Consider the following 124,008-nt stretch of genomic DNA (forward strand, 5'->3'; position numbering starts at 1 on the left):
AGTATGACTTTTCAAAAATTCAAATTCTTGGTCAAAGTCAAAGTCAACCACTTTGACCGTAGATTTGGAGACCTTCGGATTCGAATTTGACAAAACGGACCACGGAAACAGATTCGGCACGTCGAAAAATATCAGGATATGTTTACTCGGAAAAGATTAACGGTCGTTTAATGCTCGGTCAAAGCCATTTTAAGTTTTGGTCAAAGAAAGTCAACGGTCAACGGTCGGGTCGTGTCAACGGTCGGGTCGGGTCAACGGTCGGGTCGGGTCAGACCGGTCAACCCGGTTCAGACCGGTTAAACCGGTTCAGACCGGTCAAACCGGTTCGAACCGGTTGAAACCGGTCAAACCGATCAGAACCGGTTAAACCGGTTTCCAGCAGCCACTCGCCCTACGGCGGCGTGTGTGGCGCGTGAGGCGTCCTCCGGGGCCCTAAAAATCCCGGAAAAATTTCTAAAAATTATTTTGAGCGATTTCAAGATACTTACAACGATCGGTTCAAATTTTTGAACGGCGGAGAACTCGATTTCAAATCGACCGAATCTTTGACTACACCACCTCCTCACGCGCCGCCGTCTACGGTGGACAAGGTTGACACCGGTGAACTCGAAACGGCACAAGGAACACGATGGTGCGGGAGGTGTCGTAAACGGAGCAACGATCAGCGGTGAATTTAAGATTTCCTCGGCGATAGAGCTAACAAAACCGTCGCTACTTTGACTAGAAATTCCCGACGTTTGGCCGCGTTTCGCTTCAATTAATTTGAAGGGTTTGTTCCTCGCTCGATGATGAACACAACGATGGTTTCAAAACAACGATCGGAATTCGGACGGCGTTTGGATCGGACTTGAAAATGGAGGTGTGAGAGGAAGAAAATTGAAGAAAAGCTTTTGTGTTTTCTGATTGAAATCAGAAAACACGTTAGTTATAACAAACTTGCCGACACTTTTAGGAGAAATTCAGGGCTTGGTCCCTGAATTTCCTTTACTTTGAAAATGGCATACAAGTTTTCATAAATTATACTTTAGTCACTTAATTTCACCCATTTTCACAATTTACCTCCAATTTCAATTAAATATTATTTTGAAAATCGGGTTGTTACAATTCTCCCCCTCTACAAGAAATTTCGTCCTCGAAATTTACCTTATGAGAATAGTTGAGGAAACTGAGCCTCCATTGACTCCAATGTCTCCCAAGTAGCTTCTGAGGGGCCTCAATTACTCCACTGAACTTTGACCATTGGAATTCGTCTATTCCGAAGAACTCGTTCATCTCTCTCCAAGATCTGAATGGGCTCCTCTTCATATGACAAATCAGGTCTCAACTCTACTTCTTCAACCTGAATAATGTGACCTGGATCTGGACGGTATCTCCTCAACATTGATACATGAAAGACATCATGAATACGACTTAGCTCAGAAGGCAACTCAAGCTGATATGCAACAGGTCCTACCCTCTTCAAGATACGAAATGGTCCAATAAATCTTGGACTCAATTTACCCTTACGCCCGAATCTCAATACTTTCTTCCAGGGTGAAACTTTCAAAAAGACCCGATCTCCCACTTCAAACTGTATATCCTTCCTTCTTTGATCTGCATAAGATTTCTGCCTATCAAATGCCTCTTTCAGCCGGTCACGGATTAATCTGACTGTGTCCTCCGTCTCTCGCACTAACTCAGGTCCCAACGTTTTCCTATCACGTAACTCAGTCCAACAGATCGGAGTGTGACATTTACGCCCATAGAGCGCTTCATAGGGTGCCATACGAATGCTGGTCTGATAACTGTTATTGTAAGCAAATTCAGCCAACAGCAAAAAGTTCTCCCAACTACCATGAAAATCGATTACGCAACCCCGCAACATATCCTCCAGAATCTGAATTACTCTCTCAGATTGACCATCAGTTTGTGGATGAAAGGATGTACTATAATCCAATCTTGTTCCCAAAGCCGTATGTAACGCCTTCCAAAATCTCGAAGTAAATCTCGGATCTCGATCAGAAATAATAGACAATGGAACAACATGCAATCTGACAATCTCTGAAATATACAATCTTGCCAGCTTATCCAAAGTATAATTTACTCGCACAGGAATGAAGTGAGATGACTTTGTAAGTCTGTCAACAATCACCCAAACTGAATCTTTTTTCGAAGGAGTCATCGGCAAGCCAGTAACAAAATCCATAGTAATACGCTCCCATTTCCATTCAGGAATCTTGATAGACTGTAACAAACCTGATGGATGTTGATGTTCTGCCTAAACTTGCTGACAAATCAAACACCTAGCCACAAAGTCAGATATGTCTTTCTTAATACCAATCCAATAATACCTCTCTCTCAAATTCCGGTACATCTTATCTCCTCCGGGGTGCATAGCATATGGACTACTATGAGCCTCAGTAAGGATAGTCTGCCTCAACTCAGCATCATCAGGCACACAATATCTACCTTTAAAGCATAAAACTTCATCCTGATTAATTGCGTAATCTGTGTTTGTCCCCTGCTCTACTTGCTCAAAAGATGGAAAGCAAGGAGCTATCAAGGGGCTGCTTAGCTTTGATCTCATCAACCAAGGTCGGCTTAACTTGCAATTCTGCTAACAAAGTGCCATCGTCATATAAATTCATCTTGGCCATTAAAGACCTCAACTCTGATACCGTCTTTCGACTCAAAGCATCTGCTACAATGTTAGCTTTACCAGGGTGGTAATCAATCACGCAATCATAATCCTTTAGGAGCTCTAACCAGCGACGCTGTCTCAAATTAAGTTCCTTCTGGGTCAGAAGATACTTTAAGCTCTTATGATCTGTGAAAATGTAACACTTCTCTCCATAAAGATAGTGTCTCCAAGTCTTCAAGGCAAAAATTACTGCTGCCAACTCTAAATCATGAGTAGGATAGTTACTCTCATGCGGTCGCAGCTGACGGGATGCATAAGCCACCACCTTACTTTCCTGCATTAAAACACCAACCAAGTCCTGAATGTGAAGCATCACTATACACTGTAAAATCCTTCCCGGACTCTGGTTGAATCAACACCGGTGCTTGAGTCAAAACCGCCTTTAATTTCTCAAAGCTCTCCTGTTGTGCCTCGCCCCAGTCAAACAACACATTCTTCCTTAACAACTTTGTCAAAGGAGAAGCAATGATCGAGAAGCCCTCAACAAAACGTCGATAATAACCAGCCAAGCCCAAGAAACTGCGGATTTCAGATACGTTCTTAGGTCGTTTCCAATTTATAATAGCCTCTATCTTGCTGGGATCAACCTGAACACCTCACGCAGAAATAATATGCCCCAGAAATGACACTTCTTGAAGCCAAAACTCACACTTGCTTAGTTTGGCATATAGACGATGCTCTCTCAAAGTCCGCAGAACGATCTTCAAATGCTCGTCATGCTCTGCCTCAGTACGAGAATAGATCAGAATATCGCCAATGAAGACCACCACAAATTGATCCAAATATGGTCGGAATACCCGATTCATCAAATCCATAAAAGCTGCAGGAGCGTTCGTCAAACCAAAAGGCATCACTAAAAATTCATAATGACCATATCTAGTGCGAATGTCCGTTTTTGCAACATCAGATCCTTTAACTTTCAATTGATAATACCCCGAACGAAGATCAATCTTAGAGAATACAGTAGCTCCTCGCAATTGATCAAATAAGTCATCAATCCTGGGTAATGGGTATTTATTTTTGACCGTCATCTTGTTCAATTTACGATAGTCAATACATAATCTTAGCGACCCATCCTTCTTTTTCACGAATAGAACTGGAGCTCCCCATGGTGAAGTACTATGTCGGATAAATCCTCGATCGAATAATTCTTGTAATTGGACTTTCAACTCCTTAAGTTCCTTTGGAGCCATACGATAAGGTGCCATAGAAATAGGTGAAGATCCTGGATAAGTCTCAATCTCGAACTCTACCTCTCTATCAGGAGGTAACCCATGCAACTCCTCCGGAAAAACATCAGGAAACTCGCTAACTGTACGAATCTCCTCGATCGTGGACAATGCACCTTTGGTGTTCAAAATACAAGCAATGAAGGTCTCATATCCCTTCCGGATCATATGATCAATTTCCATCGCTGAAACTATATTGGAGAGATAACCACGCCGTTCACCAATTAACACAACAGTCCGACCATCTGAAGTCTTCAGAGTAGCCCGCTTGTATTCGCAATCCAACTTTACCTTGTGTTTATTCAACCAATCCATTCCAAGAATTAGATCGAACTCCCATAAAGGAAGTTCCATAAGATCAGCGAGAAAAATTTCTCCCTGAACCTCGAGAGGACAACGCCGAAATACTTTATTCACTAATACCGCTTGTCCAACTGGACTTGTAACTGTAACAGTATTTTCAGTGTTCTCGATCGGAATCTGAAGGTTTCGAGATACTGAGCTCGATACATAGGAGTGAGTGGAGCCATTTGTCCAATAATGCAAAGTATGGGGTAGAATAAATAGTAAATGTACCTGCAATAACCTCAGGCTCATCTCTGTCATCACGACGTCTAGTTGCATAAACTAAAGCTGGCTGTCTAGCCTCAGAAGCTGTTGGCCCTCTATTTTGCTGAGGTCGGGCTCTACTGTCTGTCCTGGACACTGATCCTCGAGTCTTTCCTTGACTACGATCTCTAATTGGGGTCTGTACTGTAGTCTGCGAATGCACAGGAGTTTGGGTAGTGGTCTGCTCAAACGAAACTAACTGAGGACAATCCCTCCGATAATGACCACTAGATCCACACTGATAGCAAAGACCCATCTTCTTACGACACTCTCCTGAGTGCTGTTTACCACAATACTCACAAAAGGGCCCATTATAATACGACGAGGAACCGCCTCGACTGACAGCTAAAGGTGAGGATGCTGCAGGCCTGAAACATGTATTGTTTCTCTGAGGGGCTGAAGTACGAGTCCTCTTCCCGGACTGTGATGATGACTCCATCGGGCCTGAAAATTTCTTAGATCGATCTTGATCAACACGCTCTCTACCAGAAGCTAAAACCTCCACCTCTTCCGCATCTTTGGCTCTGCCCACCAGCACATCAAATATCTCATCCTGATAGGTTACAACTTGCCTACGCAGCTCGCATCTGAGTCCAAGGGCAAATTTATGACATCGATCTCTCTCCATAGGTACCATACTGAATCCATACTTCAGCAACTTCAGGAACTCGATCTCATATTCAGAAACAGTCATGTCTCCCTGAACCAGGTCTTGAAATTGTTTTCGTCTCTGAGCTAAGTAGTGCTCTCCCAGAAAACGGCTCCGAAAGCGATCCTTAAAGAAATTCCAGGTCAAACGATCGGTAGGAACACTACTGGTCACTGACTCCCACCAAGTGTAGGCATTGCCATCTAACATCGCCACAGCACCCTGATATCTCTTAGTTGAGTCCAAACCCAACTGATCCATGCGTCTCTCTGTATCCTGGAGCCAATCCTCAGCTTCAGTAGGAGCTCCACCTATCTGTCCCCCAAAAGTTCTAACTCCATTGGCAATCAAAGTCTGCGAAATAGGAACCTCAGATACAACACCAGTAGCTCTGACTGCTCCCTGTATTAACTGCAGAAATTGTCTACCAAAATTCTCATCCAAAGCAACTCCGGTAGACTCTGACTCAATATCGGTCGCTCCTATTATCGGTGTAGTCATGCCAATACCAGCGGCAGGAGGCAGATCCGTTGGGGTCGTAGGAGCATGATCATCTATCGGAGGTGGGGGATCTACCCGTATCTCATCGATCGGATCTGCGAATCTAGCCACTCGACCTCGTCCACGGCTAGTTCGACGACTACGTCTAGCACTCATTTTGATGGATCTCAAATTTACTACAGAAGATAAAACTTAGGGTTAGATAAGCACTTGGAGTCTCAAACATAGTTAAAATCTTAATAACTTTGTGACATGGCCTTAGTAACTCGTTTTGTAAAATATTTCAAAACCGTATTTTCAATGTGGACTCATACACAGTCCGAGGGTTAAAAACCAAAAGCTCTGATACCAATAAATGTAACCCCCCTAGACCCGGCCTATGAGTTTCGACTAAGTCTAGTGGATCACATTATGATTATTAAAGACATTTTTCGCAACCGTTATTCCATCAATATAAAATCACATTATAAATAACATGAAATTATAAAACAAATTATACTATCAAAATCCAACTCGTAAATATAGTACAAATAAATAATAATTTAATTTAAAACATGTCTTCAAATTCAAAATCACAATAAACCGAGCAGTATTAGCAAAAGAGTTATCATTATAAAATCCGATATTTTTAAAATAAGGTTCATGTCACCAAAATAAAGTCAACTTGCCAGATCAAAACATTACAATCTGATTTACTTCAAGAGATATGTTGATCCTCCAAGTGCTCGAACCAAGGTATATAACCAACAGTATCTGAAAGGGGAAAACATTTTCAAAAGGTGAGCTAGGCTCAGTGTGTCCCAACATTTCCATAAAATCACAATAGGTACAAATCATAGTCCAGTAATCTAACAAATTCGTAAAAGAGTTTAACTTTTTGAAAATCATAGTTTAAACCCTTTTCTGGTACACCATCAGTAGTTGCCAAAAATTATTTTCCATATAGCTTACTTTATGCACATAGCAAAAAGAAAGCCGACTTAATGATAGGCTCTGAAGCTTGTATCCTTAAGCCCAAGTCAATAAGTCCATATAGCTTACCCTAAGCACACAACAAAGGAAAGCCGACCTAATGAAACATCTTGGGGCCCTCAAGAGTCACATTAGGCCCAGTTAGCTTGATCAGAGCTATTCCATCGTAATTCAATTCCAAAATTCAATTGCACCGTGACATAAATTCCATAAATCCAAAACATGGTAATCATATACCATTTCAAAACAAAAATTAGATAGCAGCCATATTCCATAAATTGTCACATTAAATTGGTGCATCCATAAAACAATAACCAATGAATTCGGTGTACCACATATTAAAACCAATAAAACAGTTCAATAATAAGTAGGGAACACACCTCGACAATAGATTCAAATAACAAATCTACTGATTGTTGGTTTCACCACGCTCTGCTACAGTTTTCGAACGGGTGAATACTGGCACACGTGGTTTAACTGATCTAGAAGAGCTGGGTCGAGCTGTCAAACGATCCGGAGAGTCTCTTGTACCTTCAAACAATAATATTTATCAGTCTCAAATCCTATTTAATTGTTCAAAGCTAAACTTCTTAAGTATATACGCATTTTTCGAGTTTGACTATCAATTTGAGGTATTTCGAGTCTGAATTTGGCCAAACGAATTGCGGAATCGGAATCAAGGCATCGAAAAACATAAAGTATGACTTTTCGAAAATTCAAATTCTTGGTCAAAGTCAAAGTCAACCACTTTGACCGTAGATTTGGAGACCTTCAGATTTGAATTTGACAAAACGGACCACGGAAACAGATTCGGCACGTCAAAAACTATCAGGTTAGGTATACTCGGAAAAGATTAACGGTCGTTTAATGCTCGGTCAAAGCCATTTTAAGTTTTGGTCAAAGAAAGTCAACGGTCAACGGTCAACGGTCGGGTCGGGTCGGGTCAACGGTCGGGTCGGGTCGGGTCAACGGTCGGGTCGGGTCAGACCAGTCAACCCGGTTCAGACCGGTTAAACCGGTTCAGACCGGTCAAACCGGTTCGAACTGGTTGAAACCGGTCAATCCGGTCAGAACCGGTTGAAAACCGGTTAAACCGGTTTCCAGCAGCCACTCGCCCTTCGGCGGCGCGTGTGGCGCGTGAGGCGTCCTCCGGGGCCCTAAAAATCCCGGAAAAATTTCTAAAAATTATTTTGAGCGATTTCAAGATACTTACAACGATCGGTTCAAATTTTTGAACGGCGGAGTACTCGATTTCAAATCCGCCGAATCTTTGACTGCACCACCTCCTCACGCGCCGCCGTCTACGGTGGACAAGGTTGACACCGGTGAACTCGGAACGGCACAAGGAACACGATGGTGCGGGAGGTGTCGTAAACGGAGCAACGATCAGCGGTGAATTTAAGATTTCCTCGGCGATAGAGCTAACAAAACCGTCGCTACTTTGACTGGAAATTCCCGATGTTTGGCCGCGTTTCGCTTCAATTAATTTGAAGGGTTTGTTCCTCGCTCGATGATGAACACAACGGTGGTTTCAAAACAACGATCGGAATTCGGACGGCGTTTGGATCGGACTTGAAAATGGAGGTGTGAGAGGAAGAAAATTGAAGAAAAGCTTTTGTGTTTTCTGATTGAAATCAGAAAACACGTTAGTTATAACAAACTTGCCGACACTTTTAGAAGAAATTCAGGGCTTGGTCCCTGAATTTCCTTTACTTTGAAAATGACATACAAGTTTTCATAAATTATACTTTAGTCACTTAATTTCACCCATTTTCACAATTTACCTCCAATTTCAATTAAATATTATTTTGAAAATCGGGTTGTTACACTCACCACTCAGTTAGAATAGATTCAATCACCAACTTAACACAACCGTCGTTCAACTCGAACGTACACCTTCATTGTTTTGAATATTTCTATTCTCATATTTGAACGCAATTTTTTCTCCAATTATCAAGTCTTTCCACAACGATTATTACTCTAAAAATTAAAACACAACAATCATATACATCCAATATAAGAATAAGAATGAAAATAACAAGTAAAAAACATGGAAATATTATCGAGTTCTTAAGTTTTAGTAAATACGGGGCTATGATCGAAGATCTCAGCAGTAAGAAGTAATATAGATAGTGAATAATAACATATCTCAATCATATAATGATTTAATAATGAAATGAATACATATCAAAATTATTTGGTTCGGACTTTAATTTGTGTTCTTGTGACTTTTAGTTTGATTTTATGAAAAATTGAACTAAATATTAAAAAAAGGGAGAAAAGGAACATTCATTTAGTATATGTATCAGTACAAATGATGATTGAAGGAGCATGGTTGCGTACGACGACAATGATATCAATGGTAAGTTTATGAGGTTTTGTGTGTTTTCGATCAAATGAAAATTAGATTCACGTTTAGAATGATGAGACACATTTAATGTGAAATTTTGAGAGTCGTTGGACTCTCATGAATGTGGTTGTGATGGTCAGAAAGATGACCACATGATGGCTTGAATCTGAATATGTTCAGATTAAAGAGAGGGGAAAAAAAGAAAAAAATGAATAAAAAGAAAAATAACATTTTATTTAGATCAAATCGAGATTACTTTAGTCTAAATTTAATTTCATGTATAAATTCAATACTACATCATTTTGACGTTGTTTTCCATTATAACACATTTAATTAATTAATGACCTAATGACTAGAGCATCAGCAATTTGAAAAGTGGAGTGAATAAATTAAATGTTTTTAAATTTAGTAACCAAATAAGAGTGAGAGATAGATGGGTGATGTATAATATATTTATCCTTAAATATAATATATCCTTTTCTTTGGGTAAACTACTGGTATGGTCACTTAACTATTGTATCTTTTCTCTTTCACTATCAACGTTTCAATTTTGTCAATTAGACTATCTTACTATTTAAATATTTCAATTAACATTTAACGGATGCTACCATTAATAAAATTGTTATGATTACACATTTAATCCTTAATATTTATACGTTATGTCAATTTAATCCTAATTTTATTTCAATTAAATAATTAATCTCAATATTAAGATTTTAAAATCTTTATAAATTATGATGATCAAATCTTTAAAAATTAAAGAAGATAAATTAATTTATCAAATTATTTAAAACAGATAAGTATTTTTATGATTAGGACTAAATTAATTTAATTTGTAATTATAAATAATTAAACTTATTAATTTATTTGAAATTAGAATTAATATAATATATAGATATAGAGAACTAGATATATAATTATACCAAGTAAAACAAAGTACTAGTCATCATCACTTATCTATTTATCGATGAATGACTGAAAATTAAAAGTTTTAAAAATTAAATGGTCAAAATAAGTAGCAAATATGATGTCTGTTAAACAGATTATACTCATATTTTCGTCTTTTTTATCTTCGTTTTAAAGTTTTGTCTTGGTTAATCTAGACCAATTCGTATTGTACACCTAATTTTGGTAGGTAAGTCTTTAAGCAGGGATTTTCTACCTACATAAAAACTCGAATTCGAAACTTTACTTAAATGATATCAAGTTGCTTACCACTTGAACCAATCCGTTAGTTTTGACTTTAAATCACATAACGTGTAGAAATTGTTTTTGAATCCGAGCACATGGCAGGATATTTTTAATAAAGTTATTATTTTACTTAAAACAAAAAATATCTCAATTATAAAGAAAATTTACAATTATAATCATAAATTAAACATACAATTTTCTATAATAGTTGAAAAAGTCCTAGGAACTTAAGATTACATAATGACCATATAAGAAAAGATTAAAATCTAACAAAAAAAACTTGAACAAAGATAGATACAAACAGATCTGATCGCATCGTTAAACGAATTACAAAAGGGAATAAAGCTATTGAAGGTCTACCGATAAACTGCAAATCAAATTCGAGTGACGTAAAAAACTAACTACTTACACATAACAAGTATTCAAATCCAATGTGAGGGTCCGAAACAGAAAAAATCAACAATATACCATATAAACACCATTTTATCAGATGTGATGATATCGAATCAATCCTTAAAAAGAATAAGTGAAAACAATGAACGTCTGAAAAATATGTCGGAAGACAGAAGACAACGTACCATAAAAGAATATGAAAACATTTTATAATCATAAGTATTGAAAATAAAAAAGAAAAATAAATAAAAGAACAATAAAAAACATCGACTAATTAAAAAAAATTGATATTAAAATTGATAAGATTGAATGGCGATAATTTAAACATTTATTATCAAATGATTAAATTTTTAGAATAAATATCACCAAATAAAAAAATCAACTAATTAACAACCGTTTTTGCATGAAATTTCAAATACAAATACCGGAAAATCAGAAAATTCAAGGTAAAAACAAGATTTTTATTAAAAAAAATGGCTTAAACGATATAATTACAACATTGGAGCCTTTGACCAACTGAAAATTCCACAAACCTGAAAAAAGCCACCATTGTGAGAAAACAGCCTTCAGCCAAAACCCCGTTTCTGATTTCCAATTTATTTTCCCCTTTGATCTGTTAAACTCAAGTTTACTCTTAAATTTTCACAAGAAACAAACACCCAAAAAGAAAACTTCCCAAAATGCATGATTTTTGCTTCTCTATCCCTTATTGATTGATTATCGTGGCTGGAGGAGTTATTGGGTATTTGAAGAAAGGAAGCGTAGCATCAGTCGGTGGGGGTGTCGCCACCGGATTGATTCTCATTCTAGCTGGATATTTGAGCCTTAAGGCTTTTGAAAGGGAAAAAAAACTCTGGTTTTGCTTTGGTTCTTGAGACTGGTAAAATTTTCAAAAATCTCAACTTTCTTTTCACACCTGTCTTCTTCTTTTGGTGTATAGTCTTTTTAGTGGCAAATGTGATCTGGGATTTCATTTAATTACCAATATGATTTGTACTTGGGAAATAAATAAATTTGGAGACTGAAAAGTTTTGGCTTTTTTTGTGGTATGGGTCATAGATTTAGTTCTGCAATGGAATTTTGTATTGGTAAACTTAATGGAATTTAATACCAGCTAGGCAATGTAGATCCAATGTGATTGTATCGTCCTATTTCTATTGCTGAAGTTGTGACAAGATGATATTTTATTTAGCTTTGAAGCTTTCATCATCTGAAAATTCAATATTATTAGATTTTGTGATGTAATATTTCTGGACATATGTCATTATTGGTCTTAACATACCATTTGGGAAATGTGAGGTCACAGCATTGAGGGAATGTGATGGTTGAAGTGGTTGTAGTTCATCGTTTTTTTATTTAGGCGGAGAATTGTAGAGTGATTGATGATCGGAGTCGAGGAAGAGGGAAGGGGATAGGGGTATGATTCTTATATACTTGATGTCCTTTGCACCATGCGGTTTTAAGGATTGATGGACCGTATATAGTAGGAGTTGCAGATAGACAGGCTAAGCTCGTTATGAGACATTTCGTGTCGGTTTGTGGTTGAACTCCCTACTCGATCGTTGGGGGTCATGAGCCAAGGGATATGGAGGGACTATAGTTACGGAGTCAGAGTGTGCGTCAAGCGCAGGTGTCTCGCTATTTCATCTTCATGCTTTGTGGGAATTCTGGGCTTAGTAGGGTTTTGTTAACAGGAAACAAATATATAATCAAAGATAAACTGATTTTCAGTGTGGCTTTATGCACTTGGAAGGAGACTTCTATAAACTGATCTTCACACCTGAATTCTCTGTTAACCGCTATCCGGCTATCCCTTTCCCGGTGCCCCCTTTCGACTTAGGGAGAAGGGTTGGCATTCATTCAAAAATTTGGAAGATACTAACTCTTATGTCTTTCATTGCAGTGCTCTGATGATCGGGTTTTACTTGTACAAATTCGCTACGGCGGCAATCATATTCCAGCCAAGGCTGATAACAGCGTCGAACAGGTCACCGTGGCCGGTTTTAACTTATCCGTCGATATCAAAGCTCATATGCTTCCATTCGGAGATTATATTTATTTGTCACCTTTGAATGGAAAATTAGCTCCAAACATTAGCATGCCACTGTATGTGTATTTGTACCGTATGAATTAGCAGACACTCCGAGAATCACATTGGAACAGGAACTGTTTGGCTTTACATAGATATTACAGTAACTAAAACAGCTGTTGTTTGATTTTTTGTTTGACTTTTTTTTCTTTCAAATTACTAAATGTCAATTTCAATGCCATAATAAGATGTATAAAATTTTAGGTATGTGTTAATTTTATCATTAGATTTTAAAATATTTTAATAGTATTAAATTTTAAGTTGGTTTACTTTAAATGGTCAACATCATTATGATTTTAAATAGTGTCACTTTTAGGTGAGTACTGATTTGTTATTAAACTTTAAAATATTCTTAAACACTAAATTTTAGTATATATAATTTTAATCTCTACAAAAATTATCAACTCATTCGATTGTTTACGTCGATTAACCGTTGTCTGTCACCAATTATCATTTATGACAGGTCGGTGTAAAAATTTTAGCATTTCATTCATTTTTTCTTCTCAGATTGATTTTTCACGAAATTTACTCAAAATTAATTAAATCCATTTAATTGTTTGAACATTCAATATTTTAGTTTTCTCTGACGATCGTTTAATTTCAAAGTATCTGTTCGTTTTTTTGAAAGAATATTTCTCACAATTTAGATTTTAAACATAGACCCTTGAAACTCTCAAATCTTAAAATTGTCAATAAAGTTTTGTATATATTTTCGTGAGTTTTAAAAAAAATTAAATTAATAAAATATTACAAAATAATTAAATAATTAAATGAATACATCGATGACGCAAAAGATACAAAGAATGGTCATTTTCAATAATGAATAAATGAACAAAAAATTTAAAATGATAAATAAAGAAAAAAAAGATTTTACTTTCATGCCAACACATGTCATCCACAATTACAGGCGGGAAGTATACTCAAGACAATGAAGAATATATAAAACTCATCTTGTTAAACATAGTAGTGGTATATTAAGGTCACTAATGAAAAGATTCCACTGCAAAAGCCGACAAAATCAAGCTCAATAGCTTGCTCTCCATGGAATTGTTCCTCTCACACACAACCATGCCATCTTCATCGCAATTCTCCTGTTTCTGATCCCTGTTTTCTTCCACTCACACTGAGAAAAAGATTGCCGGCAAGGGTTCCTCCTGGTTCGCTCGGACTACCCCTAATAGGTCAGAGCCTCGGCCTTCTCAGGGCCATGAGGACCAACACGGCAGAAGAATGGCTCCAGAAGCGGATAAGGAGGTACGGTCCGGTATCGAAGATGAGCCTGTTCGGGAAACCGGCGGTTTTCATCTACGGTCAGGCTGCGAACAAGTTCGTATTCGCCAGTGACAGCAGCAGCATCGTTAACCAGCAGGTGAAGTCGGTTAGCGCGATTCTAGGCGACCGGTGTATCTTGGAACTGGTGGGGAAGATCATAAGCGTGTTCGTGATGCTCTCGTGTCATTCTTGAAACCGGAGTCGTTGAAGCGTATCGGGAAGATGGACGAGGAAGTCAGGAATCACCTTGACATGCATTGGCATGGCAAGGAACATGTCACGGTATGCTCATAAACATTGAAACATGGTTTCAAATTGTATCCAACATGGGAATATCATATCATGTGTGATGTTTTTCCCCGTCTGATAGGTTGCCACTGATGAAGACCCTTACATTCACATAATCTGTTCTCTCCTATTCGGAGTCCAAGAGGGCGAGAAGAGAGAAACTTGCAGACGTTCCGTTACTGATCGAAGGAATGTGGTCGATACCAGTTAATCTGCCTTTCACACGCTACAACCGGAGCCTTAAATCAAGTGCAAGGGCCCAGGAATTGTTGAAACATCTCATTGCCGAGAAGAGAGTCGATCTAGAGAATGGTACTTCACCTCGCCAAGACCTCATCACTTGTCTGCTTAGCATTCGAGACGAGAAAAACGAACAAGTGATAACCGAGAAAGAGATCATTCACAATGTTATGCTCGTCATGGTTGCTGGATATGACCTCGTGTTCTTCTCACCTTCTTGATGAGACTTTTCGCTAACGATCCTGCAGTCTATGCAGCTGTACTTCAGGTGATATCGAAACGATCTTAACTCTACATGATTAAAATCAGTCTATGATTCGGTATTGCTAAAACGGACCTGATGTTGTTGATTTCTGGTCGCAGAACAAGAGTGATAGCAAAGAGCAAGCTTGATGGGAGCTTCTGACATGGGAAGACCTTGCCAAGATGAAATACACATGGAAAGTTGCCATGGAAACTCTCAGACTGTTCCCACCGATCTTCGGTGGCTTCCGGAAAGCCGTGAAGGATATCGAGTTCGGCGAATATCTCATACCGAAGGACTGGTGGTAAGTAGAACCATACATACCATTCAGTTTTCTTTCAACATTTCAGATTCATCCTTTCTCTGGTATGCGTCACACTGATATAAGTCACTGGTTTGCATCAAGATTTCTGGTTACTGGCATGACACAAATGGATGATACCATTTCCCGGAACCATCGAAGTTCAATCCAAATAGATTCGAAAATCCAGCTTCACTTCCACCTTACTGCTTCATTCCATTCGGAGGGGGGCCTCGGATATGTCCAGGATACGAGTTTGCAAGGATTGAAACCCTTGTTTCGATTCATTATATCACTCGGTTCACATGGAACTTATCATGTTCAGACACAGTTTCAGCAGGGATCCAATGCCTGTCCCAGCTAAAGGATTGCCAGTTCAAATTAGTCCTAGGACACTGCTCTGATATTTTAGTCTCCTGGTCGCTTCAAATAAACTTGCAAAATTTCTGTTGCAGATCAAATGAACTTATTTCGCTTCATTACTGAAAATGATTCTGGATTATGTTCCAATTGGTTTTCCGCAAATACTCGAATTAAGAGCATGTCACTAAACAAACATACATTACAGATCCATCATAAAAGTAATTTATTTGACAAAAAAATGACTTCCATAGTTTAATCTGCATCAATTTCTGAAATCTCAACTCCTAGTTGATCCCCATATTTACGACCGTACCGATACAAAACTTCTTGTGGCATCTTGCGTACCATCGATTCTAAGTACATTAGATGAACTAAAAGTAGTGGTTGGCCACTGTCTAGCATTTTTGTAGCCTGAAGTACTTTGGTGGCTTAGAAGGACACCGTTCATTCATATGCGGGTACGTGTCCAGAGAATTAAATCCCGGCAGTTCATCTGGTACTTCCCTAGAATCTGACAATAGGGAAGCTTTACATCATCTGCATCATTGCACCACTTTGGCAGTCGGCTTGAATCGTTCTCAAAAATTTTAGAGTATAAGCATCTTTGATCTGTGTCGGTTTTAGTTTAGACAGAAGAGTCAGCAATAAGGATTGGAGCATGGTGTAGACACCCATTTTTTTAAAAGATAGAACTAACAAAGTTTCTCTTCTAAGAGGACTCTTCCACCATCATATATTTTAAAGCAACAACTACACCAACAAACGTGCAACAACCGAGCAAGGAGTCTAATTGCATTAGGATTCTATTGTTAATAGGATTCTAAAAATAGTTAGTTTTATAAATACATGTAAACCTTCTCATTTGTAACACACGATTTACATACAAAAACAGAGGAATGCACAGAAAATACAAAGGCAAAACTATTGTAAACGATTCGAAAAGGAAATAAAAGGTAACATATTTTTACTTTGATTCGATCTTACATTTACGTTTTAATTATTATAATTTTATTTATTTAAGTTTATTTATACGCACATTTCCTTGTTACTCATTTATTTAATTGTTTTGTTATTTTTCTTTTCTTTTGTCATGTAATATTGTTTACATTTTATGCATTTTCTTTTTACTTTAGTATATATTTTTATTTTTTAGATTATATATATATTGTTTTTTTATTATCAGTTTATTAATTATATATATTTACTATTTTATTTTTATTATTTATTTATTAATATATATATATATTATTTTTACTTTTTATTATTATTTTATTTATATATTTTTTCTTCTTTTTCTTTATTTTTTTTATTTTTTACATTATTTTACTTACTATTTTATCTTTACTTTCTTATCTTATCTTTTATTTAATTTGTTTTTTCTTCATTTTAATTAATTAATAATTTATTTATTTCTTACCTTTTTATCTAACATGGTTTTTTGACATTCTTAAGATCACACCTTTAAAACTATCTAAGTAAGTAATTGTGATCGTATTTTACCTTTTAATTTAAATTACAATTTCTTAATTTAAGACAACCGGTAAATTAATTGGTACCGAAAGGGTGATTCAAGGGTGCTAATCCTTCCTTGACTGTAATCGACTCCCGAACCTGACACATTTCTGGTAAAAACGCTAATCAGGTAAGATAATGTCCGACGTACCTAAATTCGTTTTAAAGTGGTCAGTGGCGACTCCTAACCCAATTATTTTTAAGTCGAAGCCCAATTCGAGGCCCAACCGAAAGACGGTTAGGACAGCTTGGCGACTCTACTGAGGAAAGGTAATTGAGTCAAGCCATAATTAATTTTTGGTTGTCTTTATGTGAAAATAGTAAATTTTAATTTATTTATTCGATCAAATTAAAACGGGTTCAAAGCTCTAAACCCGAGCTCTGAACCCGTTTTAAGTGGGGTGAAAGTGACGTCTTCGGTGAATTATTCACCGGTTGGGCCTAGCAAGTAACCTTCGGGATTCATATACCTTATGTCTTCGTGTGAATTTATTCTCGTATGGGCATAAGGGAATGTATCCCTCGAGTTTAACTTAGTCCACAAGCCTGTGATGGGTTTATGATTAAGGATCTGGTAAGCCCAAGGGGGCACCAGCAAGGAGAACTCGGTACCATTTTTTAGAACCTAACCCAGGAGACGATAGAGAATTAGAGCCCACCCTAAAACCTCATTTCCAAACCCTAGGTTGCTTTACTTCTTGCTTTATTTTATGTTCAAAGCATGCGAACTAGACTAATATGCGGTTAGTATTTGTTTGAAATTAGCATCGGATAGAGATCATGTCCGGGTAGGAATTAAACATGTGGGGTAGGACTCTTAATTTCATCATTTTTTTATTCTTATCCTTATCTCATTAATTTTTTTTCCTTTCATTTTGCTCTTGGCATTTTTTCATTTACATCATTCAAAGAGTGTTGATCCACCAAAAATGAGTTTATTACACATAAATAATTTGCATTAATGGGCAAAGGGGTGTAATACAAGAGGTGAAAAACGCAGGGGTCCGACTATGGTCAGAAAAGACTCAGAAAGAAAATGAGGACAATTTGCAAGACAACTATGTGTCACATTCGATCAAGAAGACATGATGCCCACAATCAAATAGATCAAAAGTCAACTTTTCAAAATGGGTTGACAAAGATGGCAAGGGCAAGACGAGAAAAATGTTACTGACTCGAGAGTTCCTTCAAAGACAACAAGAACAAGATGACAAACGATAGTTGAATTAGAAGCCATTGTCGACAAATTCAATGAACTTCAGATAATCCCTTTGATGGAGGATTTCAATGATGTTTCCGTTATAGAACAAGTTCAGCAAAGGATGAAAGCCAGAGATGCAGTCATTCGATACTTCTAGGAACAAGTACAAAAAACAACTCAAACATTTTCGGTTCATCCAGAGAGGCCGGAGCGGTTCGATAATTTATTCAATCGGTGAAAGATGAAGGCAAATGACTAGTCACCTGTTCCGGGTCTAGAGGATTTAGTCCGGATGTACCTTTAAATATGTTATTATCTCTTAAAAGATAAAAACTTTTGTCCCAATAAAGATTATTTATAATAACATACAGTTTTTGGATCAATGCCTCGAACATTTCATGCATTTTTGCATTTTGCATCTATATTTTCATTTTTAAGCATTTCAAAACATAAAATTTCTTCATGGAGAATTCGATGAAGTGGTTTTAACCACATGAAGCAAGATTGTAACATCAAAGAAAAAAAATGAAATCACAATGAATGAGCCGATCTGCTGGTTGTACGACTAAGCCTGCCAGGATGATCTGAGAAAAGAGTCCACATCTCCTATGGGCTACGATGTTGAAGCTGTTTACAGTTACACATAGGAACCCCCAAACATTCCTCTGAGAACTGTAAGCGCTGAAGCGCGAGATCTAAAACCTGATGGATTCAGGGGCATGGACAGCCGAAGAAGAGGGCATTGCGTATATTTGCACTTAGAGGATTGTTTTGTTTGAACACGTCTTTGATCTTTCATGTTTGCTTAATCTTTTAAACGATTGAATTTATGCTACTTCTAAGGTGGAGCAATTAACAAATTTTAATCTTTAGTTCTTCGAATATTAAATGAATTAAGGATTCTTTTAATTCTTCAAGAATTATAGATTTTAACATATGGCAAGATTCGATCATTCTTATCCTGTCTCAAACCCCAAAATAAAATACCTTGATTCTTTACCCAAATAACTCATGGTCATTACCAAAAAGACCAATTTGACATGACATCCCTTTGAATTTTTTAACATGCCTTATCTTTTTGATACACCCATACATTTCTTTGAGTCAATAAAGTCACACCATTGTCTTTTTAGACTCAAAATTGACATTTTTATGCCATTAAAACCCAAGGCATTGAGTTGTTCTTTGAACATGAGCATTCTTCTAAGGACACAACTTGGGGCATCTCGTAGGGAGCCTGAACATTGAGACATGTTGGGGGCAAAGAAGCAGAAAGAAGATTCACTCGAAATAATTCTATCATGCATTAATTACACTGTTTCATGTGAATAAAATTAATCCTGAAATCTATCCCCCTGGGAATACCTCTTCTGTGAAAGCTTCCATGTATGAAATAATGAATGACTTTCTTTTACCCTTCACAACAGGAGAAAATATATCCCTTGTGTCCCCTTTGAGCCTATAGTATTTTTCTTCTGATTCAACCCTAACCAAGAATCACCCTCCACACTGGAGGGCAAGGTGGAGAAACTCTGCTCGCATGAGTGAAGACATTGATTCAGATGAGATACTAAAAAGTGAACCAAATGCCAAGTGCAAAGATTTAATCAAAGCAAAAGAGAAAAGAGAAAAAAAAAAAAACAAAGGAAATTGAAGAAAAAAGAAGACAGATGCATATGCAAAGATTCTCTCGATTCAAATGACGCGTTGAGATTCAATGAAATTGATCAGCACAATCATTTCTGAATTACGGATCACTCCACTCAAAGATCATGGAGCATCAAGAGAGAGACACATACGAGCAGATTCAAATTGAACAAGATATGATCGAAGACATAGAATGAATGATCCTTGGTTCATCACCCTTAAACTTGTTTGAGCCTTTTATCTATTTCTTTTACGTTCCTTAAAATTCCATTCTAATCATACATGGATTTCTAAACAGAAGAGACTATATTCATATTTCATCTCGCCCATCAGGATTAATCTTTATTTGCAAAAAATAGTGTAATTAATGCATGATGAGAAAAATAACAAAAGGGGGTTTAAGACGTAAATTACGAATGACGTCTTGAACCAAAAGGATTCGAGTTGAAAACCTAAAAAGGTGGCTCAAATACAAAAATTGGCAGCTGAGGCGATCGCATGAATTCCTTGATAAGGCATCGCATAATCCGAGCTTGACCATGAAAGCTGGGAATCGGAGAACATTTCCAATAGAGGAGCATGCAATATACCCCATCAAACCTTGAGCATCAAATAAACAAAAATGCCAAACCTTTGACCAAACACAATAACCTGAGATATTTTTATCCTTTCCTTACTTAACCATTTCCCAAAATAGATTTGATCTTGGCACGTGTCAAACGACTAAATTATTGAAGTATTAACAATGTAATTAATTCTTTGATATCCAATGAACTTTAGTTTTTATGATTTGTCTCAATTGTAAAACCGTGAAAGGGGGCAATATTTTCAAAACTTTTGGTTAAACATTTTTCGAAACTCTTTTTTGATATTTTCATAACTTTGAAAATAAAAAAAGAAAGAAAAACATTTTTTTTCAAAACAAGACACATCTCCCAGAGTGGATCTTGGCAATGACATGTGGCTCTCAAACACAAAACTCATGCTTAGAATCAATGCTGAAGTAAGAAATCAGGAACAATAAGGGCATCTTTGAAGATTCAACATCAAATATTGGGGCATTTTTTTAGATTTAACATCAAATGTTGGGGCATTTTTTTAGATTCAACATCAAATATTGGGGCATCTTTGGGAATTCAAACATCTGATGCAAATTATCAGACCATTTGAAGGCATTTTCTCCATATGCAGGAACAAGCACACAAAGCACGAGACTCCATCCAGGGGAAAAACAGAACTAATTCATGTTACATGCATCTTAGACATACTTAAGCATCACATTTATCATTTTTGTATACATAAGGTTTGCAGCTTTTAAAGTCAAATTTCAACTTCAAGATGAAGGATGCTCGATTCAAAGCACATGGTGGTTGCTCTACCTCACAGTGAAAGGTGACTGTCTGACTGACACAAAAAAACTTCCAGTTTCAGTCAGAGTCAATTTCAACTTCACGGTGAAGGATATTGAACTCAAAGCGACACAATTCGCTCGAGAGTAGATTTTAACTTCACGACGAAAGATATCTAGCTCGAAGCCAAACTTCACAATTAAAGGGGTCATCCACGGTTTCAACTTCACGACGAAGGGAATCGTGTCCACCCGTAACATACAATACTTGGATTTCAACTTCACAACGAATGATATCCAAGTCAAAGGCTCAACTTCACGACGAAATGGCCACCTGCGATTTCAACTCCACGACGGAGGATATCGTGTCACTCGAGACAACACAAGTTCAACTCCACAACGAAGGGACAGATGGTTGTCAACAAACAATTTCCTAATTTCGGAGCCAATTTCAATTCACAGCGAAGGATATGGTTGTCAACAAACAATTTCCTAATTTCGGAGCCAATTTCAACTTCACAGCGAAGGATATTGGACTCGAGATAGCACAAGCTCAACTTCACAGCGAAAGGGGCGACTGGCTATCAACAAATAATTTCTTAGTTCCAGAGCCAATTTTAACTTCACGGCGGAGGATATTGGACTCGGAACAATACAACTTACTTGGATTTCAACTTCACGATGAAGGATATCCAATTCCAAGGCTCAACTTCACAACGAAAGGGTCATCCACGGTTTCAACTTCACGACGAAGGGAATCGTGCTCACCATTGTCTCTCTTGAGACAGTTTCCAAGTTTCCCTTGAAACAAAATATTCAAATCTGTTTTCATTGAAACTAATTTCGTTCCCTTGAAACATTTTCTTTTGGAACTAAATTTTGTCTCCATTGAGACAGTTTCTCTTGAAACATAAACATTGAAAACATTTCCCTTGAAATGAATTTTATCTCGATTGAGATAGTTTCCCTTGAAACGAAATTTTGTCTCCCTTGAAACATAAACATTGAAAATATTTCCCTTGAAATAAATTTTATCTCACTTGGGGTAGTTTCCCTTGAAATTTTTTTGTCTCCCTTGAGACAGTTTCTCTTGAAACATAAACATTGAAAACATTTCCTTTGAAATTAATTTTGTCTCTCTTGAGATAGTTTCCCTTGAAACAAAATTTTGTCTCCCTTGAGATAGTTTCTCTTGAAACATAAACCTTGAAAACGTTTCCCTTGAAACACAAAATATTTAAATCAGTTCCCCTTAAACGAGTTTTGAGACAGTTTCCCTTGAAACAAAATCTTGTCTCTCTTGAGACGGTTTCGCTTGAAACAAATTTTGTCTCTTTTGAGACAGTTTCCCTTGAAACAAAATCTTTGAATATCTTTTTCTTGAAACAAATTTCGTCTCCCTTGAGACAGTTTCTTTTAAAACTAAGTTTTGTCTCTCTTGAGACAGTTTCTTTTGAAACAAATTTTGTCCCTCTTGAGACAGTTTCTCTTGAAACACAAAAAAAATCCTCGAAATTGTTTCTCTTGAAACACACACACAAAACCTTTGAAAATGTTTCTCTTTAAACACCAAACCCTCGAGTTCGATTACACTCAGCTTGGCACATCATTTACAGCATAACTCAAGGCTAGAAGGGTTATCTGTCACCAAAAGGCCTTCGAGTTCGACTATGCTCAGCTCTAAAGCACATCATTTACAGTATAACTCAAGGCAAGAAGGGTTATCTGTCAATAAAATTGTCGAGTTCAATTCCATTCAGCTCGATGGCACCTCAATCACACTATTGTCCTACTGCAATCAAGGTTTTCAAGCCGAGAAGAAGGCTCGATGGCACCTCAATCACATTGTCCTACTGCAATCAAGGTTTTTCAAGCCGAGAAGAAGTCTGGGTTAGCCGTGCCTTAGTAGCAAGAAGCCTTTTTTCGTCAGCTTAGCTTAAGTCGAGAAAAGTTATCTGTCAGTGAAGACTTTTGAATTCGGTTTCTTCAGCTCGAGGGCATATCAATCACATTGTGGAGTCAAGAGATTACTTTCCAGTCGAATTTTTAGCCAAGGTCTTTAAATCAAGAAGACCAAAATGGACTACAACGAGAAGCCACATTCTGATTCAAATCATTCCAAGATGGACTCGACTTCGCGACGGAGGAGTCATCCGTTCAATTCGACAAGTTATTCTTCAACTCCATTGAACGAAAATTTTGTGTCTTTTATCTTTGTCCTATTTTTTGTTCCACGAAAAAGGACAAAGAGGGCAGCTGTAACACCCCATTTTCTTAAAAGATAGAACTGGCAAGAGTTCTCTCCTAGAAGGACTCTTCCACCACCATATCTTTTAAAGCAACAACCACACCAACAAACGTGCAACAACCGAGCAGGAGTCTAGTTGCATTACGATTATATTGTTAATATGATTCTAAAATAGTTTTTTTTCACTATCATGTAATCCTCCCCATTTGTAACACACGATTGTACATACAAATACAGATGAAAGAACGGAAATACTAAGGCAAAACTATTGTAACGATTCGAAAAGGAAATAAAAGGTAGCATTTTTTTACTTTTGATTCGGCCTCTTACATTTACGTTTTAATTATTATTATTTTATTTATTTAACTTTATTTATACGCACATTTCCCTTGTTACTCATTTTATTAATTGTTTTGTTATTTTTCTTTTCTTTTTTGTCATGTAATATTTTTTTACATTTTATGTATTTTCTTTTTACTTTAGTATATATTTTTAATTTTTTTAGATTATATATATTATATATATATATATATTATATTATTTTTACTTTTTTTTATTATTTTATTTATTTGTTTTATTTATATATTTTTTCTTTTTCTTTATTTTTTTATTTTTTATATTTTTTACTTACTATTTTATCTTTACTTTCTTTATCTTATCTTATCTTTTATTTAATTTGTTTTTTTCTTCATTTAATTTAATTAATTAATTTATTTATTTCTTACCTTTTTATCTAACATGGTTTTTTGACCTTTTTAAGACCACACCTTTAAAACTATCTAAGGTAAGTAATTGTGATCGTATTTTACCTTTTAATTTTAAATTACAATTTTCTTAATTTAAGACACCGACAAATTAATTGGTACCGAAAGGGTGGTTCAAGGGTGCAATCCTTCATTGATCGTAACCGACTCCCGAACCCGACACATTTCTAGTAAAAACGCAGATCAGGTAAGATGGTATCTGACCCACCTAATTCATTTTAAAGTGGTCGGTGGCGACTCTCAACCCAATTATTTCAAGTTGAAGCCCAATTCGGGGCCCAACCGAAAAACGGTTACGACACATGGATACACGAAAAATCGATATTTGGAAGAGAATCCTACGAACTTAGACAAAGTCTTTACTCAAAACAAGCTCACCGTGAACTCGGTGACTTGAATAGAGTCAGCAATAGGATCAAAAAGTCCGACCTCCTTGTACATTTGAGGATAAAAACAATGCACGAGGTTGATTTCCCGTCACTATATCCAATCTTCCTGTTCAGGAACGGTCAGCAATCGATCAAATGATGATCCGAGCTTTTCAATCTCCACCAGTATATCAGAAAGATTAAGACCCTGCCGTGAACACCATAATTAGAACAAATAAGCACTAATGCATACTACCTCAAGACATAAATCTCAAACAATTCAGATTACATTTTGTATTAACATTCCACAATAAGTTGACCAATCAAGAAAGATATACCATGCCTCAGTTCCGAGCCTCTTGTTTAATCCCTCATTCCACAAGTTAGCAACATATTTGGGCTACATTTGACTCCAAACTATCATAGCATAAGCTACCTGTATAATTGTAGAGCAACATTCAAATCCTGTGAACTGAAAATCTACAAAGCGAGAGAAAGAAACAGAGAGGGGAAGAGTCATATGCATTGACAACACTGTTATATGTAAATGCAACGACGAAGAAAGCAAGAAAAACATGGAAGAACGAGAGTATGAGACCAACTAAACATCCACTATAAGCTTAACGTAAGGAATTGATGTAAATATCTAAATACCAGGTGAGCATCCATGGAGGAGGGCAATTCCCATCTATGGTGTCTATCTAGTTGAATAACATGTTATGATAGCCTATGGTCTGCCTTCCATGCTTAGTGCATACTCCCAAGCTGAGGTCTCGTTAAACTTGGCTCGAACATCGGGACGCAAAGGAAGCAATGCAATATGGGGATCTGCCTCATCCTTGTTCAGCTCGAAATTCCACCATTCTTCCCATGGAATAATGGCAATGATATCTTTTCCCTACATCAGAGGACAGATATGTTACTACTCGGTCACAATATTGAAAGAAATGAAGATTTTATGGCAATATGGAACTTATTCCAAGTTCAACAAAACCAATGGGAATCTATTTACAAGACCAAAAGCATAGCTCGATAAAATAATGTGTTTACACAACTCTACTTGATTTATAAAGTAAAAGGTTTAAGATTACCTTGTCATTTTCATGTCCTGATTCACCAACACATAGCTTCCCCTTAGAATCCTTCAAGAAAATAGCACTATGACCAGCATATGATCCAGAACCACTTCTCAAGAGTCTCGAAACCACCCCATGGCCCACGAATTTTTTATAGTACCATGAAATCTCCCGAGTGTATATCGTCGACAATAATGTTTGCGTTCTAAGACAGAGGTCGTGGTTCGAATGTATCCCCCATGTGTTTCTCGAGAAACCAAAGATTGGCATTCTCACCCCATTGTGTATTAGTAAACAAAGGGACATCCCCATAGAGCTTGAAGTGTTCCAAGCATCCCTTCTTGCATCATGAAAATAGAAATTCCCTTCTTTTTCACCTAATTTAAATACACCATAAAACCATGAATGAGTTTGCATGATCGAACCAAAACTAACAGAGAAAGGCAACTTACATATTCATGCTCAACTCTCTCTTCCCAGTCCTTGATTTCGAGTGTATGCTCCCGAGATCGAAAATAATAATCCCATGTTACACGGTACGGGCTTGCAAATAGATAAAGATCCATGCAAGTCCAACTATGGGATCGGCTAACCCGGATAAGCACGTTGATATCATTTTCACATTATTTTGTGCTGAAGAACTCTAAATAATTCTACCATAGATATACAAAAACCTATCAAGAAATATCCTCTAGCTTCACAAAAATACTCTCTAACTCAAATAGTACTAAATTGCAATACTAAACGATGGCATTATAATAGTTTTCAAGTATTTTTTGCATTTGCATTTATGGGGAAAAATGTTACAAATAATGAACTCTCCCAGTTTCCACTCTCATCACAAACGATCCATCAAAACTGAAAAATTCAAACTTTAAGCACTTTCAGCTCAAACCAAGCTCTACCCAGAAACAAGAACACTTCAAAAACTTTGAAGAAATTAAGAACTTAAAGCACTTTCAACTGGAACAAAGCAATACCCATATTACAAAGAAGACTCCAAATATTAAGAAGAAAAAGGTCAAAGGTGTTACCTTGATATGGAGTTCCACCACCGAAGTGATTGCCACTCTTGTTATGGAACTCCATCCAAGCCGTGTTCTCATAAAAGCACTCACCTTTCCAGCTTACGATGTGGTTTTGGGACGAAACGAAGCCGACAAAGGTTGGCAAAAGGTTGACGGCGCTGTTGAGTGAGTTGAGGATCGGCCATGAAACCTGTCTCGGTAATAGAGGGAGAACATCTCGAGGGTGAAATGGTGTTTTCATTGATTGCACATGTGAGAAGAAGAAGAGTAAGAAGAAGTAAATTAGAAGGCAACATCGAAGAAAAGAAGAAGAGGCCATGATCGAGAGAGCACGAAGAGAACAACACTTCATGCACGCATAAAATTTTGGGTTAATTATACGTTTAATATATAAACAATCAGTTTTTATCTATTTAGTACTTAAACTTTTAATTTTTTCAAAATCATACTTAAAGTTTAGTTTTTGTTTCATTTTAGTACATTGCCATTTCATTTCGCTAAACTTTTAGCTTCTCTCGTACAAGCCCTTTTCGATGTCTAACTTGCATCAACACAGTTGCCCATCGAGGTCTCTAACTCGTGTTCCGACTAGCCCACGACTGAGCCCGATTGCTCGTTGACATGTTAGTTGCTACCACGGACGACCAAGCTTGAGTCCAGTCAGAACCGATTGATCATTGGACCACGGTTTGAGATAAAACCGGAACTGGTTACTCTGGTTATCCCTAGGGTTGGCCCTCCTTTGCTAAATGACCCAAGTTTGCAATCAACATGGTCTCACTGGGCATGGGTGGCAAGTGGTTGCACCACACTTGTCTTCTTCCTAGCCAAGACTCATAAGGGTGCAGCTGATTCTCATATGCAATTCGAACCTATGGTAGCAGGCTATGTTGGGTATATTCTAGCCGACCTTTTGTCTGGGGTTTACAATTGGGAATTGAAAATTATGGTGACGCATCGACTCCAGTTTTCGGTTTATAAATTGAAGGATTCCAGGGGCACCACAAATGGCCCTGTACTATCACCAGACACCAGTTAGCTAACAACTTACATACATAGACTCGTAGCATAACTTTCACAGTGCTTCCTATAGGTATTTGCAATGACCCTGTTATTCAAGGATTTGTTACCACGTGTGCTGGTTGCAACATATTTAGTCAACAATTTCATGCCTGGTCTCATAGCACCAAGAGCATGCTCCCTCCATTGGTGGTGGCGCTACAAGATGTTGGTATACTTGTTTACCGGATGCAACATTCTGCACACCTTAGGCCTCCGTATAACAACAACTACTGCATTGTGAGTGGCATCTGCAATGAGTTTCTGGACAAAAATAAGGTTTTTGAGGCATTAGAGATGATTACATTTTTCAAGCTCGGGGTGAGACCCAGGTGTTAGAGTGAGCCTGGAACTGAATGGACAGAAGAGACTGATGAAACTGAATCTCAAGTTACAGTTCATTGAATCTTTTTTCTCCTGTTCTATAAGCAAACATTCAAATGACATGGCAATGATTTGTTTTTGAGGAGTTCAGGATTTGATGTATAGATATACTCATGGGCTTCTCCTGCAATAGCTTACATTATTAGAAAAGATTAGAAGATATAATAACATTTTGCAGGTAGAATTACTATTTATCAAATTTTATCAAAATTCAAACATAAACAGTTGGAAAGTTGTGTCATGGTTGGAGAAGGAAGACGAGAAGGAGAAAATAGAGGATGAGAGATGAGTATCGAAGAAGAAGTGGGAGAATTGGGGGAAATGAATAATCAAGGGTTAGAGATTAAGATTGAGTTGAGAGGTAATTACCCGAGGGCAGAGCACGTGAAGAGCACGGGGGGAATTAAAACAATTACCAAGCTGATCCAGAATGATGGTCCAGTAGATACAGGTGGAGCACAGGAAGCCCAGCAGAAACCCAATTCCTGTTATGATAACAAAATTAGTTAGACGTCCAGCTAGCATAACAGATTCTACTATGAGTGTATGTAAATAAATGGCAATGTAAACAGAAAATGGTTAAGAAATGAATGAATGAACTTCTTCTCTCTGAAATCTCTCTTATTCTCTCCTATTTCTCTTGAATTGTTCTATATTTCTCTTCAATCTATAACAAATTGGTAATCAGAGCTAAGATTCTGGCAAAAAATATTTTTGAGGGCATGCCAAAGAAGAATCAATCTATGGCAGAAACGGATTTAGCCGGGATTCAGAAACAAATTGAAGACCTTGCTGCTTTGGTGAAACAAGGTCAGAATGAGACTAATCCACCTAAATGGTGGGAGACTCAGGAAACAAGGATTACTGCACTGGAGGCTAGGATGACCACAAATCACAACTATGTGGAAGATATATTGAAGATACTGACAGGCAGAACTGGAGACCAAGAGCATTCTGTGGGTGAGCATGTACAATCTACTGATACTTCTCAAAATAGGGAAAAGACTCCTGTTATGGTGACTGTGGTGAATGACAAATCTAGGTTTACTTATAAACGGATGAACCTAGGATATTAAAGACTAAACCTGATGATTGTCTAGCCATTAAGAATAGTTCTAGGTCTGAGAATCAAATGGGTGAAAACAGTGACTCTAGACCTATTATATTTGGATTAGAAACTGAAAAAAGGGCCTGGGGTTCATTTAGTTCTGGGATTATGTGGAATAGACCTAAATATAACTTCCTTTCTTTGAAGGGGTTAATCCAAGAGGGTGGGTTCAGAAGTGCCTGAAATACTTTTCTATTTGTGGGGTTCCTGTTGAGCAGAGAGTGGAACTAGCTACAATGTATTTAACAGGCAAGGCAGAAATTTGGTTTGATGGTTACATTATGCAGAAGCATCATGTTACATGGCATGAATTTGAGGCAGACCTATGTCATAGGTTCTGTGATAAGGCCTTTACCGATATAGTGGAAGAATTACAAAGCTGGTACAGAAAGGGTCTGTGGAGGAGTATCAGGACAGATTTGAAGAACTATAGCCTCATATGCTTTTGCAGAATCCTACACTAGGTGAAGAATTCTTTGTCTCTCTGTTTATTAGTGGATTAAGAGATGATATTAAACATAGAGTCAAGGCTCTAGACCCTAAAACATTATCTGAAGCATACAGGAAAGCTAAACTGTATGAATTATCTGTTGAATTTGAAAGTAAGAGAATGAGGAACTTTTAGAAACCCACCCTACCCAAATTCCCTACATGTTTTTAAACCAACTCAGTTACCATTTCGACAAAAGAGTTCACCTACTTTACCACCAAAACAAATTTAATAGAGTACAGAAGACAAAATAATATGTGCTTTAAGTGCGGTGAGAAATTTGTTCCAGGCCATCAATGTAAAACAAATAATTGAATATGATGCTTGAAGAGGAGACTATTCTACCTTTGGATACTCAACCTACTGATTCAGAAAAGCCAATTATACAAGAGGAAGAGAGCTTAGAAATATCTATGAATGCTATCACTGGATGTATTGGTCATAACACACTAAGAATTCAAAGCAGTATCCAAGGTAAACCATTGAATATTTTAATAGACAGTGGTAGTACCCATAGTTTTTAACACCATAGTGGGCTGAGGCGGGTTTACAGGTGAATACACCTTATCCTTTGGCTATTACAGTGGCTAATGGTCAACACCTCTATAGTTCAGCAAGGTGTAATGCAGTGGAATGGAAAATGTAAGGGCACTCTTTTGTTCATGATTTCAGACTTTTACAGTTGGGGGGAGTGATATGGTATGGGGAGTAGATTGGATGAAATTATTCAGTCCAATCTTGATGGACTTCAACAAAATGACTCTCAGTTTTGTTCACCAAGATGGACAAATAGTTATACATGGTCAACAACCATCTCAAAGTTTGCAGCAAATTTCAGGAGCTTCTTTATTGAAAATGACAGCTTCAGATTATGTTATTTTGGGACATGTTGTATTGTTATCTATGACAGAAGCCTCTAAACCTATTCCTGCAACTATTCAGTCTCTCCTAGAAAATTACAAGGCTATTTTTTAGGAGCCACGAGGTCTTCCACCAGTAAGAAATCATGACCATGGAATTCCTCTTAAACCTGATTCAATTCCTGTCAATCTCAGGCCTTACAGATTTCCGCATAACTAGAAGGCTGAGGTGGAAAGGCAGATTGCTACTATGTTATCTTTTTCTATTATTCAGCCTAGTATAAGTCTGTTTGCCTCTCCATGTCTCTTAATTAAAAAAGAAAGATGGATTTTGTAGGTTTTGTGTAGATTACAGACAACTGAACAACATGACTGTTAAAGATAAGTTCCTTATTCCTGTTGTGGAGGACTTATTAGATGAATTATATGGTGTTGTTTACTTTTCAAAGATTTACCTCCGATCCGGGTATTGGCAAATCAGAATTAAGGATAAAGATATTTACAAAACTGCATTCAAACTCATTAAGGCCACTATGAATTTAAGGTAATGCCTTTTGGCCTTACTAATGCCCTAGCCACTTTTCAGGCATTAATGAATGAATTATTTAGTTCATTCCTTAGAAAATTTGTGTTGGTGTTTTTTGATGATATTTTAGTCTACATCAGTTCTATGGCAGCTCATATTGCTCATTTACAAAAAGTTTTAGAGGTGTTACAAGCTAATCAATTGTTTGCAAAGTTCTCTAAATATTTTTTTGGACAGACCCAAGTGGAATACTTGGGACATATTATTTCAGCATCAGGGGTTGCTACTGACCCTAGTAAGGTGAAAGAAATGAAGAATTGACCTCTTCCTAAATCTTTGAAGTCTTTGAGGGGATTTTTTGGATTAACAGGCTATTATAGAAGATTTATTAAAGATTATGGTGCTATAAGCAGGCCACTGACACAAATGCTTAAAGCAGACAATTTTAAGTGGACTACTGCAGCTTTGACTGCTTTTGCAGATCTTAAAGAGCCATGTCCACTGCTACTGTTTTAGCTCTTCCAGATTTTACTCAGAATTTCTACGTAGAGACCGATGCAAGTTCAGGAGGTATAGGTGTTGTTCTATCTCAAAATGGCAGACCTATTGCATTTTTGAGTAATGCCCTTAGTCGTAGAAATTCTACTCTCTCTATTTATGAAAGAGAGTATTTAGTTATTCTATTAGTAATATCTAAATGGAGACATTACTTAGAGGGTAATCCTTTTGTCATTAAGACTGACCATGAACCTCTAAAATATCTTTTGGAACATAAGTTGACCACTACAATTCAAAAGAGAGGATTGGCCAAGCTTTTGGGTTTGGATTATACTATCCAATACATAAAAGGGAAATCAAATGTGGTGGCAGATGCATTATCTAGACAATGGGAGGATCAAGGACAGTGTTTGGCTATGGGCATAACTCTAATTATTCCTAGCTGGGTGCAGGAGGTGGAGGCTAGTTATAAGGAAGATTTATTGACTACTGATTGGATCACCAAATTGATTGTTCATTCTACTGTTGATACTAAGTGGAGGTATTCAAAGGGAATCCTTAGATATAAGGTTAAAGTTTATATTGGAGAGGCTGGATCTCTTATACTACAGATTCTTCAGACATTACATGACTCACCTCATGGGGGTCATTATGGAAGTCAAACAACTTATCAGAGAATTAGATCTTACTTTTATTGGCCTAGACTTAAAGTTATGGTGGTCAATTATGTTAAACTATGTGCAGTATGTCAACAAACTAAGGTGAAACATGTTGCTAAACCAGGACTGCTACAACCATTACATATTCCTCAGCAAGCTTGGGAAGTTATCACGATGGATTTTGTTGAAGGCTTGCCTACATCTTTAAGGAAGAATTGTATTCTAGTGGTGGTTGACAAGTTTACTAAATATAGTCATTTTTTAGCACTATCACACCCTTACTCAGCAGCTGAAGTGGCTAAATTATATTGGATCACATATATAAGCTTCATGGCCAGCATAAAATGGCCATTTCAGATAGAGACAAGACCTTTACTAGCCTCTTTTGGAGAGAACTAATGAAGCTTTTAGGGACTAAGACCCTATTTAGCACTGCTTACCATCCTGAAACGGATGGACAAACAGAGAGGGTGAACCAGTGCTTGGAAAAGTACCTAAGAGGGCTTTGTTTTTACCAATCAAAGCAATGGGCTAAATGACTGCCACATGCTGAGTGGTGGTACAATTCTACCTACCATACTGCCTTAAAACTAATACCTTTTCAGGCTCTCTATGGCTATAACCTCCTATAATGGTTTGGTATACAGACACTCAATTGCATGCAGTAGCAAAATTAATGCGAAGCAGGGAAGACATTAGACAATTGGTGAAATTTCAATTACAACAGGCCAGTAATAGAATGAAGCAGAAAGCTGATAAAAACATATCAGAAAGAGTATTTCATATTGGGGATTTTGTTTACCTGAAACTGCAGCCATATCGACAGACTTCTATCGCCCTAAGGAAAAATTTGAAATTAGCAGCAAGGTTTTATGGGCCTTATAAAATTATTGACAAAATTGGGGAAGTATCCTATAAACTAGACTTACCAGATTCCTCGCGGTTGCACCCAGTCTTTCATGTAAGTTTATTGAAGAAGCATGTTGGGCCTGAAGCAACAACTTCTACAGATCCTCCTACGATTGATGATGAAGGTCAATTTTGAGTAGAACCCAGCAAAATATTAGGTAGAAGGATTGTTAATCGACACAATAAACCAATTACACAGTTACTGGTTTGATGGACTAACCTGGACGAGATGCACGACACCTGGGAAGATTACTCAGTGTTGCGAGGGCAGTTTCCTTCGTTTGATCTTTGGGGACAAGGATCGTCTGATGGGGTGGGTATTTTTATGGTTGGAGAATGAAGACAAGAAGGAGAAGATGGAGGACGAGAGATGAGTATCGAAGAAGAAGTGGGAGAATTGGGGGAAATGAATAATCAAGGGTTAGGGATTAAGATTGAGTTGAGAGGTAATTACCTGAGGGCAGAGCACGTGAAGAGCACGGGGGAATTAAAACAATTACCCAACAGATCCAGAATGATGGTCCAGTAGATACATGTGGAGCACAGGAAGCCCAGCAGAAGCCCAATTCCTGTTATGATAACAGAATTGGTTAGACGTCCAGCTGGCATAACAGATTCTACTATGAGTGTATGTAAATAAATGGCAATGTAAACAGAAAATGGTTAAGAAATGAATGAATGAACTTCTTCTCTCTGAAATCTCTCATATTCTCTTCTATTTCTCTCGAATTCTTCTCTATTTCTCTTCAATCTATAACAAGTTGCAACGCACTTGAATTTGGAAAAAAGGAGAAAAGAGAAAGAGTGGGGAAAAGGGAAGAATAGTGTTAATTATCAGCCCCAAATGAGGAGATGGAGGATACACAGGGGAACCAATAACGTCGACTTCCATCTCTATGACCATCATCATCATTGCAAGCCCTTCCTGCATCAACCAACAGGGATTTTGTGAGCCATATATATATAAAATAAATATCTCAGTAAGATGATAAACATGATTGTCTTTGCAATAACTTATGTCTAATAAAGTATCAAGGGCATCAATGGCATGCCATGTGTCCAGGAAAGCCGTATCTCTACCTCATCAACGGTCACATAGCCTTGAGCCTGAGAGAGAAACAAGTAGAGGATCAACTAAGCAACTATTTGCATAAGGTACTTGTTATACCACAATAGAAGTATCACTAACCTGTGCCATCTCCAGAATTGCATTATGATCTTTATTCAACTCAGTTGGAACAGATCGAACAAGCTTTTTCTTTCTAGCATAAATCACCTCAAATCCACTACCCAATGTCTGGAGAATTAAAGCAGTAAATGCATTTAAAAATGACAACATATAAACTAATCTAAGTTGTATAATACAACACCATTATAGACCATGTGGATGTCAGACCAGCAAGCAACAATACAATTCAACAACTCTTCAATGAAAAATGTAGCTCACAACAAAGGAAAAATGATCTGCCTTCTCAGGCTCTCCCTCTCGTCCTGAGAGTTGAAAAGGGAAAAAGGGAAAGCGCGATTGCTGGAAAACTCAACAATAATCAATATAAAACGAAAATGAACTAACTTTCTACTACAATACCTTCAACTTACTTATGGCACGCAAACAATCATCCTCGGATACAGCTTCACGATCATGTTTTCATTTCTGACGAAGCAATTTGCAGAGTTCTTGCAGGTCGATCAAACCTCCGTTAAGAGGCCTAGTTGCCAAGCAAATTTCAACAATTTGCACTCCTGTCTAGCCAAGTATCAAAACCGCAATGTAAGCACTCTACCAAGAAGTAAGATTTGACATAATCCTCCATGAAAAATAGGAGGAGTATTCATAATTTAATAAATTTCAACTTTGAAACAAAAGTGGTTATATACACAACAAGACAAACATAAGATGAGGTACAATCGTTTAAACTCCAAGAACAAAAATTCAAGAACTTGAAAACAAAAGGAAATTCCCCAATTAATTTTCTTTCTATAAAGGGATGATTTTCGATACCAACCAAGTTCATAATAGAAATCACCAATCCCTAAAAGCTCAGCCCAAAACCCCTTATTTGAAGCCAAAGGATCCACTCCTACTTTAGCACACATCTCGTGAAATTGTGACCTGAAAGTGGGATTTTTACGAATATCGTTTTGCGAAAAAAAAAGATAGATATTATAAGAAATAAAAGCTAAATCATTGAAACTCGTGATTTTTTAGACAACTTTTGTTTACCTTGTGTTTTCGAGCGAATTCTTCGAGTTGTGAACGAAAAGTGGCGAGTTGTTCTCTCATAAGATCGATTCTTAACTTGGCTACATTTTCTACCAATACTCGATATTGATCCTGATTTTTAAAATATATATATATACAATCGATTACAATTAGAATTTGTTGGCTGCAACTGAGATTAATTTCGATAATCGTAATCAAATTTAAATTGATTTCCGAAAACAAACCCTAGCAGCTGCAGCTGTTTGAAGGCATCCGATTCCAGGTCGTCTTCTCATTTAAATTAATATTTCTAGTTCATAATGAAATCAACTCATCGTCTTCCCACAACAGATCATGTTCAGTAAGAAATAAAGGTAAAAGTGTCTCCTTTTTCACTGTTTCAGTTCCATCACAAATTCGGCTTGCTTTTCCTTCACAAGTCAGCCCGTCGAGAATCAACAATGGTGGGCTCTCTTCTTGCAGAAACAAGGCTTTTCAGAGGAGAAGGAAATGAATTCTCCTTTCATTCCAACACCATACAAAACACAACAAATCTAGGCCTCATTCTTTTCCTATATTTTCTTCCCTTGTTCCACCAGTTTCTTGTACATTATTCTAACTTCAATTCTCTTTGCTTTTCTATTTCTCTTCAACAATGGCGAATTGCTTGAACTGATTAGAAGAAAGAGTGAAGCCTCACCAACATATCAGAGTGGCGCAGCGGAAGTGTGGTGTGCCCAATATTGTTGCTTCCTTTTTTTTTCTTCAAGGCCATAACTTTCCATGAACTTTTAAGTACATGATAACCCAAAGCGATGGAGCTCAAACTTTATTTGCTTAAACTGTTACATATCACCTTACAAAGATTTTAAGGTTCTTATAGTTCTTCCTTCATGCATACAATCCTCGCTTATCACAGGTAGACCACAGCAACAAAGTGAACTTATTCACTAACACTTAAAAGTTCAACTCATACTTGAAATATAGTGAACTTCCACTTGAGAAAAGATTAAAGCTCGACTCGAGCTGGAAAAAAGTTTAAACTTGCAAAATTTTCATATTCAATATATTAATTTTTAGCTGCTCGCGAGCTTTTTAAGTCAGACATCAAGTAAGTCGTTTTAGTTTGTTAAGAATTTAATTCGAGTTTGAATCAATTTAAGTGTTCACTAAACTTTGACTGAATCGATCTAAAATATTTAATCATCTGTCTCGTCTCTTTTATAGCCTTATATTCATAATATGATATTTTAAGTCTATTTAAAAGTTATTATTATTATTATTTACTACTTGAAATGTGTACACATATATTAAAGAAAATTAATATATGTTGATTGTAGATTTATATAACCCAATCTGAGTAAAACTCTGACTAATTTATCTAATATTTGCAGACTTAACTTTTCAATGGTTGGTTTCTATATTTCAATGCAAATCATGAAGCTTATTTGGGCTAGAAAATGCTAACAATGACTTCCATCCACCTGGGCCCAGCCTAACAGGTCTGTAATTTAGTAGTATAGGGAGGAGAAATTAGACAATTTACTTATATCTCCTCCTATGAAGCACCTGAAAACCCTAATTTTTTGAACTGGCAAAACCTTACCGTACCATTCTATATTTCCATCAACTAATTCGTTTTCTTTCTTTTTCCAGAAATGTGTGGTCATTAGTAGTTTCTTTTCTTCCATTTTTAATGTACTGTTGATGTGATTATGGAAACAAAGGCTTTTTTTTATTTATCAATAAATTTAGTTTTTTAATATCAACAATCTTTGCCCATTATCGTTCTCAAATAAGCTTTTCTTGCATTCTGTTGGAATTTGGCTTGAATCCCTGTGAAGATCAATTTCAATAACTAAAAGTAGTGGACTGATATCTCCATTGATGAACAACGAATTTGAGGGATGCGTACTCATGATTAACCAGTACTAAGTAGAAGTTGTTGATATTCAATTTCCGATCATTGTTTACCTGTTTTTAAAGCTTGGATTCACTCTTTTTTTCTTGATGTGCTTGAAACTGTTTGATATGAGGCTTCATTTTCTAAGTGATTCTTGTGTTTCTAAACCTGGAAAAATCTTTAGACGAAGTACTTGGATCTTAGCCTGGTATTCTCTGCGATTCTTTATGGGTCACTTTACTAGTTTGCATCTTATGATGATTGAAATGCCAGGATGTTTGAAGCTTTGGTGATTAGCTTTCAAGCATTGCCATTGAGATTCTTGTGTTTTCAGTGTCGTTTAAAGCTGTGTTGAGGTCTAATCGCTTAATTTCCATTTAGTTTGTGTTCTGCTAACAGGGTAGATCTGGGATTTAAAGTATGGGTTGGATGAATATTTGATCGCCTTGTGTTTATCGCGGCGGGAGACATAATCTGCAACATTCAGCTCTGGATTCTTAGGAAACTGAAGAGAATGTAAAGACTGAAATTTTCTGTGTAACTTGAAAACTGCAACGTTATTTTTGAGCAATGAAGGTGTTATTTTTCTTGCTATAACATGGTTGAACCAACTTGATTCACTAAAAGTGTAGCATGAAGAGCATGGAAATTTTCAAACTATGAATCTGCTTAAGAAAATCATCAGCTAACTGATCCACTAATAGAGCATCAACTTACTCCATTAAGTTATCTTCAAGTGGATGATCAGATATTACAAAAATACAATGACTAATCCAAATGAATGACTTGAGCTTTCCTAGCTGTTTTCTTCTCAGCAGCCAATCTTTCCAGCCCGCTAATACGTGCTTCGAGATGCATCCATGGGGTTTTCTTCTCCAAGTGTTGTTATCATCTTACATCTTGGGAGCTCATTATCTGCAACTGAACATTGACCTGAAGAGTTGTCACACTTGTCCCAAGATTTAAACATTTCTGATAATTGTCTTTTGATCTTCATCATCAGAATCCAGGCTTGCTGAATTCTCATGATTTCCACCCATCTTCTTTGGTCCATGAGTGTAGCGCTTGTAAACCTGATGTGGTTTGCTAACAGAGCATTTGGAAGGAAAACCATGAGGAACAGAGGGGCTAGCTTTATCTCCATTAAAAGAACCTTTGGTTTGCTGCATGTCTGCTTTGGATGAGAACCATGAGGAAATGGAGAATTGCTCAGTTCCCTTCCGAACTACATAAACCAGCTGCGATTCTTTTAAAGGCTTGCAAAGAGAGCTGGATGAGAGAGTCCCCTAAATGTAGGGTGGCTCGAGGAAGATGGTGATGAGACTTAGAGTGGATTCCACTGACATACATTTGAACCAGAAAAGGCTGCAAATGAAACACCATGGCTGCATCTGGAAGCACGTATTATCAGGTTTGAAAGACTTGTTGCTGCTGAGATGAAAGCAGCTAGCAAACCTCAAGCCATTCATTTGGATTAGTGATTTGTTTTGGTATTAAAAAGGGAACTCCATCAAGTAAGTAGAACTGTAGAAGCTCTCTTATTTTTCTTAAAAATATGATATTTGTGTATTCTAGGTATTTTTTAATATGAGATAATTACAAGATAATATCTATTTAAATATAATTTTTAATTATTTGATATGAATATGAACACCTCGTGCTTAAAATCGGAACCTCAAAAAATAACAATATTTACTTTACCACCGAGATTGTTTAATTTGTGTCGAATTTAAATAATCATATTTGAATGTAAAATGTGTGTACTTTGTCAATAATTAATAATCTGTCAATAATTAATAAATATTTTAAACAAATATAGCTTTCTAATCAACTCAAATTATTTTAAAAAATTATTCAAATTATTTAAATTTTCAGGATAAAATATATAAATAATCCCTAAACTTTTAGGATGTTTATATTTTGGTCACATAACATTTGAAATTTGTAATACAGTCATCAAACTTTAATTTATTTTTATTTTTGTTTCTGCCGTTAACTTTTTAACCGGCATTAACTTGGAATCACGCGCATCGAAAGCGCCTTTTACTAAGATCAATGTAGTTGTATGTAAACTTAGAGCAATAGCATGATGAACCAAGGAGTCTCCGAGACCTATTGTTAAGAATAGTGAATTATTATTTTCATTAACAATATTTAATCAGCCAGACAACCATATGCTTCGAATGCTAGGCCATTCGTTGAAGATAAAAGTACATCGAACCTATATAAAAGTTTTACCATGAGTAGATTAGATCAATTGGGCAAATATGGGTTCGATCAAGATTTGTTTTTCCGAAGTCCCAAAAGCAAGCATGACATCATTATGGACATAAAGTCCCAAAGTATGAAATTCTAGAAAGAGGTTGGCCCAACTTAAGTGGGATATGATAGCTTTTTTTAAGGTATAACATTCTTGCTAATACATTATCATCATTTTGTTGCAGATTGTAATCTCTAATAAAAAAATATAGATCCATGGGCAAAAGCTCATGTCATGATGAATCGTGTGATGTATTAGATATGGGTATATAATGCAGCTTGAGTAGTAAAGTTTTGTGCTATGAACGTATAAGCAAGTAAAGAGTACATGTGTTGAGATACCAAGGACGTAATAACCCCTAAAGAAGCTAGAGTAAATCCTAATTGAAAATGAATCGAATTATTGATTGTGTCATAAAGACCCTTGTGCCCACGCTCCAATCGTCATTCCGAAGGAATATGTGCTTCTAAAAAATCTTTTATATTGTAACCAATTCTGAAGTTAGTTCTATATATGACCCGTAACGAGAAAAAATACAATAGCTAAATGATAGTGTGCAATATCAGTTAGCCATAAACTTTGCGTTTGTGGATGAAATCCCCGAAAAAGGTTTAAAATGACAATTCCTGATCCTTAGGAGTTACTAAATTAATGACTATTTGAATCGGGATTTTGACCATAAAGGTTTCACTGCCCTGAAAATGGGCATAATCCTTGTGGATGCGGTAACACATCTAAGAAGTTTTTTGCTGACGTGGAAGGTAAACTACCGTTGACTCTCTTCTTCTTCTTCCTTTTCTCTCTGACACACTACTAATTACTGAAATTACATTTTTAACACATAACCCACCACTCCACCCTCCATTCTCCACATCGTACTCTCTAGAAACCTCTCAAAGCTTTCCCTTGTCACTCACAAATACCTCCGAATCTAATGGTTGCCGCAGTTCCATCGCCACCACCATCCGATGTCTCAGACCCATCCATGGCGGAAACAACCCCGAGAGATTTCAATTGGAGAACAATCCTTTTGATGAATTGAAATTAGGGTATCATAAAGAAAAGGAAGAATGAGGTTGAAAACCTGAAATGGGTCGGAGCAAACCCCAGTTTTCGTTGACCCAAAGGTCGGGATCTTCAGAGACTAAGTCGCCATAGGAAGGTCATCATCCTTGGGGGGAAGTCCAAGAAGACGAGTCTGATGGATCTGAGCCTGGTGAACAGTTTTTATATACGGTTAAAAAAAAATATTATTGATTTTGTTATTATTTTTTAATAAAATTGATAAAAAATATTTAAAATATTATTATTTATATTTTATTTTTTAATATTTTTTAATATTTTTAGTAAAGTGTCTAATAATAATAAAATCGAGAGAAAAATAATGTTTTAAGTAATATTTTACCGGATATATTAACAAAATTAATAAAACACTTAATAATAATAAAATCGATATAAATAATAATATTTTTAATAATTTTTTATCGATTTTATTAAAAAAAATCGAAAACAGTCAAACACATTTCATATTAAAACTGGGGAACGTGAGAAATTCCGTACAGGACAGGACATTGAAATTCTATCGAACTGGAACACAGTACAAAAAAACAAAAGATAAAAGAAGAAAATCAGATGAGGTTATAATAGGAAAGCCTGATAATAATAGAAAACCACCTTGATGTTCTCTGATAATTAAAACTGTCTCTCGTATTCTATATTTAACAAAACCCAATAATATTGTTGGCAATATGGGGCCAATGGGATCTGGAAACAACAGAGGCCAAAACAAGCACGATGACGAAACAACTCTGTTTCATCTCTCCATGGGCAAGAGAATATTAAGAAAATTCACAGCTCAGCTGTGGGTTTTCTTTATACTAAGATCATTTTATAAATTTTGATCAAAGGAAATTATTTTTGTTGTTCAACAATTTATAATTTTGGGTTTCCCAGAAATTTTGTCCGTTGATTTTATATCCCGACGAAGAAGGAGAAGGAGAAGAAGACCGAACAATGAACTGCTTTTCCTGTTGTATGTCGGAAGAGAAAATAAGCAGCAGGAGGACAAATTCCGAGAACGACTTCTCCGATGAGCCTAGAACGATAACAGCTATGCTTTCGTTTGCCAATATTTCATTCAAAAGTGGTACAATTTCCTCTAATTTCTCTTCAGTTTTTCTCATGTAATGGAAGGAACATGTTCTTATATTCATGGAATCAATCTGTTTGATTAAATGGGTCTTTGGAATAGATTTTTATTTGTTTGCAATTGCCGAGCCACGTTTGCCTTTGTCTATGTAACCACGGATTCGATACATTTGCTTTCATTGATATGGAAATATAAGTCTTGAATGCTCATGTTGAATACGTATTCGTGTTTGATACTCGCACCGATGATTAAAGTAGTTGAAAACTAGAGCTTAAAGGTGGTTGATTGATTGATGTTTTGAACAAAAGTTTCCTCTTTCATGGAAGATGGAAGCCGAAAGAGATACATTTCCGAGGAAATCGTGAAAAGGGGTAAAAACAGTGCGAATGCAAAGACTTTTGATTACCGTGACCTATGCACTGCTACTAACAACTTCAACCCTGAGAATCAGCTTGGTGAAGGGGGTTTTGGGAGGGTCTACAAAGGGCAGGTTGATAACCCGAATCAGGTTGTTCACACACACTCACATATATATATATATATATATATATATACACACACACATATATACATGCATATCGTATAGATGTATTGTGATATAGTTGTTACATTATATCAGGTTGTTGCTGTCAAGCAACTTGACAGGAATGGATACCAAGGGAACAAAGAGTTCCTTGTTGAGGTCTTGATGTTGAGCTTACTTAACCATCCGAACCTTATGAGTTTGGTCGGATATTGTGCCGATGGGGATCAAAGGATTTTGGTCTATGAATACATGCCTAATGGTTCCTTGGAGAGCCACCTTCTAGGTATGTTTTAACATCTAAGTTTGTGTTTAGACTCTGATACGAATAATGTGATTTGGAACTTCAAAGGCTTTCTTTCCATCATTTGTTCTTTGGGTGATTATGATGTTTGATAGTGTTTTACGATTTCCATTTGTATGACCGGGGGGGTTTGTTTTGGTGAAACGTATTCAGTTGTTTGTTTGTGATTATGCCCTTCAGATATACCCCCAGACAAGAAGCCATTGAACTGGGATACCAGGATAAAAGTTGCAATCGGTGCGGCTAAAGGCCTTGAATACTTGCATGAAACGGCTGATCCCCCTGTGATTTACCGTGACTTTAAAGCATCAAACATATTGCTGGACCAAGATTTCACTCCGAAGCTATCAGATTTTGGACTCGCAAAGATTGGTCCAACCGGAGATAAGGTGCACGTTTCCACCAGGGTTATGGGAACCTATGGCTATTGTGCACCTGAGTATGCGCTAACAGGCCAATTGACTACGAAATCCGACGTTTACAGCTTCGGGGTTGTGTTTCTGGAGATGATCACGGGAAGAAGAGTAATAGACACTTCAAGACCAACAGAAGAACATAATCTTGTCAGTTGGGTAAGCGTGGAATGTTCTATTTCTTCTAAACAATCATGAAACCGTGTCACCATTATACAAGTCCAACTTCCAAACACATACATTTCTTTGCAGGCAACACCCCTATTGAAAGATAAGAGAAATTTCTCACAAATGGCTGATCCATTATTGCAAGGGAATTATCCCAATAAGGGTCTCCACCAAGCACTGGCGGTTGCAGCAATGTGTCTGCAGGACGATGCAGACGCTCGGCCTACGATGAGCGATGTGGTAACCGCTCTTGACTTAATCGCAGGTAAATTACCGAAAGAAGAAGAAGATGGCGATGGAAAAGGCGAATAAGAACAAGAGCAAGAGCAAGAAGGAAAAGAAGAGTAGTTGAAAAACAAGAGTAGGCAGGGTTATGGAGACGGTCGTAAACCTCAGAAGAAGTGGCAAAGGGACAAGAAGAGGGTTAATGGAGCTTATCCGAACTCGTTTCATGGACTCGAAATCTTATCTCCTTTCATGGCCTGCTCTTGTAGGAGGGTACATGGAAAAGGAACTTTTGATGATAAAATGGCTAATGGCCATGGCATCTTTGAATTTCATGGAGCTTTTAGCATGCCAAGGCCTGCAATGTCAAATCATCAACCCAATTTTGCCTTTTGTTCCTTTTGGGGTTTTCTTTAGCTTAAAATTTGTTAAAACTTGGTTTATTTATTCTTTCTAATAGTTAGGATTGGAAGAAATTTCATTACACATTTTAGCCTGATTTAAAGCTTTAAATGTATATATATTTTAAAAAAATAATGGCACATATGCAATTTCCTTATATTCCATTCCCTAATTTAAAAAATAATAATAAATAATAAACAAAATACAGAAAAGAACAAGATATTGCATAAAACGCCAGCTACAAAATGAAATGGTCTACTCGAGAGTTTACAAAAGTGACGAAGAAAGAATACATTTTGGGGCCAAAAATTAATTAAAAGTCATAAAATTTTGAAAGGGTTAAATAAATCATTAACTTACCATTTTAGGGTCTAAAATATAATTTTACCAGCATGTTAATCTAACCTTTTATGAAATCTAAAGGGACTAAAGCAAAAATTTATCATATAGGTCGCGGCTTAGAAGTAGTATATAATTTATAGCAATTGCTGTTTGGAGTTGGAGACTGTGGAGAGTTTTACTTAAACGAAGGGAAAGTAGAGGGTTTAGGGGATAGTTTCGGTGCGGTAGACTAAAAATTGATTAAAATAAAGCGTTATCAGTTTTATTATTATTGGGTGTTTTTTACCGAATTTTTGAAAAAAAATATCGAAAATATTATTAGGCTTAAAAAATACCGAATTAACATAATATTTTCAGTAATTTACAGGAAAAATTTAGGTAATTTTAACTAATTTTATTATTTAAATAATAATAAAATCGATAAAATTTTATTTTAACTATTTTTAAACCTGCCGCAGTGTAGAACTTCCCAAGGTTTTAGGCTTTTCATCTCTATCTTTTTTTCTCTCCCTTCATGGCCTCAGCTCTGCAACTCCAGCAGTCAGTCAGTCACAGTCCAACTTGTAAAAACCCTCCAGAAATCCCACAATCTTAACCCTCAAATACCCAAAAAAAATTCCATCTTTGCCACTCCAAGCCACCCAACAAAACGGCTCCCTGTATGATGAACAATTATAGCGGCAACCTAGCTAGACTTGCAGATATCATGGCTGCTATGCTATGGGGAGTTTTTCTTCCACTTCCCAAAATGCCGCTACCCCTTTTGGTAGTAGACCAATTTTCCCTTCTTCTTCTTCTTGGTTTTCCCGTTCCCGTTCCCGTTCTCGTTCTCGTTCCAGGCACCACTTCTTGGCTTCTTCTAGAGCCTTGCAGAGGTTCACTCTTCCAATTCTTTTTTTGCCTTGTTTTTGTGTTATTCTGGAGTTTTTTGAGCTAGTTTCTTAGACTATTTAATACCCATTTATCCTTTCAGATAGGTATTTTTCTTTAGTGAGTCTAATTGGTTTTCGTTTCATTAGCTGCTGCTTCATGTTTTAGAAGGCTCCATTTTAGTCAAATGGGAAGCTGCCAGTTCACCGTGGCAGACACATAGCATTGAAAGCAACCTTAATGATTCTCTTTTCACAGCTGGTTTTGGATCATTGGAAGAATCGAAAAGGCAATTGAGTAACATGGGAATGGAATCAGGGGAAATGGATTGGATGATATTCTCAAGATCTTCAACGGCAATTTGGTAAGTGTCGCGGTCAGAGAGCTTGGAAAGTGAGGCTAAAATCCTTTGTTTTAGCTCTACCATTTCCAGATGAGTAGAAAGGGAAGAGGGTTTTGGAGGGTTTGAAGTATGTAAAGTTGAAGCCTTTGAAGGCTTTGTTGATTTGGGTGCTTGGGAATTACTCATTTCAAAAAGAAAAAGAAAAAAACAGCGGGTTTTCCATTAAATGAGGTTTTAAAAATCAAACAAGGAGAAAAAGATGAGAATTTGAGGAAATGGGGTTCAAGAGATGGGAGCAAACGAAGGGGGGGAGATGGGATCTTGAGGAAATGGGAAGTTTTCTGTAGAGTGATTGTAGAGACTAAAATGGGGTTCTTTTAGGAAATCATATTGTTTTGTGAATAAGAAAATGGGATTTTGCATACATTGGGGAAACTGATGAAGAAAGAGAATCGGAGACCTGAGAAAAGTGGGGTTTTGAGAGATGGAGTAATGCTTAAGGGCCAGTGAAAGCTGAGTTAGTTAAGAAAGAGAGGAGGGGTTTCTTTTGATATAAACGATTTTTATAATTATATACGATATGCATATATCATACAACGTTGAGAGACTCGACTCGAACGTAAAAACTAATCTACTAATTATTAAAAGTTTGAGTTATTCGAGTTGAACTTGAAAACCAATCGACTTGAATTTGATTTTTTTTTCAAGTAAAGTTCATAAAATTATAAATGAAATCAATTTGAGTTAAGTTTTTTTTCGAATTGAATCAAAAAAAAATCAATTTTTTCAAATCAAATCTAGATTTGCTAACTCTTAACCCTTACAACATGGTATAAGCTACAATTTATACATAGTGTAAGAAATAATGGCAGAGTTTGAGGATGTCTAAGGAAATACATCCTAATATAAGGTTAAGAAAATACGTAACCAGAAATATTAATATTTTTTAATATTTTCGGTAGGAAATTGCAACTGGAAACGTTAAAAGATTAACATATTAGGTAACGAAATTAACATTTTAAATAACGCTCTACCGAAAATATTAAAAAATATTAACATTTTCGGTTATGTCTTTCTTTAATTTTATATTAGACTGCAGAACTACCCCAGAGTTTAACCTTCATTAAAATCAAGATTGTTATAACCAGAATTTTACAATTCTAACATACCTTTAGAATCATTTTCCAGGGTATCAAATCAAATTTAATTCTCATTCACATGCTAAATGCCCTTCATCTTTGTCTTGCAATGGTAGCACTCAAAGTAAACATTTATTCATCCATAGATAAAATGACAAGCTATCATTGGTTATTGGAACATGGTTGGTGACTAGCAACTCATGTTTTTTCTTGCTGTAACATGATTGTCAAATTTATATTAAAAACCTCAAATAAATAATTATTTAAAAAATAAGACTATCCAGAAATTATTTGGAAAAATAACCCTCAAATCGTTTGTATCGAACGACCTCGCGGCCTGCAAATAGCGTGTTAAATTATCGCACCCTTCAACACGCGAGATATATCCGAGGTGGACGCACTTTTCAGGTAAGCCAACAAAACAGTTGGATAAAATGACCTCATGTATAGCGAAGCACGAGTTAGCCTTTATGGTCCAAAATATCGCGAGATTTATGGATGACATCGCAGCCTAAAAAGCACGAGAACAATAGATTCCCTACCCTCCTTTTAGTGTCCATAGTCTTTTCGGATACTATTTCTGGGTGGAAAATTAAATTTTTAAAATTTTTAATTATAAACGCGTAGTGTTGCAATTTATATTTAAGATGACTATAATATCATCATATATAAGACATTTTAAGAATGGTAAAAATGACGTTGAAAATAGTTAGAAATCATGGTTTTTTGAAGGAAGAAGAAAAAAATAGTTTGATAAACATATTGGAGTGTTATTTCTGACTTGTAAATATGAGTAATTTCAAAATTTATATGCTTAGAGGTATAGTATTCATCTTATATTCATGTTAAGGCTAATTTGGTCACATACGAGATATTTTAATGGAATAAAAATAGTGTTGGAAAAGGTTGGAATATTTGATTTGGTGCGTAAAGAAATCAAAAGAAATTTGAAAACTAAGTAATATGTGTTGTTAATTAAAAAAAATAATGCAAAAATTCCATTTAATTGATACGTGGGTATGAGCGATCGGGACATTTGTTCTTCGTGTGTTCGGGATTCCTACATATAAAGCATAATTTCGGTTGTCCGATTCTTTCTTGATGTTTGATCTAATCCTCGTCACAAAAAATCCTACATATAAGTTGCCACTTAACTATCTCATACAAGATCAGCGGGACTGACATGATGTACACGGGCGTAATAATCACTCGAATCTCATGCGATATACAGTCAGCAAAAGCAGCATCGTAGTAAGGTGTCCACAAGAACTATAAAATTAAAATTACATAATTTTGTTAGCTAAAAATCTCAAATAAATTAAATTATTCTAAAATTATAAGATAAAAGTCGAAGGAAAATCTTTTATTACCTGATGTCCAAATTTATCGATCAAGAGTCTGAAGTCTCGTTAATATGTTGGTAAGTGGGATGAGAGGTTTCATCAGTCCACTTATCATTAATACAATATAATTGTATTATTTGTTAGTAATATTATAAAAAAAAGAAAAAAATTATTTCTTTACCTCTTAAGTAATAAAAATTCATATGAGACATGTGTTTTAAGGATCGAACATAAAAATGACATTCGGATCCAAGCCCACGACTGCAACAATAATAAACACTCTCCAATGACATTTTTCATCGGATTTACGACTGTACAAAGCTGCCGGAACAAAAATGCCAAAATTGTTGACTCCCAACTTATATTTCTTGAATCACTCAAATTTTACAAATGATTCAACCATATCATATGCACCTTATTTCAAGATTTATCTGACATTAAAATCCTCCAATAACTTGTAGTATATGCACACGAGCAAATCGTTTCAAAAATTAATGAAATAATATAACTACTTAATTTTTAAAAAATTAAATAAATAAATTGAAATATTAATAAATATTTCATAGATAAAAACATTTATATTTACCTCATTCACTTCATGCTCCGTATTCTGGGGTAGGTTCGTAAAATTTTCATCCAAAAATGTAATTTTTATTTTTCCACCATTTCGTGCATCATCAGGCGGATCAATTCCGAGCAATACTTTATATACATTTCTAGAGGCGCAAGCAACACCAGAATTAGCTACTCCATCAATAAGCAATCTCATATGAAATGTAACATCTTATAGGTTAATAGTTGACTCCCCACACGGTAAATGAAACGTGTGCGTCTCTGGTATTCATTTTTCCACCAATGCATTTATAAGTGGAGAATGCAACTTCACACCGTCACCAGTTATACTACTGATATAATTGAAACCTGCTAAATATAAATAGTCAATAATATCCGCATCGGGTGGTGTTACACGATTTATATGACACTCTAATGCACATTCATATTTCTACAAAATATAAATATTAAAAAATTATTTAAATACCAAAATAAATAAATAAATAAAGAGTAAAAATACAAAATAATATTAATTAATTTACCTCATCATTTCACCTCCAATAATCGAATACGTGACTTCGATCATATCTTAATAGACTCCTTGCCATGATATGAATTCTTTGAATATGTGAATATATGAAATAGATGGTGTGGTGATGAATAGGAGTGAAGTGCTCTATTTATAGCCCTTCTCACACATGAAGAAGTGTTGTTTTAAATGCAACTCGTGTCCTACAAGATGTGAATTACGTTGAAAACACGCGAAATTTATTTCGTTCCAGTACCTCGCGGTTTGCAAGACGCGAGGTCCTCATAAAATATCTATTTTACACATATAATTTTTCATTATTTTAAAATTTACAAAATATATTATAATTAATTTTTTATAAAATATATATTTTAATTACTATATTTATATATTATTATATTTTAATTATTTATTATATTTAATAATTAATATTATTATTAATTATTATTATATTTATTTATTAGTTTAATTTAATTTCTACTTTTTAAATTATGATGCTATACGAAATTCGAAAGAAACTCGCATTTTGCAGGCAACGAGATCCCCATAAATCTCGTGATATTTTGAATCATAAAGGCTACCTCGCACTTCACAATGCGCGAGGTCATTTTATCCCATTGTTTTATTGACTTATCTGGAAAATACACTTAGGTCAGATGTATTTCCTGTGTTGGAGGATGCGATGATTTAACATGCGGTTTGTAGACCGTGAGGTCGTTCGATGCAGACGATTTAAGATTATTATTTCAAATAATTTTTAGAGGATCCTATTTTTTAAAATAATTATTTATTTGAGATTTTTAATATAAAATTATCAACAGTGTTGGTGTACTGGTCTGACAAGAAATCAATGAGACATAAAACAATTGCACAAAAACTTAGATTTCAAATGCCCAGAAGATTAGACATGGTTCTTCTAAAGATGGTATAGTTTTTCATTCAAAGGTCTTAGTCTTTTAAGTCTTGAAATCTTGATGGGTTTTGTTTCTTCTTTTAAAAGTTTTAGTTTCACTTTTTTAGTTGTGTTTTCAATTCAACCTGTCATCTTCAAAGTTGCTGATAGTTCACACTTTAATGCATTTGGTGTTATGTAAAGGAGTAAGCCTTTTCTTTTATGTGAACCTTCAATGACCTGCTTAAAGTGTTTAACTTGTTTGTGTCAGATTTTAACTGTGTAATGATTACTGGTAGTTGGGATCTTTCGAAAGTTTTTCTTCTTTTGGATTTCATGATTTGTTAGCTGCCTGAAATTTGGTGAATGTTCTTACTTTTTCACAAGTATTTGGTGCTGTTTCTGCTTGATTCTTGGTGGGGATCAATGTTTTCTTTTTTATTTTATGATGGGATTTTGATGCAGAATATGGAAAACTCAGTTTGAAGATGAACTCTGCAGTTCCATATTCATATGGATTAACTGGGAATTTTCTTCTTACATTTATGGATTTGCTGTCTTTCTTGCAAAACAGGCTCTGTAAGGCTAACAACATCTTAAAAATATAAAATGAAACATGGTTCAAGAACTAGAAGCTATCAAGGGAGGTGGAGGATCAAACAAGGTGGGGACTAAAGGGACAACCAGTTCCCTGATGACAAGAGAACTGGACTCCGTTAAACCGACACAGCAGACACCGGTGTCTGTTGGACACAAATCTCAGAAAATTCCGGCATTGATCGCCTCCGGTTCTTCGACTCCTAAACGACCAAAGCTGAGGAAATCTTTGGATGGAGCAAGTACCAGTGGCAATGGCAGCAACAACAGTTATAAAAGCTTGTCCAAAAATCCCCATCAGATTCCAATGCTTGATTTTGTTGACGTTGCTTTAGATAGAACTCCTAGCAGACAGAAAAGTAACAAAAAAGCGTGTAACATTGTTGATTTTGTGGACATAAAGTATGGGAAGCATCCCGGTAGAGCACGGTCGAGCCCGCGAAGAATCGACTCAAGAAGCTCGGGTTCTCTAAGCTTTCCAAGAGCTTTATCTAGACCTGCAATTTCTTAACATCGGATTACAGGTTCCGGTAACCGAAACCTGAAACCCCAACAGGCCTGTTGTCCGAAATTTCCACCATGGAACACATGCTCGGTATTAGCCTGCTGCTTCCTCTCTTTTTCTTCTTCCGAGTTGCTGCAACTGGCCCAACATTGGAACGAGGCTTCTTCGGGCCATCCTTGCAGCCTAATTCGAGCTGGCTGAAGTACTCGATCTCTTGCATTATCAAGGATCCGACCGTGCCTCTGGTGCCGATTTCAACAGGAGGATTCGCAATCACAGCAGCCATTTCAACCGGAACACTCCCGGTACGAGTTTTCAATCTTTGCATGCTTCGTTTGATGGGATTAATGGAGTGTGTGAATGAAAAGAGGTTGCTGTTGTTGCCTTGATAGTGAGATTTCTCTGAGACAGGGCCATGGGCAGTGTTTGGACGTATACTAAGTATGTCCAAGTGAGTTGCTTGCCCCATGTTGTTTATCTAAAAGTGAAGAGCATTTTGGCTTGTTGGGATGATTAAATGATGCCCCTTCATCATTGTATTCATGTGCTGGCGGTTAAAACATTTAAGCTTCTAACTACTGTGCCGCTTTTCTTTTAACTACTTTGGTTTTTTATTTTAAATGATGCTTGGAGGGTCAAATATATATCATACTTTTAGGTTAGGGTTTAAGGCTTAATGCATTAACCTAACTTTTTCTCGTTAATAGAACCTAAGGATGGACATTTGGTATGAACTTGATAGGTTCTGATTTGATCTTATAAGATTGATTTTTTTATTTGAAAATTGAAGTTTGATTGGACATTTTTAATGATAGGATCAGATTAAATCGAGTTTAGATTTAAGGTGGAAAATATCTAATCTGATTCGATTTAATCTAGTAATAATAATATAATGAACATTTATGTATTTAAGAAAAATTATTATAATATCCCTCTATACGTTTAGTTATGTCCCTATTTCACCTAATAAAATTAAGAAATATATATATATATTGGATAGAGCCGGGTGTAAATTTTGGCGATTTTCCCCAAAAATCACCGGTGATCGGTATATTTACCGATCTAACACCGGTCAGATTATATTTTCTGATCTAACACCTGTAGCAGTAAAGCGCGACCCCTGAACAGCGCTATACGTTGATTTGGTGCCACGTGGGTATAGCGCGCCCCTGTACCGCGCTATTCGCTAACTGTGTTACACGTGGGGTATAGCGCGCGCCCTGCTCCGCGCTATATGCCATGTAGGGGTATAGCGCGGATCAGGGGCCGCGCTATACGCCGTACCAAAATTATATTTAATGCGGTCCCTGATCCGCGCTATATAATAATTACATATAACGCGGTGTAGGTACCGCGTCTTATATGTTTATAAATACCTCGCATCTCTCCTCACATCTCCTCGTATCTCTCCTCTCTTATAAATTAATACAACAATTCCGTCAACGAGTAATAATTCTGGCAATCTTCTTATATTTGATTTAGAAGTTCGTGCGATTTTTCGTTATAAGGTAATTTTGTTATAATTTTTTAATTATACTTATTTTTTATTATCATTATTTGAAAAAATATTATACTAATTATTTTTAATTAATTTTTATGTTTGTAAAATTGAAAAGCGGGAGCATACGTCGAAATAGTTTTGCGGTGCAGGTAATAATATAAAATTATATTATTTAAATTATTTACGTTGATGTGTAAAAAAAATTTGTGTTATATTTTCGTTCATATATAATTTATTTAATCAGGTTTGTTTAAGTTATTTTTTTTGCAGATATAATATTACCGCACTTTTAAACTCAAAGAATGGCGCGACTTTCAGCTATTGTTTATTATGATGGTGAAATTTGAGAAGATGAAACCGACGTTGTTTTCGTATCAAATGAGCATGTTAAAATATCATTTAAGAGAAACATAATTCTTGAGGAGCTGATAACGAAGATTTCGAGGAAGATTTATGTTGGAAGTAACAGAAGAATGTCGTCGTTGCAGTACAGATTTCCAACATCATTGTTGCCATTAACTTATACAGCGTTCGAACTTTCGAACAATGATGATGTTCAAATGATGGTTGAAGCTCAAAGTAATTATTCAGATGCCGCTATTGAGATGTATGCATATTTTGTTCAAGTGCGTGCTGTTCGGGGTCAATCTTTAAGCTCACACTATGGGCTGGCTGAATAAGTTGATCAAGTTAACAGCCCGACTATAGTAATGTGTAATGATTTTAATGCCATAATGGGGAGACATTCATCCACAACTCCTTACGATATGTACCGAAGTGGGTCAACAAACAATCTGTATGGTAACACCGCATCCAGTTCAAGGGGAAGGCATTCATCTGCAAATTTCTTTGACCATATAGAGATGTCATCGACGCAACCATCTGTGCAGTTTGCATTTGACACGATGGCTTCAAGCTCCAGGGGGAGGCATTCGACTGTGAGCTTTTTCGATCTCAATGTCGATAAGCCTTCAAGTTCAAGGGGAAGGCGTGCAAGTAGTAGGTTCTTCGACCTAAATATGGAGAGCATGGAGGAACCATCATCTCCACCAGAAGAACCGCTTCGTGAGCCTGGTGCGGATGGTGTTGAGACTGGACTATTCATTCACCCAGAATCACCGCAATTCAACTCCGATGATGATGAAGTTCCAGGAAATGTGGCACAAACTGACCCTCCTACACACATGTATAAAGCTGATTATGGTGCAATGTACGGGCCAGAATTTGCGGATATGCCTCATCTCGGTGACTATGGATATTACTCATCAATAAATAATGGTGAGTTATCTTTAGGCATGGAGTTTTCAAGCAAAGAAGAAGCGATGATGGCTATCAAAAATTACAATATCCGTAATTCTGTTCAGTCCAGAGTCAACCGATCGACGACCAAAAAATATGTATGCTACTGTGCCCAACGCGAAAACGGATGCAATTGGATGGTCAGCGTATCGAAAATGAAGAGGAAAAACAACATATGGGAACTAACAATATACAACGGTCCTCACACATGTTGTGCTGGAGGGGTCAACCAAGATCATCCCAACTTGGACTCTGAAATGATATGCCAACCCATCATGCCCATGGTAAAAGCAAGCTCTCATATAGCTGTTGCAGTGTTGATTTCACCTATACAATCGCAGTATGGGTACACCGTCTCCTATAAAAAAGCTTGGTTGGAAAAACAAAATGCCATTGTCAAACTTCATAGCGAATGGGATGCATCTTACAACGAACTTCCAGGTTGGTTTAGGTTGGTGCGGACATTGAATCCTAGGACAATTGTGGACTTCGAAACCTCCTATGCATACCATAATGATCGAGTTCTTCGCGATCGATGCCAATTCTACCGGGTTTTTTGGAGTTACCCACAGTGCGTTAATGCTGCCAAATACTGTAAGCTTGTGGTTCATATCGACGGGACTTTCTTGTATGGAAAATACAAGCAAGTTTTATTATTGGCAGTTGTCCAAGATGACAATCGTAATATTCTTCCAGTTGCTTTTGCTCTCGTCGAAGGAGAAGATACAGATTCTTGGGCTTTTTTCCTCCGAAATTTACGTGCACATGTTATCACGAGGGAAAACATCTGTGTCATTTCAGATCGCGGAGCTGGGATCAAAGCAGCAATGGAGTCTTTTGGTCCAATGTGGCAACCACCCTTTGTCCAACATAGGTATTATCTCCGACACATTGCTGCGAACTATCATGGAAGGTACAAGAAGAATGATGAGCGTCAATTAATTGTGCGCGTGGGTAAGTGAAAGCAAGTTAGTAAGTTATACATTTTTTGATCATTTTAATTTTGCAAAGAAAGCAAGTTAGTAAGTTATACATTTTTTGATCAGGTTACGAACTATTTCCTCGAACGCTTGAATCAATGCTTCAAGATTTGCGGGCGAAGAACGAGGAAGGATACGATTACATCAGCCTCATCGATAAAGAAATGTGGACGAACGCATATGATGGTGGATATTAATATAGGCACATGACGACCAACTTGGCTGAGGCAATCAATTCAACCTTAAAGGGTGCACGTCACTTACCTGTAGCGGCTTTGGTAAAAACTATATATTTTTTGTTTGGGGGCATTTTTTGCGAAGCTCGGGGGACAAGCTCAAACCTGGATGCAAGGCGGTCATGTCTATCACCCTAGATTAGTTGCAGATCTACAGAAAAAAAATTGCTGCATCAAATGGAATGTCTGTAACAAGCTTCTCAAGAAGACATGAAATGTTTCGTGTCATAGAGTTGCCGCGACCTCTTCAAGGGATTGAAGCTGTGTCGTTAAGAGTAAATCTAAGGGACAGAACGTGCGACTGCGGGTTTTTTCAAGCTCTGAAGTATCCATACTCTCATGTGATAGTAGCTTGCTCGCATACACGTCAAGACTATAACCATTTTGTGGATCTCGTATACCTACTATCTGAAGTTTTTAAGGTATACGAATTTGAGTTTCCCCCATAGGTAATGACAAAGACCCTGATGAGGTTCAAGATTGGCTTCCGATTGTACCAAATCTGAGTTTATTGAGGGAGTGTGGTCGTCTAAAATCCAATCGAATTCATTGCGTTATGGATATTCGAGAAAGATCTAGACAAGACAGAAGATGTGGCCATTGTAGAAACACAGGACACACTAGAAAAACATGTCCACTTCTGTTGTCATCAAGTAACAATTGATGAGGAAATGATGTATTTGTTTATCAAAATAATAATTCTTTTATTTTAATTTGCATTTACTTCAAGTTAATGTCATTCGATAATCGTTGATGAAGATTAAAAAAACGAACACAATCATTAAATTTTATCAAACTAATAACAATTTGGTATTTAAATACAACAAACTTACAATAAGAATTAAATGGTAAATGATAACCAAATTACAATAACTAATATTAAATGGTAATAAACAAAATTAACTGAAATATATTAAAAAAAAGTCCAACAAATTTAACAAAATAAAGTAAGTATTAAATGAGAAATAATAAAAAATTACAATTAAACAAAATAAGTAAATACAAATATAATAAAAAAATCTATCGATGCCTGCGCCGCGAATGTGTTCCGCAGGGCGGTGGTTGTCGGTCTCGAGGAGGATTTCTTCATATCACTGGTTCTGACTCCTCGTTGTCATCATTGTCGTCGTCGTCGTCACCATCGTCATCATCGTCTTCGTCGTCCTGAGCAGGTACATTAGGTTGATGAGCAGCTGATGATGATGAAGCACCTCCATAGAATAAGGACCCTGGAGGTGTATGACTGACTATCCCACCGACCTGCGAAAACTGGGAAAACTGGGAAAACCCAGACATCGCTGAGTGTGAAAACTGTACAGGAGGTGTCTGTGCTGCGGCCATGGGTGATGAGGCTGAACCTGCCAAATATCCAGCATATGAACCCCAAGTCGGATCTACAAACATAGACCCATAATATCCTCCAGGAGGGGTCATAAAACCAGGTGAAGGCGGCGACATCTGGTAATAGAAAGGCGATGACGACATCATATATGGCTGCGGTGGCTGCTGGGAAGGTCCTGCTGGTGCAGCTGAGGATGAGCCGGAAGCACCTGCTCTCCGTCTATGAGTCGGGGGACGATGGTGCTGTGTCGGTGAACGTCTCTGTCGACGTCGTGGAAAAGTCTGCCCTCGTGCATCCTCGGGAAGTAGAAACGATTTCCCGTTACAGTTGAACCACTTATAATAATCCTCAGCATACATCAAGAAGTCAGTAAAAATGGGCTCTCTACGTGGAAGGCGCCGATGTCGATCCTCCCACAACACGACCCACTCATGATGCCTCACCAGCCAATCTGTATTTGTCTTGCCGCGTCTATCTAAGCTATGCAACTCGTTCATATTGCGAGGTGCTTTCGGAATTGGTTGAAAACAACCAAACTGCCGGAGCACGCGATCAATGGAGTGCCACTCGACGGTCGCATAACAGATCAGAGGGACCATCGCTATCCAAACATCTGATGGACCCCTCAACTCAGGTGGGATCACCGCCCTCACATCATCAGTAGAATATGTCACACATTCAAACTAAAACAAATAATATATAATTTTTATCAAAATAATAATCTAATTATATAACTATAATCTAAAATCGATTTGTATACATTAAAATTCATACCTGTGTGCCAGCCTTCTGATCGATTAGCACCCTATTTTTTTTCTAAATCATCAGGTAGCTCCTGATGATTTTTCCTATCAGTAGACTACCTATTCAAGGAAAAAAATTGTTATACGCTGTATAAAATTATTAATATACAAAATCAATTTTATAATTACCTCAGAAGTAGTGAAAATACGAATGGGTTCTTTACAACATGACATAAAAAGGGCAATTGATACCATGTCCAAGACTGCAGCAGCAGGAGACATCCGCCGATAGCATTATGTCTGTAGTCAGTGGCTCCACACATCTCCCTGTACAACAAAGCCAAAACTGCCGAGCCCCAACTGAATGATCCAGCGAGACGAAAGTCGCTAAGATGTCGCAACCACATGCAGTGAACTAGGTTGCGCGATTTGTCCGGCATCGGCAACCCTCCTATCAACTGCAGTATGCATGGCCGTAAATACATCTTAACCTCATCCTCAGAGACGTCTGTGCTCAACTCCCGAAAATTGACATCTAACCAATTTAACGGTATCCTACCTCCTATAAAATTTTCCGGGACACGTCCTAGACTATCCCGACACAAAGTAGTCCAAGAACCAGAAGCTATCCCCGATATCACATCTCCATCCACCGGAAGCCCCAGGTGCATAGAAACATCCTCAAGCATGATCGTGCACTCTCCGCACGGAAGATGGAATGTGTGGGTCTCCGGCCTCCACCGCTCTACTAAGGCAGAAATCAGGTCTGGCTCTATCTTACAGTGACCCTGATATCTACCTATGTAACCGAATCCAACCTCTACTAAATACGGCAAGACACGGCTGTATATCACTAACTTAAGATTCCTAATAAAAGGATCTAATACACGGTCATTCTCCTAAAAATAAATAATTACAAAAATTAATTATTACTCTAATAATCATGCATTAAATAAATCAACTAATTATTACTAATAATTTAAATTAAATTAAAACGTTAAAATGTTACCGTATCATCAAAGTGTCGAGATATTTAATTATTAATCTAATAATCATGCATTAAATAAATCAACTAATTATTACTAATAATTTAAATTAAATTAAAACGTTAAAATTTTACCGTATCAGCAAAGTGTCGAGATATTTAATTCTTAATCTAATAATCATGCATTAAATAAATCAACTAAATATTACTAATAATTTAAATTAAATTAAAACGTTAAAATGTTACCGTATCAGCAAAGTGTAGAGATATATGATTTCCATCCGAACGAAGTAGACTGTCTTCCATTATATATCTGCAAAAGAATTATATTAGTAAAATATTAAATAAAGTAAATACATAATAATAAAAATATTATAAAATATACCTTAAAAAGATAGAGTATTTGAGAGAAATTTATAGAATCTGGTGTGATAAAAGTGATTGAGGATAGGGGTATTTATAGGGAGGATGGGGACGTGTATTTAGGGGTATAGCGCGCCCCCTGCACCGCGCTATACCCCACGTGTCAGATACCCATGTATAGCGCGGATCAGGGGGCGCACTATACCCACGTGGCGCCAGATCACTGTATATCGCGGGGCAGGAGGTGCGCTATACCCACGTGGCGCCAAATCAACGTATAACGCGATTCAGGGGCGCGCTTTATTGTTATGGGTGTTAGATCGAGAAATATAATCTGACCGGTGTTAAATCGATAAATATACCGTTCACAGTTGATTTATTGAAAAATTGCCGTAAATTTTATCTTTTAAAATCAAATCAAACTTCAGTTCAAATAAAATTTTCTTTAAGTTCAAATATAATGTAATGATGAATAAAAAAATATTATACTTGGGTCAAATTTAAGTAAGCCAAAATCCCATCAAAAATATATGAATGCTTAATGAATTGAGTAGTTTGTAAGTAGTTCAAGTTTGATTTGATCAAAACTCGATTAAAGCTCGACTTGAGTTAATTTGATTGGACTTGAATTCAAGTTTGAATTGAGACCTTAACAAGTTGTGTCGGATAAAGTCAAACTCGACTCTATAAGTTCGCGAGCATCTCATTAATTTTTTTCTATAATTTTTAGTAGTTATCTTAAAAAAATATTTTATTCAAAATATACTAATTTATTAAAAAAATAAAAGGTGATAAATTACTAATCTATTAATTTTATAATAAATTATTAAACTATTAATTAATAATTATTATTTTACTACATCCAAAAATTGAATCTTAATTATTATTTTTATGTATTTGTGGATTGTAATTTTAGAGTTTAGACTTTAAATTTGTTATCAAATCTAAGTTGAATGCTTCCCAACTCACTTAAGTTGAACATTATTCAACTCAAGATCGACTTACGCATCCTAACATGTTAGATAACACTTTAATTAGGAATACAGCAGGGTTCGACAATCTGTTAAAAACTGTGAACTGGGTCAAGAATAAAAGCACTTTGGTGTTCAAATAGGATTCTTTGAATTGCCACTTCAATCTTAAGGAAAGAGCGGCAGTGGGATTGGGAGAGGACGAGCCTGCTGGGCGGTCGCCGTATGCTCATTGGTCACCTCTGCCGAGTAACTTTACCGCGTTTCAGGAATGTAGTTGTAGGTAGGATGGCAAAAAAACTCGAACCCAACGGGGAAAATCAAAAATCGAATTAAACGGGACGGGAAAAAATCGTTTATGCTAAACGGGGATGGGAACGGATTTGGTAATCCCCGCCCCGATTACCCGTCCCGATACCCGTTTATGCTAAACGGGAATACCCGTTTCCCTGCGGTTTTTTTCGATTATCCGATGGAGATCTCCGTTTAAATCCCCGCGATTTTTTAAGCGGGGACGTGTATGAATTTTTTAAACGGACACGGGGGACCAATACCCGGCCCGTTGCCATCCCTAGTTGTATGATGAATTATTTTTTCTGCCTTTTCCCCTTTCTTTGTATAAATGTATAATTGCTACATCAATTTTGGGTAAAGTACATAAATGGTACTCCGACTATAGGATATTATTTTATTAAATCCATCAATTATTAAAAGTTATAAAATGGTCACTCGACTATTATTTATATTCCAAACTTGTCTTTTTCTGTGAAAAAAATGATGATATTTTGATCTGAACGTTAACATGTTTACTGTGATATGATAAAATTTGATCTGAGAATTTCAAACAATTATCATATCTCAATTCATCATGTTAACGTCTAGCTTAAACAACAACCAATTTTTTAATGGAAAATGATGAGTTTGGAACATAATGAATAGTCGGATGACTATTTTGTAACTTTTAATAGTTAAAAGACTTAACAAATTTCATTCTATAGTTGAATGACCATTTCATAACTTTTAATAATCGAGGGACTTAATAGACCAGTATCACAAATTCGAGGGACCATTTGTGTACTTTACCCTTAATTTTTTTACCAATTATATGGGAACACTTGTCATCATAATAACATGGAGGTTAACTACACGGATTATCACTCATGTTCATTGATTTTCAAAGAACATAAGATATTATCACTTTCTTTTTTATTTAATTAAAATATGATCACTTTCGTTTTTATTTAATTAAGACATGATAGTTAGATTAATTACACATTTGATCCATGTTATTTACATATTCTCTCAATTTAATCATACTTTTAAATGAATTTTAACATAAAATATTTATTTTTAAATGAAAATAAAAATAAAATATTTTTAAATTAAGTTTAATAAAATATATTTAATAAGTTAATATAAAAAATATTTTTTAAGTTAATATATAAAAAATATTATGAATTTAAGTATTTATACACTCATATACAAAAATATATAAATCATATTGTCTACTTTAGACCAAGCAATTGTCTTAGCTTAATGGTTGGATACATGTTTAGTTTCTTAAGTGATCAAGGTTTGAGTCTTTTTTGCCCCAATATACTTTCTTTTGTTTTCTTTTAACCGGAGGGTAACACGTGTCACTCTTTGATTGGTGAAAATAAATATATTAAACTATATAAAGTTAGTCCTCTAACCGAATGGTGACACGTGACATGACATGTGACATCATTCGATCGGAAGATTAAATTTATTTTAATTTATTAAAAGTATGACTAAATTGAGAGAATATATAAATAACATGGATCTAATGTATGATTATATCAAAATACTTAACTGTTGTTAATGGCAGTTAACTCGGGATGATCACATCTTAATTAAATAAAAACGAAAATAATCATATCTTATGTTTTTTTTATTAGCGATCAAAAGTGGACAAAACACAAACTTAAATGTTCATATATGCGGTTAACCCTAACATATATCACTATAATGATTAAACTTTTTGAATTTAAAAGGGTGATTTCAGAAGCACAATAACACCATGTTAAAACTTAGAATTCTAGGGGAGAAAACCCATGTAGGATTCATATTATAACATTTTGTTTGATATTGCCACAAATACCTAGTGGGTTTATTACATCTTACTGGTTATTTTACAAGGTATAATTCACCTTTAAGACAACAAAACAACATGATAAATCCCCATTTTGCAGCATAATAAGACCGCACATGCATATTTAACCAAATCTTAGAACACCCAAAGCTGGATTCATTGCTAATAGCTTAGAAATTAGAATCCCCCATCTCAGGCCTTAGGTTGGAACCCTGCTTTGAGCTTCTGAATTGTGTCAACATCAGTTTTGAATGACTTTGCCAAGACGCCATCATCGATATTCGTTGCAAACACGGTAGAAGGAACCAAGACAGTGCCGGCAGCTGCACTACCGAAGGCCGAAACCGCGACTGCAAAATCGTTCTCGGCACAATTGAACTGATAGTGGACTAGTCCCTTGGGAAATACAAACATGTCACCAGCTTGAAGTCTTTGTGTAAACAGCTTGTTAGTGGTGTCAACAAACCCAACTTCAAGAATCCCATAGGTGAGAAACAAAAGCTCGGCGGCACGAGGATGCGTATGAGGAGGGTTAACAGAGCCAGCAGGGTACTCTAACACAGCGTAGGAAACACACTGGCCATTAAGGGCAGGGAACTCAGCCATGGTTGCTTTCGTGACGGTAAAATTTGTTGGTGGAGGAGAGTTAACGAGTGGCCTCATGCCGGTATAGGTGAAGAAGTTTCCATCCAATCGAGTGTTATTGGTTCCTGGTGGAACCACAAAATCAGAGAGAATATCAGGATCTCCACTTATTGCTGAGAAAGGGAAGGCAATAACTAGAATTGCTAGGAAAATTTGTTGCTCGACAGTCAAGGCCATGGCTGAGATAACCTAGGAAACAATGGTGCAATGTCTTTAGACATCAAAAAGATTTTCATATATATATATACATGGGAGAGTTTCTTGGTATTGTCGGTTACATATTTGTTTGATTGTTAATCCTGTGAATTTGTTGAGAAAAACGAGTCAGAAACACGGCAGCTATAGGTTCAAATTTTCTTGTGTGTTTCGAGGCTTTCTTTATTTGGGAATCTCAGCATGTTCTTTTAGTAGATCCATATATATATATATATATATATATATATATATATATATATATATATATATATATAGACCCAGTTTTTGTCCAGATTGTCTTTTTTATTTTTTATTATATTAAACATTTATTATTATTATTCATATTATTATTATTATGTTGTAGGCCTAAACTGGAGCCCAATTACAAAACCAAATCGGGACCAAATCAAACTCAAACCCAAAACAGACCCAAATTAAACCTAACCCTAATCTACCCTAAACCCTAGCCCCTATCCAGCCGTCACCGCCACCTTTCACTGCCAGCTTTTTCCACCGTCGTCTGTCGTCACCGTCGCCTATCAATCAACCACTGTCGCCGCTGCCACCTCCAGTCATCATTACCTACCGTAAAAATTAAAAAAATCACTATAAAAAGAGAGGGAGAACGGGGAAGAACCGGACGAAAAAAATCGAAAAATGGGAGAGACAAAAAAAACAAAGGGAAAAGGGAGGGCTTACCTTTGGTCGGAGTTCCTCGTCGGCGTTCGGAGGGTTAGATCGTAGATTGGGACGGTGAAGAGGTGCGCACGGGTGAGGGGAGTAACATATTCCGAAGCCGAGTCGCTCTGACGGTCGGGTTAGGATATCGGAGAGAGAGAAATCCGAATAGTTTCGTCCTCAATTCATCGACATCAGGACATTTTCTTCAAAATCGGACCCCAGATCCGTGATCAGGACATTAGAACAAAGCTCCTCGTAAAATTTGGAGTCCAACAATCACCGTAGGACGGCAGCGTACAGTGGCTAGCAGCGGAGCCACTCGTCGGATTCTGGAGCATAGATAGAAACAAGTGAGTGAAAAAAAAGAGGGGGAGATGAAATGAAAAAAAAAGAAGAAGAAAAAGGGTTATATAGCAACATCGAAACGATATTGTTTTGGGCTCTCCAACCTGTGAATTTCAATCTTCCAAAGGATAACCCTTTTCGCGATACCTCCACATTTTTCAATATTTCAATTTGGTCCCTAATTGCACAAATCAACTTATGTTCTTTGTAATTTGGACCCCCATAACTTTAATATATGTAATATGGTCACTAAACAAAATCCACACTTTTGTATCTCAAGCCTTCAATTTCACACCCGTTTCATTTTAGTCCTTTTTTCCATTATTTGTGTATTTACGGTTAATTATTGACTTTAGCCATTAATTCGAAATTTGTTTTATTTTAGTCCCGATGTTTGTTCTAAGCTTAAAATTGTTTTATTTGCACTTCAAACCCCATAATTTTTGTTCATTTTTGTCATTGTTTATATTTATTTATAAAATTAAATATAAATGTTAAATATCTCGTTAGTTCCCTGTAAATCGTTGTGGTCGTGATTTAGTCCTTAGAGTGTTTTTATTTGTTTTTTTTTATGAATTTTATTTTTGTTTTTTGTAAATTTTACTTTTTTATGTATATATATTTTTATTTGTGTTCTTTGAAAAATCGTTGTAAGTATTTATATTAACAAAAAAAAGGTTTTATGTCATTCTAAAATTATCTGATATTATTAATTGTTCGACTAATCCAGGGAAGACTTCCAAACACCTAGAATGTCCTTCCGAGGGTTATTCGAATAAAGTTACTCTAATATGATTAGTTGTTACTTATTAAGTTAATTAAATATATTCTATTCATTTTAAAATATTTCCTTGCTAGATGATGTTTTATATACTTTTTTCTTAGATTTTAAATGTTTCTGCATAATTATTTTAATAAGTATAGATGTTCAAATTTCTTTTTTATGTATCTATTTGTTTATCGTACTATTTGTTGCGTTCATATGTAATACATTTTTTTCCTGGTTTTTCAAATTAATTAAAGGCATTGTTGTCTTGCGTCGTGGGTTAATAATATTTTGTTCAACATGATTAGATTTCAATTCTAGTTAATTTACGTAGTGGGAGGATACCTTTTTAAATAAAATCGAGTGAGTTAAATTATTTTCATCGAGTAAGGTATTTTATAAATAAATTCATTCATTTTTTTGTCATTGAAATAAAAGGATCGTAACTCAAATATTGAATTCAAATTTGTAAAGTTCCATTATTTAGACAACATATAATTAAATGTACCAATTTTGGGCGTTATGCGTGTGCTTCCCCACGCGTAACTTATTCCTGAATTCTTAAAAATGAATTTCTGATTAAACACATATCACTTTTGTCTTTTTAAATGTATTTTTCTTAAAATTGTTTTAAAAGACGTTTTTAGGTATCCGACCTACCTAATTCAAAGGTCGATGACGACTCTAAATTTTCAAATTAAATGAAAATCCAAATTTACCAAAATAAATTCATAATTTTTTTAAATTTAATTATTTATAAAAAGTTATTATGATAATATATATATATATATTTAAAAAAAGAAAAGGCATATCAAGATTTATTAATTTAAAGATATATTTTTTTGAAATAAAAAAACACATATATTGTATTAACTTTTGAATGATATTAGTGTACATTGTGACGATGATTAGGGACCTCGAGTACCGCAATAAAATATATGTCAATCACTTATTGAATTATCAATGTGAAAATGATACGTGTTCAGTAGAGGTCCAAAGTTTAGAAGAAATTATAACTAGTGTTACTGAAAATCCTATTAAATATGAAGCTAAAGACGATATAATATATTTGCAATCAATTACGCGAAAGTAAACACTTATAGTGACAACAATTCTTCGTAATTTTTTGTTGCAATAGAATGCAACATCAGAATTTTTAGATGCAGTAAAAAAAATTAGATTTAAATTTTAAGAATAAACAAACAACAATATAATTATGTTTTATTAAATTATCTTAATTATATTTAAAATTTTTATAGAATTAGTAATTTATAATATTAAATGGACCATAAATTTATATAAGATCTTTTAAAAAATTAATATTTTATTAATTTATCGAATATTAATTTATTTATAGAATTTTTAATGTATACCACTCTAGTCGATTAAAAGAATATTGTTATTACTTTATAGATTATTAGCTTACATAATCACGGAGAAAATATTTTTAAAAAGAAAATTATATTTTTCCACGTGGATACATGAAATAGTTTATCCTAAACACGTCACTTAAAACGCAGCCGTTTTTCTTCTTTGAGGGTGGTGGGTGGGCGGAGGGAAGACGTCTCTCTGCAGAAACCGTCGTCTACAAAATCAAGTAAATTACAAAATAACCCAAAGAATTAGATATTCTGCAGAACTTGGAAAGAAGAAGAAAGGAAAATGGCGTGTCGTTTCATTCTTCAAAATCCTTCAAAACGAAAATTACTTCATTCCACCTTCGCTTCCAGATCCGTAATTTTTCTTCTTTTTTTCTATATCTAATATTGGCTGTAGAGTTGAAAATTGTCCTTTAATTTATTTGATTTTTGTTATTTTTTTAATGGAAAGGCAAGTACTTTGGTCTTAGCGGAGCATGAAGGCGGTTCGATCAAGGCCCAGTCACTGAGTGCGGTGGTGGCTGCCAACTCCATCAGCCGAGACAATCCCGTTTCCTTGCTACTGGCTGGCTCCGGCTCTTCCCTTCAACAAGCAGCCGAGAAGGCTGCCACGTGTCACCCTTGTATTTCTCAGGTAACTTTACGTTATACCATTTGTTATTAATTACTTCGATATTAGTAATTTGTGTAAAGAATGGTAATTGTTTCATGAGTGAATATGTTTTCTTTGTAGGTGCTTGTAGCTGATTCCGATAAGTTTGCGTACCCTTTGGCTGAGCCTTGGGGTAAGTTAATCCAATTGGTTCAGCTAAAAGGAGGCTACTCTCATGTAATTGCTACTTCAAGTTCATTTGGGAAGAACATATTACCTCGTGCTGCTGCCCTTTTGGATGTTTCTCCTGTTACTGATGTTGTTGAAATTAATGGCCCTAATCAATTTATCAGGTAACTCTATGATGTCATACTATCTGTTTAATTTAACAGTGTGTATGCACTGTGGTGGATACTCTTTGTATGTGAATAGTTATTGCTTGTCTTGCAAGTTAAGTTAATCGAGTTGTGTCGATACACTTGAGCTTTCAAAACAGTGGACTTCTTTAAGAATGACACCTCAATTAAAGTTTAGGAGGAATTGCATTTTGCTAACGTTATCTAGGGGTTAGTGTCAGATACAGTAAGTGTTTGTCATATTTAGAGTTTCATACCCGTCGTCCCATTGTATGAATGTGCCATATACAAGTATTAGATATGGGTACCGCCGTATCTGGAAAATGATGAGTCTATGCAACATAGGTATTTTGAGGTCTGTCCCATGTCTGCTAGTTGGTCACTTGGTTGCTGGTCTAGGGTCATTGGGTCTTGATTTTGAATTGTACCAAAATTATTAGGTTGTGTAATACTTGCAGCTTCTTGTGAGTCGTGGTCATGGTCGACTTGGTTCCCACATGAGTTTATGAGCGGTAAGTAACTTCTTGTTTCTTAATGGTGAAGAACAAATAACCAACTATGACCACAGGCATAGCTTCTAGTGAGCTGTTTCTTTGTTCTTGTCCATTAAGAAACTGAGTTGATTACAAGGTTAGAACCATCAAAAAGCACTCAATGCTTATCTTGAACTATGCATAATCCTAATGTGAATAATGAATCTTTATTTTGCCGATCCTTATTTTGTATCATGCATGATCCTATATGTCAATAATGAACCATTATTATGCCTCTTGTTAAACTGATTTTGATTCAAGATGTACTCCTTTCTCTGTCACAGGCCTATTTATGCTGGAAATGCCCTTTGTACAGTTCGATACACTGGTGCCAGCCCTTGTATGCTATCAGTTAGATCCACCTCTTTTCCGGTGCCTCCTTTGGGTGATTCAAAATCTGATGGGGCTTCTATTTCTGAGGTTGATCTCTCAACCTTAGATGAAGGTATGTTTTCCTTTTACTGATGCATAGATGTTCACATTGACTTTTCTCTGCCTTGTAAGATTTTTTGCATTCCTGCTTCAAAAAAGGAACCAAAAAAGGCTTTTGTGTTCTTGTAGTTTCTGATGGATGTTTCTTCTGTGATCAGAATTATAATGTCGAGAAATTCTATCTTAAACCAAGGAAGGCTTGTGTTCTCTTAGTTTCTGGTGGATGTTTCTTCTGTGATCGGAATTATAATGTTGAGAATTCTATCTTAAAAAATTGATCAGTACTCTCTCGTTAAATTCATTTGGGTATTGAGTTTGCAATGAGAGTCTATTTCGTGTTTTGACCTTCATTCTTACATTGATTGCAGAGTCTATTGGTAAATCTAGATTCATAAAGCTATCATCCGAGGAGACAGATCGCCCTGATTTGGGAAGTGCAAGAGTTGTGGTTACAGGTGGCAGAGCTTTGAAAAGTGCTGAGAACTTCAAAATGATAGAGAAGCTTGCAGAAAAACTTGGTGCAGCTGGTATCTTCAAGAACACTACTATGTCGAACTTATAATATCATCCATTTCATTGTTTCCTTGTCACACCACTTCTTCGATGAATATATATATATCAGATTTGTCAACGTGATCTATTAGTCTTTGTTTATTTTTTTACCATATCATGCTTACTGGTTCTTACCTTTTGCTATAGTTGGTGCTACCCGTGCTGCTGTTGATGCTGGATTTGTTCCCAATGAACTTCAGGTAAGATACATATGGTTCTTTCCTGCTTACAGGTTACATGCATGCCATAAGGAGCTTGTATCGAATGTTACAATTAGCACATTTTGTTATTGGACACCTTACATATGTTTTTCTTCCTCGTATCCTCCGTAATACTTATTCTTTTTGTCAGGTTGGCCAAACCGGAAAAATTGTAGCCCCAGAACTATACATGGCATTCGGTGTTTCAGGAGCCATTCAACACTTAGCTGGTATGAAGGATTCTAAGGTTATTGTTGCTGTCAACAAAGATGCCGATGCACCCATCTTCCAGGTGACCCTCCTTTCCTATCCAGAGATGCATCTGTCATTAAGAGATGTGAATGCATGCATGCATACATGAATAGGGTGCACATATGACCTTTGATTCACACAAGTCTGAAACCGATTGATTCTCACTGCCATTCTATATTTTATACGGTGCAGGTAGCCGATTATGGACTTGTAGGTGATCTTTTCGAAGCGATACCAGATTTGTTAGAGAAGCTTCCTGAGAAAAAGTAGGCCGGTAAACTTCTCAAAGTTGCAAAAAGTAATGACTGTTGTTTAAATCAGAGAATCTAATTGAACAGAGATAAAACAGATGATAACTTGTGGTATTTTATCACATTAATGAACTCTCTTCATTTGCGAAGCACTCAAAATTATTCAAAGGATCAACGTTTTCTTTCTGTGTATAATTTTTAAAGAAGGATTACAAGAATAAACTAAATTGGACTTCAATCTCAAAAATTGCCGGGAAATAGGAAAATGTCTGAACGAAAGAAAAAGAAAATAATTTCAAAATTTAAGTAAAGTAGTTCGTTCAAGCGCATCTAGTGTAGTGGTATCAAAGTACCCTCCCACGGTACTGACCGGGGTTCGATTCCCCGGATGCGCATTCCATTGTATATAAATTTTAATTCTTGGAAACTGAACCTCCTTTTTTCCTAATTCTTTTATGATCCAACGAACCTCCAAAAACATGTCTTCCAGAAACTCGAGATGTTGTGTGAAGAACAATAGCAGCTGTTTCCATTCATCTCAGGCGTTTCATCATCATATAACAAGGAGGAACTGCCGTTGATCTGCTCATAGAATCCATGGGAAATTGGGACATCTTCAACGTATGAGATAACAAAGGGAAGACAAGTTCAAATTCTATTTCTTTTAACCCAATTAGTATTAGATTAATTGCCAATTAGTATTAGATTAATTGATCAATTTGCTTTATCGTGTTAGATGATAAGCGAAGAGATGTTATGTTCGGGTTAATATCAGATGAACTAAAAACTCGATCCGACTCATAATCATTTTCAATATCAACTGTTTTTTATTATTTTGAGCTGAATACAAAATAGTATATGATAGAAATATTTTCAACTATTTAATAACAAATGCTTTAACATCCTTACAGGTGACGTTCTCGAATCCATAACTTTTAGAGATAACAATAATCTTTTTAACCTCCCAATGTATTTGGTTTGTGATCAAATAGTGGGTTGGTGAATAAAATTATAAGGCAACTAATAAGATAGTTTTTCTCGTACATGAATTCACTAAAAACAATTAATATTTTACTATTATTTTTACATTTATTTTTTTTTTGTTATTTGGTAATTTACTAACTGATTTGAAATATTGGATAAAAACTTGATGTATCTCATAAATCCATGCCCTAAATTTGGTAATAACAATGATGTTTTGACTAATTATGGCTAAATAATCAGAATAATGACCAAAACTAAACCGAAATCATGATTTGTTGGCTAATTAATAACTTTATTTTATTTTCACCCACGAAGGTTGGCCTGAGTGGAAGGGGCTCTGGTCGCTTAAGCAAGAGGTCTCGAGTTCGAACCCTTGTGGATGCAGCAAACTTTCTTGGGAGAGGTCCCTACAATTGTGCCCGACAATACCTCGAGGGATTAGTCTCCGGCGAAAGCCGGAGGATACCTATGGGATACCAAAAAAAAAAAACTTTATTTTATTTTCTACCTCATTTTCTCTCTTTCCATCATTATTTTTTAATAACTTTAACCAACCGATAAGGTGATAATACATGTTATCATCTTATTCAATTAAAATGAAAACTAAATTTTAATTTTCACGAGATAAAATAATTTGTGACCAAAATGAAAAAAAAAATAATAGTTAGTGACTAATGGCATAGTTCACCCATTATCAGTGGTGGGTACAGAGGGAGATTGGTGGCCTGATCCCCCCACTTAGAAAAATATCCAAAAAAAAAACTTAAAATATATTTAATCTTTATAAATTTAATTTTTAAAAATAATTTCTAATAAATTTATTTATTTTAAATAACCAATAAATAAGGATGATTTTCGCCACTGTTACTTGTTTTAACAAAAAAATAAAAATAAACGAGAGACATCACGGGGGTAGTTCATGCCTAGCACGTGCACCCCAATATGCATTTATTTTGTTGGATTATGTGATGTCATGACCAAACACTTTCATTTTTTGAAACGTTTTCTTCTTCTTTTTTCATACTATTTCTTTATGAGGAAAAACAAAATACGTTTTATGAGTGGGTAAACGACACAAATGGTCACTAAACTTTGAGTAGATTTTTATTTTTCCCACTAAACTTTCAAAAGTTACAAACTAATCACTACTGTTGTTGATCTGTAACAAAATAGTCACTCGATTTAACACTCGAACATTGCCTCCGAGCACATACCGAATGATGTCAGAGGGAAGCGATCAAAACCATGTCAAACTCTAAAAAAACCAATGTCCAGTGAAAGGACAAACCCCTAAACTCCGAAAGGCATGGTAGACGAGAGAAAATAGAAAGGTAAATCAGAAGAAGAAGAAGAAAGGTGAATACAAAGGAGAAAAGAAAAAAGAGAAGTAGTGCAAAAGACACAACGAGAAGACGAGCGTAGAAGATGAAAAAGGGGGAAATGAAGAGAAAAAGAGTAGGCGAGTGATCGACTACTAATTCGAGGCTGGTGTTGCCATCGACAGTAAAATAAAATTTGAAACAGAAGTAACGACACAAATAGAGAGAAAAATAAGATTTGACCTTTTTTTTGCGTGTGACGATGTAAAGATATAACTTTATTATACTTTCAACAAAAAACAAATAATATATTTATTTATTCGTATGTCTTCTTAAAATCGTCCCAAGATGATGGGTATAATAAAGTCGTCGAGTCAAGTTAAATTTGTAGTTTTGTCTCTTAAATAAGTTCATTAGGCAATAATTTTAGTTCTAATTTAGAAGTATTATTATTTAATATTAACAAATTGTTATTATTCTTATATTATGAAAAAAATAGTATAAAAGTAGGAAATAAAGAGAGAATAGAAAACATAAAGGGTTTAATAATTAGTTTAGTTTCACGACAAAAGTCATTGACTTGATAGAAGTGAGAAAACCAGAAAGCAAAAAGAATCCGCACTCTCATGAAACTGACAATTGAAACCGCCACGTCAGCAGATAACCTGAAGAGCCAGTCATTTTCAACCTGGTGATGCACTCGTTTCCTACGTGCCCACCAGACTCGTACACTTTCTCAATTTGTACCTTTTTTCCCCTAAAAAAATTATATATAAATAAGCTTTTTGGGTAAAATTTATTTGTAAAAAAAAAAGCTTTCAAGTGTGATACCATATACTCTAGAGAAAGAGATCTATTCCTCAGTTTTGATTTGATGTATGATTTTCTTCTTCTTTTTTTAATTTTGATTTCCAAATTCATATTTTGATAATGCATGTAACATCTATAATTTTTTTTAATTTTATATTAATGTTATATTTTTCAAGATTTTTTTATTTGTATATTATTAGGTAAATTAAACTAAATAGATCTTGTTGTTGTTGTTTTTGCAGATGGCTAATATGGGTGAAAATAGAGCAAATGGGAGTGGTAATATCCAACAGGATAATAACCTGGAGGAACTATTCAACAATGCTGGTTTTGATAATTCCCAGAATATTGTTGAAGCCGGGGAAGAAGAGTGAGGCTGCTTCTTAATTTTAATTTTCTCTTCTTTTTCATATGAAGTTGACTAATTTTTTTAAAAGAATTATATGGATAGAGTTTAATTTATTTTCACTTATTTGATTTTGGTAAATTAGTCCAGTGGGGGGCTTTCAAGCAGCTCTTATGGATGAAATTGAGGCTGCTGATTACCATTTAGGGTTAGATCAACCTCCTGAAATGAACCCAGAGGTAATTTCTTTTTATTTTGTTTGATCTTCTGAGGTATATGTTAATCACAATAAAGGAAAACCCTAGATTTTGAGGTCCATTTCATGACGACGAACAAGATTTAAGGGAAAACCCTAATACTTTTAGTCCATTTGATGATGATGAAAACAATGTGAAAAATGAGAGATTAGGGCATTTTTCTTATTATCTTGATCACTTGATTTGTTCCCTTTTTACTTCCCCAGGAGAATGCTATTTTACATGGTAATGAGGAATTTAGCTCCCCTTCACTGTACAATCCCCAGTCTCCGCAAAACTCGCCGGGTTCAGAATCATCGACTAACGCTAAGCCCGATCAAATGAACCGGGCGAGCGATCTTCTCATGGCGGTCTCGATAGGAGCCGAGCTTAACAAGAACAAGATCATCGAACAAGCTATCGGAGCCATGGATGAGCTGGTAAAAATGGCTACAATGGGTGAACCGCTGTGGCAACGCCAAGGGAATGGTGGAACGGAAACGCTAAATGGGATTCAATACTTGAGGGAATTCGGTTGTTTCGATGCAACGATGGAAGACATAATAAGAATGGTTGAAATCGGTGAACCCGAACTTATCCCGAGCTTCGATTACTTCCCCCCAGATAACCCTACACCGACTTTTCTGAAACCCGAATTCGAACCGTTGAACATCGAAGCTTCACGAGATACTGGACTCGTTAACATGAACGCTATGAACATTGTTGAGTTGCTCATGGATTCGGTTCGTGTTCGTTTTAACTTTTCCCCTTGTGCCCTTTCGTTTTGTACTTATTTATGACCTAATTCTTTTCATTTTCTTTTGATTAGAAGAATTGGTCGATGGTATTTTCCAGCATTGTCTCGAGAGCTACACTGCTAGGAGTTATTTTGGACACTGTTGATGGGAGCTGTAATGGAGTTCTTCAAGTGGTAAACCTCAAAATGAATTTCTTTATCTCTAATATCATATTATTCATTACCCTATTGAAACCTCAGCAATATTGCATGCATGGAAATTCTTCACGTTGGAGTTTTATAATAAATCATGCAAAAATACACTGTTGTTTTGCTTATGAAATCTTTCTTTAATAACCTGATAGTTTTATACAATCTTTACTTAAATAAATTGATTGAAATGATTTGTTTATGTAAAGAAAGAATCACATAAAATTTTAAGGAAAGAGCTGTTTCATAGTTCTTTCTTTGTTAACTCTGTGTTCATTTTGATTTCAAGGAAAGTTTTGTATCATAGTTGAACACTTCTTTCTTAAACAAAAGCCTATGTGTTCATTTTGATTTTGATAGAAATCATTAAATTCAAACATAATTTATTAAAAAAAACATTTACAATCCATTTGTTTATTTCCTCTAACTGATCTTAAGGAAAAAGTTGTCATGTCGAAGGTTTCTTTGTTAACTAAAAGCACTATGAGCTCATTTCGATTTTGATCTAGGGTTTAGAAAAGTCATCAAATTTAATCATATTTTATTGAAATTTCTTTAGGATCCATTCGTTTTAATTGATTTTTTAAGAAAAGAATCGTGTATAGAGTTGAATATTTCTTTGTTAACTAAAAGTTTTATGAATTCATTTTGATTTTAATTTAGAGTTTAAGAGAATCATCAAATTCAATCATATTTTTTTAAAAATCTTTTTGCGATCGATTCATTTATTTCCTCTAATTGATTCTTAAGGAAAGAGTTGTGTCAAGATCGAATATCTCTTCGTTAACTAAAGTTCCTACGAGTACATCTTGATTTCGGTTTATGATTTAGTAGAATCACCAAATTTAATAATAATTTCTTGATAACTCATTACAAATTTTTTTGTTTATTATCTCTAATTGATTTTTAAGGAAAGAGTTTGTCGTGGTTGAATAATTTTGTTAGCTAAAAGCTATGTAAGCTCATTTTTATTTTGGTTTGAGTTTGATTTTGATTTAGGGATTGTAACTAGGGTTTTGATTCAACATGAGATCATTTTGATTTTGATTTAGGGCTTGTAACTAGGGTTTTGTAGCTTCTAACTTTGTTTTGATTTTAAACTAGGGTTTTGGGGAATCATTCATTTCAATCATGTTCCCCCCCTAAAAATTCTTTATAATTCGTTCATTTATTTCTTCTAGTTTGATTTTAAAGAAAGAGTTGTATTGATTGAGGGTTTCTTTGTTAACCATAAATACTTGCAAGTTCATTTCGATTTAGGGTTTCGTTCATTTATCTAATGGTTGTCTTCCGATATTCGTTTCAGATGACAGCTGAGTTTCATCAATCTACACCATTAATACCAACTCGACAAAGCTATTTCGCAAGGTACTGCAAGATGGTAGCTCATGGAACATGGGGAGTGGTTGATGTTTCCTTGGAGAATCTATTCCCATGCCCACAAATCCAGTTCAAAAGAAGACCATCAGGCTGTTTAGTCCAACAAGTCCCCAACAATGGTGGAGCTTCCAACGTCACTTGGGTCGAACACGTCGAAGTCGATAAGAAATCGCTTCACCCTCACTTCCGTCCCATTGTCAACTCCGGTTTCGCTTTCAGCGCCAAACGATGGATCGCAGTGCTCCACAGGCATTGCCAATGGGTGGCAACTTGCATGGCTACAACCACTCCTACAGATGCTGGAGGTAAATGTTATTTTCTTCTTTCTTTCTTTTTTTTTTATTTTGAATTACGGACTTAATTGTCGGAGCGCGTCCCAAATTATCGATTTTGTTCAGTTTTGATACCTCAACCGGGGAGGGAGAGTATGCTGAAGGTGGCTGAAAAGATGACGAGAAAATTCTTCATGAACATTAGTTCTTGTACCGAGAATGCATGGATGGGATTGCCTTCAAACTTTGGTGCTGAAGATGTTAGGTTCAGATTTGGAAATACATTAACTGTTCCCGGGAAGCCTCCTAGTAACACTTTAATCATCACTACTTCTGTTCAGGTCCCGGTTCCGGTGAACGTTTTGTTCGATTTTCTTCGTAACGAACATTCGAGACACAAGGTACGTAAAAGATATGTACATATATACGAGTGTCGGATACAAATATATGCCATACATGAACTTTCATATGGTTAAATATGCAGTGGGATTTGCTTTCAAAGGAACGACTTGTCCGAGAACTTGCCTATGTAATAACCGGTGAAAATCCTCAGAATCGAGTCTCGGTTTTGCAAGTGAACGTAAGTTTTGCTTACAATTTCCATTCTTATCATTACAATTGCTTCCAATATGAACTAACTCATAAGTATATCGAAATTCGCAGTCGTCTCCGAACAAAATCGAGATATTGTATTTGCAAGAAAGCTACACCGATGAAACCGGCTCGTATATCGTATTCACACCGATGGACACCTTCGCCATGTCATTGATCTTGAACGGCGGGAACCCAAATGATCCATGTATTTTATCGTCAGGGTTCGCCATTCTGCCCGATAAGCCACCGGGGCAAGGAGATGGACCCGAGGGAAGTATCTTAACGGTAGCATTTCAAAGCGCCGATAACTTATCGAGCAACGAGTTAATACCTGCGTTGACGCTTAAAACCATCGATGTGATATTGTCGTCGACCGTTGCTTCGATCAGGGATGCTATGGTATTGTTAGCTAATAGGCAATTTGCAAGAAACTGATGAAGAATCGAGTTTTAAAACTCATTCAACAGTCTGTACTCTGCAATGGTAAGTTTCGACTTTCGAGCTACCCTTTTTCTGTTCTTACATTCTGCAGGTGTTAATGGATTCATTGTTCATAGAACTGCAGGTTTTCTTGGCCATCAATGGCTGCTTGGAGGGAAATAGGGGTGACGAAACCTAAATGAATTGTCCATGTTTGCCTGTTTGTTTCTTTTTATGTTGTTTGTAATATTATGTAAACCAAAGGAGTTTGGAACTTGGAATGTTGGGATTTTCATACAGTGGTATGCTTTAGAACTTTAAATTCAGACAGTGTGTTTACTGTGTAATGCTTTAGAACAACTTTTCATAGAATTTTTTTTTAGCAATGGGATCATGAAAGCCAATATATAATGTTAGACCTTCTTGGTTATTATATTCTTCAACAATTTAAGATAAAATTAGGGGTTTGATTTCAATTAGATGTAGATGTTTGGTTTGGTGTTTTCCTTCAAACCCCAAAGGTTAAAAATCATGCTATGTTAATAAACTAACTTCATAAACACTATAAATTTTCAGAAAATGTTATATGATACGTGATAGACAACTGCATACAATATAGCTAATGATATACATTATATAGCTGATGATGGGCTATGGTTTACTGTAAATTTGTATACAATAAGACCTGAAAATATGACTCAAATCTCAGTTTTCCCAACGCTACATTGTTTTTCTGCTTCATAGTCTTCTTTCTGCTACTTCCAGGGCTGATGGTCTAAGCATAAAGCGCATCCAAGGGACTTACTGTTCCCTGGAAACCTCACTACATCCCGAAGATTAAGAGACTGATGTTCGAGTCTCGATCGATCAAAGGATAGTTTCATCTTTGCAAAAACTGTTGCGTACAGAAGGTCCTCGTTTACGATTACCGCAATCTTCACTGCACTCATTCAAACATCTAAAGTTCGTATTATCAATGAATGTAGTGTGAACTTTAACAGCAGGAAATCAAAATGATTCGATGCAACACCTTTCGTTCTCGGTGAATTAGGCCACGGTTGATGAAGATCTTCATATTGTAGATAATCTTACAATAATGATGATTATAAACAATGCCATAGGAAGGCATCATGTGCTTTTCTTAATGTTCTGCTGCGGCTGGGAGAGAATCTGTCTGAATAAAACAAGGATTAATGCTGTGAACCTTGGTCCCATATGGTCTGATATTAATAAGAACAAGAACAATGAGTATGTATTCATTTTAAAATGCCATGGACGGTCCATAATCCCATAATTGCATTATAACAAGTACTCCGTAATCTCATTCTCATATTCTTTAAGTTGCTTGAAACCCAAGTGGAATTATTCCATCTCCACTCATCACCATCATTTCCCCCTACAATAAAGAACCCTTCCAGGAAGGCAAAGCAGATTCTCCTATTTTCTTATTGATTTCTGTCCCTCTACTATGCTCAAATTATAGATTTAGTCCTAATTTAATTCGACATAACTTGATCATCAACTTTTCATTAATTAGTCCAAAGTTTGGTGGTTGTGGGGTCAATTTGGTGCTAAGAATTGGAGAATAACTTTTATTTATTTATTTATTCTCCTTCCCATATTCTTGCCTTCCTATTTCAACTATGTACATAAAAATAAGTGAAGATAAAAAAAGGAAAAAACAATTTTTAATCCCTGAACTTAGTAATTTTGTCAATTTGATCTCTGAACTTTTTCTATCCACATTAATTCATGAACTTGGATTTTAATCAATCAATCATCATGATGATGCATCATCATTAAAAATGAGAGATGTCAAGTTTATGTACTATTATGGATAAAAAGGCTCAAGAATGTCTTAAATAAACAGGTGCTAGAAGTCGATAATGGGTTCTCCCACGGTCAAGTTTCTCTCAACCGTCCAAGACAAGTTAAAGAGTTTGGCCATGATGAACTTAAAGATCTTGTTCACATTGATGTTATGTTTAGCACTTGAGAAGAAAAGGGTTGCCTTCATTGCCTTCACGTATGCTCTTGCCTGTTCCAATTTCAACTTTGGTTAATTATATTGCTTTGAAAATTACCCCAAAAAAGAAACAATTCTTATTTCTTTAAGAACATTATAATCAAATTGGTTTATTATCTAAAATGAAGTTTGTTTGTCCAAAGTAATCAAATTCCAAATTCCCAACTTTTAAAAAGACAGAGAGATGGTTGTCACAATTGTCAAATGGCTGACAGAATTGACAAATAAAGACTCCCCCATGACAACAATTCCTCTAGTTCAAATGCTTGATAAATGACACAGTAATGGCTTGTGTATTTCTGATCTTATCTAAGGATTTTTTCGTTTTCGATACCGATCTTGTTGAATACGAGAATGGCACGAATACGAACATAAGTTGTTACCCTGAGTCACAATAGTCCATTGCAAATCTGGGGGGAGCTTAACAAATTCATCAAATTTTGTTCCTATTAATACTGGAATTGCTGTCTGCAAAAATCATGGGAAAACCCATATTGAAATAAGAACACAAACTGATATAAGAACACAGGCATAAACATCAGGAATCTTAATGGCTCCACTTGATAAAATTCTTTACTGAATACAGAGACCACCTATTGATTGGAGCACTAATATTATGGGCCTAGTACTGAAAGCTTCACATCAATTCTCTTTATTATCTGCAAAGTAAAGCTTGAAATTTTGATACCAATCTAATAATTTCCTCATTAAATTCACCCATTCCCCACAGTCATTTACAAGTCAACAGTTCCTTTCTTAAACTAACAAATTATTAATGTATTAGCAGTCAATTATTGTATTAAAGATGCAATTAATTACACACATCGACAAATTTATTGCAGTTTTAAAATTCTAAACCCAACGAAATTAAGCTGATTTTACTACCTGATTCCATTTCCTTGCTTGACTATACCATCCAACAACACTGCAAAAACCAACAAAAAAAACTTGCAAGAATCATAAAACTATATCGTCAATTTGCATTTGTAGGGCTTATTTCCAGTTGAAAAACAGGTTTTTGAACTAACCTGTTAAGGGTGCATCGGTTTGTTAGATCAAACATAAACAAAATTGCTACTGAATCTTTACAAGCAATTGGAAGATGATCAAGAGAGTTACAGTCGCCTGAAATGAAGAAAAAATCACAAAGAAAACAATGAGAAAAAAGAAGGAAAAATTACGGTTCTGCAGTTTAGAAACAAAGATATACCTCCCACATCCCATATGCTGAAAGCAATCCTAGCACGTTGAACAAATAATGTTTTGTTTACTAAATTTAATCCGGACATTTCCAAGCTCCTCTCTTGTTCATCCCCAACATATTTGATCTTCCAAAAAAACAAAAAAACAAAAACAAAAGGGTTAATTATTCTAAAAAGAATTTCATCAAACACAAAAGAAACCAAAAACTCATGCTTTCTTTACCAGAAAACTCGTTTTCCCAATCTGACAGTCACCTAACAAACTGATCTTCAAGCTAACCAAATCCGAATCTGACTTGTACCCTTCGTCGGTTAAGGCCTCCCCTTCGTCATCGTCGTCTCCAATAACCACCACTCCTTCCACCGGAGAAGAATCCCGGCGAGTCAACTTCCTGTAGTGAACGGGTCGTCTTCCTATAGAACAAACAAGAATCCTATCCCAAATGTGCCTAAAAAACCTTCGAAAAATCGATACCCTTCCTAGTATACTCCATTTAATGTTAACATGAACAAGTTTCCTGCAAATTCGTGTCATTGTTTTCGCTCATGAATGGTTTCGGACATGGAAATGGAAGATTGGTCGTTGTTTCGACATAGTATTTTGTTGTTTCTTTCTTCAGCTTTAAGCTTTGCAAGAGCTTAGTATATTTGTAATGTAATAGGGATAGCGGTTGACCGGTATTTTTATTTTTGTACCCAAATAGTCCAAAATGCCGGCTCCTTGGGGTTTACGTACGGTGGGTATTTGGGTCAATTTCGGTAAGCCAAAGGACTAGTATAAAAAGACGACAAGGGTAATTTGGTTAATTCAGCTAAAAGGGTAATTTTGGGAAGATTGTAATAATTCTTTTTTTGAAGGATAAATCTTTGTCTACCATCTACATATACCAAGCACAAGAATCTTGTGACGTGTCTTTTTCAAAGATAAGAAAAGCAAGATTATTGTTTTTTTTATTAAGATAAAGATTAAAGAAGTGTTGGGCTTATTATCAAAGTCGCTTCGGTAGTAAAGAAATTATTATTATTCTTTGAGATTTTGGGTTCGAGTATCAAAAATATTGAAGGTGTGAATGTTCAATGTTAAATAATTTATAGTTATTTTTAAATAGATATTTCATTGTATTTACCGTAATTTAATAAAAGAAAAAGAAGTGTTGGGTATTGGGTCTATGAAACTTTCCATGTTTATCAAATAAGTGATCCATTTATAACTTTTAATAGTCAATTACTCAATAAGATATTATTCTATATTCAGATGACCAATTGTGTACTTTACCATATAAAAATGGGACGTGAGAATTATTTGAATATAAAGGTTAAGATCCACTTACATTTAGTGTAAAACTTTTAATTTTATACTTTTTTAGGATCATTTGATGAAGGGATATCAAAGGATGAGATTAATTCCGTGTTTTTCTTCATTGAATATCTTCTCATTTTCTAAAGTTAATCTCAGCCTTTGATTTCATCTTATCCAATAATCTAAAAAATACATAAAACTTTTTTATTTTACACTATATAATTGATAATCATGATTAAATTATATCTTTAATGGATTACATTAAAAATAATGGTATAAAAAGATAAATTGATCAAACATTAGTTTTATTTATATTATTGCTATTTTAATATTTAAAAAATTGAGTTTAAATTAATTTAAATATGATTATCTTCTATTTTGATCAGTTTAGAGTTAGGTTGAATTTTTCTTATAATTTTAAAAAAGTTTAAAATGTTAATTTAAAGTGGGCATTTGAGCTTTTTGAAATACTACCTCATAAGATGCACAATAATCTAAGCTTTGATGTTTTAAAAAATAAAAATTTGCAAATATAACAATGGAAGGTCCTCGTCGAAAGACAAAACATTGAAATCTAATTAATTAATAGGATTAATTATGCATTTAATATTTAAATTATCAATTTTGATCAGTTTTAATACTTAAACTATTAATTTTAATCAATTTTAATACTTAAACTATCATAATTAAATTTAAATTCGATTCAAACCGGAGATCGTTGAGTAGGTCTAATTTGGATATATACTATAGCAATGAAGAAGAAAAGGTGAAGGCCAACAAGACGGCGAATGTAGTGTTGCGGTTTCAAAGGGGTGGTTGGTGGTTGACAATGACAAAGCACAGAGTGCATGTGAATCAGCTCAAGTGACTTGGAAACGACCCACTTGTTAACATCATTAACTAAATTAAGTTATTAATTATATCCATATTTGATCTTACGTACATTAATTGATTATTATATGGGTAAAGTCCACAAATGTCTCCTGATTATGAGTTGTTTTATTAAGTTCGTCGACTATTAAAAATTACAAGAAGATCACCTGACTATTCATTATGTTCCGAACTCATCATTTTTTGGGATTAAAATTGGTGGTTGTTTAAGTTGTACGTTAACATGGTAACTAAGATATGATAGTCGTTTGAGATTCTAGGATCATATTTTATCATATCACAATCACTATGTTAACGTTCAACTCAAAATATCATCCACCTTTTAAAGAAAAATGACGGGTTTGTAACATAATGAATAGTCGAATGACCATTTTGTAACTTTTAATAGTCGAGAGACTTAACAAAACAACACTCTATAGTCATAAATATATTTTATAACTTTTAATAGTTGAGAGATTTAATAAGGTAATACCCTACAGTCGAGGAACTATTTTTGTACTTTACCTTTATTATTTTATACCAAATGTGACATTGTTTGATGTTTGTTTATTATTTTAATATTTACTAAACATGTCATTTTTACATGAGATAATTATATAAAATGTTCTTAAATTATGATCATATCTTAAATTAATCTTTAAATTTTAAGATATTTTATATCAATTATGAAATTATGAGTCATTCTAAACTAATCACTAAACTTTAATATTATATTATCTACAACTAAAATAGATATACTTAAACCTCTACATACAAGTTTGAGGTAAAAACTTATGAATAGGGATGGACATGAGTCGGATTTTTGGTTCACTCGACACGACCCGAGAACAAGAAATACTCCACCCGAGATTCGACCCGGGCCGACCAAAACAAGACCCGAACCCGACCCGATATATAACTTAAAAATCCGTCTCGACCTGACTCGACCCGAAATAATAAAAAATATTATTTTTATTTAATAAAAATAGTGACTTAATTGAAAAAAATAATATATAGAGGGATTTTATTATAATTATTCATAAATAAATAAGATAAAATTATATATTTTTTCGGGTCGGATCGAGTCTTTTTGACCCTAAACCCAAACCCGACCCAACCCGAACATCACATTAAAAAAACCCGACCTGAACCTATTTTTTTTAAAAAAATCCGACCCGTTCGGATCAAATCGGGCCGGAAGCCGTCGGATCGGTCCCATACACATCCCTACTTATGATGTTAGATTGTATTAAATGGAAGGAAGTTCTCATCCACACTTCTTGAAAGAACTCTTTGCACCATAGATACGACTAGCATAGATTCTCTTTGCACCCACTCACAAAGTGGAATTAAAATATTAAAAAATATCATATAAAAGTAAAGATTTTCAAAATTGATATAATTTAAATTATATTTTTGATATAATAAAATACACAAAACACCGCATAAACACGTAGAATTATTAATCTAAATTAGAAAAATTGATTTCAAAAACAAATTCCTATTATTTTTATCTAAAATATTTTTAATTAATATCACGTGTTGATTTTAAGTACGCTGAATAAGTTAAATTAAAATACTTTATCATCATATTTATAACCAAACATAAACATTACTTTTTTAATTTTCAATCGATTCATGATAACCTTTAATTATTTCCAACTTCTCATCATATCTTCCATCTATTATTGTTGTTGCAATCTTTGATTAAATAATAATCTTAGGTCAAGTTAGGTTTAATCCTAATCAAAATATATTCATTCAAATTAATTTTAAAAATCTATATTTGAATAAACATAGTTATAATTAAATTTTAAAACACCGTATGTCTAGTTAACGTTGTGATTATTTTAAGATAATTGTACGAATCAAATGATATCAATGGCTAAAGCGATAGTTGTTATCACTAGAGATCTTGGTCCTCCGGATTCGAGCACCAACAATTACAGAGCATTTAAGTTTTTATTGTCAAATGATTGATAGTCATTAAAACATGTGCTATCAATTGTAATCACTTAAATTAATCAAATTAATAATGATAATTATTTTAAACTTCAATAACGTATCTTTTTTCACAAGACTTTACTTTATCATTGTATCTTTATTTTTGACCATGTCTTTATTTTTAAATATTAATTAATAACATAAATATATAACGGTGAATTAAAATACTTTTTTAAAAATAAAAATATTTAAAAAAAACATATCATTAAATATTTAATAAATACGTTTTATTCTAAATATTTACTCGGTAAGGGAAAAAAGGTTTTAGTTTTAGTTTTAGCCCAATTGAACTGGATTCATTGTTCCAAACCCAATTCTTTTTGTACGGAACTCTCCTTTCTTATGATTTTTCTCTGTTCTTTTCCAAAACCCTTTTGTTAAACTCTACATAAATATTGTATCTTCGTTAAATTTTAGTTAATTAATCTGCAAAAATAAGAGAAAACAATGGACTCGCCGATTGATTCTGCCAAAGAAGAGAAATTGAAATCTCTTACGGGACAGCTTACTATCTTACCTCCCCTTAACCCATTACATATGGAACAAGGGACAGCCATAGAAGGTCATCATATTTTCAGTGTCTTTTAAAGGCTTGTTTTAATTTCTTTCTATTTTAATTTTTAATTTTTGAGTTTTTTTTAATGGTGAAAATGCTGAGAGAGCGAAATAAGAGGATAAAATTTATAGGAGTTTTGGGTTGCATATTTTCAGTTTGAGAAACTAGCTGTTTGGCTGCCGAGAAAGCTGAGAGGGGAAAAGAAAAAGGACTTCGGAAATTAGAACTAGGAGTTCTAAACTTTTCTCTCTGTTGTTTTATTTAAGGAGGAACAAATTCAAATCCATGTTTACTAGGAGATGATTTATATAACCAGTTTAATGCTAGAGAATTGTGTTAATTCTAATTTCTTCTTATGCTTGTCAAATTTTTCTGTGAAATTAGGTAAGGAGAGACTTGAGATTGTTGAAATCTGCTAATTTGGAGGAATTATTAAATTCCTGCTTTCTGGTTATCACTGGAAAGAGACCTAAACAAAAGGTGCAGCTTTTAGAAAGGTATGCGTGTTAATTGTTAGTACATTTATGTTTGAACCAATATAATTATATGTTTATTGTTAGGTACTAAGATATTGAAAGATGTATATACTTACATCGGTCGGTGTAAGTATGTGTTAAGTGCTACACTTTTTTTTATTCACATACACCGATGTAATATGTGTTAGGTTTTACACTTTTGTCTTTTATTCAGTTACACTAGTGTAAGTATGTGTTAAGTGCTACACTTGTTTATTTTATTCATTTACACCGGTGTAAGTATGTGTTAAGTGTTACATTTTTTTTGTAGTATGAATTATGAAAAAAATTTGACAAATAATTGTAATAGGTTAACCTACGGTTAACCTGTAATCAAACCGTTAATAACAGTTAACTAGTAGCAGTCAACCGTTTCTTAATGGTTAGGTTATGGTTAGAAAAATCTCATAACCATTATAACGGTTAACCGACCGTTTATGTTAAATGGTATGGTTAACCGTCCATGAACAGCCCTAGAGAAAATATGATGCCGGAAAACCTAATTTTATGGAACGGCTTTTGGGGGCAGCACGGCTACTATCACAGGTACATGGTTCGTTCTCTTTGCTTTCTCTTCCTATATTGCGGCTACTACCAGTTTCCTGCAAATTATTATTTCTCTTTTCTAGCTTATAGAACTTCTCGGACTTTGCCTTTAATCCAAAAACTTAATGTTGATTACTGCAGTCTTAGATTTATCATCTTTAGATTTTTGTTTACATTATTGCATCTTTAGCCTTCTCATCTATGTATATTTATGTTGCATCTCAACTGACTTTTATTAATTCCCCTGTTTAATGTTTTCGTTCTACGTGAAAGGTAAAAGAATAGTTGACATGATGTTCTATGTTATAGAGCTCAAATATTTTATCGCCGTTTCCCATTTGAACCGGATGCAACCATTGAGGACCGTAAATTCCATGTAATTATGCGCATTCATTCCTGCTTCCTGTTGCATGGCCTAACCCGACATTTATATATGAATGGATATCTGTTTCTCTTGCAGATGGTTGAGCCAATGTTGAGGGCAGCAACGTATCCGTATCTAGTTCTTTTGTTAAATTGGATACTACTTAAGAATCAGGGAAATTTAAATCTTTCTTTAACCGGATACTACTAAAGAATTGGGAAGAGTTTAAAATAGAGATTGAAAGTTTAGATTTTGTTTTGCGTTAACGGGTCAGGTAGTGATGCATATATTGGCAAATCCTTAAAATACACATGCCAAAACAGTCGAAGAACTTCTATCTTCTTTTGATAACCTTGACTGTGCTATAGTCAGGTATAGCTCGCTCATTTTTTATGGGATTTTCTGTGACTGTTTTATCTCCCCTCGCACGCCTTAGAGTTTTGGTTCAACAAGTAAGTTCAAAACCTTCCGGTTGAATAGTCAAATTTTGTGGAAAAAGTTTGTACCCCACTTAGGTCATTGTGTGACTGCATTGTGCGAGTTCACATGGTTAACGAACCTGTTCTAAGTAGCCATTCTGTAAAATTAAATCAGCAAGGAATTGAGGTTGACCCCATTCTCCATATTTGATAGATTCTTACTGTCCCAATTTCCTTACAGTGGAGCCTCATCCTTTTTGCTTAACAATGATGCCATGTATTTAGAGAGTTTTATCCGAAAAAAGAGGACCATGTCACCCTAGAGTGTGTCTGGAACACATATAAGTTTATATTGGTTGAGAGGATGAATACATGTGAGATTGAAATGCAAGAAGGGGTAATGAAGTGCGATACAAGACTATCCAGTCAGTACTTGGAGGTATAGACATTCATTGCCTAGACTCTTTGCTGCTCATTAACTGGAGTTACACAGTCATCTAATCCTTTAAATTTTAGCTTCCAAAATACTCGGTTTCAAGATGAGAAGATTTCGGTGGTATGAATCTATTTTAGGCACTAACATGTACGTTCAATTTCTGTTGTAGATGATAAACCAACTGCCGAGAATGCTGATGCTGAAATATCACCCCATATGAATGAGACTACAACTGACTTCATAAGAGACCACAATGACGAGGACACAAAGCAGGTTGAAAATTCTGCTGAAAAAGCAGATAACACTGTTGTTACCAAAAACCCTTGGCAGAAGACCGTCTCCCAAGCTAGCTCGCTGGCAGATACTGGTACTTCTGCTGGCTCAAGTAGTTTAAAATTGGCATCTAATGTGAGGAAAGTGGCGTTTGTACCCGTGAAAAGGCCAGCGTCTTCAACAGGAAACCAACTGATGTACCTTTAAAAGAATCCAGAAGTAATGGAGGTTATAAGACAGATGCCTTCTATTGCTTGCTCACCCGTGGAAACCTCAACGATAGTCTCTTTGGATGATCGATGGATTCAACAAGTCATTCTTTGTTTTCAATCAGTATCGTTCTTGGTAGTATTGTGTAATTTTAATATCCTCTGATACCAATCTTCCAAAGAACTGAATCTTGGTTTTCCAAGGCTATGTTTCATTTGTACATTTCACAAATCAGAGGGTTCGTTTATTTTCAATGGAATTTGCAACACCGCGTGGAGCCCTGAACAGACATTGCATTCCATTTTTTTATTTCTTTCACACTATATTATGATCAATATGAATGCAGGTAAACAGCTACCAATAAAATGATAGAAATGCATCCAAAAATCATTACACATTTGGTTTCTCATCATATTTATGTTCTTTAGCATGTTTTCCTAGGAACTTAGTTCAAAGTGCTGTTCTTATCAACTATAAACTTTCATAGTTCTATCAATGGATAACAGGCATCAGAGGGTGTGCTCTAAGGTTTGACAAGTCAAGAGCAGAATAAAGCTCTTCGTCTAGTTCACCTACAACACTTCTGCCATAATTGAAGGATAAAAAGTTGTTACAGTAAGCATATAGAAAACTAACTGAAAATCCCAAATAATCAATAGAAAACAAAGCAGAAAACACGACATACATGTTATCTCCTCTTATTATGTACAAACCCAGCACAAGTTGCTGAACACCTTCCTGCAAATAAGTTGGGATGGAAAACAAAAAGAAGCAGGGAAACGATCATAAAAAGGCAATTAAGTTGTTCACATGTATTAGGATAAAGAAAAACCTCTTGCTTCTTCAACAAAAGTAGGTGTCAATGATTAAATGAATAATAATAATAATAATAATTATATAGCCTGTGGAATAAGGGCACAAACCTTGGTAGAGTACACACGTTCATGAGATTCGTCGAGAATGATATTTGTAGCCTGATCAAAGCCTTTTATAACGCCCTTTTTATTTGAGAGAAGAAAAACAAAGGAATAATGAAGCAAATGAGGATCTTACTGAAACTAGAAATAGTTTAGAAATACACAAATAAAATGATCTTATTTCAAAAGTTGAAGAAATGCATAGCGAGAATGCCTTAGCATACCACAATGTTGCGTCCATCATTGGTAATGATCAAGATTGTCTCTGCACAGAAAGGAAATGATTCAGATATAGAAACAGAGAGCCTAAATAACTTTGACGAAAAATGTCAATCAAGAATGTATGGAATAGAAACACAGTTTGAAAGTTGATGCGGATTCAGCTCCACGGTTCATTGGCCTTGAGATGCTATGCTAAAACATTTCAAGAAACAAAGAGGTTATTGCAGTTTGCTTACGATCTACAAGGGACTCAAGTCCAGGGCCGGTTGCCCTTTTGAAGCTCCGAAAGAGCAGTAAACATGATTAGCAAGACAAGACCACAATTTTCTGCACAAGAAAAGGGAAGATATAAGTTCCTGAGTACCGCAAATTCATTCACACAAACAAGCAGACAAGATACTTATCACAAGAACACAAGAAAAGATCACTGTTTCAAGCAAAAAAGAAAAAGAACAAGAATAGTACTAACGATCATGCAATGTCATATGGAAGAATCAAAGGTCTACATACAATCCATCTCCGAAAATAACGTAAGGATAAATACTTTGTAATTCAAATACTTCTTCGAAAATTCCTTTTAGTATCATACAGACAAAATCTTAAAAGAAAATTGAAACTGGAGAGTTATGAACTGTCCAGTATACACTATTCATTCATGCATTAAGTTTCACAAGTGAAATGAAGAACTCAGTAGCAATGCTTAAAGAAACTTTAGGATCATACCTTTTACAATCTCAATGCAATTCAGGATCATCTTTTTCACAGAACAAATTTGCAGCTTTAAACAGATTAACATTCAATAAGAGTTCTTCAATTGATTAAAAGTCCAGCTTTTAACACGAAGTCCAATCCAGAAGACAAAAACAAAAGACCCATCGCCATACACAAACAAAACAAAAGGAATCAAGAGCTTTCAACATCAACCCAGATTTCAAAATCACTCATTTTAACAGGCTCAAGTCTCAGATTCCCATATTTGATCAGATTAACAACTCAAAAACTATAGTAAAACTTATATTAACAGTTAAGAACCAATAAGAAATCATTACAGAAGAGTTAACCAAACCATAAATTTTGACAGAGAGGAGCCCAAACCTAATGTGGAGCAGCTCAAGGGCGGGTCAGTTAGAAATCTGAATATTTATCGGGTCGGGTTTTTCCAAAGTATGCCGGCTGTGTGCAGAGACGGGGAAAAAGAAGAGCTTGAAAAAAATAGGTAGTTTATTGGAGTGCTGGTTTCCCGTTGGGAAGGTAATGACGTGGCGTAACCTGTGGCGTAGGTTGCTTTCTTAAGGATGAGTGGCATATGATCTTGCCTTCAACAGGCCTGAAATATGAAATGTCAAAATCGTGTATAAAAAGTTGTATAGTATTTATCATGGGAGCTCATATACGCGAAGTGTTGAGCTTGGAGACTGACCCAACATCACAAATTTCCCATTTACAAATTCACTATCTTTTATTATTGTATGAGGTTAAGTTGTTGACAGTTATTAGCTGTAAAACATTTAAGAAAAAGAACAAAAAAAATAATGTCTTGTCCCAATCTTAAACGTCCTCCTTTTTTCTAGATATTTTCAGAAGTCCCAAACAATGAATCTGAACTAAAAGATTACAGAGAGTTCAACTGAAAGTGCTTTTAGAGAAATCACTGATATGGTGAATGCAATTCAATATCATCAAACTTCACCACTGCTTCTCTTTCAATGTTGTTCATCTCCTCATCCTCCTCATATCCCCAGGTGCCGTCACGATTCACCTTTTTTTGTTTAGATGTTACTAATTTTCTTTTCTGGGTTTCATTCGTTTAGCTTTACTATAGGGTTTTGGCTGAAGTTTTCTGGAGATTGAGAATTCATGAAAGAGAAAAATGGAAGCATGAATAGGGTGTGAAATTGTTGAACATGCTGCTTGTTTTACTTGACATTTTGTCATTAATTAAGAGGGTATTTGTGAACCTTTTAAGCAAGTGATAATAGTTTCACAAATATGGTTTTAATTGCAATTTTGGTAGTGATTGTGTTGCTTTTACAGGGGATTGCTTGGGAAATTGACGTTGAATTGCTCTGTCAAGAGTCCTCCCTTGAGTAAAGTTGTTGCAAGTCATACTGTTTCGGGTCTTGCTTCATTGATATTTCTCTCTCAAACAAGCCAGGTGAAGTGGTTGTGTTTCTTCAATTTCTAGTAGTTTTATCAGTGAATTTCAACTCTAAAACATAGTTTGCAAGTTACTGTTCGATGAATTTACCCAAAGGAGTTTGTCTAATCATTCGTTGCATCTCGGGTATCGGTTTATAAGATTCAGTTCTGTAAGAAAAAGACGTCCCTGAACATGACAACACTATTAAGATTATAAGAAAATTCAGTTTCCACTCAAATCATTTCCCACTATGAAGCTTCAAAGTTGTCAAGTCGGTGTTCAGACAAGTATTTTCCGATCTTCTTCTCGAGCATGAGAGTTTGAATTGTGTCGGGTTTGCAGGGAAAGTTCATGACATCTCATCTCAAACTAACCCTTTCCCTGATTGGAGTAGTGCCAAAGGATACGAAACAATAGCATTGCGGTAGAGATTTCTTTATGTTTTTAAGTTTAACCAACTTTCGTTTGCAGGTTCTTGCAGCTGATTTATCTCATCATCCAAGCATCTGTCAGCTTGCGAGTGCCATGGATAATAAGCCAACTCTTCCACTCGAAGAAGATTCTGGTGAAGGAAATGGGATGCTAATGATGATGAGAGGTATGACAGCAAAGAACTTTGACCCTGTTAGATATTCCGGAAGGTGGTTCGAAGTAGCATCACTAAAACGCGGATTTGCTGGCCAGGGTCAAGAAGACTGCCATTGCACTCAGGTAAACATTACAAGGTAGAAACAAAACTGATTTTGTGACATTTCACTGATTCACTCCCAAATTGAGAAACTCAGAGGATCCCTTGTATGATATATATGTAGATAATATTTCAATCTATGTTGCTCGGACTCTTCATTGGTCTTTAAGTACCCTTGTCCAACACTCGTGCCTGACACATGGATTCGAGGATATGATCTCCAAGGATCTTCCAAACACATGGGAAAGCTTAGAAAAAATTAATCATAGCTATGTCAGATAGATACCCATGTTTGATACTTGTTCAAGTAACATAGGTTCCAATCATCATAGGCTTCTCTAGTTTCACTTTACATATACAGTTCAACGAATAAAACGACGAACCAGAAGTCAAACTAGCTTTTATCAGATCCTGAAACTAGGACTAGTTGCTTATCTCAGATCCATTACTGCTGTAGATTTCATCCTGTCATAACTATTTTTACTCCCAAACTTTGATTGCTAAAATCATACATGTTGTAATCAATCAATTTGCAGGGAGTTTATTCATTCGACATGAAAACACCTGCAATACAGGTCGACACATTTTGTGTTCATGGAGGGCCAGACGGATATATTACCGGGATAAGAGGAAATGTTCAATGCCTTTCACAGGAAGATATTGGGAAGAAAGAAACAGATTTAGAAAAGCAAGAGATGATTAAAGAGAAATGTTACCTTCGTTTTCCTACCTTGCCTTTTATCCCCAAAGAACCTTATGATGTTATTGCTACTGACTACGACAATTACGCCCTTGTTTCAGGAGCGAAAGACACAAGCTTTATCCAGGTAAACGGATAGCATATCTCATTAAGGATCTATGGAGTGTCGTATCTTGATACTTATGTTCAAATCAAATGTGTTAGACACGGATTTTGGATAGTATTACTTTAAGAAAACATATAAGAGGCAAAAGATTGATTTCTTGCTCAATTCATGCAGTAATATACCAGTTGCGTCGGATTTTTAGCCTTAATGTTTCAGATATGTAAAACTATTTCCTTATGAATCTGGTATTGTTGTTTCAGATCTACTCAAGAACACCAAATCCAGGACGCGAATTCATAGATAAGTACAAATCATACCTGGCGAATTTCGGATATGATCCAAGCGAAATCAAGGACACCCCACAAGATTGTGAAGTGATGTCAAACAGTCAGCTAGCTGCTATGATGTCCATGTCCGGGATGCAAAAGGCTTTAACAAACCAATTCCCTGATCTTGAACTAAATTCTCCTCTAGCACTTAACCCTTTTACGAGCGTCTTCGACACTTTGAAGAAGCTACTTGAGCTTTACTTCAAATAGATGTTTCAATTCCTATGAACTCCATTTTATTCTCTGTTTTTACCGTGAAATTTTACAGCACATTTTTCATCGAACTCCATGAATTGTAGATATGTGAACAGCCTTTAATTGAAAACATATTAATTTTAACCCTTTGTTGTTCTCCTTCCAGTAAGGTTAATCACAAGCAGACTCATCAATCTATAAACAAGAACATACCACTGGTAAAGTTATATATCATCATTCGAGACGGTAACAAAAGTTAATCGAATTTATAGGTGAATTTTATACACGAAACACTAACTTTTTCTCTCTATCCAACAGTCTTCATACTAGGTTCATCTCAAGGTTCATATCAGTGATTGAAATAGATATATTCAACTAGGGATTTAAATATCGTTTGTGGTCACGTTTTCAGTCACGTTACGTTTATCGTGATTGTGGACATAACGGATGACATCACGGTAACTGTAGGTGTCGCAGCCGTGAAACTTTTTTAATTTTCGCACAACTTATCCTAAAACATAATAATTATAATTATAATGAGTCATTTTTAATGATTTTTAGAAATGTTTTCTAAGCAAAAATGATATATATAATATAGTTTAACCAAATATAAGATTTTACAAACTCGACAATAATAAGATAATTAATGATGAGTGATGATATTGTGAATACATTATTATTTAAAAGAAATAATATGTATAATATAATTAAATAATATAAAGTAAATAATTTAATTATATTTATTCGGATTCATTTGATTCCATGCTCTTTGTGCTTGTGGAGTACCGAATGTCTCGTGTTTACCTTTCATTTTCACATAATTTCATCAAGCGTCCACTCGACCATATTCTTTGGTGATGCCACTGTGCGACAATAAATTGCGACTGTTATCCCGCGACGGACCGCTATCGACGTGAATCTCACCGCTAAATTCTTCAATATCGATTTCGAATGACGCGGGACTGCGAAATAACAACTGCTATTGCGTTTGCATCCCGCTACTTGAAACCCTGAATCAGATCAAGCCTTTTCCGCAGAAGAACCAAGGATCAACTGTTTTTTTTCCTTCATCGACAGCCCTATCAAGTGCAGTACGTCCATCTGCATCCTTGACATCATACTTAGCTCCAGCTCTCAATAGCTCTTAGATTTTCGGCTTGTCACCTTCCGATGCGGCCAGCATTAGCAAGATGTCTACTGGGTGGATGTTTTGGTTCAAAAGAGCTTCCATCTTATCGTAGGTGCCATCGACAGCAAGCATCCCCATGTAGTTAAAATACTGCAAACAAAATAGCTTAATCAATGGAAGCTTTCTCTGTACTGATGATATAATTATTAACAACCATTCAATAAGTTCATTCATTTTCAATCCTCCATACATGTCTGTAATGATAATATCATCATCAAATCATCTAAAATCATAAAACCAAACATGTTTCCTACACATCAATTAACCAAATCGAAGAAGAACAAGTTGGTTAACAAAGAAAAGGCAGAAGTACAAAAGATTCAAAGAACAACCTGCTCAACATAATCTCTGTCGAAATCATCTCTGCTTTGGCTTCCATAAATTCCAGCACCTTCAGCATCAACACCATTCTTACCAAAAAGCATTGAGTCCTTGAACCATTGGAGGGTCCAATCTTTGAAGGTCTAGACCAAGACAGAGAGTTTTGAGAACCCAGAAACTTGGAACTTAGCTTTGGCAAAGATGGGATGGAATTTGTGGGGTTTGAAGTAAAGGGTATTTGGAAAGTACGCGGGATTGAAGCAATTGATTCTTTTTGTTTCTGGTTCTGTGAGACCAAAGGGAAGTAGATGAAGGAGGTTTCGTTTCCACTTTGCGTTTCTATCCCTTACAAAGATTTCCCCCCTTAATACACTTTTTAGTTTAAAATATAATTTAATATCTAAAGAATTTTTCGCTAAAATTAAGTATCTAACGTTTCTAACCTCATGCAATAATACGGTTATTAAATTTGACTGTTATCTAATACGTTTTAGTCATATAAAATTTTAAAAATTATTTTATTTTAAAAAACTTAATATTATAATTTTAAAACAAGTCAAAAAAATTCCAAAATTTATATTTTTCATCGCGGACCAATCACTGTCGGTCCATGACTGTCACCGTTGATACTATTAAAATCTTCTTCATGACGCGACCAAAACCCAATCCTCACCCACCGTGAAACTACGCTAATCGTCGTGAAAAATACCACCAAGAGTCATCGATTTTCTAGGTTTTTCGTTTCTATTTTTCAACGATTTTGACAATTACAACCGTTCGTACGCTACACGACCGTCACCGTTGAGTTTCTCATCTTGCTTTGAACAAACTCGATCGGTGGTGATCCTTCGCCGTCAAAGATGGGGCGATGGGAGGAGAGGGACGACACGAGGATGATTTTTTTCCTTTTTTAAAATAATATTTTTATTATAAAAAAATAAAAAAAATATGATGGTAAACACTTAAAAATGTAATGAATAAAACGTTAGACATCTATTATTAGAAATAAAAAATAGGTACCAAATCATTTTCTGAAGTATAATCTAGGCACTTTTAGTGTATTAAGGTTATTTTTTTAAATAAGGCTTTACAATGCATCCGGATCCTACCAATAGTGCAAGGAATCATGCCCCTCATTTTCCTAGGAACAAAACTCACTTCAGTCCATCAAATTACAATTTGTGCCAATTTGATCCCTACTTTTTTTTTTGGTTCCATATAAATCTATGAACAAAATTGATCTAATTTTTTTTAAGGCCAGACAGAAAACCCAAGTTACGTTAAATCTATATGTATCAAAATATTGCAAAAATTCTAATTCATTCCTATTGTATATACTTATCATTTCTTCAATAGGATAACAATACCTCTAAATAATAACAGTCCTACCAGGCGTATGTTTATTGATATAAATCTGTAAACGTGTACCTTTAAAGCCTCTAAATGATCATCTCCATCGTAGTTCCATAAAAAAAATGACAGGAAATGTAGACATGCCTCGAGTGTCAAGCAACAATTTTTCCTAGCAATTCTAGTTACCGCCTTCCCTTTCTCAGCCTTAAGTGGAGATCCTGATATTCTCTTTGATTTTTTTGGTGTCACCAGGAACCAATAACACTCTATTGGATGGAAACTTCTTCTCCTATACCGGCATGAGGCCACTCGTTAACTCTCCTCCACCAACAAATTTCACCGTCACGAAAGCAACCATGGCTGAGTTCCCTGCCCTTAATGGCCAGAGTGTTTCCTATGCTGTGTTAGAGTACCCTGCTGGCTCTGTTAACCCTCCTCATACGCATCCTCGTGCCGCCGAGCTTTTGTTCCTCACCTATGGCATACTTGAAGTTGGATTTCTTGACACCACTAACAAGCTGTTTACACGAAGGCTTCAAGCTGGTGACATGTTTGTGTTTCCCAAGGGATTAGTCCATTATCAGTTCAACTGCGCCGAGAACGATTCAGCTATAGCGGTTTCGGCCTTCGGTAGCGCAGCTGCCGGCACTGTCTCGGTTCCTTCTACGGTGTTTGCGACGAACATCGATGATGACGTCTTAGCAAAGTCTTTCAAAACGGATGTTGACACAATTCAGAAGCTCAAAGCAGGGTTCCAACCTAAGGCCTGAGATGGGGGATTCTAATTTCTAAGCTATTAGCAATAATTCCAGCTTTGGGGATTCTAAGATTTGGTTAAATATGTATGTTTGGTCTAATTCTGCTGCAAAGTGGGGATTTATCATGTTGTTTTGTTGTGTTAAAAGAGAGTTGTACCTCATAAAATAACCATTAAGATGTAATAAAGCCATTCAAGGTATTTGTTGCCATAATAAATAGTGTGTTTTCCCCCATAGAATTCTAAGTTCCCCCTAGTCTTGTAGTGAACATAAAGATGTCAGCAGCCTGAAGTGATTGAGGGTGCCATTAAAGGGTGGAAAAATGCCATGCCAGCTTTTACAACCTTGAAAATGGATGGACAATCAGATGCATCACATTAAGAAATGTAAAAGTGAAGAACTTGCTGAAAGCATGAACTTTTTTAATGATATAGCATGGCGAAGAGAAGCAGTGGAAAGGTTTCATATGGAGGCCATTTTCGATGATGCTGAAAGGAGGAAGAACACCGAGAAAATTAAGGTAGAAATAGGTTGGTTTGTTGTACAACGGCTCATTGTAGTATTTGCATTGCAGCTCTTGTATTATTTTCATGAAAGTTCACGTGTCAAAGCAAAGAAAGTACTTACTGTTGAAGGCTATAACATATTATTTTATTAAAATTTTTAATTATTATAAGTTATAAAATAATCATCTGATTATAAAATTTATTTTGTTAAATCTCCCGATTATTAAAAGTTACAAAATAATCATTCGATTATTCATTATGTTTCAAATTCGTCATTTTCTGTTAAAAATTGGAAGTTGTTTAAGTTGGATGCTAAAATGATGATTGAGATATGATAGTAGTTTTAAATTTTGAATCGGATTTTATTATATCATAGTCAGCAAATTAACGTTCAGCTCAGAATATCATTAATTTTTTAATAGAAAATGACGAGGTTGAAATATAATGACTAATCAGTTTATCATTTTCTAACTTTTAATAGTCGAATGACTTAACAAAAACAACACTTTAAAATCAAATGATTATTTTATAACTTTTAATAATTGAGAGATTTTTTTTATAGAAGGTTGCTAGTTTTATTAAAAATAAAAAAATATTTAAAATTACAATGAAGATTTACAAGCATAACTATAAACATATCACATTTTCTTATTATCATTGAGACAAAAACTAGTCATCTAGATCACATAAAGACTAAATAATGAAAAAATTAAAAAACCTAACAAAAAACTCAAACAAAATAAAGATACGAACAAATTTTATTGCATCGGCCGACGAACCACAATAGGAGATGGAGCTACTGAAAGACCATCGACAAATAGCAAATCAGATTCGAGCGACGTGAAAAAATTATCTACGAACGTAAAGCGCGTATCCAAATCAATTCGAGGGTCCAAAGCAGGGAAGATAATCATGATAACAAATAAACATCATCTTAATCAGTCATGACGATGTCAAATTCAACCCTGAGAAAAAAGATAAAGGAAAACAACGGTAAAAAACCGTAAACTAGTAAAAGACAAAAAAACGACTAAGGGATTTTATTTATCAAGAGCGGATGAAACTATATAATAATATCATTTAATAATCGAGAGACTTAAATACGAATATTTTACCCTAATTTATAAGCATAAAAAATAAAAATAAAATTGTCACGAAATTTACAATAAATTTAATTAAAAATAATTCTATATTAGATCTTTATAACATATTTTAATTAATTAAATAATAACAGTATAGATGTAATTATAAAGAAAACGAAGCGGTCAAATAGAAGAATCTATAATTATCTAGAAGGACCAAAACCTGGTCTGCTCATCACCAGAAAATATCTCGTCGGCTTATTCCACAAACTGAAAAAGAAATCTACAGAATGTTCCAGCAACTTCCGGATCCCACCTTTTTCCTTGTGGAATTGGATCCTAGAATCCACCATGTTCCCCTTTATATATCCGTTCTGACTCTGGTTTTTACACCCAGCAAGTACAAACCAATAGCAGAGAGCTGATCAAGAAGGTTTATCAAAGAATTTGTCTGTTAATTCCATTCAAAGACAGTAATGGACTTCCCCTTATTCCAAAATCCATGGGATGCGTCGTCTAACGGCCGTATCGTGAGAAGCTTTAGAGGGATCCCAGTTCAGGTCAAGCCCGAAGCCTGGCCGCCTCGGTCTTTCAAGCCCAAGACGGTTTCGATCCCCGTCCGCTTCGTCGGTTCGGAGCTGTCCAGATCCAAGTCGGCAATCAATATCCAGAAGGTGCTTAGGGGATTCCTGGTGAGAAAGAGCGTGAAGAAGATCATGGCAATAAGGGAACAAGTGAATGAAATGGAGCGTAGTGTTTCCAAGACGGAGACAGTGGAATTGATTCGGAAAGATTCGAAGGAGAGGTTGAGAGTGAACGAGAATCTGATGAGATTGCTTCTTAAGTTGGATTCCGTTAGAGGAGTGGATTCGTGCGTAAGGGATTTAAGGAAATCCGTTATTAAAAAAGCGATCGCGTTGCAAGAGATCGTTGACGCCATTATTTCCGATGACCACTCCGTGGATTCCAGCAGTGCTGAAGCAGCTGACCAAAACCAAGGTATTATCGATTCTTCCGGTGATTGAAATCGAACTCGAGAGTTGGAAAATCTGCCTAATTTGAGTGAATCGGGAGCAACTGTTGCTGCTGCAAATCAAGAGAATGAACCGGAGACTCTTGAAACGTGTCGAAATGAGAGCCAAAGCGATTCGTCTGCCGATCAAGAGAATGCAGTTGAAGAAGAGGGAACATGGAAGCCTGATAATGAGAAGGAAGGGAAGGGGATGAATATTGTTGGCAAGGAAGAAAGCGAGAGAAAGCAGATGTTAGAGAAGATACAGGAGGACAATAAGAAGATGACGAGGTTTATGGAGGCGGTGTGGGAGAGGTCCGAGTTGCAGACTCGGATGTTGAGGGCTTTGGCTCAGAGGGTGGGGCACCTGGAGAAAGCATACATGTGTGACAAATTGAGGAGAAAGAAGAGGAGAAACAATGATAAATGTGGAGGGAAGAGATAGGTTTATGACTTGGATCCTCCATTTTTTTTATTTCTTTTATGGTTTGTTGTTTTTGACAATCCTGTATGTTTGCTTCCAAGTTCCAATTATGATGAGAAATTGAATTGTTTGCTTCAAATTGATATAGTTCCAACCATTACATGATTACTACATTTGGTTTTTCTGCAATTCATCTCTTCCCTACAGAAATCCATCAAATAAAGATGAGGATTATTAGCATGGTGGCAGAATAGGGTTCAACTTTTTGGCCTAGGCTCCAAGACCTTTCTTGATCTTCTTAATAGTAGGAACATTAGTTTCAAACCCTTTAGCAAGGATGTTATCATCGATGCCGGTGGCAAAAACGGTGGACGGTACCAAAACGAAGGCTGAGACATCCATGGCTGGGGTATCGGAGCTCGGATTATACTGGTAATGCAGAAGTCCTTTCGGGAACACAAACATGACAAGAAACTCAGTGTTTGGCTGTAAAGTTTTCCGGTAGTGTCGTTGAAATGGACTTTGAGAATTCCATCGACGACGATGAGGAGCTCGGCAGCACAAGGATGGATGTGAGGCGGATTGAGGGTGCCTACTGAGTACTCCAGAGTGGCAAAGGAGACACTGGTGCCATTAAGGGCCGGAAACACGGCCATGTTAGCTTTGGTAGCCTTTAAATCGGGTGGATTAGCAGCATCAAATGTCCCACGAAGTGTCCAATAATTAAAGAAATTTCCATCGAGGGTGGGTGAGATTTTAGGGCCGATGAAGTCCGATATGATATCAGGATCACCTGCACACACCATTGCTGCTAACAAAAGGAAACAGATCAACTTGCATAAAATCGATGCCATTTTCGCTTGCAAACGAAATTGGAACTCGGTGCATTTGTAGAGTTGGAACATTTTAATTTCCATTGGCCGATGCTGTTATTTCTTTGCCAGAATAATCTGAAATAATTTCTACATCAAATATGCATATGTTTCTAAACCTATATGTAAACATCAGGAGTTTAGGTTGCTTCACACGGCCGAGTTTCATTCATGAACAATCAAAATTTCCAGGTAAAAAAGATGAATGATTTTGATGTTTGGGGTGGGGTAGATTGTTCAAAAATCAAAGATAACAATCATATAAATCTCTCAAAAATTTAATACACTACAAACCAACAAAAACAAAAACAAAAGCCAAATATCAGCAATTGAAACGGTTTAGCAACAGAGTGGTGATAGATATGAAGATGAAAGCAGTAATGGAAACTCAGTGCGGCGGTGACCGGAGCTCGGAAACCTATCCGGAAGTAAACATTCTTCGCCATTGAAATACACCTTCGAAGGGAACCCATAGCCTTCTCGAACTGCTATATTGGGTGTGTTTTCTTCGTGAATGAAATCTCAGATTGTTGTTTCCCGGGGATTCTCGGATCATCTGGTGTAGTCCCATTTTTCTCTGCCAACAAGAACTCCAAGCCCTTCAAGCCATGGAAGAAGATTGTGTTAACGTTTTTCAACATTTTGGTTCCGTTAAACGAATACGCTCCATCGAAACCTCGGTACGCTATATCCTATTCGACGGCGACGTACCAGGCGATGAACGGAAGGTGTCCCCAATTGAAAAGAGTCATCCTCGCCGTCCATTTGTCCTTGTCATCGGAGTTGAGATGCCAGTTTATACTGACCCCGCAGTTGTCTGGACAGGGCAACTTACGAGGGACCTTTTTGTTTTTTATTTCCGCGAATTCTCGAGCTTTCTCCGTACGATTTTCCGCAGGGAGAAGGAGAGCGTTCGGCGGGATAAGCAACGCCGGCCTGTCGGTATTGCATTTATGGGCGTCGGTGTAGACCTCGTCGCATCCGCAAGAGCACGTGGGGCAGGGAATGGCGGTATCGCTGTAAAAAGCTGTGAACGAAACGCAACACTTGGATTTGTCCGGATCCGGTTTCGTAATGTTGCAGACGACTTGCCAACTCGCGACTGCGAATACCTTCGCTTCGAGACCCGACGGTTCGGAGAATTCCGACGGGTTTACTCTAACCGGAGCTCCACGTTTGTAACCAGCGCTAAGATACCCCGTAATGTTCCAGTTTTGCGGCGGATGCAACACTGTCTTCGAAACATCCGGGGGCAATTTATAGACTCTTAATTGAAGGACAGCTCGAGCTTTGTTTTCGTCCATCCATGGCGGAAAAAGAGTCACGTTTTTACAGCAATAAGGGATCTTACCAACCCTGGAATCGTTTGCCTTCCTAAGAGGTAAGTCGGTAATCGTCGGAGTTTTATCGCAGTTCATGACTTGAGAGAAATCGAAGCTTTCGAGGTATTTAGCGGCAGAGCCGTGAATGCACTCAGAGTGATCGATTCGGGGAGTGTAGGCTCCTTTCATGGAGTAAATGAACTCGCCTCTCATCCATTCCCATGTCAGGTTCCATCGATCGCGTTTGCCGATGGGACTGTTGTTGTCCATCGTCACTTGTACCCGGTAGTTACCTTGGTATGATTTCAGTACATCGTACATGAAGGTGAGATCTCCGTTTGGCTTAGGCATGTACTCGCTCGTCATACTCCTGCCTTCCAATTTCGGCTCCTTCTTGCACCATGCGTGCATGTAGGTTTCTATAGGGAAATAAAGGGGGTTAAAATAAGGGCGTTTTTTTCAAAAAAAAAAATTATCGGTGACCAGTATATTTATAGAAAGAGTATTTGAGAGAATATGGTATAGCATCACGTGTAAGATAAACAACTATAGCGCGCACGTATAATCCATGTCAGTGTATAGCGTGGTACAGGGAGCGCGCTATACTCCACGTGGCGCCAAATCAGCATATAGGGCGAGATAGGAATCGCGCTTTACTGCTACGGGTGTTATATCGAAAAATATAATCTGACCGATATTAGATCGGTAAATATATCGGTCACCGGTGATTTTTCGATAAAAAAGCCTAAAATAAGAGCAACAAATAAAAAATATTAGCTAAGAGATGTCTTCCACACACCGTTACAATTGTCCATTCCCGGTAGCGGCGCCGGACCAGGAGCCTTTTTCTCCTCATTGGCATAGACACCGTCATCTCGAGAAGCGCCATTACAGACTTGAGTTCTCATACCGATCAAGATTAGTGCAAGAAATAACAGGTTCATGCATGGTTTTCCTATCTTCATTTTCCCCCTCCAATCCCTTTATTATTAGTACTATTATTCTGTTGGCCAATGCTGAAGAGCCTAGAGAGCGGAGGAGGAGAACAGGGGAGAGAAGTTAGCCGCGCGGTCACCACGCGACGGAGGGAGAAGAGAGGCGCCTAGGCTGTGAAAGAATTGTGAGTGAAACTCTACGAGATAACAAGGTTACGAAGAAGAAGAAAGAACACGAGGGATATTAAGTAAAACTAAATTCTCTGCCTCTAGTTTTCTGCTGTTTTTAGATTGCTCGTCTAAAGATTCTCAATGGCCAACAAATTCCTTGTTTTTCTCACAGATAAATGGCTTAGATTATTCTTTGATTTGTGGATGCCTGTAATGGCGGTTGAAGCAAACCATATATCATATAGTATGTTCCAAGTTTTAACTTGGTTTATTTTACGAGCAACATCATTTATATTTATCACAGAGATAATCCTTCTAATTTAATTTGTTTTATTCATAATTTAACAATACCCCAGCTTTCCCAGACTGATTGATGAATGTACTTGGTATATAGATATTTGGACGTTGGAACCTATTCTGATTTTTTAATTCTGAGGCTGTTCATGGTGTTCTGCAGCAATGGTGGCTTAAGGGAGATTCGGCGCTGGTTATGCAAACATATCGAAGACAGAGTAGAAGAGAAAGCAAGCAGTACTTCATTCAAAGGCATGCAACAACAAGGAAACTACATGCTAAGCTTTTTTAGCTATCAAGTTATACTGGAGATTATTCCATTTCCTGCCATTATTCAAATCCCTCATCTCCATAGCAACTTAGAAACTACGATCACAGCCATCGGTATCGATATTACGAGACTAAGCGTCGACAGTGTCGGCAGAATCGGCAGCGGCCAAGATCAGCTCCGGGTGAATGCTTCCCACATATGTTCCATCAAGTGCATTAGGCAATCCTAATGCCTTGAGAGCCAGATGAGCTGCCTTTTGTCCTGATATCATCATTGCTCCGAATGTTGGCCCCTGTAGAAATCAACACTGTGCGTCACTAATGGACCTAAAAAGCATCAATGATTGTTGTGCAAGTGAAAAGGGGGAAGGAATTTTACCATCCTTGGAGATCCGTCAATCTCTGCAACTTCCATCCCTGTAACAATCATCCCGGGCACGATTTCCCTAGTCAGCCTCACGATGGCGTCCTCCGCCGTGTTCATATCTAGTGCCTTCATCCCCGGCACGCTGTCGATCATTCCGATACTCTTCAACCTCTTGACCCCGGTGGCGCCGAACGGTCCATCGTGTCCACAAGAGCTCACCACCACCTTGGCCTCCATCACATTGGGGTCCATGCAGGACTGTGTGTCATGGTTCATAGACACCAGGGCCCAGTTCGTCACAACGCCACCGACTCTCCCTTCCTTCACTATCAGATCCTCCGCCGCCACCGCGTTGAACAGCTTCACGTTGGGGCGGGCCAAGAGCTTGCTCATGATCGTTGACGTGAAAAGGGCTGCATGTTTGATCACAACGTAGTCGTCTTGTTCGTCGTACTCGATCTCGAGTTCATCGAGGAAGCGATGAGCCGGTTTCCTCACGACCTGAATAAACACGAGTTTTAGACAATTTCACGGCCTTAAAAATCACAACTTTAGTTCAAATATCGCAGATTTAAGTTCAAAACAGAAGATAATTTTACCATGGCAGAGAAAAGCTGTCCACCGAGCCAGGCGCCGCCACCGGGGCTAACAGATTGCTCGATGATAGCGACCTTCACGGACGGGTTCTTGCTGAGCTCGTAGGCGCAAGAGAGCCCGGCGGATCCGGCACCGACGACCACCACGTCCGTATCGGCGTAGGTGATCATGTCCGTCATGTACCTACGCGTCATCTCGCGAGACACGATGGACTCCTTGATGGGGTTGAACCTGAAATTGTTCAGATCGTACGGTGGTGGCGATGTCGCCGACATGGATACCGATGCGTTGCATGGGGAAGATTTTGCTCTGGGGTGAAATGAAAAGGCCTTCATTGGAACTCCATGGAAGGAAGACTCGAACAGAACATTGTTCCCGGAGAGTTTAGAAGACGGGAGAGATGAAGTGAGAGTTGTAGCCATGGAGGAAGCCATCGATAGAGAAAGAAACAAGAGGAGAACGCTTTTTTTTTTATGTTCCTTTGAAACTCAAAACAGATTACAACGCAGACAAGAAGCCAAGAGAGTGACAAAATATATAACAGAGCAAGGAGAGTGAAGAAATATCTGACGGGACACGTGGCAAAAGGATAGGGTTTGAAGGTTCTAGAATCGTTTGGATTTTTATATATGGAATTAACCGGATATTTTTACATTTACATAATACAATGCAAGCACAATGGTACAAATATTCCATATTTAATTTTTTTTAATAAATAATATTTTATTTTATTTTTATTACCCATATTATTTTGATAAATTTTAATACAATTTATAAGTTGATTTTTTTTAAGTTTTGGTTAATTATGATGCATATGAGCCATGCCACATTCAATGAAATCAAATATGATCAAGAAAGATGGTGCATTTGGATTCAGCCAAATTGATGGCTAATGGCACTCCCACCCCACTCTCTCTTTTATGTCATTGTCAAATGACTCAAAAGAGGCTTATGTGAAGAGCTTTTTGGTGATATTTTTTCATCAAAAAACTATTTAACTTTTGGTACGTCATTCATTTATCATTTTGTGAATTTGAGTTCTACTTTATTATAAAATATCTTGGATTTTCCATGGGAAATTGTACGTTTTTTGAAAAATAATAATAAAAAATTGTAGAATTCAAATTACCAAAATGGTATGACAAGTGGCTGTTGTCTGTAGCTACTATATGAGAAATTAAAAATTGTATGGGATTCCTTGATTGGAAATTGAGCAATTCATTCACAGGTGAAGATAAAGCAGGTTCATAAATGGACAGAAATGCAAGGCCATTAAAGGTAATTTGTGGAGCACTAAGGTTACAAATTCAAACATTTTAAATCTCATTTGGGTTAATTTAGTTATTCATTTATAAGGACAGAAAAAAAGTCATTATAGGCGGGCTTAATTATAAAATAATTGTTTAAATTATATCTTTCTTCGAATAAGCATCTAAATTGTTTAAATTGTTTAGGTATTTAACTTTACAAATGTTATCATTTTAGGTGTTTGAGTCATAATTATCATTAATTTTCTCTGTTAAGTAACACATGTCATATTCTAGTAATTTTAATTTTTTCAATAAATAAAAATATTATTATATTTATTAAAAACTCTAACTTTTCTTAAATTACAAAAAAAAACTCAAATACCTAAAAATTCTAAATCTCTAATCCTAACTCGCTATCGCCACACTTTTCGGTCATGACCACCGCCACTGACGTAATATATGTCATCTTCCTAGTCATATGTCGTCGTATTTGTTGTTGATTGATTGTTGGGATCACATGGGATCATGGTTTTTAGCCTAGGATTCGCAGGGTATAAAACATCGAATATCATTCAATTGGTCGTAATTTCATAGGGTTATTGATCGTCGGGAGAGGTAAGGTTGGGTAGAGCTTTATTGACGATAAAGGGTGACGGGCAATGTGGATTTAGGAGTTGAAATGGGGATTTTCAAAGTTTTGAGGCTATTTTCAAAATCTGTTTTTTTAAATATAATTTTAATTTTTAATTTTTAAATAATCTTTTTAAACTTATCAGAATGTGACATGGGTCACTTAACTGTAGATTTTAACGGCGTTTACGACCCAAGTATCTAAAATTGTAACATTTGCAACGTTAGGCACCTAGATGATTTAAAAAAAAGTTCAAACACCCATTTGAGAAAATATGGTATAGTTTAGACAATTATTTTATAATTAAGCCTCGTAGGTAATTAGAGGAACACTTAAAGTTACAAATTCAAATATTTTATGTTTAATAGTTCGCTGAGACCTTCAATTTCTAAAAATAATCAATCCATACCCTAGATTTTTTTTTCTTGTAATTAAATCTTTAAACTCAAAAAATTAATCAATATCATAACATTTTAATCTGATTCAATCCGAAATTCAGAAGATTAAAATATTACACGAAATCACCAAAGTGACTAACCAATTTTTTAAAATCAATACTCATAATCTTCATTTAAAAATCAATAGTTCAAAACAATCATAAATCGAAGCTCCGTAACACATAGCTTATATCAAATAATATAACTAAAAGTTTAGAAATCCCAATACATAAGTAAGGGTCCTATACATAAGTAAGGGTCCTATGAATACGCATGCCCACTACAGTAACCAACCAGTACTCTATAAGGAGCGCTGGAAATCCTACTATGACAATGCTCCTCGAACAACTCAATATACTAACTTGTGAATGGAAACATCCGAATGATTAGCTTACAAAGCCCAGTAATGTAATCACTAATCTAGAGCAACATATGAATCTTATTAACATAAGCATGCTAGAAGACATGGTAATAAGCAGTAGGTATATGCATGATCCTAATCAAGTTCTATCTACTTAATGTTCAATAGTTCTACATCTTTAGTGTAAGTCTCACGCTTCCCTTAGTCACTGTTAAGGGCCTCGTCATGAGTAAATGTATATTAGGTCTCTAACATCAGTATCATCTTACTAAGCATTATCATACAACACACAATGATAGTACCTGATATCACAAAGACGTCGGGTACAATTACACAAATAAGGGTATGCATCATGGTGTAGTTGAAGGGTCACTTAGCATCTCGAGATTCACCCCTATATCCTACCCAAGGTACCCTAGATAAGACATGAGTTGCATAGCATTAGAATCTTTATCTAGAAAGGCTCTTATTGCCCAGTACCTAGGATACCTCTGGAGTCACATAGCATCAGAGTTTATGTTCTGCTAGTCTATTCCTTTAAAGTACTCGAAACGTGTCTAGGTCACATAGCATTAGTACAACGTTTAACTAGAGTTTGAAGTGCCATCGCACTGACTTGGATATGTTCGGATATTTTATACACACAAGACGATCGTCGTACTGCTAAAGTAACTAGAGTGTCTTTGTTGTTTCTCGCGTGTCACACAAAGACTAGTTTTATGGGATCTTACCTCATAAGGTTCTTATGACTATGACACATGTATCATTATTATCTCATCTTTATTACCAAGCTATGCTAAAGAGCTAAACGTCTCAACAGTCACATCAACTAATGTCTTAAGGGCAATCGAAGTAGCTTAACTACTCACTGTCAAACTTATCAAATTTAGGTGAGGTCATCTCCTCACTCCATACTAACTCACTCATTCTCTCATCTAGAATGTTATGCATAGGTTCATTAGTATTGTAGTGTTTCATGCCCTTAAGGCAGATGATATTCGTCACTACCCACTTGGCATTATTACTAGTCCAATATTCAGTTCATGGTTGGTTCATTAACAACGATTCTCTAGCCATTCTCATCATACTTCTTCATCAGTTCACTCTTAAATTGGATGTTCACGTAGTACTCAATTTCCTCTATCGTGCTGTTAACGTCATTTATCGTCTCACTCACTGGTACATCTTTAGAACAATCATTCGTTCATGATTACTCAATACGTGTTCAATTGAAGATACTTAGAAGTATTACGTCTAGTATGGTTACTTCAGTCGTAACCCACTTCTAAGCATTTTTCTAGGCACCTTTTATCATTTAAGTCCTTCACGGACTAAGTCTGACAATTATGTGTCATCCTTAACTCTTACGAGCCTTGACGAAGTCAAATTTAACCATCCAAAATGAGTACTATTGATACCCTACATGTAGTATCGATACTCCTAGGTCAAGTATCGATACATCTTTGAGTATCAGTACAAAAAATGACTGCTGGATTGCAAAAATTACTCCAATATCATTACTATTACCCTTAGTATTGATACCAGGGCTACAATATCGATACTTCTCCTTAGAGTATCGATACTCCATATATAAAACGTCTAGAAATCATCTAAGTTCATATAGTATCGGTACCCTAACCTAGAAAACCTAAAAATAGACTTGGAAACCCCTTAAAAATCTTCCTAAACACTCTATGTTGGCCCCAAATCAACTTCTAAAGCTTCAATGAGTTATTTAGAGCTATTTAACACTTTAAAAATACAAGTTGTACACCAAAAATGCCATTTAATGCAAGAATCAAATAAAATCCTCAAATATGATTAAATTCTCAAATCTCTAACCATAAATCATATGTAGGAAATTCATAACACAACAAATGATTAGAAATACATTACCTTAGCTAGGGAATCCAAAATGAAGATCATTTATTCAACCACATTTGTTTCCTTATTTTTCACTTGAATTTGAGCACTCAACCCCCACATTTGTTGCTGAATGATTTAAAGACAAATTTAAAGTTCAAAAGAAGTTTAAAAAGGCTCAAGAAACTTACCATTAGTTGGAGCACTTAGAGGGGAAAAAGGAGAAGAAAAAATGAGAAGAAGCATAATGAAGAGAAGAATATGAAGGATGATATAAAACCCTCAACTTTTCACAAATGAGAGAATCACACTTTTGGTCCTTCACATTTTCTTATATCCAAAACTCCCATTTTTTATAATCTTTTTTAGCCCAATTAGACTCTCGATCAGCCCAATGATTTTAATAACTACTCCATGAGATCCACAGAACTTTCGGGTAAATCCGAAACTACTGACTTGAAATTTGAGGTGTTACAATAAGATCCTTTGATTGACGAAAAATAATATTGATCGTTATTGTAATGACGTGATAATTCATACATAAATAATGATGTGATAGAAAAATTTATTCAATTTATCTAAAGATTTGAGGGCCTTATGAATCATTCAATAAATATCTTAAATATGAGTTGGATTAATTTTGGTATTCATTATTAAGGACATAAAAACAAAGTCATTAAAAGTAATTTGAGGAGCACTTGAAAGTATATATAAGGAGGTATATTTAAGATTAAATTTGATATTTAACATAAATTAAAATAACAACTTTAATTAGTATATCATAGAAATTCATTATCTCTTTCGAATGAGATGTTTTACGAATTGATATAGGAGTGATAAGCGAACCAAATAATATGACAGGTTGTTTCATTACATAATTCTAATTACACCGGTAAACAACCTTTTTCCAAAATGGAACAATCATCTCACCCAAAGTTCCAGAAGAAAAAGGGTCACATCTAACGCCATCTCCTCCTTATTCTCATGAAATCGCACCACCATTTCCATCAAGATTATTAAAGCGTGATAAAAGAGAAGAAAGATAGATCTTAGAGGTGTTCCAAAAAGTTCAAGTTAACATATCTCTTCTTGAAGTAATTCGACAAGTACCGAGGTATGCTCGATTTTTAAAGGAGCTTTACAATACAAAGAGGAAATTAATGGGGCACGAAAAGGTAAATTTGGGAGAAATGTTTCTGCAAATTTTCAACGAAAGCTCCCACCAAAGATGAAGGATCAAGGTATGTTAGTCAAACATTGTAAAATATGTATTTTTAAAATTAAACGTGCAATGTGTGACTTAGGAGCTTCAGTCAACGTTATGTCATTTTCTATTTATAAAATGATTACTAACGAGCCTTTGAAGGAAACGGGAGTAACCATACAGTTGACTGATCGGTCCGTGATCTATCCAGTGGGAATGATGGAAAATGTCTTCGTGAAGGTCGATGTATTATTTTTCCTATGGATTTCTATATCATTGACATAGAACATGATTGGTCGGATACCTATTCTGAAGTACACTTAGGCCGACCCTTCTTAAGCACCGCACATACAAAGATCGATGTTAGAAGTGGTATACTGACAATGGAATTTAATGGTGAGATCGTTGAATTTGATGTTTACAAACAATGAAATACCCAGATCGTGTCGAAAGAATTAATTATGTTGATGTTATAGATCTTTTAATTGATGAATATATTGAATCTAATTTTTCTTATAATCTTTCCAGGGATCTTGAACTTTGCCACAAAGAGGAAAAAATGGAGTTTGAAAATATTTATTCAATTAATTCTGATTTATTTTTACCTTTCTCTAAAACTAAAATTTTACCTTCTGTTTTGCAGGCACCTGAGGTAGAATTAAAGCAGTTACCGGAACAATTGAAGTATACCTTTTTAGGAGAAAATGGAACCTTACCAGTGATCATCTCAAATAAATTATCCGAATGAAAGGAATAAGCTTTGGTAACGGTGTTGCGTTCGCACAAAGAAGCTATAGGATGGACCATTGTCGACATTAAAGGATTAAGTCCCTCTACCTGCATGCACAAGATCAAAATTGAAGAAAGAGCAAAGCCATCACGAGAAGGACAATTCCAATTAAATCCACTAATGATGGAAGTAGTAAAGAAAGAAATTCAGAAACTCCTTGATGCTGACGTAATTTATCTGATATCAGATAGTAATTGGGTAAGTCTGATTTATGTGGTTCCCAAGAAAACAAGAGTCACAGTGGTAGAAAATAAAGAAGGGGAGTTAGTGCCCACAAGGGTTCAAAATGGATGGCGAATCTGTATTGATTACAAGAAGTTGAACTCTCTTACTCGAAAAGATCATTTTCCTCTTTCCTTTATAATTCAAATAATTGAAAGATTAGCTGGGAAAATAATATACCACCATCTTGATTTCAGTTTCATCCTCAGTGTTAGAATCATCATTGTTTCCTAGCTTGTCATTCCTTATAGCACTTTCAATCATCTCTCTACACATGACAATATCAAAAAATTTCTTTGTAGCAACCCTAAGTATATGATTGATATATGGAGATTTCAACGTGTCAATAAATGAGGTGATGAACTCCCTTTCGGTCATTGATGGGTGCACCAAGGAAACAACGTCCTTCCATCATTATACATATTGTCAGAAGCTCTTGTTACTCATCTTCATGTTTGTAACGTTGTTCGGTCAGGGGCCATTTCAGTTATGTGTTTATATTGATATAGAAAAGCATGAGCTAAATACTTCCATAAGCGAATTTTAGTGCGACTTAGTTTATTATACCACGTAGAAGCGGGTCTGATTAGGCTATCTTGAAATCAGTGGATTAACATTTTATCATTACTGGTGTAGCCATTCATCATTTGAATAAACATCGTGAGATGAGCAATATGACAACTGATTCTATTGTATTTTTCAAATTCGGGCATTTTGAATTTGGGTGGGAGCACTAAGTCGAAGACCAAATCTAACTCTTATGCATCCCCTTCATCTTGGGAGTTCTGTCTACTAATTCCTTTAAGATAGTTTTTGAACCAACTCTTCAAATTATCAAGGATCTTATTCCCAACATTCTTCATTTAATCAGAATAAGACATACTATAATTAGTGGGGCTACAACGAGCATTGGTCTTGGCTTCTTGAGTCTTAAGGGCAGATAAACTTGCTTCGTGACTTTGAAGCCTCCCAGGTGAAATGATTAGCTTGTGGAGCAACATGTCGTCACACACTCAATGGTTATCTCATTCGGTAAAATCTTCTCCTTAACTTTTTCCTTGTTAATATTAGCCAATTTTTCAACAATCTGGCCTACCATGTTGGCCTGGTTTCGCAAAATGAAATCCATAGCGGTCTTTTGTAATTGCTCTAATTTGGATTCCCAGTTTGTTTGTATTTTCTGCATACTCTCTTGCAGTTTTTTCTTCAATTGCTTAAACTTTGCTTCCATCTTTAGTACTTTGATAAGATCAATGCCATGGAATTCCTCACGAATTAAACCCATGTTTTCATTAATTATTCATGCGAAAATTCTTAAATAAAATACAATGTAAATACAAAATTCATATATGAAAATGCGAGTGCAATGTAAAAAGGTATTGATCCCAAAGATGAATATCCTAGAACAAGTTTCATTAGAGACGAAAGTCTTCATTATTCAAGATAATCCATTTTCACATACATGTTTTTGTTTGCTTGGTCTAAAGTAGGTCGATGCTTGTTCTCAAAGCTTTGTCCTTGAAAACTATACCCTTCAAGTGTTGATGATTAAAGGTGTGCATTAAGTCTTGATCATTAAAGGTGCAACAATTGTAGGTAAAATTTTGTAGCTTCATCGTTGCTTGGATCAAGTGATCACCTGTCAAATCTCGGATGATGTTATATTGATCAACCTTTATGTCTAATCTTCAAGCGAGTTTCCTCATCGTTCTTATAAGCTTTCATTGTCAAACAATGCATGTATATGTGTGAGATTACTTGAGAGATAAACTTTTTCTCTATTTATGAAAATATTTCAATTAGAGATTCATCTGTGGATCTACAACTATGTGATGATGATATAATGTGAGAAATGACAAAGATATGAAAAAATGAATCAGTACATATAAAATAATCGATAAATATAAAGTATTATTCAAAGACGAATATAACACATATCCAAACATGCCTTTACTTTAGGTTTAATCTTACCTAGACATGTTTTCTACCTGACATGCTTTATTTTAAAAAATTTAGTCTTAACCGCATGGTATCTAGTTCGTATGCTTTCATATGGTAAGAAAATTATTCTATGAATTTAAAGTAAATGGTGAAAGTTCAAAATCAGTTCTCCTTTGTGTACTCTTATTAGGGTGACTACCGTCGGAAACAATTTTCCATTGCTCTACCTAATGTGGCGATTCTATGGTTCACTATATGCATGATTTCGGCTCTAAGGTAATAGAGGTACTGGAATTGTCCTTGATGTCGGTGCCCCCTTGGGCTACCAAACCCTCAATTCTCATCCATTATAGACTTAAATGGTTAGAGTTTAATTGAGGAAGTACATTCCTTATGTCTACACGGAGGGCTCCTCACGAAGATCATAAAGGCATGTACTTCGGGAGTGATTCACTAGCCTATGCGAAGGGCTACTCACGAAGGCACTAGTGACTCACTTCCACTTAGTGGGACGAAGCTCGGGATAGAGCTCATGATATGCAAATGCACGTGATGTATGTGAGGAATAACTCACAAACCTTTTGACAAAATAAAATAAAATAATATAAAAAATCACGACTCATTTTCAAAAACCTTAACAAGTCTGAAAACAATGAAATCAAACATTAGCATAACTATTTACAAGAGTAAAAACATGATGCATGATAAAAACAATTGAAATTAAAAGGATCGTAAATTAAATAATAGTTAAAATTTGTAAAATTTTATTCACTCGGACAATGTATAATCGAACAAGGTCTGACTCTCAAATGTCCCCAGTAGAGTCGTCAAGCTGTCATAACCATTTTTTCTTATAAATAATTAAATTTAAAAATGATTATGATTTTATTTTTAGAAAATTTGAATTTTGTTAATGTGAAATTTAGAGTCGCTATTGAACTTTGGGCTAGGTAGATCGAATACCTAAAAATGTCTTTTAAAAGATAGAAATTTTAAGAAAAATCATTTTAAAGATATAAATTGGCCTACATATCACTAGAAATTCATTCTTTCAGGATTCGAGTGTCGGTTACGTGTGAGGTAAGATTAGTACTCTCACAACGCCCAAAATTTGTACCTTTATTTAAATCGTTGTCTAAATAGCGAAAGTTTACAGATTTTAATTCAATATTTAAGTTACGATCCTTTTATTTTGATGACATTTTTTAGAATGAATCTATTTTAAAAATATTTGATATGATGAACATGATTTAACTCACTCGATTTTATTTAAAAATGATGTTTTCTTATTACGTGAATTAATTGGAATTGAAATACAGTCATGTTAGACGTAATTTCGTCATCACACGACGTAAAATAACATTACCTTTGATAATTTTTTAAAACGAATGTATGATTCATTAATATAGCAGTTAATAAATGACATGTATAGGATGTATGGAATATCAATCAAATAAATAAAAAATGATACAAAATGACACAAAAACACTTATAATTATTAATTTAGAAATTAACGATATGCCTTTCACTCGTAAGTCTTAAAGAAAAACACTCTAGGATAGGGGTGTAAACGAGCCGAGTCGAGCACGAGTATTGCTGAGCTCGACTCGACTCGAAAACTCACGAGCTTAAAATTTTCAAGCTCGATTCGAACTCGAAATCCTGAACTGAAGCTCGTGAGCAGCTCGAAAAGACTCGAAATGAAGAAAAAAAATTCTTAAACTTAACTTGATTAAAGCCTCAAACTCAAATTCGAACATGAACCTTAAATATATGAAATCTTACTGTATTTAAAAAAAAAATCAATACATAAATATTAATATTATTATTAATTTATTTTTTAAAAATAAAATCTTAATATATTATATTTTCGAACTACTCATGAGCTTTTCGAGTCTAATATCGAGTAGCTCGTTTCACCTCGTTAAGAACTCGAGTCGAGTCCATTCGATTCGAGTATTTATCGAACATTGATCGAGTCGATCTCGAATAACTCGCGAGTTGTCTCGTCTCATTTACAACTGTTAACCATAAAATAAATATAATGTAGAGGTACATCGTGCACATAATATAATATACAATTTATAAAAGCGTTTATATATAGTAAAAAATATGAATATTCATAAAAAATATTAAAAGGGTCAAATTAAAATTTAATCTTTAATTAAATACATAAAAGGCGTTTAAAAATGTATGGAAGGTATTTAATATTCATAAAAGTCAAATTAATAAAAAAAAGGCACTTAAAATTTAATTATTAATTAAACACACAAAAAACATAAAAGGTATTTAATAAGATGTTTAGTTGCTATCTTATTAGATTCAATTAAGCAAGTTTGAGATGTTTGTAGTTCAGGTCGAACTTTCAGTTTTTTATTTCATTTAAATTTTGATTTGGAGTCATACTTACGTAACTATAGGACTTTAAATGAGACGAGACATATCGTAAGCTACTCAAGATCGACTTGGTCAAGCCTCGATAAATACTCGGATCGAATGAACTCGACTCGAGCTCAAATTCTTAACGAGCCGAAACGAATTATTTGATACTCGACTCGAAAAACTAGTAAAAACTCGTGAGCAACTCGAAAATATAATATATTAAGATTTTATTTTTTAAAATATAAATTATTAATAATATTAACATTTATGTGTTGAATTTTTAAAAAAAAATTACAATAAAACTTTTATGTATTTAAGATTTAGGTTCGAATTTGAGTTTGAATGTAGTTAAGTTTAAGATTTTTTTTCATTTCGAGCTGCTCACGAGCTTCAATTCAGGATTTCAAGTTTGAGTTTAAAATTTGAACCTCGTGAATCTTCGAATCGAACTTCATTTTAAAGTTTTCGAACTGAACTTTCGAATCGAATCAAACTCAACAATACCCGAATTCGACTCAACTCGTTTACACCGCTACTTACCTATTTCAAACTCAAGTAAACATCAATTTCTTTAATTTTTAATTTTCATCGATACTTGTTTACATAATTAACGTAACCCCATCTGAGATTTATATTAATCGTGAAATTATTGAAGTGAACAATATATCAAGCTTCAAAGGAATCATAAAAGCATATAAATATCATAGAAACTTCATATGATCGATAACCAAGTACAGGAAACCATAAACCTTGCAACATAAACAAACTATAAAAGTTCTTATAATTTATTTTTAGTAATTAGCCACTGCATCACAGCAAGCCCACACAAAGCATAAAAACCATAAACATAATGCTAGATCCCAATCAGCAATCACACTTCTTCAAATGATCATCACTCAGAAACCACCACGAAGGCGGAGGACTAGGTGGAGAGTGGATTCCTTCTGGATGTTGTAGTCCGCAAGAGTCCTGCCATCCTCCAGCTGCTTCCCTGCAAAGATCAGCCTCTGCTGGTCCGGAGGGATACCTTCCTTATCCTGGATCTTAGCCTTGACATTATCAATGGTGTCCGAGCTCTCAACCTCCAAGGTGATGGTCTTCCCAGTCAGTGTCTTCACAAAAATCTGCATACCACCACGGAGACGAAGCACCAAGTGAAGGGTCGACTCTTTCTGGATGTTGTAGTCAGCCAAGGTGCGGCCATCCTCGAGTTGTTTACCGGCAAATATCAACCTCTGCTGGTCTGGGGGGATACCCTCCTTATCTTGAATTTTAGCCTTGACATTGTCAATAGTGTCCGAGCTCTCAACCTCCAAGGTGATGGTCTTCCCAGTGAGTGTCTTCACAAAGATTTGCATACCACCACGGAGACGGAGCACCAAGTGAAGGGTGGATTCCTTTTGGATGTTGTAGTCAGCCAAGGTGCGGCCATCCTCGAGTTGTTTACCGGCAAATATCAATCTCTGCTGGTCTGGGGGGATACCCTCCTTATCTTGAATTTTAGCCTTGACATTGTCAATAGTGTCCGAGCTCTCAACCTCCAAGGTGATGGTCTTCCCAGTGAGTGTCTTCACAAAGATTTGCATACCACCGCGGAGACGGAGCACCAAGTGAAGGGTGGATTCCTTTTGGATGTTGTAGTCAGCCAAGGTGCGGCCATCCTCGAGTTGTTTACCGGCAAAGATCAATCTCTGCTGGTCTGGGGGGATCCCTTCCTTGTCTTGAATCTTGGCCTTAACGTTATCAATGGTGTCGGAGCTTTCCACCTCGAGGGTGATGGTCTTGCCAGTAAGGGTCTTAACAAAGATTTGCATACCACCCCTCAAACGAAGGACCAAGTGGAGGGTGGACTCCTTCTGAATGTTGTAGTCTGCAAGGGTACGGCCATCCTCCAGCTGTTTTCCAGCGAAGATAAGCCTCTGTTGGTCTGGTGGGATTCCTTCCTTGTCCTGGATCTTGGCCTTGACGTTATCAATGGTGTCGGAGCTTTCCACCTCAAGGGTGATGGTCTTGCCAGTAAGGGTCTTGACGAAGATTTGCATCTATTTTCAATCAAAATAAAACACATATAAGATTACTGCAAACAAAAACAAAATTACAAAACATGCATACAATCAAGACCGCAACTTTCACCCTATTTATAAGTACATATAGGAGGCTCGTTATCCCAACGTAATCTAAAACATTCAGATTGTTTCAATCAATTTCCAAACAAATTCACACCTTGGTAACCTAAATTTTATGGGGGGAAAACGAATCAATGCAATTTTTTTTAAATTCACAAGTTCGTAAAAATTCATGGAACAATTTACAGATTTAAAAAAGGTGAAATTCATAAACAATTTATAAGTAAATCTAACGGACTATTAATGATAAAAATCGACTGATAAAAGAAAACGTAACCAAATATTGAATTAACAGAAAAACATGAAATCAAAAAGAGGAAATGAAACCCTAGTCATAGTTCATCAAATATTCAAATCGATGGAACAAATAAAAAATCAATCAACCACAAAGAAATCAAAAACTAAAACCAATAAAAGAAAAACCGAGAAGATTAAATTACCTTGAAAATTTGAAGAAGAAATTGAAATTCAGGTCGATTTCGATGTTGGGATGGGAATTATCACACCCGATCGCCCTTGATTTATAGCCCAATTCGACAAATGAAATGACCAGAAAGGGCTTGCGTGAACCAATAGGATAAGGCTTACGCGTATTCGTGTTGTAGCCGCTGATGGCCAGCTAACATTTTTAGTCAATCGGTGCTTTCACAAGTCACGCTCTTTTGAGAAAGTGTTTACCACGCGCTACTATTATAAGCCGGCCCAGTGAGCAATGTGGATTCCCTACTATGTCTTTATAATATTTGCCTCTTTCGGCCTGCTCTATGAAATATAGTATACAATTACAAAGGACTATTATTAATTAGGGTAAATTACTTCAAAAACTATTCACTTTTAAGTTCGGATTTATTTATACCACTAACGTTTTAATTTTTATCAACTTTAGTACTAAAGTTTATTTTTAAGTGCAATTATGTCACTTCACCGTTAATGATCTAACGGGACGATGACATGACAATAGTAAGTCGTGACGTCACTAACGTGGTTACCTCACCAACGTGGTTACCTCACCAAAATAACTTCGTTTTGGCATGACTGCATTTGATGCTAAAAAACCCAAAATGATGTTTTGTTTTGAGAAAATTTAATAAAAAAATGTAACCAAAAGGATTTGAACTCAAGACCCTTAAAAGCCAAGACAAAGGCTTAATCACTACACCAACCTAAAGTTTTGATATAATCTTACGAACATAATATACATAACATGAGCTACGCATTCCAAATGTTATTTTTTTTTAACTCATAAAGTTATTAAAATTCCTAAATAACACCCTAAATTTTAGAAATTTCCTAAAAAAACTCCTAAATTCCTAAAAAACCCAAAAAAATAAAATAAAATGCTTGAATCAATCTGCGGATGCATTCTTGATGAATCCGAGGGTGGTTAAGTTCTGAAAATTTTAAAACTTATGGGGTTTTCGTGTCATATTTTTGTTGTATTTTTAAATTTTAGGGCTCATTGAATTCGTCTATAGGGAAATTTGTTGTTTTATTATTGATATTGTTATTTTTAATGTGTAAATGTTGTTTTTAAGACTAGTTTTCGGGGAAGATTTTGTTTTAGTTTCCTCCTTGAAAATATTTCGGATTTTAGGAATTTAGTATTGTTTTGATTATTTCTGGAATTTAGGGTTTTATTTAAGACTTTTAATAATTTCATGAATTTTTTTAGAAAATAACATTTGGAATGTGTGACTCATGTAATGTATATTATGTTTGTAATGTTATATAAAAATTAAGGTTAGTACAATGGTTAAGACTTAGACTTTGATATAAAGGGTCTTGAGTTTGAATCCCCTTGGTTACATTATTTATTAAATTTTCTCAAAATAAAATTATGTTGTTTTGGTGAGATAGCTAAGTTAGCAACGTCATGGTGCACAACTGTCATGTTATTATTCCGTTAGATCAATAACGACGGAGTAACAAGATTGAGTTTAAAGGTAAGTAGTATTTGAAGTAGTTTATCCTATTAATTATTATATAGATATTAATTGTGAATAGTGACAACATAAGAATGTAATATTTTTAAGGGTAAACTATGCTAATGGTCACTCAATGTTAACAACTATTAACAATCGTTACTGCAGTAACATAATATTTGTCATGACACGTTAAATCAGCTGACTCAGCATGTTTAACTGACCGTTTGATTCTTCTTCTTCATAATAACAAACCCTCTTGAAAAGCAAGGCCACCGCCATTCCACTCGACCAAGATCTGGTGTTTAGTTTAGCTATATTTTTCTTTGGATTTTGACTTGAAAAACACCTCACTTTCCATGGAGTCTCTCAGATCAGGTAGCTTTCTCTTTCCATGAAACCAGTGTTTTGAAAATCGGACCGGCCGATTCAATCGGGAACCGCTGTCTGGTCCGGTTTATTGTAATCCGGTTAAACCACTACTATTGAATCGGACGAAACCACTGAACCGTTCGAACCGGACCGGACCGTGAACCGGTTGAACCGCCAATTTTTTTTAAAAAAAAAAAATTAAACCAAACGACGTCGTTTGTTAAACGAGCCGAGTCGAACTCGAGTATTGCTAAGCTCGACTCGAACTTGAAAACTTTAAAAGTAAGCTCAACTCGACTCAAACTCACGAGCTAAAAATTATCAAGTTCAACTCGAACTCGAAATATAATATTGAAACTTGAACTCGAAAAGGCTTGAACTCAAAAAAAATTAGAAGCTCGATTGAAGTGTAACATCCTCAATACCGGGTTAGTGACTAAATTGTAAGGTTTCAAAATTTGGTGATTTAAATTATAATAATTGAGTGGTTTAAAGACTTATATGAGAAATGAGGTGTAAGATCAAATTGAAAAGAATGAGGAATGAAAGGATAGTATGCTCATTCGCAAAGAAAAGAAAAATATAATAATAATATATGGTATATATAGATACACGTGGAAGGAAGGAAACAAAGTTTAGAGGTTTCCAGAGTTCTCTTCTTTTTTTCTTCTTCTTCTTCACGTGTGAAGCCAAGCAAATGTGAGTTTTCTCTTGAGCTGATTATGTGCTGAAATTTAAGTTTAGTTTTGATTATTAGATGCTAAGTAAGATTAAGGAAATATTGATTTGCTTTAAAACAACAAGATGAAGAGTTTATGAGGATTTAAAGATTTGGAGTTTTTGAATGAAATATCGAAATAAAGTTTATATTGAGAATTGGAAGTTGAATTTGACTTGTCTCGAACTTGATTAAAGGATATGAAGGGTTAGAATCAGAATTATATCATATGGGAATTTGAGTGAAATTCTTAAATTCTATGTGGAGGAATGAATTTTGAAGTGTAAGAGATATTGAATGGGTATTAATTAGTTTAAATAAGTGTATGAGAGTTAAGAACATGAAAGGGGATGAAATATGAAGCATTTGAGTTGTTTTGAGTAGATTTTCGGGATTTAAAATGAATTCTGAGCTATGTGCATCGATGCAAATTCAAGGTGCACCGATGCATCAAGGGTAAATCTCTAGAAATTGTTCAGTGTGTATCGATGCACCTATTAAAATGGAAACATCGAATGCAATTGGTGCATCGATGCATAAGGAGTGCATCGATGCATCCCCTTAAAATGAAAACATCGAAGGTGATTTGTGCATCGATGCACGGGTACTGCATCGATGCACATGCTAAAGAATGCATCGATGCACTGTTGAATGCATCGATGCACTTCAAGAGAAATAGAAATAAATCTTTCTTTTGGTCTAAGAAATGATAGATTAGAGTATATTAATTGGATACTGATATGTATCAATGTATTATTATGTAGTTATTGAACGTGACTTTGCTTCAAAGTAATCGAAGGGTTAGAATTGATTCAATTCAAAACAAGGCTAAGGTGAGTGCATATGCGTAACATGATTATGTTAGTATATTCAATTCTAGACTTGCGATAAGTTTAGATTTAATATCTTGATACATGATTCATTCAATATTATTAAAGATGATATGAATTCATACCATATGCATTATGGGATATACTATGCAGATTGTGGTACGTCTATTTTCCAGATTAGAGCTTATATATGAATGTATGTGTCATATGGGATTGAATGAGTTACGAGATATCTATATTAGGTATATGAAGTGTGTGTGATGTGTTTTTTATGGTTTATATGTATGAATGAGCATATGTATTGACATGTTACAGTATATATATATTATATGAGTTGTGTAAATAGGTAGATAAATGTGTTAAATATGTGAAATAGTTAAAATGATCAATATAATTTCATAAGAATATGAAATAAGAAGTGTGAAAAGGACATAAGAAAGAATATGAAATATATAGCATATGAATATGAAATCATATGAGGGGTGACATGAATTATATGAAAAATAAACTACGTGATTACAAATATATGAAAATATGCTAGTGTAATGGGACCTAGGAACTAGTATACGTGATATATATACATTTATATAAGTTATTGGATGAAAAATGAACAAGAGATAAAAGAGATGAAGGATAATACTATAGGAGTATGATAAAAACATAAATGATGACATGTATGTATGTATGTATGTAATGGTTATATGAAAAGGTATAGGTGATAAGATGATCATATGAACATGTGATAAAGAGCTATAGGAAAAGAAAAATGTGATATGATGTGTGAATATATAATAAGGTAAAAGACAATGCTCATGATATGAGTTATGAGAACTGTAGGTATAGTTGGCATGCTAAGAGTCAAAGAACTACCTATGTCTTTCGAGACATATGGACTGTATACCGATGTTCTAAGGAACATATGAATAGTTTACCTAGGTTCTTCGGGACCTATGGACAGTTACCGAGGATCTTTATGACCTCTGGATAGTTACCGAGGATCTTTATGACCTCTGGATAGTTACCGAGGATCTTTATGACCCCTGGATAGGTCATTCGGAACATTCATTAAGCTGTGGTGACATCATACGTGTGCACAACTCATAATACTCGTATACCTTGGGTTCTCAATAGTGTATATGGGCTTAAATAGGACATAACGAGGATGTATATAATTGTATCTTAATATGGTATTATTATGATTTATATTGTCTCATATGTGGTATAATAAATGATGGTATGATAGTATAATTGCGTTTGGATAGTAGACGACATGTTTATATTTTTAGTAATTCTTTATTATGTAATTATGCCTCACTAAGTCTATGACTTAGCGTGTAAGTGTTTTTACATGTAGGTTTCGAAGAGCAGGAGAATCAAGAATAGGAATTTACAGATCAACATATCTCTACTCAACGATCAGATCAGAAGGAAAGTCATAGTAGGTATTTTGTTGTATGTAGTGTGTTGGCATGTAAGAAAAGTGTTAGTTACAAATGTTCTGATTAGTTTTGTCTTGTTTTGGTTAACTCGTGTACAATGACAATGTTATTTTAATAAAAGTTTTAAATTTCATTGGTTTTCGTTAAAAGTTTAAAGTTTGAATAGTCAATGTGACACCTCAGACTTGTATCCGGGTCGGATACGGGTTGAGGGTGTTACATGAAGCCTAAAATTCAAGCTTGATTGAAGCAAAAAAATAGTTCACTCTATGCTCACCAAAAGGCTCCATGATTTTGAATGTCAAATTACCTCTATTATTTATAGAAGTTAGTTGGGATGCTCTTTTATGTTTCTTAGCCATGCGAAATTGTTTTGTTCTCATATTTTTACTCTTTAGACTTCTGGGATGCTCTTCTATGTTTCTTAACCATGTGAGGTTACTTTTTTTTTAAAATTAAACCAAACAATATCATTTTGTTATGATTTTTTTAGCCCCAAATTTATTTTTTATTATAGTTATATAATTATATTTATTATTTAATATGTTTTACCTTAAATATTATGTTGTAGTTAATTTGAATCATTTTGTTTTATTTAATTTTATGATTTTTAACTTATATATATATATGTTATGATTTACTTTGAATATGACTTGTGATATAAAAAAATTATTTTTTATTAAATATTTTTGATATTTTTATTTAACTTTTTAAATAATTATGACGTCGTTCGGTTTTTTCGACCGGTCAAATCGATTCAACCAATTAAACTAATGAACCGATAACATAATCGGTTCGCTAACCGGTTCAGCTTTGAAAACCATGCATGAAACTAATCATTTGTTCTTCATTTATTGTCAAGCAATAGCCATCCTCTGCCCATCAACGCTATTTATACGAACCATAATTAATCACTCAAAAATCTGTTATATTTTTAGACTAATTTAATCGTAGTATATATCACCTGAAGCTACTTTCTCTGAGCTGGTGAACCAAGGTTATAGCCATGACGAAGTCCACAACAGTTGAGTTTCTGTTCATATGCATAAATCAAACACGTGTCCATTCTAGATATGCTTTTTATCCGCCACTGTATATATATACGAAGTAGTCTTTAAAATTTGATTTTAAATATCGAGATATTAGTTTATTTTTTAATAATATAATAATATTATTTTAAGAAAATTATTCCATACATAACTAGCAAGTTAAAAGAAACTCAACAATATGGCATCGAGGAATAGGATTTAGGATTTAGAATTTAGAATTTAGAATTTAGAATTTAGAATTTAGAATTTAGAATTTATCAATTGATCTTGTAGATTTAGAGTTTAAAAATTTAAAATTTGAAATAAAAATATTTTATAATACATTATATATTAATACTTATTTTAAACAATATAATACTTATGAAATGATCATCCAGCTAAGTTGGTAGAGCACAAGACTCTTAACTTTGGGGTCATGGGATCGAGTTCCACGGAGGACATTTCATAATTCGGAGGTCTTCTACGGAAGTTGCTCTCAACCTGACGTTGGTGACAGCCTACCATCCTACCTCCCCTATCTTATTACATATGAGAATAAGGGTTAGCTAATTTTTTAAGTTTTGGCCGTAACTACTTAGCCCGTTGAAAACAATGCGTTGGCTTCATTTAAGCAATTGGGTTTCTTTAATTATATAGTTTATTGTTTCGGTTACTAATTAATGATATTAGAATTTTTTTTTGGAATTCTTATTATTTTAAAAAAATATTTATATTATTTAGGCACATATTCAAAATTTAAATAAAATATTTAAAATTAAATTATTATAATAAATATACAAATATACTATGAAAAGAGAGATATATATATATATATATATATAAAACGAACACAACAAAAATATCATCAAATACAATGTGATAAATTACTAATGCATAAAAAGTTAGAAAATTTATATAACTAATTAAACATGAACATGTCAAATAAAGAAAACCTAAAATACCCATCAAATAAAAATATTTGATTTTTTTCTTCTATTTTCTTTTTTATTTCCTATTTCCCATCAAATAAAAAAGCTTTAAAATACCCAAACTATTCATTAAAAAACAAAAATTGATAAATATCTAATATATAAACCTCGAGAACTTAAGTTATACCAATTAATTTAATGAGATAAAATGTTAGATCCTTTAAAATAAAAGAAGTCCAAATCTTAATATTATAAATAAAAAGATTAGATTAAAAAAATCGTCCCTACAATAAATCAGCTAAACAAGATTAATGATATTTCTTATTAGTTGAGAG

General features: G+C 35.4%; 13 protein-coding genes, 2 non-coding genes and 6 pseudogenes across 15 annotated transcripts; 11 read left to right on the forward strand and 10 right to left on the reverse strand.

Annotated features, from left to right (window-relative positions):
• The first annotated feature begins 12,314 nt into the window (after positions 1-12,314).
• On the forward strand, positions 12,315-23,238 carry LOC120209383 (annotated as a pseudogene).
• LOC120209533 lies at positions 15,767-26,884 on the reverse strand (annotated as a pseudogene).
• Positions 26,885-27,096: 212 nt separating this feature from the next.
• LOC120209469 lies at positions 27,097-28,027 on the forward strand (annotated as a pseudogene).
• A 9,063-nt stretch (positions 28,028-37,090) lies between these two features.
• On the forward strand, positions 37,091-37,169 carry LOC120209618. Its single transcript, XR_005524419.1, has one exon. It is a non-coding gene; the product is annotated as a small nucleolar RNA R21 (small nucleolar RNA).
• A 4,251-nt stretch (positions 37,170-41,420) lies between these two features.
• Positions 41,421-43,445, forward strand: LOC120209334 (probable serine/threonine-protein kinase PBL23). Its single transcript, XM_039208382.1, has 5 exons — positions 41,421-41,568; positions 41,898-42,079; positions 42,191-42,380; positions 42,579-42,970; positions 43,064-43,445. The coding sequence occupies exons 1-5, from the start codon at positions 41,436-41,438 to the stop codon at positions 43,289-43,291; spliced, it is 1,125 nt and encodes a 374-aa protein (XP_039064313.1). The 5' UTR covers positions 41,421-41,435; the 3' UTR covers positions 43,292-43,445.
• Positions 43,446-50,146: 6,701 nt separating this feature from the next.
• Positions 50,147-51,107, reverse strand: LOC120209344. The gene has a single exon (XM_039208386.1). It carries the CDS (start codon positions 51,044-51,046, stop codon positions 50,732-50,734), a length of 315 nt encoding a protein of 104 aa, XP_039064317.1. The 5' UTR covers positions 51,047-51,107; the 3' UTR covers positions 50,147-50,731.
• On the forward strand, positions 50,233-50,724 carry LOC120209394. The gene has a single exon (XM_039208423.1). The coding sequence runs from the start codon at positions 50,233-50,235 to the stop codon at positions 50,722-50,724; it is 492 nt and encodes a 163-aa protein (XP_039064354.1).
• Positions 51,108-61,416: 10,309 nt separating the features above from the next.
• LOC120209355 (germin-like protein 9-3) lies at positions 61,417-62,134 on the reverse strand. The gene has a single exon (XM_039208393.1). The coding sequence runs from the start codon at positions 62,071-62,073 to the stop codon at positions 61,444-61,446; it is 630 nt and encodes a 209-aa protein (XP_039064324.1). The 5' UTR covers positions 62,074-62,134; the 3' UTR covers positions 61,417-61,443.
• Positions 62,135-65,457: 3,323 nt separating this feature from the next.
• On the forward strand, positions 65,458-68,622 carry LOC120209544 (electron transfer flavoprotein subunit alpha, mitochondrial-like). Its single transcript, XM_039208527.1, has 8 exons — positions 65,458-65,617; positions 65,714-65,896; positions 65,996-66,207; positions 67,028-67,188; positions 67,544-67,702; positions 67,875-67,927; positions 68,079-68,219; positions 68,372-68,622. Exons 1-8 carry the CDS (start codon positions 65,546-65,548, stop codon positions 68,447-68,449), a joined length of 1,059 nt encoding a protein of 352 aa, XP_039064458.1. The 5' UTR covers positions 65,458-65,545; the 3' UTR covers positions 68,450-68,622.
• Positions 68,623-68,754: 132 nt separating this feature from the next.
• TRNAG-CCC lies at positions 68,755-68,825 on the forward strand. The gene has a single exon. It is a non-coding gene; the product is annotated as a tRNA-Gly (tRNA).
• A 2,960-nt stretch (positions 68,826-71,785) lies between these two features.
• Positions 71,786-75,936, forward strand: LOC120209404 (homeobox-leucine zipper protein PROTODERMAL FACTOR 2-like). The gene is made up of 9 exons (XM_039208429.1): positions 71,786-71,913; positions 72,035-72,128; positions 72,353-72,868; positions 72,955-73,056; positions 74,378-74,756; positions 74,850-75,124; positions 75,208-75,303; positions 75,387-75,716; positions 75,850-75,936. Exons 1-9 carry the CDS (start codon positions 71,786-71,788, stop codon positions 75,934-75,936), a joined length of 2,007 nt encoding a protein of 668 aa, XP_039064360.1.
• Positions 75,937-77,595: 1,659 nt separating this feature from the next.
• On the reverse strand, positions 77,596-79,615 carry LOC120209553 (septum-promoting GTP-binding protein 1-like). The gene is made up of 6 exons (XM_039208536.1): positions 79,189-79,615; positions 78,974-79,091; positions 78,792-78,888; positions 78,649-78,688; positions 78,147-78,231; positions 77,596-77,774 (listed from the first exon to the last, which is right to left on the reverse strand). The coding sequence occupies exons 1-6, from the start codon at positions 79,498-79,500 to the stop codon at positions 77,611-77,613; spliced, it is 816 nt and encodes a 271-aa protein (XP_039064467.1). The 5' UTR covers positions 79,501-79,615; the 3' UTR covers positions 77,596-77,610.
• Positions 79,616-86,775: 7,160 nt separating this feature from the next.
• Positions 86,776-88,114, reverse strand: LOC120209415 (sm-like protein LSM8). Its single transcript, XM_039208438.1, has 7 exons — positions 88,108-88,114; positions 87,991-88,024; positions 87,834-87,877; positions 87,600-87,640; positions 87,382-87,456; positions 87,144-87,196; positions 86,776-87,041 (listed from the first exon to the last, which is right to left on the reverse strand). The coding sequence occupies exons 1-7, from the start codon at positions 88,112-88,114 to the stop codon at positions 86,951-86,953; spliced, it is 345 nt and encodes a 114-aa protein (XP_039064369.1). The 3' UTR covers positions 86,776-86,950.
• A 1,068-nt stretch (positions 88,115-89,182) lies between these two features.
• On the forward strand, positions 89,183-91,859 carry LOC120209563 (chloroplastic lipocalin-like). Its single transcript, XM_039208543.1, has 5 exons — positions 89,183-89,339; positions 89,632-89,752; positions 90,209-90,448; positions 90,962-91,252; positions 91,492-91,859. The coding sequence occupies exons 1-5, from the start codon at positions 89,254-89,256 to the stop codon at positions 91,768-91,770; spliced, it is 1,017 nt and encodes a 338-aa protein (XP_039064474.1). The 5' UTR covers positions 89,183-89,253; the 3' UTR covers positions 91,771-91,859.
• Positions 91,860-92,775: 916 nt separating this feature from the next.
• Positions 92,776-93,987, reverse strand: LOC120209426 (annotated as a pseudogene).
• An 888-nt stretch (positions 93,988-94,875) lies between these two features.
• LOC120209365 (germin-like protein 9-3) lies at positions 94,876-95,502 on the forward strand. Its single transcript, XM_039208399.1, has 2 exons — positions 94,876-95,403; positions 95,452-95,502. The coding sequence occupies exon 1, from the start codon at positions 94,918-94,920 to the stop codon at positions 95,386-95,388; it is 471 nt and encodes a 156-aa protein (XP_039064330.1). The 5' UTR covers positions 94,876-94,917; the 3' UTR covers positions 95,389-95,403; positions 95,452-95,502.
• A 1,900-nt stretch (positions 95,503-97,402) lies between these two features.
• On the forward strand, positions 97,403-98,456 carry LOC120209572 (BAG family molecular chaperone regulator 5, mitochondrial-like). The gene has a single exon (XM_039208549.1). The coding sequence runs from the start codon at positions 97,441-97,443 to the stop codon at positions 97,987-97,989; it is 549 nt and encodes a 182-aa protein (XP_039064480.1). The 5' UTR covers positions 97,403-97,440; the 3' UTR covers positions 97,990-98,456.
• A 214-nt stretch (positions 98,457-98,670) lies between these two features.
• On the reverse strand, positions 98,671-99,254 carry LOC120209436 (annotated as a pseudogene).
• Positions 99,255-99,498: 244 nt separating this feature from the next.
• LOC120209447 lies at positions 99,499-101,502 on the reverse strand (annotated as a pseudogene).
• Positions 101,503-102,217: 715 nt separating this feature from the next.
• On the reverse strand, positions 102,218-103,733 carry LOC120209583 (thiamine thiazole synthase, chloroplastic-like). The gene is made up of 3 exons (XM_039208555.1): positions 103,231-103,733; positions 102,644-103,132; positions 102,218-102,557 (listed from the first exon to the last, which is right to left on the reverse strand). The coding sequence occupies exons 1-3, from the start codon at positions 103,660-103,662 to the stop codon at positions 102,396-102,398; spliced, it is 1,083 nt and encodes a 360-aa protein (XP_039064486.1). The 5' UTR covers positions 103,663-103,733; the 3' UTR covers positions 102,218-102,395.
• Positions 103,734-115,069: 11,336 nt separating this feature from the next.
• LOC120209594 (polyubiquitin) lies at positions 115,070-116,984 on the reverse strand. Its single transcript, XM_039208561.1, has 2 exons — positions 116,876-116,984; positions 115,070-116,351 (listed from the first exon to the last, which is right to left on the reverse strand). Exon 2 carries the CDS (start codon positions 116,349-116,351, stop codon positions 115,206-115,208), a length of 1,146 nt encoding a protein of 381 aa, XP_039064492.1. The 5' UTR covers positions 116,876-116,984; the 3' UTR covers positions 115,070-115,205.
• Positions 116,985-124,008: the final 7,024 nt, after the last annotated feature.

This window comes from Hibiscus syriacus, unplaced genomic scaffold (genome assembly GCF_006381635.1).
Source record: "Hibiscus syriacus cultivar Baekdansim isolate YM2019G1 unplaced genomic scaffold, ASM638163v2 tig00000656_pilon, whole genome shotgun sequence".
Taxonomy (NCBI): Eukaryota; Viridiplantae; Streptophyta; class Magnoliopsida; order Malvales; family Malvaceae; genus Hibiscus; species Hibiscus syriacus.

Excerpts from the sequence above, each read along its gene's own strand:
- LOC120209334 (XM_039208382.1), top strand. The coding sequence starts at position 41,436 with ATGAACTGCTTTTCCTGTTGTATGTCGGAAGAGAAAATAAGCAGCAGG. Across the intron at positions 42,381-42,578 it reads CTTGGAGAGCCACCTTCTAG|ATATACCCCCAGACAAGAAG; the intron begins GTATGTTTTAAC and ends TATGCCCTTCAG. Across the intron at positions 42,971-43,063 it reads AACATAATCTTGTCAGTTGG|GCAACACCCCTATTGAAAGA; the intron begins GTAAGCGTGGAA and ends ATTTCTTTGCAG.
- LOC120209394 (XM_039208423.1), top strand. The coding sequence starts at position 50,233 with ATGGTTCAAGAACTAGAAGCTATCAAGGGAGGTGGAGGATCAAACAAG.
- LOC120209344 (XM_039208386.1), bottom strand. The coding sequence starts at position 51,046 with ATGCAAAGATTGAAAACTCGTACCGGGAGTGTTCCGGTTGAAATGGCT.
- LOC120209355 (XM_039208393.1), bottom strand. The coding sequence starts at position 62,073 with ATGGCCTTGACTGTCGAGCAACAAATTTTCCTAGCAATTCTAGTTATT.
- LOC120209544 (XM_039208527.1), top strand. The coding sequence starts at position 65,546 with ATGGCGTGTCGTTTCATTCTTCAAAATCCTTCAAAACGAAAATTACTT. Across the intron at positions 65,897-65,995 it reads GTCACCCTTGTATTTCTCAG|GTGCTTGTAGCTGATTCCGA; the intron begins GTAACTTTACGT and ends TTTTCTTTGTAG. Across the intron at positions 67,928-68,078 it reads TTGTTCCCAATGAACTTCAG|GTTGGCCAAACCGGAAAAAT; the intron begins GTAAGATACATA and ends TCTTTTTGTCAG.
- LOC120209404 (XM_039208429.1), top strand. The coding sequence starts at position 71,786 with ATGGCTAATATGGGTGAAAATAGAGCAAATGGGAGTGGTAATATCCAA. Across the intron at positions 71,914-72,034 it reads GTTGAAGCCGGGGAAGAAGA|TCCAGTGGGGGGCTTTCAAG; the intron begins GTGAGGCTGCTT and ends TTGGTAAATTAG. Across the intron at positions 75,717-75,849 it reads CTTCGATCAGGGATGCTATG|GTGTTAATGGATTCATTGTT; the intron begins GTATTGTTAGCT and ends TACATTCTGCAG.
- LOC120209553 (XM_039208536.1), bottom strand. The coding sequence starts at position 79,500 with ATGACACGAATTTGCAGGAAACTTGTTCATGTTAACATTAAATGGAGT. Across the intron at positions 78,889-78,973 it reads CAGCATATGGGATGTGGGAG|GCGACTGTAACTCTCTTGAT; the intron begins GTATATCTTTGT and ends TCTTCATTTCAG. Across the intron at positions 78,689-78,791 it reads AACCGATGCACCCTTAACAG|TGTTGTTGGATGGTATAGTC; the intron begins GTTAGTTCAAAA and ends TGGTTTTTGCAG.
- LOC120209415 (XM_039208438.1), bottom strand. Across the intron at positions 87,878-87,990 it reads GTTCTTGTGATAAGTATCTT|CTTCAAAAGGGCAACCGGCC; the intron begins GTCTGCTTGTTT and ends GCTCTTTCGGAG. Across the intron at positions 87,197-87,381 it reads AACGTGTGTACTCTACCAAG|GAAGGTGTTCAGCAACTTGT; the intron begins GTTTGTGCCCTT and ends ACTTATTTGCAG.
- LOC120209563 (XM_039208543.1), top strand. The coding sequence starts at position 89,254 with ATGGTGAATGCAATTCAATATCATCAAACTTCACCACTGCTTCTCTTT. Across the intron at positions 89,340-89,631 it reads CATCCTCCTCATATCCCCAG|GGGATTGCTTGGGAAATTGA; the intron begins GTGCCGTCACGA and ends TTGCTTTTACAG. Across the intron at positions 90,449-90,961 it reads AAGACTGCCATTGCACTCAG|GGAGTTTATTCATTCGACAT; the intron begins GTAAACATTACA and ends ATCAATTTGCAG.
- LOC120209365 (XM_039208399.1), top strand. The coding sequence starts at position 94,918 with ATGAGGCCACTCGTTAACTCTCCTCCACCAACAAATTTCACCGTCACG.
- LOC120209572 (XM_039208549.1), top strand. The coding sequence starts at position 97,441 with ATGGACTTCCCCTTATTCCAAAATCCATGGGATGCGTCGTCTAACGGC.
- LOC120209583 (XM_039208555.1), bottom strand. The coding sequence starts at position 103,662 with ATGGCTTCCTCCATGGCTACAACTCTCACTTCATCTCTCCCGTCTTCT. Across the intron at positions 103,133-103,230 it reads GACAGCTTTTCTCTGCCATG|GTCGTGAGGAAACCGGCTCA; the intron begins GTAAAATTATCT and ends GTGTTTATTCAG. Across the intron at positions 102,558-102,643 it reads TTGACGGATCTCCAAGGATG|GGGCCAACATTCGGAGCAAT; the intron begins GTAAAATTCCTT and ends TGATTTCTACAG.
- LOC120209594 (XM_039208561.1), bottom strand. The coding sequence starts at position 116,351 with ATGCAAATCTTCGTCAAGACCCTTACTGGCAAGACCATCACCCTTGAG.